The sequence below is a fragment of the Lygodium microphyllum genome, chromosome 11 (assembly GCF_053477565.2).
Source record: "Lygodium microphyllum isolate KBCC chromosome 11, Lygodium_microphyllum_v1.1.10, whole genome shotgun sequence".
NCBI lineage: Eukaryota > Viridiplantae > Streptophyta > Polypodiopsida > Schizaeales > Lygodiaceae > Lygodium > Lygodium microphyllum.
In genome coordinates this window covers 28,619,522-28,763,700 of record NC_141145.1, presented here as the reverse complement: position 1 = coordinate 28,763,700, position 144,179 = coordinate 28,619,522, and the positions used below count along the sequence as shown (strand labels likewise).

Below are 144,179 nucleotides of genomic sequence, written 5' to 3'. Positions count from 1 at the left end.
GCGGATGCCCGCTTAACCTCAAAGGTTTGATCTGTGATTTCTGCACCAACACCTGCCAAATCTGGCTCTTCCAATAAGAGTAATTCGTACCATCAAGCTTAGTGATGCTGAAAATAGCATGATCAGTGGACGAACTCGCCATAATGCAAGCTGGAAGACTGTAGACTGTTCAAAACTACTTGCTATTTACTGCAAAAAATGATTTAAAAATCACCAAAATCGAGGAAAAATGACGAAGAAAGTGGAACCAAAGCTCCTGCCCACCAAGCACTAGTGAAAGTATATCATTTCAGAGTGTTTTAGCATGAAAAATTCATGTCAGTCCATACATATATGCTTGGTGTAATAAATTTTAGATTTCAGTAAAAGAGAGCTAACAGTGCCAAAATCGGATCCCAAGGCAATCAGATATTGCCAAGACCGAATCCGGTATCATGCGGGCATAGCATAAGCATATGACAGTCTCGATAAGCATGAATCCAACACCCAAGTATGTCATACAAACATCTGCCAGTGAGTAGGCACACCCCCATGTCAATGGGGCAAAGTGTCCCTACCACTACCAAAACTTGACACAAGTAGGTGTCAGTTCACAAAGATATGGATCCAAAACTGAGACTTAGCTCATAAGCATGTAGTAAACCAAGACATATGATGTATCATCCCAAAAGGTAAGAAGTCCCAAAGTCTCAAGTGTCTGTAAATAACTGCTCAATGGCATGTAACGGCTCAATGCATAAAAGTACCGCCTACTTGATGTCTGATAAGCATTCAAGAATGCTCCCATTGGCACAAAAGTCATATGTACAAGCTCAAGTGCTCAAGCCAAGGCAAGACACAGTGCCAATGACATAAGTCCAAGACAAAACATCAATAGTACATCCCAAACATGTAGGCAGTAGAGCATCCGTATGTAGCATCTGTAAGCATGTAAGACATCAAATACATTCCAATCCAAACTCTGACAAGCCAAGTAACATCCAAGACTACTCCAGATAATCCAAAATGCATCCAAGGTGGAGCTTCAATGAGTAATCAAGTTCAACGTATGCATAGGGTAATCAACCGTGACATGAGCATCAAGCCATAGGCAACGGGTATGCATAAACCCAAAAAGCATAACTATCAAAGCATATACCAATGTCAATAAGTGCGGGCTGAAATAATCTCAAGCTTCCAAAAGTATTCGGATTCAATGACAAGCTCAAAGTCGTCCCTCGATGATCAATACACCATAGCATAACCCAAGACATACATCCGGAACCAATAGGCATATGTCAAAGCATGAAAGATAGCTTCAGCCCAAGAGTCCAAAGGCTGGAATCGAGAGCTATGGCGGGAGAGCAAGAGCAAGAAAGGGAGAGACTAGAAATGGGAACTCCAATAGTCACAATGTGTGACCAGGCCTTCCTTTATTCAAACTGTCACTAAAAGAATAAAGAATAAAGTGACAATGACGGGCGCCCGCCACCTACAGTGTGCAGTGGCGAAGCTCTTCTCGAACCTACAAACAATCTCTTGTACCCACCTATCTCATCTCGCTAAGTGTGTAGAGGTTGTAGTGCACATGTTACATGATAGTTACAAAGCTTATGATTGGAGCATTAATGCAAGTACATACAAAGGCTTTAAAAAGTCGGAGTCTGAATAATGAGAATAGAAGGACTGATGAGGCTTGTCCTTCTACTCTTGAGTGTCTTCTTCTTCATGGTCTTCTTCTTCTTTGGTAGTTGCTAGGTAGGCTTTGTATGATCTTTTCCTAGCATAACAAAATTTTTCAATGTGTCCTATTCTTTTGCAAAAGTCACAGACAATGTCTTTCTTCCCTTTGTAATTGTTATTGACATAGAGAACATGTTCTTCCTTTGAAGTGCTTGCTTCTTCTTCTCCTTTGAGCTTTTTCTCTTCTTCAAGGAGCGATGCTTTTATGTCTACCAACTTTGGATTTGGCATATTAATTAGTGTGGTGGAGACATTACCAAATTCTAGAGAAAGACTCTTGAGCAAGACTCTAATGCATGTCTTTGCCCATTTTTAAGTTAATCCCTACAAATTGAGTTAGAAAACTTTTCATATAATAAAGGTGAGTAGCAAGGGATGTATTAGCCTTCATATCTAGCTTCAAAAACTCAATCAATCCATATTTTGAAGATTTAGATTGGGCACCAAATAGTGTGTCCAATTGTTCCCCCAAGTAGCATGAGATGTATCACATGTGTCTACATGGTGGATATAATTGTCATCAATCTCAAGCTTGATGATTGCTTGGGCTTTGTCATCACTCTTAAATTGCGATACTGCTGCAAGACCAGCATCTCTAGGTCTCTCCTCCTATCCACTAGTTATTGACCACAAACCTTTCTTCATTAGTATTAGCTTTATCCTTGTTTTCCATGTGTGGAAGCATGTTCCTTTGAAGTGGCATGATGGTAAATATTTGCCCATAATAGATGTTTTAGTAGCAACAAATAACTAGCAAGTGAGTTGAGCTTGGATGTATCAAGAGACACAAGAAGTATTAGTACCAAAAAGCACTAAATGAGAGTATCAAAAGATACTATACTTGTTGAGCATGATGTTGAACTTTGATGCTTGATGTTGAATCTTCCTTAACCTTCTTTTTGTTGAGTTTGAGGGTTGAACTTTCTAGAAACTGAGAAAATCTGAGTAGTCGAGACTTCAATGCACCAAGTAGATGAGAGAATTGAAGAGTTTTAAGAGTTTGAAGTTCAAAAGAGCTATGGTGGAACTAGGGTTAGCAGGCAACGAGCAATTGATCTTCTTATTATAGTAGGAGCTGTAGCGCATCATTTGAAGAATGCTCTTGTGAGAAGTTAGCCCATAAGCCGAGCTTCAAAAACCCTATACTCGCAGGACCAATGGCTAGTCGTATTATCCACACAGAATGCATGATCAAGGGTTGCACCTTGAGTCACAGAGGATATCCCTAGAAGAGAGCTGGTCAAGATATGGCTCAAACAGAGAGATCCAAGAGCTCCAAGCGAGGCAGGTGCTAACTAGTTATGGCCGCCAAGAAGGGTAGAGTGAAAATTGAGTGAGAGATGAAGTCATTTACTGAACCCTCAGATTGAGAAAGGTTGGAAGAGCACGGAACTAAGCTAAATTGAGCTTGACGTGGCTATAATACCATGTTGTGAAACATGAATCTTGAGCAAGGTTTGCTATGGAGGTTAAAAGTTAGTGAGACAAAAAACATGATGACTAATGACTAGATAAAACTCTTACTCATGTGAATTAGGTTCCAAGATAGATTAGCTTTGCCTCATAAACACATTCTTGAGTAGACATGGACAAGACTAAAAGTACAAAGTACAATAGCATTGCATTCAAATGATTGTCAAGTACACTCTTTTATAGTTACACGATGGTACCACTTTCCTCATTGTACCTATGGGTAAAGGCAACTTTGCCTAAGTTGTTGCATGTCCCTTTCCCTAATACTCCATACAAAGAGGCTATCTTAGTAGTTGAGAAGGAATGCTCAAAGAAGGCGAAACTAGAGCCATCTATAGAAGACAAACAACCACCAAAGGCCGTGACTAGCTTGCTCAGGAGTCCAAAATCTCCTAGATCATTTTCAACCAAGCAAAAATAGGCAGCCCAATGACAACAATCCCCTTGGATTGGACTCCTCTTCTTCTCAAAGCAAGAATAAGTGTGAACAAGTAGAAAAAAAGCAACAAGGCAATCATGTATCCAGTAGTAAAAACAATGATGACAGAACTAAACAATTGTTTATTATGCATCACTTTATGAATACTATGATTGCTAATGGTTCATCAAAGAATGATATATGGTATATAGACTCAAGTGTCTCTAACCGCATGACTTCACATTGACAGTCGTCTAGAGAGATGTGTAATCTAGAGAGTCTCCGAGCTATGTGGAGATAGGGAATGATATAGCTCACCCCATTACTCGTATTGAAAATATTTCTTTGAGTATGTAGGATGGTAAAACTAAGTATTGGGGCTAGTTATGCTATAATAAGAGGCTCATCTTAGAAGATCACCTTACATGCCTCAATCACCTTGCATATCCCAATCACATGCTCTAGTCTCATATACATCTTTTTCTCATTGAGTATAGCATCATGGTTGTGGATAACCTTATGAGCTTGTGGATCTTAAAGGTGATAGCCCATCACACCTATATCACAATATCCAACAAAAATGCATTTGACCGACTTTGGATCTAACTTATTATGCTTGTCTTTGGGAATATGGCAGAAAGCCTCACATTTAAAGACTTGCAACTATACATATAAGGGAGGTTTACCATTCCATACCTTCTCTGCAACTTTGAAACGGAAAGCTTGCCTATCCTATTTCATGTTCCTCCAAAAAGTGCTAGCTGGAGGAAAGAAACCCTCCTAGGAAGACCCTTCAAAAGGGCGACCAAATGTGAGACTGACTATGTAGCACAGAGGATACACCTAACACTACTGGGTGTGAGGATAGTCACCACCTTTAGCAAGGGTGACCTCATCGAACCTCAAGGGAAAGGCAAGGAAGGTGATGACATAACAGTCAAGCCTAAAACGAGGGCAAGGACTTGTTGGAAGAGTTGATGCAAGCACAGGTCAAGCAATGAGAACCAGTGAGTGAGGCCATGCCGGAAACAAGAAGGTCAAGAGAGACAAGGCCAAGGGCAGGGTTTGGACCCACAAAAATCGTAGAAGACCACGAAAGAAGCCCAAGCCTTATAGGCGAAGGCATCGATGGAGAGCTAGCACAACGCCGCGATGGATATCCAAAGCGTTGCTTCGTACTCAAGGGTATTATGCAGGCAACCAATGGATTTGGGTACCAAAACCCCCTGCTAAACTGCCTCTATCAGCTGAAGGCCAGAGTGCATCAAAAGCATGGCACAGGAGGAAATCTAAGAGAAACTCTAGGTCTCAAGGCAAGGAACCAGACATGATTATTTGAAGGAAAGAGCCCCAGCATAGCATGCTAAATAGGCAGATGTCATACGTAGCCATTGAGCAGGCACAAAAATTGTTTGTGCCCAAGGAGCCTTTGATTTTCCAAGGGGAGAACGAGCATCATAGGCACAACATTGCTCAAAGCAAGGCTGATCGCTCAACAAAGCAAATGGCACAATCGAATAATAGCCTCGAGCAAGTCATTCAGCGAGTGCCAAGTCCACCTAAGAGTCCTAGATCTCCTACATCCTCTTTTTCCAAACGGACACAAGAAGCACAACAGCGGTTGTCAAGGGAAACTGCTCAATTCCAATCTCTATCTCCATCTAAGCTTCTAAATGCCCAAGAGGTGGGACATGACTCCATCTGTAGCTCTCGACCCAAGGATATGCATGAGCAACCTAATGTGACCAAATCAACTCATGCTCGATCTACACAGATGAGTGCTCAAAGGCCAACGAAAGACACAACCACTTCTGATCGCCCTAGGGACTTGACACCACAATCCACCAAGGGTAGCCAGCCCACTAAACTAGCTGCTACTACTTCCAACCAGGGATCACAGCAGTCACAGCCCTCGGCCGTGACAATGCCCCTTGTGGAACGTGTCCTTAGTAGTCTACCTGTGGAGGAGGTGTCGCAACCAAATCCCTCGACAACTCCAGCACTTTCAAAGTGCCTTAAGCCTAGGACGGAGGAGTTAAATGCAAGGGAGTTGGTTGAAAAGCTAGACTCTCCGAAAAGAGCGGCAGTTGTGCCCTCACAACCGGGCAAGGCTATTCAGCAAACCACGGCTATGTCCCATAAGGACACACTAGAGAAGGGAAATGTTGAGGCCCGACCAAGCACATCAACGGTCGATATAGCCCAGGGTCCTGAGTCATTGAGAGAGGCACCTTCATTGACCAAGAAAAAGAGGAGAAAGCAGAGAAAATAGCAACAGATGCAGGTGGTTGTGGACCCAAAGAACATTGAGACGAAGGGCGCTGGAGAGCTGATGAATAAAGCATCGAGTCCATCCACCAATGAACCCACTGATGCCTCTCCTAATAGCGGTGAAACCTCAGACACATCTGTGTGCTCTGACGAACCAAAGCAACAGTTGCCATCAACAGTTGCTTGCAACACTCTATCCACTGACAATAGAACTCACATTGATCAATCAAGAGTGGATACAACGTTGTCACAACAGGGTGACAAATCTATACCAGTCACATCCAAGAAGAACCATGACAAAATAGCAACAGAACCTCAGGAGAAATGTGAGAACCCCAAGAGCATAAGAAATCCTAGCATTGACCAATCTTGCTCATCTAGGCCTGAGCCCCCAGCCATGCTAAAGCCTAAGGAAACTCTTAGAACTTTGCATGAGATAGCAACCGAACAAGCCCTCGTTGAACATAGAAGTGTCGCAGAATGCTTAACTGAGTTGGAGGCTAAGCTCAAAGTGGTCGCGCGTGTCTACGTCCTTGCGGACGTGGGCACGATCCCCAAGGAGCAGCTTGGAGATTACTTGACCTTTCCTCTATCATGGGAAGAACAAGAACATCTTAACGGGCACTACGATAGGCTCCTGCATGAATAGATGCGACTCATCCCTGACGAGGAGGCTGACAAACTACGCTTAACCATCACGTTCAATGAAGTGCTCTGCCGACCGAATCTCGTAGACATAGAGCTACTAAAACGACTGTCAGCATGCCAGAGTCAATTTGAGCAGCGTTGGTGCGAAAGCCGCGTTGTAATGGCCGAACTAGGGGCTCAGATCATGACAGTCTCTGAGGAGCGATTGGCCAAATGGCGATCCCAAAGGGACCCAACCTATGTGGCACCAACTTCCCTTCGAGTACTCACTGACATTCGGGGTACGGACTTAGCTGGGACTAGGCTTCAAGGCCCTTTGATTGATAAGGTTCTCACTGAGGAGGAGCTACATATTGCCAGTAGACTCGGTCAAGGTTCCATGCTACTCGACGTGGCAAAATATCTATCAGTATTAAGTCAGCTGCCATGAATACTAGATGCGTGTGCCACGCTCCGGTACAACCCCGAGTTCTACACTTGGTTCTTATCCTCGTGATGTGACATGGATTCATAGATATGTATATAAATAAACATTGATTTTTGTGTCTGTGAACTTGTTAAAGAAAAAAGAGGTGGCATAATGAATGTGCCATAACCAAGGGTGGACTATGTGGGTGTAGTCCAATTGTAGAATCACTGGTGTATCCTTATGTTGGTCACCTAACATGTTAGTGACTACTATCTTACCACATCACTAGGGTGCAAAGTGGATGCTAGCTCATATAGAGTTCGACATCTCAACAAAGGGGGTACAACCAACTGACCTGGGGCAACTTTGCCCACTTCAGATGATTGAGAGCTCATATAGGGAGCCTATCATATTGCTTTATCCTTCACATAAGTACCATGAGATAAGTTTTAAAGACTTAAGCTAAAAACCAACAAAATAAGGTGTTTACTTATCAACCTACATGATTTGTATGTTATTTTGATCTTTAAGAATAGGTTGCAAGAGTTCATATATAAGACAAGGCACTTTAAGCTATTTTGGGGATGATTCCCATCCATTTATATATGTTGCAAGGTATTATAAGGTATATGCAAGTTTATTATATGACATTGTAGATTACTCTCAATCCTCTTAGGTCAAAGAGATATTATTACATAGTCTGGACATCTTACTTTGGACCTACGGGTGGTTAGAACACTAAAACAAGGCATTTACAAGTTGCTAGGTGGATAGTTCTATGTAGCCACAAAAGAATATTTTTAGAATATTCTGTCTTAATTCAAACAGAGTTTTTGATATCTCATCTCAAAGAGCTCATCCTTGGAGACTAGTCATTCAATTAGGTATCTTGAGCTTGTTTTAAAATTGGATCAGATGGTATGCCCAAACCAAAGAAGAAATTTAGTAAATGGCTCATTCTATCAAAGACTTTGCATAAGTTCATTGCTTCTACAAAGGATTTATTGGACAAGCTCACAGCCCAAATCTCACGGCTTGTGGCAACATAGATGGCTAAAGAAAGTAAGGACAATATTAATTTGAAATAGTCATTTCAGCCCCCTAATCTTAACTCATGGCTTGGAATTATTAGAAGGAAAGGGATATCCCATACCACTTATGAGACATGGGAACCATCTTATAGAAATGAAGAGTCGATCTTGAGTATTCATGCATCCAATCCTCAAGGGGTAAGGATTCAATCACCTCTAGCTCTAGGTAGATTACTTCAAACATCTTATCAAAGGAGTGTTTGAAATAATTTAGTCCCCATTGAAAGTCACATGGACATATATCCCCAAACTTCTAATGTGCAACAAGTATTTGTTAAAAGAGAACTTTGTGATTGCTTGGTCCCATAGGAAGTTCAAAATATTTAGAGTTGTACTATATCAAGAGGGCAGCATCCCTTTAGGTACTTTTTCTTCCTTTTCCTTTCCTATACTCATTGCCACTTGCTCCTAGGCTCATTGTAGTATCTTCCCAAGATCTTCTAGGCTCTTTCTTGTCTCATTTCTTACTCTCACGGTATTCTAATGGTGTGCTTAGAGGCCTCTTGCTCTTTTTGTTTGGTTTTAAGTTATTCTCTCCTTAATTGCTCCAATGTATCCTTAATTCCTCTTTTTCTTTTTGAAATTATCCTATCTTATTGTTTCTTTGTTGTCTTTGCTTTTTCCTATCCTTTCTTCTTAAGTTCTTCTTTCTTTTTGGTCTCCATGGGCTCCTTTTGGCCTCTCCATTTCTTTCCTTAATAACTCATTTATTCTCTCTAGTCCTAAGATCCTTAATGAGGTAGTTCTTTGATCATTTGCTAGGTTAGGACTTTGATGAAGTGGAAATGGGGTGTGAGGATCATTAAGAGCCTATTCGATGATTTGTGTCAATATGCTTCTAAAGCTAATTATGACGACTCTAGCCTTCAGTTGTCTCCTTCTTTGTGAAGTGTTATGTGCCTCATTAGGTACTCTTGTGGTCTCATGGTTCCTTTGTGGACTACTTCTACTTGATAACTATATATTCAAATTCTATTTGATGATTCTTCCTATTAAGACGTCCTTCGTGGGGCTTCTTGTGGAATCCTCATCATGCAATTATTCTAATGTATGTCAAGGAATATTATATAGAGCAATTAGGCTTTAAGATTTAGCTTTTTTTCTTTATGATGGCAATCAATTGCAAACCGTCTTGATTTAGCACGGGAGGATGTCCCACCTCAAGGAGGATTCTATCACCTCGTGGTTTTGGTTGTAAGATTTTATTTTTTGCATGATACCCAATGCCTCCTTAGTATATGACCTTCTAATATGATAGAATATACATATATATAAAAGAAATAAGATATTCATGGAGGTTCTAAACAAAGTAGGCCATAAGTTTGAGAAAAGAAAACCATATATCCATTGCATAGAGCTTGCCTCTTTAAATAGGCACATGAGTACATTGGGTACATTGTATTGAGTTCAAATTGACTTGTCACCTTAAATCCTTATCCTTCCAACTCATCATACTCATCTCCTCACTCTAAATCCTAGTTTGTATTACATGCATACATTGGGGACATTGTATTGAGTTCAGTTTGACTTGCCCCACCTCAGATCCTTATCCTTCCAACCCATCATACTCATCTCTTCACACTCTAAAGCCTAGTTCATTACATTTGCATACAAAGAAGCCACCATCCTTACATACATACAAATAAATGTTTCAACAAGAGAGAGAGAGAGAGAGAGAGAGAGAGAGAGAGAGAGAGAGAGGTGTGGTGGTAATGGAGATGACAATAAAACTAATGATCAGAGTGGTGGTTGTAGTCATGTCAGAAATCGTGGTGGTGGTGGCTACCACTTTAAAAACCATGTTGGTGGCGGGAGCACTGGTAGTAAAGAGTGGAACAAGTGGACTACATGGAATAAATGTAGAGGGTTACAAAAAATAATTCTCCAAAATGTCTCTTTTTTCCTATCCTCTAGCTTATCTTTGTTGCCACCTGCCTGATTAATGCAAACGTGTCGAGTTGTAATGTGATGTACCTAGGGTGGAGTTTGAATCTATTGTATGATGTGATTGCAAAAAGTTTGGACACACCAAGAAAGAATGTTGGAGCCAAAATGTAAAATCTATAAAAGAGACAAATTCTAAAAAATGCCTCGAAACTCTTTTCTAAGTTGTAATTTGCTTGCACTTTATTTGACATTACATAGGCTAGAGGCCTTGCAAGCATTCAAGGGGGACCTACACTCTTAGGTGCAATTGTTTGTATGGTGAGCTAGCACCAAAGGGGGGTGTTGGAATGTATGGTGCTATGGGCATAGGAGCTACAAGCATGTGTAACCAAATCCCAAAAGCAAAGAGAGTGGTGTGCATCCAAGCTATAAACTTATAAAAAGATGTACTTGCTCAACCATGAATCAATCAAGTTCTTCTCCATTTCATTATGATCTCATTTCCATTCTTCTTCTTCCCTCCTTGATCTCATGTCTTCTTGTGCTCTACCATGTTTCACAATAGTAATGTGATGTACCTAGGGTGGAGTTTAAATCTATTGTATGATGTGGTTCTAGTCTTGGTGCTATTTTGCATCTAATCACCCTATGACATTAGGGTTGAAGTAGAGAGCATATTTTGCCACTCTTAAGCTCTTAAATTATGACAATATTTTGCTACAATTAATATGATAAGGTTCCTTAAAAGTGCATTGGTACTTCAAGAAGGAAAGATGAAGAACCATATCTTACAATGGCTTTAAGATTTTCGCATTCATAGCTTCACCATGAGCACAACTAATACTCACTTGATACACTCACCACCATCATCAAGGATACTTAGGTCACACTATTTCCACAATATCCTTATAAAAGCAAGGGAGCTAGATGGAGGAGGTGAGCCAAGGCTCTCACACTCTCTTTGTTGTTTGAAGATACCATGGCTCTAGTCTAAGGAATCACTCAATGAGAGAGATGAGCCTATGCTTTGTAAAGAAAGCCTATTCTACCATGGAAATCAACAAGAAAACTAATTAAATAAATAAAGAAAATAATAGGAAATAACATGAAATGCTTCAATCATGGCCATGCTACAGACATCTTCCATTATACCATAGCACAATGTAGCCATAAAAGCTAAAATCAAGGTACAAGAAATAAACCTTGTTGGTACTCACCCTAAGATGGTGATGGACAAGAGATCTCCAAAAATTAGTGTAAGTGTCAAAAATATGCCTACATTAGCACTTCTTGCCTTTTTATAGTAAACCCTAGTACCATCTTGGCTAAGGTATTTACATCGTTTATTTTGGTAAAGGTAAGTGAAGTAATGTGGCTAATTTGCTTCATTACAAACCATCCCTTCCCAAAGATGATTTGGTCCTCAAAATTGAAGATACTGGGGTGATAGACAAATCATTAATGAAGCAAATCATGTTGACGAATATCCAAAAGCATGTGGAAGCACTTTCCATGAAGAAATCTCATAATTAACCTGAAACAGTGAAATAACTACTTGTTGTCCCCAAACAGGATTGAATTTGTAAAGTTTCCATAACTTTTGACTGAAGTGTCCACATTGAGTGTTTATGGTATAAAAATGAAGTACACAACCCAAGGCATCAGCCCACAAACATAAAAACCACTTCTTGATGCCTTTAAGGCAATTTAATTCATGACAATATTTTTATACAACAAGTTGTTCTTGCACAAACTATCATAATTCTTCCTGCAAGAGATATGGGAAAGCATCCAAATATGAAGACAATTGCCAAGTGGACTCTTCCATAGGTAGCCCCTTCCATTTAATCAAAAATTCAATAAGTGTTCAATTCCTAAGAACCTTCTCACGCTTTCCAATGATTTTCCCACGTTCATAAGCAATAAGTCCTTCTTCATCAAGTGGTGTAAGCTCTTCAATAACCTATATATCTGGCCCAACATATTTCTCCAATTGTGATACATGAAATACATTATTTATGTAGGTAGTAGAAGGTAATTGGAGCTTATATGCAAGTTCTCCAATCCTTTCCAACACCAAGTATGGGCCATAAAATTTGTGAGCCAACTTGTTGTGCCCTCCTTTGGGGAAGCATAATGATGCTTGGAAACTTTCAAAAAGACCCAATCTCTAACATCAAGTTACATGTGCCTCCTCCTATCATTAGCATAGGATTTCATGACATCTTGTGCCTTCCTTATATTCTCTTTACAATGCTTCATAAGCATTTCCATTATCTCTAGATTCTTTTCTTGTGGATTTACCTCGTCATGAAACATGGTTGAAGGAATTTGAACCTTGTATCCATAGAGTGCCTTAAATGGAGCCATCCCAATACTCATATGATATGTATTGTTGTAACAAAATTCAGCAAGATGCAACCAATTATTCCAAGAGGATTGAGTGTCATGACAAAAGTGTCTCAAGTAGACTTCCACCCAACAGTGAACCCTCTCAGTTTGGCCATTAGTTTGAGGGTGGTAAGTGGTACTTGGAGTGAGAGTAGTGTCCATGGAATCTTCCAAAAATTTCCCATGAATCTAGTATCTCTATCCGACACAATACTCAAAAGCATCCCATGTAGCTTGAATACGCCTTTCACGAATTGATCAACTACTTGCTTGGTTGAAAATTGTGCCTTTGTTGGAATAAAATGGGCTAATTTGGTATGTCTGACCACAACAACAAGGATACTATTCCAACCATGCCTTGTGGTAGAGAAGCCCATAATGAAATCCATAGAGATATCGGTCCACTTTCCTTGTGGAATTGGCAAGGGATGAAGGAGGCCAGCTAGTAATAAAAAAGAAGAATCTTTATTTTGTTTGCATTCCAAACAATGAGAGACATACTCCTTCACATCCTGCCATAATCTCTTCCAATAAAAACTCTTATGTACTTTGTCAAAGGTCTTAAAATAGAGATCAATATGATCAACCAAGGGTGAAGAATGCATTTCTTGAAGGACTTTCAACCTATGAAATTACTTTGAGGGATCAAGTAGACCTTCCCTTTATACCATAAAAGTCCATTATCCCATTTGAAGTTTGGGTATTCTTTATTTTTCCCTTGCTTTTGCATTATTGTGGCGGCAGCATGCTCCTCCATTAAATATTATTCTTGTATGTCATTTATCCAATCGTTGTATATAGTAGAGACGATAGATACATTGCAATCCCACATCCTAGAGAGTGCATTTGCCACTATATTATCCTTTCCAACCATATATGCAATCTCAAAATCATAATATTGAAGGGTTGCCAACCATCTTCTTTGTTTAGGAGACAGATTGGGCTGAGAAAGAAAGTATTTCAACACCCTATGATCACTTTTCACCTTAAAGTGACTCCCATGAAGATAATGATGCCACTTTTTCACTACGTGTAATATAGCCAACATCTCTTGCTCATATACATGAATTTGCCTTTCTTTTCATCAAATTTTCTACTTTCATAGGCTATGTCACCATGTTTTTGGGCTAAAACAACCCCCAATCCTCTTCCACTAGCATTCGCATAAATAGTAAAGACCTTAGAGAAGTCAAGGCAGCAAATCAATATAGGTGCTAAAATGAGGAGTTTCTTTAGCTCATTGAACATTTCCTTCAACATTTGAATCTTCCTCACAAATCATACTTACCTTAATATTCTTGGCTTTGCATTTTGCCTTATGATAGGGAGACCATTTCTCTCCACATTTGAAGCATAGTCCCTTTGCATACATGCCCTTTAGCTTGTCATTGGAAACATGTTTGCCTTATATCAAAAGGGTTGAAGTTTTCCACTATATTCAGTCCTTTTTTCATCTAATCTATTTTCATCATTAAGCATGAAATTAGTGCCTTGTTTTGAACCATAAACTATAGGAAATGAAGGGATCTTAATGTAGGTATTTGAATGCTTTCCTCCTTGCTAAAAATTAGTCTTTGTCTATCCAAAATTAGCATCTATCCTAGTGGTCTGGTTTGGTTGAAAATGGTGCCCTGTTCTTGGTATAAAATTCTTGTACTTTTGACCATACCTTTTAGCCAATTGTATGGCTGCTTGTAAGGAGGAAGATTTTATGGCCCCCACTTCCAAAGATAGAGAATATTCAAGCCCAAATATGTATTTATTCAACTTGGCATTGCCGAATACCCCATCAACATACATAGAGAGGTTAAGGAATTGGTCAGAATAGTCTCTAACCAATAATCCCCTTTGTTCAAGAGCATACCACTTATTTTCCAGTCTCTCTTTTTTCGATAGGAGATACAAATACTTCGATCATTGCTCTCTTTAATGCTTCCCATGTTAAGAACTCATGATCGATCCTTGATATATAGTGCTACCAAGTGTGTGTATATCCCTCCAAGTGTAGGGCTGCAAACTTGATCCTAGCATTTTCCGGTCTAGGATACAAAGAGAAATACATATCAAGTTTGTCAAACCATTATTTTAATTCGGTTGGGGATGGATTATCACCCTGATATTAGAAATGGTAATCTTCTCCTTGTATTTCCTGTCAAATTGATAAGGTTGACCATTATAGTGTTGCTACCCATAAGTATTTGCACCAAATGAATTTTGCCTTTGAGTATCATTGCTCCATGTTCCATGAGCATATGGTTGTTGCTATCCATGAGGGTTTCTGAATCCATGTGGCTGATTATATTGTCCTTGTGGCTAAGAGAAAGAATTATCCATAACATGTGGTTGTCCATATACTCCTTGATGTTGTCCATACATAGGAGATTGAATATTCATGGTGGCATTTAGTTGTGGTTGTTGCCCACTAATTTGATGAGGCCAAAACTGATTAGAATGAGGACTTTGCTTAGAAGGCTAATTATAAGCATGATTATTTTTGACATGTTGTTGCTGCCCATGAGAATTTGGGGCTGAATTGACATGACCATGTCCATTATAATGGTGATGCCCATGAGAAGCATGTGGCTTGACCATGATATGATCTCTGTTCTTCAAACTTCTCTTCATGAATAGGTTTAGGAATAGTAGATGGCTGAACATAAAAAGACTTGTAGAAAGGATCACACCCATGTGTGTCTTCATCATGCTTAGAGTTAGCATGGATCCTCTCTTGTGGGTCTTGACCATGAGAGCTTGTGTAAGCCTTTTGCTGATAAGGAGGCTAAATTTGAGAGGGTTGAGCTCTAGATGGCTCTCCAACCTCATAATGCCCCACAACCTTGGGTGTTGTGATCTTTGGCTACTCCTCAACAATGGGAGGGCTTGGAATGCTTGGGAATACTGTAGATAATATTCTCTCACTTAAGAGAACCACAAATTTGTTAATGCTCGACTTAATATCCCTTATATCATTGAATAGTTGTTGAAAGCTATTAGAATCCATAGATACGTGAGTTGTGCTAGCCCCATTCACTTGATTGTTGATTGCAACATGAATTGAACTCATTTCCACCTCCTCATTATCATGGTTCACATTGTAAATAGTTTCTTGGGAAGCTTCATGCTCTCTTTCTTGCTGGTAATCCCCTAAACCTTCATTGATAGTATCCATAATGGGATCCTTCTTCTTGTTTTTGGCCATAGGTGATGATCTGTCCTCAGTATACAACACTAGTAAAACTCAAATATCTTGAGCTTCGATGATCTAAACGATGAAATTTTTGGCCTTATTCAAAGCTAAGGATGCCTCCTTTCCAATGAGCTATCAAACGTTGAAAATGGTTCAATATAGAAATTTCTGTAAGCAAATTTGAGTGGCTATCTGCAATTCCTTGCACCCTGCAAGTACTGAGAATAATCTCTGCAATGACCAAAACAAGTTGAGCAATCCAACTGTAATTGTAGGAAATTGATCCAACAATGAATCTCTATTTGCATTCACTGCCAAAGTCTTCAATGCTGAACCGAAGTGCTTCAATGCATCAATAAGCATACATGTTGCCATGCATATCTCTACCCATATTTGCCAAGTGTTTCATGTTGTCATGCATTTACCCACATATCATGCTACCCATACATTTGTCAATACATCATGGAGTCATTTGCCAAGTACATCATGCTATAGGCCAAAGTACATCACTCTTTATGTTAGTACCTGCACCTAAATTGAAAAATGTGTGGGATCTGTGACTTGAGGGGTTTGCAAATTTCTCTCTCAAGCCGGTTTGTGCTCCCCCTCAAGGTCCTTGTTAGTAGGGGAGGGCCACCTCACTATTGTCCTACCAACTTGCATGGCATCCACTTTTTCTCATGAGGAAATGACACGGCAGATCAATACTAGGCTAATAAAACAACTTGAAATGCATGGATTGAAAGAAATTTGGTGTCTATTTCATGATATTCAAGATTTGAGTGAAATGGGCTGAAAATTAAAATGGAAGTAGGTAGGAAATACCTTCAGCAATGACTCACTCCATTACAAATTTTTCCACTTACCATTGGGTACAAATTTTCTCATGACATTTCAGACAACAATCAAACAAGGCAATGTCAAGGTTAGGGAAAAATGGATGAGAAATTGGAGGCTTAGAGCATGATTATGACAATGAAATCAAAGTGGTTTGGTAATCATTACCATCTATGAAAGCTCTATGGAATGATCATGTAATGCATTTAGGAATATGGATAAATTTCTTATCAATTTAACCTCTCTTTCCATCAATTGGATAAGCTCAGCAATAGGATATTCAAGAGAGATTAAAAGATGATCGAGAATACCTCTTGTACTTAGAGTTGAAGTATTTTGTTGATGAACCCCTTTAACAAGAATGGCTTCAATTCAGCCTCAATAGACCAAGATTAAGGCCTATGCTATTCAACAAGCTTTAGCTCATTATCAAGCCGCTTCTTCTCATAAGGCCTTCAAGGCTTTTGAAGGCCTTCCATAGTTGCATTGTGGAAGGTTATGGAAAATCAAGAAACCATCAATTTAATCCAATAGGTAAAGGATCCTAACGCAGCAACTTTGTGCTAATGGTATTTTGGACTTGAGTAGCACGTCTCAAACCTGGAGCTCTTTCTTGTCTCCTTACTTAAACCTTTCAGTCCTTGCCTCAAACCTTTCATCCATGTTATTCCTTGCATCACTCTGTCTCTTTGATTACCTCTGTTTTTCTAGCCTCAAATTTTCTCTAGTTTTTTGGCATTAGTTATTATCTCCAGTTTCTTTCCTACGCCCCCATTTTATCTCTACATCTATTCTTTGTCCCTGCTAAATATCAACCATGGCTAATCAAAGCCAATGTAAAGGAGGCCTATTGAGGAGGACTAGCTGCTGTGTCTAATATAGATACAAGAAAAACCAGACTCCCAAAATTCTGCTTAACATAAGCAGAGAGAAAGGATGCGTGACCAGGCTGAATCCAACTCCAGCTATCAGAAAAAGCAAATAGTTCATGCAAAAATAATTCATGTTCTTGCAAAGTTAGGTTGTTACATCTGAAAGGGAAAGAAGGCCTAATTAGAGCGAGTTAAACTACTCTTCATCTCGTCCATATATTCCTTTTATTGCTACATCCATAGTTGCCACTTCAATGGGATCATGTGAGCTGTCTATCAAGAATATGGCTACTATCGCAGTACAAGAAGCTTGTGAAATCATCTCAAATTATCTACCTGGAAGAGAAATATGCAGCTACTCCATATCACCATGATAGTGTCTGTATGGGTTTTGTAGGAGTCGGTTACGAAGAGAAACCAAGATTCCGAGGATGAAGCGTTTAAAGAGCTGGAGAAAATCGCAAAAAGCTTTGGCGATTCCATGGGATTCAACCATGATGAAGTACAACAGGCAAGACACACACAATATAAAAAGAAAATATATGTAGTAGGTAGATAAAAATCAACCAGGGGGGCTTACATGTGGTACTACAGCGCTAGGGCTGGGAGGAGGAGAAGAAGGAAGTGAGATGAAGCTTGGTCTACCGCTGCAAGGAGGAGGAGGATGATTGGGATGATCGAGCTTGAGGTTGGCGTAGGAGTGGTGCCTCTAGCCGTGTCGGCCTTAGGTATCCATAGCCAAGCATTGCCCTCATATTAGCCTTGCGTGCGCAAGAGAGCCTTGGGGACCCATCTTTGACTGAGTACACGTCTATTCTTGTGACTGCGTTTTGGCCTCCTAGGTTTAGAGTTTCTGGCCTTATGAGGGTAGGAGCGTCGACTCCTAGGCGGCTGTTACGGTTGTTTAGGCATCCATTAGACGCGAGGTTGTGGGGCCTTAGCTTTAGCTGGTATGGGTTGTGGGCGATGAGACTCGAGGAGTGGCGGCCGCAGACTATCCCCTCCTTAGAATTGCCTATAGGTGCTTCTATCGGTGGGGCTGGGTGGCCCATGATGAGTTTGCGCAGCCCTTGCTAAAAGCTGTAACAATGCGAACGTTGCCTATTGCTAGGTGGATGCGCTGCGATGCATAGTCGACGTTGCAGTGGGTCTGCTTTTTGAAGGTGCACCCCAACAATGACTCTGTGCCTACATTTTTAGCATTTGGCAGCACGTAAAAAATCATTGGAACAGTCTCAGACTCGATAGAAATGGCTGCCTTGCACTTGCCGAGTAGTACATAGGAATGAGATCTATATGGGATTAATTTTGCAATGGTGGGTTAAAGTTGTGGCTGGCCAAGTTGAGCCCAATGCTCGTAGGTCAGGACGTTGAAGTCTACTTCCTCGTCGATCAAGGTGGTGAAAGCACATGTTTCTTTAGCCGTGACCATGATATGAAGGTACACGGGTTCCACGGCTTCCTCGTCCTCGTCATCGATTTTGGTGATTATGGCTACTCATACCTTGACAAGCAGTTCTAACATTAGTGGTTCGTGCAAAGGATGCGTAGGAGGGTAGTACTTCTTGACACGACTGCCATTGAAGAAGCCTATTCCTTCACCATTTAGGGTCTCGAGTTCAACGTTGCCTGTTTGGCTGATTGCAATCCAGGATCTCCAAATTTCATCTTTTGCTTATACCCTTTAACTGAGTAGAGGAGCACTAAGTCACCCTGTTCGAAATCGCGCTGCTTGACGTGCTTGTCAAACCAGCTCTTGCGTCAAGCTTTCTCATAGATCAATGCATGGGTGGCCAGAAGACGAGTCTCCAAGAGGCGTTCGAGCTCATTGCGTCCATGCCTCCTTCCCTTTCCATCGCTCTTGAAGCGCGATTCTCAGGCTAGGAACGAAGAACTCTAACGGTAGAATCGATTATGTTCCATACGTCAGCCTAAAGGGGGTTTGACCGACAGCCGTTTTATAAGCGGTTCGATAAGCCCACAGAGCTGCCATCAACTTGTTGTCCCAGTCGCTGCGTGAAGCAAAGACGACCTTGGGTTAGGACATTGACAAGAATCTTATTTGTTGATTCGGCCTGGCCGTTTGCCTGAGGGTAGTATGGTGAGGATTTGCGATGGATGATGAGGAAGGTGGACAGGAGATGCGTGATCACTTCATTGATGAAGTGTGTGCCTTGGTCACTGACCAATTCGATGGGGCAACCGAATTGTGAGATTACTTGCTCCCATAAGAACTTAGCCATCGTTCTAGCGTCGTTTTTTCGTGTGGCTCGCGCTTCCGTCCACTTGGTGAGGTAATCCATGGCCACAATGATGTACTTAGCCTGCGAATACTGTGCCGCAGGACTGATGGACCCAATGAAATCAATTCTCCATTTTTCGAAGGGTTGTCGAGCAATAACCGGGGTTAATTCCATTCAATTGTTGCGAATTGGGACCTTCATATGCTGACACTCGTCACAGTGCTTAACGAATCGTGCTGCGTCACGGAAAAGCGTGGGCCACCACAGATGAGACTGCAACACTTTTCTTGCTGTCGTGTCTCGGTAAAGTGCCCTCTGACAATTCCGCCATGCGCTTCTGAGAGCACATCATGTAACCTCTGATTTAGAGTCGAATCCCCCTTTTCGCTAGAAGAGGTGGTCTCTCCTAGTGGGCGCAGTTCAGATGGTGATTCAATTCTAAACACCGATGTCATTCCTGGCTGAGCTAGTCCCGCTTGCTCGAGGTCTATGGCTCCTACATGTTCCAACTAGATGCGGTCACATTCCACGCTCATGACTCCTCGCTCCCTCCGGAAGATACTCTTTCTCTGCGGCTTGGAGTCTGCTCGTATTTGCTCTATTTCTTGTCCTTTAGTGTCGTATTCCACGGTATCCACCTCACCCTCACTTCCATCATTGAAGGACTGGCAGTCTTCGTATTCGTCATTCGAATTTTCTTCATCAGACTGCTCGTGACCTCTTAGGACTCGGTCTATCCCTGGTTGTTGGTCGGGCACCAGGGCCCAGTTATACATGAGGTTTAAGTCATGCACTCTGGTCCATTGCCACTTAGATTCATCTAAGAGATCCTGGAGTGGTTTGAGATTTGCAACAACTGGATTGCCAGCTAGCTTGTCCGATAGATATTCCAGTATCTCCTAGAGTTCCCTTTTGCTAGTTGGGACGTGGGAGTTGATGGGCTTCAGCTTCCTTTGAAGACTTCCTGCCATCATGCAGACTGGCACGGAGGGTGTGTCGTCAGCCTTGCCGATTGTTTTGATGGCTTGCTCATATGCTTCATGATCAGAGAATGGCAGGTCGATTGTAGCAAGGACATGCATCCAATCCCGCTCGTCCTCTGGGCATGGGATATACCTGGTCAAGGGCCCGTAGGACTTCTTGGCCTGAGCATTACCTTTGAGCATAGCAGAGATGGCATCTAAGTCGGCGGATGAGGTCTTCCAGGTGTCCATCTCTACTCTCACGACGTCCGTCCTATTGCCAAGAAAGATTAAGCCGTTACCCCAATCTTCGATGACCCTAGCGTTGCGCATCCAGGGGCGGCCTAATAGGATGTCATAGTCCACTCCCTTCATGACTATAAAGTCAACGGAGAACTCGACACCTGCGATCTTCACTGGCCAATTCTTAAGCACCTCGAATGACTTAACTCTCATACTGTTCGCTAGTGTGACATTAAACCTAGCAGTCTTAACAGGTGGGTTTCCCCAAGTCTGAAGCATTGTGTGGCTAAGCACACTAACCTCGGCCCCCATGTCTACGATTCCCTTCCTCGTTGTATCACCTAGGGCTAAGACCGGTAAGACTGCATGCATCTCGGAGCCTTCCCAAAAGGCATTGACGTGCAAGGACTTAGGCGTAGAGTGCAGCATCAAACTCAGTATTTGCATTTCTGCCTCATGGTCATGAGGGTCTATCGTGACCTACTCTTGTGACCCTTCAACCCACTGCTTAAGATCCTGCCATAGGGTGGGGTGCTGCCTAAGCAGATCTCCCAGACTGAGTGTTACAGGGGTAATCACTAGTGTGGTTAGGAGATCATCGGGTGTTCGTCTCTCTCCTAACCTGGATTGTCCTGGCTAGTGGCCGTGACTGAACCGTGGCCCTGTAGTAGCGCCGAGGCTTGGCCTTAGCGGTACCGCTTGTGGTGCAGTTGCTTCTCTTGACTTTGGTTGTGGGAGTGAGGTCGGCATACTTATGCTGGAGAAGTCATCGATCCCATCCTCTATGATGGGCTCAGTGTCCTTTAGGTGTTCTTGGGCTTCCTTCACCCATTCTCTCACCTTCTCTATGGCCTCTAATTGTCACTTCAGTTGCGGGTATTCCCCTACCTTAGCGCTTCCCTTTTTGGTCGTCTTAGGGGATGACGTCTCTGCTTCCACATCGGAGACCTTCTTTCCAGCGGCCAGAGTTGTAACACTCCGTCTTTAGTGTGATTTTAGCTTCCGACTTCCTCTTTCGCTGTCTACGGCTCTTCTTCCCTATCGAGGCTGCATCCAGATTGCTAGGTCCTGACATAGAGATGCCAGCCTGCTTCGTTTGGGCATGGGTCATGACCCGCAAGGGGATAGGCGTGGCCTCCCCATCGTGGTTCTCGACACCGAACAGCCCCAATGGGACTGATGGTTCGTTGGTTGAGCTAGATGACGGTTTTCGCCTTGGGCAGTCAACGAAAAGATGAGTAATTCCGCACTCGACACACCTTTGATCAGCCTTATCTCTGTTTTGCTGCTCCCTCTCAGGGTAGCGCGATGAAACATGACCTGGGTGGCCACAGGTCCAACAGATGATTGGGTCTTGTGCCTGCCCTCCTAGGCCCTTACCTCATCCTCTTCCTAACGCCATCACCGGGACTCGGCGATAGTCCATGAGGACAGCGTTGTCCTCGTCGTCATGCGAAACGTAAGGACATATGTAAGCTTCCTCCTCGTTTGGTTCTTTCACATAGTGGATAGGGGCGTCACTCGGTGGGTGGATTACATAAGGACCAGGCGGCCTAGGAATGCCTGTAGGATTTATTTCCATCCTAGGAACAGCCGGCTTAATGTCGTTGGGCGCGGGGAGGGCCAATGGGGCTCCCCTTCCAAAAAATGGTTGCAGCTTGTTCACTAGGTAAGACTAGCCGTATGGTTGTGAGTATGGAAGTCTCCTTGGCAGTCTACAATGCACGACGTCATGACCGAACCTACCGCAGTTAGCGCAAGGTCGTGACCTAGGGTCTTGACACTCGGCTGGCAAGTGGTTTCCACCACAGTACACACATTGGATGTGTGGGTGCGTTGGTCACCTCAACATATCTTGCAACTTGGCTAGTTCCATTCTAATGTCAGCCAAGTCTTGATTCGTTTCGGTGGTTTTCCCCTTATCCTGGGCTGATGGTGCTGATTGCTCACTCGAGGCTGACGCTCTTTCTAAGCTTCGCGAATTAATCTCCTCTAGGTTTGCGCTTCTGGAGCTTCGCTCCTTCAGCTGATCGTCAACTCGGATGGCCTCCTCAAAGACCCTGGCTAGCGCATCCCGCTGAAAGCTCGAGTTGCCTGCCAAAGCCTTGTATAGTTCCTCGTTTTGAATTCCACTGATGAATACAGTTGACATTGCTCTTTCAGTCGGTCGCTCTCCAGTAGGGATTCTCTTGAAGAGACTCCACACATGGTTCACGTAATCGCGAATGTCCTCCTTCTCTTTCTACTTAACGTTCATCAAGCATACTAGTAGGTTATCGGAGTATCCGGGCTCGGCAACTCTCTTAATGAAGAGATCCTTGAGGCCATCGAAGTTGGCTCTCTCTGCGTTATCTAAGCTCCTATACCACATCCTACCTTTGTCGCCCAAGCAAAGCCCGAACGCTTGAGAGCGTTGAGTTAGGTCATTGAGGCCATTGGCTTCGCAGACCTGTTCAAACTGCTCGATAATGCTGTAGGGGTCATCACGGGGCTAGTACTTATCGAGTTGCTTGGCAACAATAGGGATTGTAGCCTGGCTCTTTGAACCCTGGTTTGCTCCTAATCCTGCGATGAGCAGCGATGTCCCTAGAGCCGTGGCACTTTACTCTGCAGCCGTGTTATCGAGCAGTCGCTTCATAAGAAGCTCATTTGGCGTTAAGTCTCCTTCTAGTGCCCTCTCATGGTCCGTTAGATTCCTGCCAGCCAAGTTCAGTACCCGCTGCACCTCTCGCAACTCCATGCCTTGCCTTTGGTTCCTAGCCTGCTGATCCCTATTGTACTCAGCCATGCTTTGCAATGCCTTGTGGGCCAGCTTTCTCTCCTCTTCTAGATCTGCAATGATAGCGTCCGCCGTCCTACCGCGGTGCATGCTCGTACCGAGCATGAGCATCATAACTATTGACTAGCTACTCTGCTGAACTGAATCTGGAAAGGCTCCTAAGTCGAATTCCTCGTTATATCTGCGGTCTGGACTTTCTTCTGCCATTGTCCAGTTGTCGTGCTCCACCAAGCTATCGATTAGGTTCAATAGGCTTGTCAAATCCACTTCGTCGGCATCCCTTGCTTGGTCCTACCTCTGAGCGTTGATGGGTTGTCTATGTATTGGGTTCTCTCCTATTGGTGGGTTCCTTGAGTGGTTTATCTAGGTGAGTTCCTTCAGTTATTTTAATACAATCCTTAATTTATGGCCACTCAATGTGTCCTTCCTCGTGCACTTGTGCTTAATCAGGCTTTCAGTTTCCTTATGTGTACTTCAAGTGCGAAAATTCAGGGTGAGTGCAACAACCACTTCCTAGTTGTCTTACACACTCTCGCGTTGTTTTGGGCCGAATAGGCTTGTTGGTCAACTTCCTGGCCATCTTGTCAGGTTCTAGGGTTTCCCTAAGATATTTCCTCGTTCGTTTTTGTTCTGATCAGGCCTTACAGCTCAGCGGGCCGCGTCTAAGCCTCTAGGTCTTGCAACTGCCCACTTCTAGCTACTAAGCAACGGTGCCCTACGATTTTGCATATTCCGCGTGCCAGAATCAAGTTCTGAGCACCCTACGAGCTTTCGACAGTTTGAGTTGCTGAGTCCTAGCCAGGTCAGGTCAATTTTCTGAAAATCGGGTAAAAATCTACACTCAGCCCAACTGGTCCAAATTGCAGGGTTCGAGTGGGTTACTCGGACGGGCCGAGACGCATGGGCCGAGGGCCGAATCCGGGATTTGGACAGGGTGGACTCGGACGGGGTCACTCGGATGGGCCGAGTGGTTGACTCAGACAAGGTTGTTCGGACGGACCAAGGCAAGTGGGATGAGGGCCGAATTTGATATGTGGCCGAGGGTCGAATTTGATACTGGCCGAGGGCCGAGTTTGTCCACGATCTGAATTATAGACTCAGACGAGGCTGATTAGGGTTTTGGTCGGATGGGCCGAATTTGATACGTGGCCGAGGGCCGAGTTTGTCCATGGTCCGAATTATAGACTCAGACGGGCCGATTAGGGTTTTGGTCAAATGGGCCGAATTTGATACATGGCCGAGGGCCGATTCTGGGACTCGACCCAAGAGTGGCCACTCGGACGGGCCGAGCGCGGCGCACGTAAACAGCGCAAACTCGATTTCGATCGTTTCTCGTGCTTCACTCAATCATACCAGGCATAACCTTCTAGATCCTACCTAAGGGAGTAAGAGAAGGGATTCATATACCTGGATGGAGTGACGGGCTCGTCGTTGGTGCGATCAGATCGAATCGACTGGTAGCTCTATATATATATATCTCTCTCTCTTTCTCTCTCTCTCTCTCTCTCTCTCTCTCTCTCTCTCTCTCTCTCTCTCTCTCTCTCTCTCTCTCTCTCTCTCTCTCTCTCTCTCTCTCTCTCTCTCTCTCTCTCTCTCTCTCTTTCACACTGAACTGTTGCAAATGAGTGTTTCCTTGGCCTTTTGGCTCTTATACCCCTTCCCGGGTATGGTGTTGACGCCCACAATTACTCACTTACCACTCTTACGTATCGCAAGCGAGTTTTTTGCCATTTTTGCATGATTTTTTGCCCTGTTTGCCTTGTTTTGCAACAGTAAACCCTACCCTTCTCCAGTGCGATTTCCTAATCCTATCCTACTCTAAATGCAACACGAATCGAAAGCAAAATACTAAACTGATTTCTCCATGTTTCCTAACTATTAAAAAAACAAAATAACCCAAAATACTTACTTGTTTTGAAGATCAAAAAACACCCAACTTCCTACCTATCTCAAGCTTCGGTTCGGGGATGAATCCCTTACTTCGATGCTCAATATGAGGCACGCAAGTGCTCAAGATTGAATCCATTGGTCCCGGCAACAGAACCAAAATGTGGGAGCTTTCGCTCAACTGCCAAGACCCACGGACCGCTTATTGTTTCAAGCATTCCAAGCGAGCTCTAATGGCTATCTCTCACCTAGCCGACGCGTCGTCGATCCTACGGGCGTAGTGAGCTTACCTTAGTGCCGATATGAGTTGCCTCCTCTCTTCCACACACCGGTAGCTCCATGATCCTAGATGCTAGCTCAAGCATCCTCAAGCCTCCTCCACCTCGAAGCTCCATCCTCCATGGCCACGCGCGGAAGAAGAGAGAAGGAAAGAGAAGAAGAAGAAGAGGAGATGGTGAAGAGCTTCACCCTCTTGATCCCTCACTCTCACACACACTCACTCTCTTACACTCTCACACTCCCTCTCTCAAGAGCACACACAAGCAAGTGCCACTCACTCTCACACTCTTGATCCCTCACTCTCACACACACTCACTCTCTCACACTCTCACACACTCCCTCACTCTCATACACACTCACTCTCTCACACTCTCACACTCCCTCTCTCAAGAGCACACACAAGCAAGAAGGTGAGAAGGAGAGTGCCACTCACTCTCACCCTCTTGATCCCTCACTCTCACACACACTCACACTCTCACACACTCCCTCTCTCAAGAGCACACACAAGCAAGAAGGTGAGAAGGAGAGAAGAAGAAGAAGAAGACTCCTTTTGCTACACACCAAAGAATGATCTCTTATTCACTTTTTGAACTTTATATATACAAACCCTAAAATCCCATGGGCACCCATCCCTTTTTTACATGACCGGCCATTGTGGCAAGGTTCTTTTTTCCTTCTCCTCTTTTAGCCCCGTGCCTCTAGCCTATACCCGTCTAATATTTTACAATGGGCACAGAAGGGAGCCTGGCGCTCTTTTACAAGGATTTTTCGAGTTTTTTGAGACGCCTTTTCTTTTAAGGTTGCGCTTTTTGCCCCGGTCCATCTTTAGGGGTCGCTTGCATATCTTCGCTCTTTTTTCATCTTCCTTTGCTTTTTCTCCATCTTTCGCCATCTTGACTTGGGGTTAACAGTAGCGGCCGGGGACAATTAAGCTAAGGATGAGATGTCATTTTTTCATAGAGAGCCATGGAGGGATATTGTAGTTGATAAGGACTATAGGCCACACACTGTAAGAAGTTGAGCGTAGACCGAATGGGTTCACGCCATCCATCCATTGCAAGACCGAGCTGAAGATTCCTTGGCTCTCGAGCAAAGCCTGGGAAGGTAGAGTCAATGTGGCTCCATGCGCGTGGATTCGCAGATATTCGTTGAACTCCATATGTGGACCTATTCTGTGTATTCCACGTTGTCAAGCTCGCCATGCCGGACGTACGAAACATGTGGTTTATGCGGGGGATAAGCGGAAAGTGTCTGAGAACTTTTTGAGGGATGGTTTGCCCTTGCAAGTCCTATCGATACCTGTAAGCACCACACTTTGGACATGTCTCCATAGTCTCGTATTCTCCTCGAAACAATATGCAATCGTTGATACATGCATGGATGCTGTTGTAGTCCATGCCTAGCTTTCGTAAAACATGTCATGCATCATCACGAGACTCGGGCATGGTATTTGCATGTGGTAATATATGATATTTCAATAACATGAAAAAAATCATAAAACATCTTGAAAAAACACAAATGTTTTTAATAATAGTACCGAAAAGAAATCAACAAAGTGTACGTACAAGGTACCTGAACAACTCGGTCACACTCGCATCGCTCCACCCGTATTTTGCTTGCACACTTAGGAGTGCAAGCAGTGTCTTCAAGTGAGATACTCGGCACCCATCATATAATGGTATGGATGCTTTCTCTTTAAGCGGATCAGAAGTCTCAACATCCATGGGAATCAATGCATCAATCATTGCCTCCATCTCAGGCTCCAAGATTTTAGGTAGGTCTGGAAGGCTACCTATCTCCTCTGGTATTGACGATATAAATTGGGTAGTGCCTTCCAAGTGGTGGATTGGCTCATGCACTCCATCCATCGCACGCCCATTAACTCTTCTAATTGGCTGCAAAGGGTGCACTCCTCCCTGGGACGAGACGTCACCTCCTTGGATAGAAAATTTGCCAGCCACACCCAATCTTCTTGTATATGGTATTCAATTAACTTGCGAGTACAATGCATGATTGATATTAACTTTTCTTACCATTTGCTGAAAATCCCCAATCGCCTGATCTATGATCTCAAATTGAAACTCACCGAAGTATCGTACGTGTTCTATACACAATCAACGTTTTCGTCTAATTGCCAGCTTGCATTGAGAGCAAGGACATGGGACACGCTGATTAAGATACGCCTCGCGATCTTGAACAACAAGGCCTTCATCGTTTTCCATTTTGTCTACGTTACGACAAACAATTTGTTTTTGTTATCGTTCTTTTTTTCTTTTTTAAATTATTCTCCTCTCCTTCCATCTCTCTCTCTTTTTCTCTTTCTTTATTATGATGTATGTATTTCCTCTCCCTCTCTCTCATTCCTTCTTCTTTTTTCTCCTCCTCCCCCTCTCTCATTTTCTTTAGCGATCATGGCTACGACTACGATGAAGACCATGACCACGACCATGACTATGACTACGACGACGACGACGACCACCACGATTACGACTACGACCACAACCACGACAACGACCATGACTATGACTACTTATATAGAGATGAAGAGAGAGACAAGAGTTAGGGAGAGAGTAAAGTTAGAAGAAGAGGAGAGAAGTGAGAGAGGTAGAAATAGAAAGAGAGATAGATAGAGAAAAGAGATAGGGGGAGAGAGAGGGATTTAGGGAGAGTATAGGAAGAGAGAAAGAGGAAAGATTGAGGGAGAGAGAATGGTTGAGAGAAGAGAGAGGAGAAAGAGAGAGAGATCCGACTAGAGCATTTGACACCCATAGCCAACACACCGTGGAGAACACAAGTACAAATTGACTACGACTACAACTACGACCACGACTACGACTACGACGACCACGACCACAACTACAACGACCACGACCACGACCACAACCATGACTATGACCACGACCACGACCACAACCACGACCACGACCACTACCACGACTACGACTACGACTACGACTACGACTACGACTACGACTACGACTACGACTACGACTACGACTACGACTACGACTACGACTATTTATATAGAGATGAAAAGAGAGACAAGAGTTAGGGAGAGAGTAAAGTTAGAGAAGAAGAGGAGAGAAGTGAAAGAGGTAGAAATAGAGAGAGAGAGAGAGAGAGAGAGAGAGAGAGAGAGAGAGAGAGAGAGAGAGAGAGAGAGAGAGAGAGAGAGAGAGAGAAGAGATAGGGGGAGAGCGAAGGATTTAGGGAGAGTATAGGAAGAGAGAAAGAGGGAAGATTGAGGGAGAGAGAATGGTTGAGAGAAGAGAGAGGAGAAAAAGAGAGATTCGACTAGAGCATTTGACACCCATAGCCAACACATCGTAGAGAACACAAGCACAAATTGACTATGACTAAGACTACGACCACGACTATAAATTCCCCTTTACCATTTACAACTCACCAATCTTTTCTCAACACTATTGCACACTACAATCTCTACGAGGGCATGAGATTGGGATCTCCACAGTTACCAAAGCACGATCTGTAGCTTAATGGTTGCATATCTACTAATACTACTTATGGAAGAAACCTTAAAATAGTTATTATGCTCAAATATATGCTTGTTAGAGCAGAAATTTGTTCCTAAGACTATTCTAAGGATGAAAGAGGGTTAATGATAAAAGAGTATCCTTCCTTGAAAGTGATTTTATATTATATTTTTAAATTAAAATTGATAGTTGAAGATGAGTTTCCTAAGAGATCTTGTGGTGATGTTGTTTTAGTTTTTGCGAAGCATTAGAATGATGCTGTTTTAGTTTTTTGTATTTGTAAGAGATTGATTTTTATGGAATATCCAAAGTTATTTTTGGATTTATGTTATGAAAAATGAATGTTTTTCTAACTGATAGATTGATTGCCTTCGTTGTATACTTCTACAAAAGTTCTTGCACCCTCATAGATGGATATTTGATTATACACTAAACCTCCCGTGGCTAGATCCCTTCATCAAGATTCAATCATGGCCATGCCATAGACATCTTCCATTATACCATAGCACAACTTAGCCATGGAAGTTGAAATCAAGATACAAGAAATAAACCTTGGTACTCACCCCAAGATGGTGATGTACAAGAGATCTCCAAAAATTAATGTAAGTGTCAAAAATATGCCTTCACTAGCACTTCTTGCCTTTTTATAGTAAACCCTAGTACCATCTTGGCTAAGGTATTTACATCGTTTATTTTGGTAAGGGTAAGTGAACTAATGTGGCTAATTTGCTTCATTACATGCTTGCCCTCTCACAAAGAGCACACCTTGATATTGTCTAGGAACCACACGAAGTCTCCCTTAAATCCCCATACACCAAGCTCCACACTCATGTTGTAGTACTCAATGTGCTGGAGAAGAATAGGGGAAGAGAAGAGACTAAGGAGACAAAGAAGAAGCTCTTAGACTCACATTCACTACCTTGCTCTCTCATACTCTCTGCACCACACACAAATGCAAACTCCCCCCCACGCACACACCTGAGATGGAAAACACAAGCTCATTTCATACCTTTGTCTACCTCAAGTTACCTTCTTGTACCCACTCCATCTTTTCTCTACCCTCACTTACCTCTCTCTACCCCAACCTATGTTCAAACCACCCTCTACCCCCTTCATCTTCATGTATCCCTACCTCATTATATCCCCTCTATTCCCACCTACCCCCCACTCAAACCGTCGAGCTCGCCACCTCCTTGTACGCATGTCTACCTCCTTCCATTGTTGCCTACTTGAATGTTTCTTTTTTATTTTTTCCCAGTACCTCCCTTCAAAAATTCATCACTAACTGGCTATAAGGTTCTCAACTTTAGAGGTAATCTATCTAATACTTGAACATACTTCCAACTTTGTCAAAACGTAAAAATATTTTTTAGTCAAATGGGTGTTGATCCATTTGAATTTGAATTCATATCTTTGTCAAGAAGTGAGCTCACCATAAAATTAGCCACTTTATCCCACATCCTTTGAGCTATCATGCTAATTGTAAGGAGGTGAGGGACTCTTTCAGCTATATACATTAAGTAAAAAATAGTTAAGTAAGACTAGTTACATAGTCATGGAAGCCCAAATGGGTGCATTTTTTTTTTAAATGCATGTACTTGGGTGGTGAGTGACCAAATTTATCCATTGCTCTCTATACACAAGATAGTGAAGAATGTTTCCATGTTGAAATGGGGGTAGGTTTGTGTCCATTGATCATTATGTGTTGGCCACCCCTCAAGACATGTTGGAGTGAGGGCATGTGCCCACTGGCCTTTACGCACTAGCTACCTCTCAAAACATGTTGAAATGGGGGTTAGGTATATGTCCACTAGTCTTTACATTTACGAGGAGATGCACCTATGACATAGAGAAAAGTCTTCATTAGCCCTTTAAGATATGGACGAGTAGCCCCCTTGTAACCACCATAAGACCATCTATAAGGTTGGTTATAGATTGGGTGATATGGACAACTTTGTGGAACAATAGTTTTGCAATCCTTTCCACATAGCTTGTGTTGGTCTACAATATCAAAAGGCATGTGATCCACTCGTTGATTATAAGACACCTCTCAATGGTGATTGGCAAGAGTGCAAACCCTACAGGCACATAAATAAACCTTTTAATAAATGAGGATTGTCTCTTGCAACTTGGGCGTGGATAGAAGTGTTGAGGAGGGGAGATCCCCTAAATGTGTTCATCGTCCTTAAAAGCCTATTGCTAAGGGTGGTTACACACCTAAGTGCGGCCGCCCAAGCATACAAGATCCGGCCAATAAGAAGGCCGGATCTTCAAAAGTGGGCGCCCCCCTCTTACACACTGGGGATGCCCGGCATCTCGCCCTTTCGGGGGTCTTCAATGCTCCCCCCGCCCCCTTTTTGCGTTCCGCAGGGCGGGGGAGCTCCCCCGTCCTGTTCCGTCCTGCGACCGAAGTGCTCCCTCTGATTGGCTCCTCCTCTGTTGGCCTGTGGGCTCCAGGACAGAGGGCTTCCCATTGCCCGTTCCCATTGCCCAAGCATACAAGATCTCGTTCCCGTTGCTGCAGCCCTTTTCCGTTGCTGTAGCCCGTTTCCCGTTGCTCCACCTCCTGTGATGAAGTATCTCTCTATTTTCTGCCCATTTCTCATTGCTGCATACAAGATTTATGCATGTGATGGAGCCCGTTTTCTACCCACATGAGTGGGCTCCAGGTAGGTGCACCCTGTGGTCGTTGACACAAGGGAGCCGTTGATACACAGGATGCTTCCTTGTGTTGCCCATTTCTCCACATGCATAAATGTACACATCGTGAAGGTTCATTTCTCTGTGTTTTTCTGGATTCATCATCCCTCTCTTCGCATGAAAATGTACACATCGTGAAGGTGGGAAGGCATCTTTGATGATCATGCATCCAGCCAGGTCTCTCTCTGTTGCAGAAACTAGTTCAGGGTTTAATCATGGCCAATTGCTTGCATGTAATTTGTAGGCTTCACAGGTGATTCGCAAGCTTCAACGGAGGGTTTTATCAAAGCTCTGGCTCGGAGGCAGATGTCTTTATCAGAGCAAAACTTTGCAGCCTTCACAGGTATGCTCTCTCTCTCTCTCTCTCTCTCTCTCTCTCTCTCTCTTTTTGATTGACCTGGTAATGTTTTCACAGGTGATTCTATTGACCTTGACTGACCAGTTTGCAGCAACTGTTAATCAGTCAGAAACATTAATTGGGCTGCGTTTTCATATCGTGTCTTGCCTGTTGTGCATGCAACATTTCAAGCCTGTGTTTCAAGCCTGCAACATTTCAGCATGCCTGTGTTTCTACCTCCATGTGCTGTTGCCCCACTGTCTTTGGCTTCTCCCAATTTCTAATACATATGAGTGAGCTATTCATCTCTGATAGCAATTTCTGATAGCTATTCATCTCTGATAGCAATCATTGCAGGAATCATCAATCAAGCTTCAATTGAAAATAATGTTATGGAGAATTGTATGAACATAAATGAATATCATTTATGTACTTTCTGAAGTAGCACACCTATTGACTGCCTGTTTTATTATTAGTTGAAATTTAGAATTCCTTGCTGACTGCCTGTTTTATTTATGTTCATACTTTCTGCACCAACACCTTTGGAACGCCACAATATCTTGAAACTTTTTGAGTGGACCCTCATTACAACTGTTGTTCTACCAATTAATTTATTTAATTGTATTTGTAGGAATGTATTATTGTAAAAATTGAGTATCCTAAACTCTTGCTAGGTGGTCTAGTTTCAATTTGACTTAGGTTTTATTGGAGGGTTTTTGTTTGCTTAGCAGTATTTCATCGTTGCAATGAATCCTTTCTTAGTTCCGCTATATATGTTTGGCATCTATTACAGGTTGACAATGGCTAAAACTTCTTGTCTATACATACATCCCATCATTTTGTTTGAATCAATGTATCTGTATAACATTTCCTTTTCTTTATTGTTCTTTAACCATATTGTTTTCTAATTGTTCATCGTTGCAATGAATCCTTTCTTAGTTCCGCTATATATGTTTGGCATCTATTACAGGTTGACAATGGCTAAAACTTCTTGTCTATACATACATCCCATCATTTTGTTTGAATCAATGTATCTATATAACATTTCCTTTTCTTTATTGTTCTTTAACCATATTGTTTCCTAATTGTTCATCGTTGCAATAAATCCTTTCTTAGTTCCGCTATATATGTTTGGCATCTATTACAGGTTGACAATGGCTAAAACTTCTTGTCTATACATACATCCCATCATTTTTTTGAATCAATGTATATGTATAACATTTTCTTTTCTTTATTGTTCTTTAACCATATTGTTTTCTAATTGTTCATCGTTGCAATAAATCCTTTCTTAGTTCTGCTATATATGTTTGGCATCTATTACAGGTTGACAATGGCTAAAACTTCTTGTCTATACATACATCCCATCATTTTGTTTGAATTAATGTATCTGTATAACATTTCCTTTTCTTTATTGTTCTTTAACCATATTGTTTTCTAATTGTAAGATAAATTGCAATGTAATTGGAGTTATCCTACAGTTGTCACCTTACAATCAATTATTGATATGTAAATAATAAAAATGGAGTGCATTATGTAAAGAACAATAAACCTGTTTGTCCATTCACATATTGTAAATGATGGATCAATTTTCATGCATAAGGTGGAGCTCGATGGATTCTCAAGAGAGCACTCCCATGGAGGAGTTTCACCAGTTCGTGTCTCAAATGAGCCAAGATGCAATATGCAATAATGACTTCATGTAGTTTTCGAGCCAAAGTGTGGGTGTTCCAAACTGCATGCCAAGCCACACTGCCATTGGCAATATCCCTGTAAATGTGTTTCCAAACCGCCCTCCTTCGATCAATCCCCGTCCTCCTCAATTCGTACCGTTCCAACGACCAAGACAATTAGGTATAGAGAGACCCACAACAGTACACAATAATGTAATTCTTCGTCCAGTTGCACATAGTCCTCAACATGGTCCCTCGGCACCACGACAACAAGAACCACAAGCAATAAGTTCTTATGATGCCAACCAGGACATATGTGAAGAGGTTGACTTGGTTCAGGCTCAAGAACCAATGGTGCCATCTTTCGAGAATGCCACCAAACAACGTCCACAACAAACATCATCGGAGTCTGATGCTCCTAAACCTCCTAAACCAAAGAGGGCACGGAAAGGAAAGAATCAGAATGACGGTCCTGAGACATAAGATCATACAATAGCCACAAAAAAACCGTTTGCACAATGGAAGGATGCATAGACAGTACAACTGATTCACATCCGAGGATCCATGAGTGTGGAGTTCTCAAAACCACCGAAGCAAGGAGTGGATATATGGTCCAAGGTTGCCACCCAGCTAGCATCACTATTTCCAGAGTTTGACAAAGATGGTGAGGCATGTAGAAAACGTTGGGAACGCGTTTATGAGTCATATAGAAAGGATAAGGCCCACAATGCCATATCAGGCAATGATCGCAGAATCATTTGTCAGTGGTATGATATTGTGGATGAATATATGTGGAATCGTGACAATGTTGTTAGCGATGCACGTGCCTCGTTTGTTGGTGGGTTGTCTTCGTCAGAAGACAACAATACATCAGTCTCCAATGATCAGGGTGACCACACCCAAGAAGACATTGGCTCCAATGAGCCTTCGAAGATCGTGCATGATCAAACAACTAACTAAGGAAGGGTAGAAAGATAGAGGAGTCTCTCAGTGACATGGCTAGCACCGCTCGATCAATGTTAGCCAACCAAAAAACAAACCTAGAGGAAAAAAAAACATTTGAAGAGCACAAGCTCGTTATCATGGATACACTTGCCTCCTCGGTATCTGGTCTATTAGATGTAATCAAAAGTCTTAAAAAGGAATGATGAATTCAACTGTAGATGAATTTGGAACTTAAAAAAAAAACAAGTTTTTTATTCTACCTTTACATCTCCCTTCAAGTGTCTCATAAAGTTTCGTCAAATCTTTTGATAGGTGAATGGACGATGAAAGTCTTTTGATAATGTGTGTCATCGGTGTTGTAGTCGCTGTCATAGCAATGTTTCAACTATTGTTGTGTGATTTGGATGACGGGGACGATTATAGCATGCTATTGCATACTTTGATGGAGTACATGGCTCGAGGTTACGTTGCACGTCGAGCCAAGATAGGTCAGCGAAGGCACGATCGACGGTTATGTTGGGCCTATCCAAGACCACAAACTTTTATGGAGCAGGGGCTTCTGGGGAGTTATACAAACCGAATGTTTAAAAGCAGGTTACGAGTTAGTAGGAGTATATTTGAATATCTCGTCGCGAAATTAGCACCACAAATGCGACGCAAGAATACGAACTATAGAAGGGCAGTACCTGTGGAGAAGCGGATCTATGTGGCTCTGCATCACTTGGCGAGTGGCTCAAGTTTGGGACTAATAGCCGATTTGTACGGAGTCTCAACTTCGTTTACACAGCTGGCTGTTTTGGACTTTTGTGATGCACTGGGTGCTTCTAGATTGCATGGTATGTATGTAAAGTGGCCTTCCCCACAACAAATGCAAAAATATGCTGGTGCATTTCAAGCCCTTCGAGGCATACCGTATGTTATTGGTGCAGTAGATGGTAGTCATATACCCATCATTGCCCCAAGGGAGAACCATGAAGATTATTTTAATAGGAAGGGCTTCCACTCTATTATTCTATAGATAAGCGTAGCAGCCAATTGTGTTGTTTGGGACTCTGACGTTGGCTAGGCAGGTTCTATGCACGATTGGAATGTTTTTCAATGTTCAGACCTAGGAAAACGATGCACAAACAAAGCTCTGGGACAATATTGTCTACTAGGCGATTGTGCTTATCCTGCACGCTTTTGGATGCTTCCTCCTTTCAAGGGTAGTAAGGATGGGCTATCTCCGGAACGTTATTATTGGAATTACATACAATCAAGTACTCGTATGCCAGTTGAAAGGGCATTTGGCATCCTTAAAGTGCGATTTCGTATATTGTTAAAGAGATGTGACATGCTTTTACAAAATGTCCCGAAGATGGTGGCAACATGCATTGTTCTACATAATATGTGCATTGTGCATGGAGATGGTTTTGATGATGCGACAACAGAACTTGATAGAGAAAGTAATGTGGCTCATCAAGACATGGACCAGCAAAATAGTTTCAGGAATGGATTAGTAGAGGTTGCTATGCTAACTAACACAGGTACCACACAAGCAATATAAAGAGCTCAAGCAGCAGAGCCAACACAAGAGGCAATCCATCTTGGGGGGGCATCTCGAAGAGACAACATTGCTCGAGCCATGTATCGAGAGAGGGAGAGTGCAAATGTGAGAACAATATTTGGTGATTCTAACTCTGCGGAGGAGATGGACGACGAAGACAATGGTGAGTAAACACATTCCGACTCTGCCTATTGTTCAGCCCATACTGTTAAGCACAATCACATCCAAGTAAGTAATTTTCAGCCATCCTTGCATGATTTTTTAAAGTTTTTAGTCATCCTTGCATCTGTAGCGCAGGTGGAAAGGTAGAAAGAGGGGTGGTGTGCTAAAAAAATTTCCCTCTTTCCACCTTTCCGCAGAGAGCTCGGTAGAGCCATGCCTCAAAAACATGGTGAAGGGGTTCAAATCCCGTGCTCTCTTGGAAGTGAATGAGCTTCCAAAAGCATGAATAGTAGTCACCATAGAAACAAATATATTGTCGCAGAAAGCAACGACTCAATAAGGTCATAATCTTGGAGTTCTTTGGTAGGAAAAACTTTAGATTCATGCTTTTAGTTTAATTGGTGACTTTTTTAAAAGGTTTATTAGTCGGTTTAAAGTATTTAATCAAGTATTTTAAAAATAATTATTATGAGAATGATGATCAACATCCGTAGCGTCCTTTTCATTCGCATGTGATTCAGGAAGTGTTCGGTGGTAGGTGGTGGCCGTTGTGTAAACGATTGTGGACGGACACTTATTGATAACGAAAAGTGTCCACTGCCCAGTGTATAAACAGGTGGCGGACAAGTAACCGCCCAAGTCAACTTTTCCTGTGCCCACAAACTGGGCACAGATTAGGCGGGCAATGGCGGTGTGTAACCACCCTAATAACATGTCGCTACATGACCCAAGGGTCTGTTTTTCCACAAAGGTGGCCGTCCGACCAAGTGTGAGGAACTTGGGTCAAAAAGCTTCGTGCCTAGGCCAAGAGGTATCTATTAAGATCTCGCGGTCCCTTTATAACACCCCCCCCTTTCACCGCACAAAAGCAATTTCGTCATCCGCGTCTTCCTGAGCTCTTGTCGTACCGTATTGCGTTTCCTGCGCCCCCACGCCATACCGCAGTATCAGCGCCAGCGTCTCTGCGTCCCATTTCGCTCCTTCCAAGGCAGACACAGGCCGCGGATATGGCATCCTTGGCCAAATCCAAACATGCCTCGCCTTCGCCCGGCCGCCTCTCTTGTTCCATCTGCCTGGAGGTCGTGGAAAGCCATGGCGAAGACAGATCGGTCGCCAAGCTCAAATGTGGCCATCAGTTCCATCTCGGTAGGTGCTCGAAGACCTTCTTTGTGCTTTTTCCATCTAGCACCATACCGACGACAATTTCATTGTTTCATGACGAAATAGAAAAAGTCTGAACGTTCTTCTTGGGGGAAATAAAAGGGTCTGAATATACTGGTTCGCAAGACTAGGCTTTGGCATCACAAGTTGGTTAGTTTCCGGATGTCCGATCTTATAATATCTGAAACAATCAGATATAACTAGATTAGTGATGGTGTAATCTAAATGTGAGGGCGTGTTCTTATTGCAGTCCTGTTGCAAGTAGATATTGACCTTCAATATATGGCCTGCAAGGTGCCTCAGCCGGTAGCTTGGTACAAAAGTAGCCCTACAGTCGATAGAAAAAGTCAACATTAGTTTCACAACAATTAGATTATTACCGAGGGCATTTTTTCAGATACCAAGGACATGACTCAGAGGCTGAAGCTTCACTTGCTGATAAAACACTTCCCATGCTGAATACAGGGGACATGACACTGAAGAGGCTGAAGCCACACTTGCTGAGAAAACATTTTTCATACCTTCTTATGATAAGGAATGCATTATGTTGCTTCTTTTTCTTTGTTCATGTTTTGAATCAGAAATCACCCTACTAACAAGTTGCCTAGCTATTATTGCTCAGTTCAAATGCAGACAGATAGCATCTGATGTAGTGGCTAGGCATCTTTAATTAGGAGAGCTTGGTGTATACATGTAGACAAGCATCACTGTCTTTTGCTCTATTGCTTTAAGATAAGGATTCCCATAATCATGGGCTGTGCATATTGAGGTTGTAAAGGTGTGAAAATCTAGTGGTTTTTTTGTTTGTAGTTTGTACTGCATTGAAGGCCAGACCTTTATTTAAAGGCTGTTAAGGTCATGTTTTCATGGCCCTTGTTATGCTACTCTGTAAGGCATAAATCTTGGAACAATGGTTTTCAACTCGGGTATATTATTGAGTATTTATCAGATGTTAAGAGTTTGTGTTAAAATGGATACATCTGTGGGTGAAAAATTGGAGTTTCCAATGTTTTGAGCATCACAGCAATGCAGATCTTTGTCAGCATGCTTAACCTGTACCAGGAAAAGCTTATCTGGTTTACTGAAGTTTTGGACTTTCAGAAGTTCTATGTTGCACTGTATCAATTACTGATATATGGCAGGGTAAAACATTGGAATACATGGGCTGTAAGGATCATGCAAAGGAGAAGTGTTTGTCCTGAAAGGAGTTTGGAAGCATGCCAATGGAGGTTGAAAGCATGCTGACATGTGCAACGAGGTTTTAATCATACATGAATCAAACATGTATGTGGCTTGAGCTGAAACATACGTGGCCCTAAATAAATTAGGCACTATTCAGTAGTTTTAGCAATAAGTATCAGCTTCACTAACAACCCTTGTTTTATTCATCAATATGTGCAGAGCCTAGGCAGGGACTGAAGGTTAGATAAATCTCTCTTTTTAGTGAGGAATGGCAATTTTTAAGGCCCTGAAAATTCTAAGCATGTTTGGATCACACATTCTTTAGTTTTAAAAAATGTTTGCATGGCCAAGCATACACGTATGATAGAAAATATGGTGTGTAGTGATAGTTGGATTTGTGTATACTTAGAATGTTGCATGTGGGTATCTTGAGGGCTTATGGCCTTGTGAGGTCTTACGGGTCTCGTGTTGCTTGAAAGGGCTTGGTGTGCATCATGGGTGTCTTATTGTATTGGCTCGAGCATAGAACTTTGACAATCGATGGAGAATGGTCTTTGTTTCCTAGAATGGTGAGGTGGAAAAAGAGTGCTAGCAAGTAGGTGCTTATACTTGGGTTTGATAGGGAGCCAATTTTGATGGAGACAAGCTTTAGGGGAGCGTCCTAACTTGCCCTGTATAGGTGCACCTAGAGGTCTGTGCGCCATCTTGTGGGGAAGAAGCCATATAGCACTAGTGTGCCAAACATATAATGGGAGGGTGGTAGGGAACAAAAGTCGATCTTCCTTAATGCTATAGTGGAATAGGGTGAAGGAATTTGAGTTGACAATGGTCTTATCACTTGTCACAACCTATATTCTTCAAGGATATTGAGGATCCTTTGCTCTTGGGGCACCTCTACGTTGGTACCATGTAAATGAACAATAGAGTCTGCAATGGAGACAATAAATTGGGTGGCAAGCTCAGTGATAGTCTACCATTGAACTACGTAAGGGAGACTGGTTGAAATGGAAAAGTGAGTATGGGATGCCCACAACATGCCCTTTCATAGGGATTTTTTGGTATTTGTCCTAGTATGCTAATAAAAATGTTTTTGGTCAGAGATTAAGCATCAATGCATGGCAACTAATTAATAATGCTAGCCTTGGTTTTGGGCTCAATAGAGCCAACATCACCATAATCAATCACCTAAGGGAATGTGAGGGTGAACAAAAAGATTTCATTAAAGCCCTATATATTCCAAGGTTGAATGTGTGAAAAGCTTATTGATCGAGTAGAATGTAGACAACTCTTGCTTATTAGATAAAGTTTTGTTATAAGTTGCTAAGTATGTACAATGGACAATGCAACAAAATGATTATTGTAATTTGCACTTGGGTCAATGACCACCATTGTAGCCTATTAACATGGATGATGAAGCGACCATTTGGAAAGTTGTGTTGAATTTCCTATCCTCAAATTAGGTTTGTGGACTAGACTTTAGAGGAGATTATTCGATGCTTTGTAAAGTTATACTAATCATCATCTATTGATCACTACTTGGTACAAAGTGGAGAAGAAAACAAATGGAGATTCCAAGTTTATAGTGTTTTCGAACATCGAGCCAACTTGTTGATGTCTCTTGGTGCAAGAATACGAAACATCCGAGTTTGTTAACTACACATTGTTAGGGCCTTTGACAAATTCTCTCTTATTACAAGAGACATTGAACCCTTAAGAGGTAAATCTTCTTGCAATATATTATGCACTTGTTTTTGACTTATTTTGGAAATGTATAGTTGTTTCCTTCAACCTTTGATTCATTCTAAGTCGACTTCACTTGCATTGAATGTCTTATTTGCAGGTTATCAAGGGCCACCTTTTGTTTGCAATGTGGCAATGGATTTTGGACCATATGATGCTATGAAGAACATCTCACTTGGGAACTTTGGATCATAAAACTTTGTTAGGAGGAGCTCCAGAAAAATCCAAGCACCATACTTGTGTCTCTATAATAGGATGTTTGTTTGTGAGATTGATTTCGGTCTTGGAGACAAGAGTTTAGGTCTTTAAAAATATTCATGGGGAATTGGATTTTTCACAATGAGGAATTGCATGGTCTTGAAGCATGATACTGAGGGGCTCGTAGTAGGCAATATATACATATAGGTGATTAAAGAAAGGAAGCCAAATAATCCAATGGGGGAGGCATTTAATATGCTCTCAAAAGGTCTATGTATCCAATGAGGGTGTGCAATAAGGGACTCAATTGTCATGGGAGAAAGCATGTTACATGCTTTTGAAATGCCCAATAAGTGCTAGTCTTTTACATCTTAAGAGGTTTGTGTATGTTCATAAGATTGCTTGGAAGGAAGAAGTATTTTATAGGTGAGCTTATATTTTTTACTTCTAGCTTAATGCTAATGGAAACATATGAATGGCCATGAAACCATCTCAACTACTATGCTTAGGATGTGTATTGCATCTACCGGTAGGACTAAGGCTAATGCCTTTGAAGTTTTCCATGCAGCATCCCTTTGCCCATTTTGTTTGGCAAGTAGTTCAATTATCATATTGACAAAAATGTCTTTTGTAAATTGTGACTTTCAAAAATAACTAATAATTTTAACCTTGAGCTGAATAATAATGGAAGCATGTGAATGACCATTTAAACAATTTTTGTCAATACATTGACATATGTGATACATTGCATCCATTGATGGGCCTAAGGATATGCATGACTATAGTGCCTTTGGCACATGGTGCCCTATGGCCATTTTGTTTGGCAAAGTAGCTCAATTGTCATATTGACAAAAGTTCTTTTTCATTGTTAGTTATTGTGATATGATCATAGAAACTCCAAATATGTTTATGAGAGTTTCTTTACATGATTTGCTGGTATATTTCTTTCCCACCATTGTGAGGGATTGAATAATGCATGAAGTAGGGCTAAAAGCTACTTCAGCTATATCCATATAATTGTGCTTGTATGGATTATTTAGACATGATGCGTGTCTTTCATCTAGTTACGTACATGCACATGAGTGCACGTATTCATATCTCTGTACATGCATGCTTTTATGTGCATCCATGTGTTTGGAGTGGGTATTGTGCGCGCTTTTGTAGGAAACATGAAATCAAAGTTGGCCATAGTAAGGACATTTTGATGGTGACACATTGAGTCTTTAGTCTGAGACGGATTCACCTTGGCGGAGGAAAGTGCTGCATTTTCCTTTTAGGGAATGTTCACTTGCCTATGCCAAAATAGAGTAGTACATTTTCACATCTCTTGATTTGTTACACCTTATTTAACCAGAGGACATGGTATGTGAAGAAATGCTAGGGTTTGTAGATAAAATAGTGGGAGTGTATTAACACGACTAACACATAGAAAACTCAAATAAGATTGCAAAAGAAGATGAGAAGACTCAAGAATGAAGTATATTTTGAGCCACCAAAGTCAAGGCTTGATTAACAATAAATCATTACGCATTAATGCCTAATTTTGCTTCTTAAAAACAGCCTCAAAAAGTTTATGTATACAAATGGTTTTGTTTGTGCACAAAAAGACAAATGGCCAAAAATTTGCTATTAAATGGCATGTTGTGGGTATCCCAATGCAAGATTCTCTTTTGGGTCTCTCTCTTAGTCACTCTTCCTCTTCTTTGAGTGCTTTTCCTCTCATTCCCTTCGGTGCTTGGTGGATGCTGTCCTATTGGAGCTGTTTCTACCTACCTTGTAGCTGCTTGGAGCTGCTGCCCAGTTAGAGATCCATTGCCCAATTGTATTTTGTAGATTTCACCATTTGCAGGCTGTTGGACAGCTAGCCCATTCTCTGTTGCCTACCTATTGCAGCATCCCCCCTTAATTTGGTGCAGTTGCTCACCTTCTTGGAGGTCTTTCCCTGTTTTCTTGCTTCTTCCCCTAGAGATCACTTGTTCATCACTGTTAGCTACTGAGGGTTGTGTTTCGCTCCCTTCATTGCTATCCCCATTCATTTGATGGCTTCTTTGACATCCTTCTGCCCAAAGCATCGAGTTTCACTCCATTGATGAAGCATATTCCTTCTATAGATGTTACTACCTTGATTAGTTGGGACTATTGAGCCACTCTCTCATCATTAACTCCTTGGTTCTCATCGGCCTTGTTCTTGGAGACACAGAGGCATGAGACCATTGTATCATCATTTTATTTGATTCATCATACTTCCATTCTTTGTGTTTCTAAGTTCATCCATTGCTAGTATTTGTTGTACGTTGTTGTCTCCATTGCAAACTCTTATAATTTCTTTACATGATGAAGGGAGGAGATACAATTGAAGGAGCTTAAGAAGCGGAGGCTCTTGTGAGGGTGGGTTGAGGGAGAATGTTGTTCTCCGGTAATGGATTTTGAGTGTAGCAAATCAATGTTAGAATAGAAAACTAATGCAAAGGTATATGGATAGCAACGTAGCAGGCCAGATGTTGAAACACAATAGTGTTGGAGGTCCGAACAATGAAAATCTAGCAATGTCTTTTTTAGCGACAATCTCTAGTGAAAAAGGTCTCAGTTGGTTTGTAAACAACAACCTAGAGATGTATGACAATCAACAATTGCACCAAATACCCTCCCAAATTTGCGGCTAGAAGTAGCCAAATGGTAGCACATGGTGGGCGGCAGCCTTTGGCATGTGGGTGGTAGCTCTTGTAGATGGGCTGTAGCAATAGCTAGTGAAGCAACAACAGTAGGGGTTGATGATGCAGTTGATGATGATGAAGGTGATGGAAAGCTAGCACAAGATGTGGGGATGAGGGATGATAGTGGGAACACCCACAATATATCCTTTGATAGGAGGTTTTTGCCATTGTTCTACCACCAAAATAAAATATATTATCCTTTAAGTACTCAACTTCCACACCTCGCAACTTGATGCATTGTGCTTTGAGCTACTACCAACATAACTACTCTATCTAACCCAAAGGCTAGATCCTCAAAGGTCACCCTTTTGCTATCCCGTCACATAGACCTCATTTGATATATAAGTTAGGACCCAAACAATGTTTGGGCTGAGATATAGCTTCTCCTCATAATGGGGGCCTTACAAGTGGTCAAATGTTCTAGTATTCATTGGTGCTTTTCAAAGAAGGTGTTGGATTGCTCCAATCTTAGGAGAAATCTCTACTTCCATTGCGATGTGGCACAACATTGGTCATGCACATGAAGGTGAATAGAAAGAATAGTGTGTGGAAGAGAAGGAAGATACAAAAGACATATTGTTGCTTCGTGCGGTGGATATCACGATTGTGCTTAGCGGAGCACAAAGCCATGTACATATCTACATCAACGTTTTTGTGGAGTGAAATTAGGTCAAAATGCATGATAACTTTGATGTAGTTAAGACATTCAACTTTACTTGCTCAACACCCCCTCTCAAGTTGAAAAAGGTGCCCAAGGGTTGAGAGAGAATATAAGTTTGCTCTCATGTATCCAAAATGGTATGTTGTATTGCCCAAGGGTCTACTAGGATCGAAAAAGGTGATTGATATCTTCTTTTGTGTAGCCGAAGTGAATGGGTCTTAGGATAGGTTAGAAAAAAGGAATATTACTAGTGGTAGGTTCCCCCACAAAGGAAAGTCATGTGGCAAGTGTGGATGTCAATGTGGAAGTAGATGAGGGAACTGCTTAAGGTAGTTTGGTTGTCGCTCAACATCTTGGGTGAGCAACAGGTGCTTAATGTTAGCAGAGTATGTCAGCTCATGTGTGAGTCTGAGTGTGTATTGTGGGCTGGGCACATTATGTATATATTTTAGGCATTTTTATTGTGTAGCATTTTATGTTTTATAGCATTTATTGTTGCCAGTTGGCTGGCCAACTTGACATATTTTATGGCATTATACATGCCTATATATTCTAGGCTCCTTAGTCAGTCAGTTCACCACTTGGAGGTCCCATGGAGAGAGGAGCTGGTGCCAGTGCCCACACAGCCAGTGACTCATTGTTGTATGTGACAGTCTCGTGTTTGATATATGGATTCCATTTCCCGAGCATACATCTGAGTCCTCATCTGTATTGTGTTATTTCTTTCCCTTTCTCTTTTGTCTTGTATTTCAGCATTTTATTACAGCATATGTTTAGGCTTCATTGCCGCTCCACTTTTGACATGGTATTAGAGCAGGTCCTATGCTCCTGTTGTATTTTCTTTGTTGATTTCGGGACTGTTTTGACCATTGCTGATGAGGCGACTGCTGCTCTAACCAAGCGACTTGTTTTTCTTGGGTTTTTTGCTGATGTCAACATCTGAACAGCTTGCATCAGCCCCTCGACTGCTTGGGTGTCAGTTCTAGGTTGCGTTTTGGTATCTCTGTATCTCCTCCTAGCTGGGCAATTGCATTCTCAGGCCGTTTTTGCTGTTTCAGGCAGTTTTTGGCTGATCTTTTGTCTTTTCACAGCAGATTTCTTCTTGTTTAGGTTAGATTTTGGTGAATACTGCATGTTACCTTTCATTTTTTGCAGTCTGTGCTTGTGGTTTGGTTGTGTTCCCTCTCCAAATACCTTCTTTTCTCTACTCTTCTAAATCCTCTACAGATGGCACATCCACTGATGACAAGCTCCATGGACCTGATTATCACACGTGGAGTGTGGTGATGAAGGCATGGTTCATCTAGAAGTGGTTATGGTACGTGGTTTGCGGAGCTATTGCATGTCCTCAACGGCCTTCTCTTGTTCTAGTTGGCTTTTGATGAAGATAACCGTTAGGAAGCAATGCTTACATAGGATTCAGACGATGCTGGTGCTTACTCAGCCTTGTTCGATGTATTTCTAAAGAGGTCCTACTGACGGTCACATCTTGTAGGACAACTTTAGATGTATGATCGAAGTTGCAGTTGATGGACGAGGCTCCTTCCACCATGAGGGCCGTTACTCTCTATGGCTAACTCCAACAATTGAAGTTTGAAACCAAAGATACGCTCCAATCATTCCTACTTCGAGTTACCTTGATCCAGGACCAGCTTCAGATAGTGCAGTCTGCCATATTAGAGGCACATCTTGTTGGTTTGGTCCTCTACAAGCTTCCTCTGAAGTTTGATGGAGTGGCGAATGCTTTGAGGGCGCAGACATCTACAACTCCTGTCATTTTTTTTTCATATTTCCTTGATGTTGCTTGAGCACCAGACAACTTTGTGACTACAGGGATGGCTTCCGTCACATTATGGAGGTTCAAGTGAGGCTCTTGCAGCTTCAGAGAGGGGTTCGAAGACGAAGAAGTTGAAGGCCCAGTGTTACCACTGTGGCAAGAAGGGCCATTTGTGGAAGGATTGTAAAGAGTTAGCGGCTTCCAAGAAGAAAAAGGAGTAGAAGATGAAGCAGGATGTAGACTCCTCCGACGAGTTATCATCTGCCTTAGATTCCGGCTCAGAACGGGCAACTGCGCCTCATCTATATTTCTATATAGATGCACCGGATTCAGAGAGGGACGTCCCTGATGCATCACCCAAAGTCTGACAGGTTCAAATTTTGGAGCTAGGATTGACATCTAGGTTCATGATGGGCTAGTTACTTGACAGAGAGCAGGTGAAGTCTGGAGCTCACATGAGGGGATACTTTGGCAGTCTGGCCAAAGGAGGGGGATCCATGGTTATTTATGCGCTGCGGTATTGGTGACAGGATGGTCACGTGTGCTACATCAGAGGCATTGTTGAGAAACATTGAGAGTTGGCACGATCAACATTGACATTAGGTTCTCTCCGAGGCACCTTGGTGGTGGCTTGATCACCTAGTGCCTGGGTATCCATGGTTCTACTTGGTGGTTCTTTGTTGTATGGACCATGATGAGTCATTTATCATTGTATTGTATCAGGTCACCCATGATTTGAGAGAGGGTATTAGCAGAGTATGTCAGCTCATGTGTGAGTTTGAGCATGTATTGTGGGTTGGGCGCATTATGTAGATATTGTAGGCATTTTTATTGTGTAGCATTTTATGCTTTATAGCATTTATTGCTGCCAGTTGGCCAGCATTAAATGGTGGCTGACCTGGCATATTTTATGGCATTATGCTCTTCAGTCAGTTAGTTCACCACTTGGAGGTCCCGTGGAGAGAGGAGCTGGTGCCAATGCCCACGCAGCGAGTGACTCACTGTCGTATGCGACAATCTCGTGTTTGATATATGGATTCCATTTCTCGAGCATACATGTGAGTTTTCATACGTATTGTGTTATTTCTTTCCCTTTTTCTTTTGTCTTGTATTTCAGCAGTTTATTATAGCATATGTTTACGCTTCCATTGCTGCTCCAGTTCTGACACTTAAGATGCTTCACTTAATGAGGTCTTCATCTATTCCAAGTGCCTCACGTATAAATGCAATGCAAATGCAAAGGGTAATGTTGCATAAAGGACATTATGCATGTGTGAGTGCAGAGTGTGGAAGTGATGAAAGGAAAATAAAGAAAAGAAAAACAAAAGATGATGAAGGAAACAAAACTCAAATTCGGTTGGAATGAATAGGAAAGGAATGTTAATACAATTTCCCTTACATGTGTGCATTGGTAGATCGATGAGGGTGCCAAACTTGAAAGGCAACATATGGAGTAATGTAAGGAGAGAAGAGAGAAAAGATGAATGATAATTAGAATGTGGTTGCGATAGTAGAAAAGGAGGGCAAAATTGGTTACTTGTTAAGTTAGTGTTAGATTGAGGCAATAAATAGCCTCAAGATGCAACAATTGGCCTACTTGATCTTGGAGAGTCAACCGATTGCAATAAGGTATAAAAAATTTGCTGATTGAATCAATGTATCATGCCTAGTGTGCATGTGCTTTTGGTACGTCATTGCCAAAGGAAATAGTGATGAGGTGGAGAAAACAGTAAGGCCAATGCAAGTGGTACATGAGACGAGTCAACCAAGCTTTCAACTGTTGTGAGGCATGGACCGAAGGGCTGTCCATAAGCCACATCAATTGTAGGTTGCAGTTGGGTTTTTTGGGCACAATGAGGAATGGAAGTGAAGTGCTTGAGCAAGATGTCCTCTTGGCTGCCAAGAGGAGTCTTGCTTGTAGGTGTGATTGAGGTTTGATGGGCATTGGAGAAGGTTTAGGGGAGGATTACCTTGGATCTTGGAACAACACTCCTCGTCCACATGACTTCAGCGATAGTAGTGAGTATAATATCTATTCTTTTTAGGCATATTCTACCAAATTGTCCTAATGATTTTGTTCCGTTCTAAGAAAGGGAGGCACCCATTTAGGAGTTGCCTTTTGTTCTCGAAAGTTTTTGCTGGCATTGGATTTCCCTTTTCTATAGGTGGAAAGTGGAGCCCTCTTTGGGGATAGCAACAAGGAAGAGGGGATCTTCTTGTGGACTTAATCATATAGCCGAGTGGAACAAAGTAGATGACATTGAAGCTATCTCCACATTCATGTGTCAAAGTAGACTTGAGTGAAATTCAAGTAATAACCTTTGTATTAAATCATCATTCACTATGGGGATTACAAGCCTTTCATTGATAAACAAAATCAAGGTGAGCAAGTTGAGGATTAGACACAGCCTCTAGACCTATGATTTGGTACCAAAGACCTTGGGACTTAAGCACTTGTTGTATAATGTTCAACCAAGTTGTGAAGTTTGACCTCTCATTAAAAACTTGCATTCTTGGTTGTAGAAATGTAGTGTGAGTGTTGAGTGAAGGATAGGGAGGGGGAAATGGAGTACACTCCGGGATTTGGCCTTAAGTGTCTGCCATGCTTTGGTGAAATATGGATAGGGGATCCGACTTTGGTAATGGGTTGACTAGGCATATGGTTGTCATATATGAGTAGCTCAAGGAGGGGGATGGGCACATTGCAAGTAGGAATGGATATCTTGATGTGTAAGTGGCCCAAGTATTGTGGATAGGTGCACTATAAGCAGGGGAGGGTATCCTTGTGTTTGAGTGGCTGAGGATAGATGTTGAAGGGGCTCAAGGGGATATGCAACATAGTCACATTAGAATAGATAGGCATGGCTAGATTGGAGGTACAACGTGCATAGGTGGCATTCTCAACAACGGAGCACTAGAGTTTAGAGTGGCTTTCATGTGACGGGAAAGCCTAAAACCTAAGGAGGTTCTAACACTGTGAGAGGAGTTAACTAAGCTAGCCCGAGGAAAGGAAAAGGAACCTAGACTTGAGATTGCAGATCTTAAACCTAACATGTTGGAGAGAGAGGGCATAGGACCTAATGTTGAAGATGCTAAAGGTGTGCTCATTTTCGCAGATATGTTGAAGACACAACGCGCATGGATGGTGTTGCCATCACCAAGGTGTAGAGTGTCATTCGTTTGAGGGGAAATTGTAAAACCTAAGGAGGTTCTGACACCTATGATAAGGAACCTAGACTTGAGATTGTGGATCCTAAACCTAATATGTTGGAGAGAGAAGGGGGTAGGACCTAAAGTTGAAGATGCTAAAGCAAAATCTCACCTGGTGCAGCTAAAGGGCAGGAGAAAGAGAACCTAAATGCAAATGTGGAGGGGGGATAAGGGATTTGTGAATGGATAGCACCAAGAATATAATCAAATGAAGGCATAGCAACATGGAATGGGGATGGGGATGGGAACATGGGACGGCTAAAAGGAGGGAACGGGGACAGGGGGTGGGACGGCATACGTAAATAGCATTTGAAAATGTATGCATATGATGTGGTGGGTGGATGTGTGGGCATAGAAATAGGGGGTGGCTATTTTGTAGCTTCCCATCCCAGTCCCATCTCATCCCCATACCGTCCTAGTCCCATACCCATTCTAGAGCCCCCTCATGGTAATAGGGGATGGCAATTCATTATTCCTGTCCCTGTCCCCATTCCCATCCTTGTCCCCAAAACCTGTCCCATGATACTCTGTGTGTGTGTGTGTGTGTGTGTGTGTGTGTGTGTGTGTGTGTGTGTGAATGTATACTACCAAAGAACCTATGCATGTGCATGCATGCATAGATGTATTTTCCAGTGTAGAAAAATTGCATGTGTAATGTGGGCGACTTCGTACAAAATATGCTAATTTTATGTGTATGTGTTACAAAAGGGGAAGTCCTTGGAAGAAGTCCCACAAAAAAACCCACCAAAAAACCACACCCCAAAAGACACCTACTCAAAAAAAGAAAACGATGTTCCCTGATAGGGGATGTGATAAGGGGATGGGGTAGGGGATGGCTGGGACAGGGGGATGGCTGTTGGGAACATGACAGGGGACATCCCTCATCCCATTTCGGCACATCCGTTCGGGACAGCATTCCCACATTCCGGGGCCTCGAGACGAGCAATAGAGAGGGTTTTGACTCTTACGAATCAAATGTATTATACAACTTACTACCAAGTTTGGTTGTGATGAAGACAATGGATTGCTAGTCTTCTCGAAAGTTGTTTGTCCTCCTCCAATTAAGAGGTGGCCATCCTTATGAGTAACCAGTTGCATGCCAACTAATGCACATCTCTTGACAATGTGCCTTCATGAAAGTAAAGGGAAGGTGGAGGATAGAACTCTATATACCTTTTTTGCATGAATTCAATATACCTCTCATTTGTCTTGCACCCAAAATCTTGTCCACCTGGAGGAGGAGGAGATAGTGTTCTCCTCCACATTGAGATAATAATGATACCTCAAGGCCTCCAAACCAGAAGCACCATGGTCTCCCAAGATGAAGTTGTTTGAGACATGAGTTAGTTGCATGTTGGTGTCATGCAAACCAAGCTTTTCATGATAGCCTTGTAGGATACTTGATAGTAGAGCACTGGCTTTTGATACCATGTAAAGATACGCCTGGGAGTGCAGAGAAAACTCTGAGTAAAGGAACATGACAAGCACACAATGTGATTGATTAGAGATTTGTTCTCAAGTTGCAATGGGGTTTGCCAGTGTAGACATAGAAACTATTGCCGTTTCAACTGAGCCTTGCCATAGTTGGTTTGATTTATGTCCATGTGAATCAATTTGTTGGGACCTCTTTTTGGGTGGGGTGGGCAATAAAATTAGTTCATATGCTTTATTCACTTGACTAATCATATGAAACACTAACACATGTTATAGTGAGATGATCTCACTCACTCTATTCTTCTTGGCCTTTATATTTGCATCTTCTAATATCCCAAAGTTCAGAACATACTCACACTTCACCAAAATGTGAAAATGCTGAGTCAACAAAAGAATTCGTCTATAAAGTCTCTCTTAGTACTGATCCAAAAATAATCTGCGTTACGACTTTCTACCCAAACCCCTTTTCAGAATAGCTTTTCCTTTTGTATGAACAAATATTTGTACTCTGAGCTGAATTCAATTGCATGGCCCAGATAAGTCCAGCTACACATTGTCTTGTAAAGCAAATAGAGTTGCATTATACCTTGACAATCAGAATCAAAGTAGATAATTGAATCTTTGAGTTGGTATCAAACAATTATCACTATCGCCTCTGTTTCTACAAAGCAATGCTTAACAACATGCTCTGGTTACTGCAAAGACATCATTGCTAGGAAAATGGAGTTATTCTTAAAGTGTTGATTGTAGTATATGATTTTCAATGCATCCAAATATGATAATTGTATTTACTTCTTGTGGTTGGTCAACTTTAATAAGTGAGCCCAAAATGTGCACGACAGCTTAAAGAGAAGACAACTAGTTGAGTATGGCCCCAGTTTTGCTTAGCGATCAATGAAGTGGATTAATGTGAGAAGCTTAGACTAACGCATATCTGAAGCTAATGATGTTAGCCTGCTCTATTTTCATTCTCAGTCTGTCATCTCCTGGTTGTGAGCTCCTGTCAGAGTCTGGCAGGAGACAGAGGAGCTCTGTCAGTTTTGTGTTTGCTGATTTTGTCTGCATTCCCTTCTCGGGTGTCACTCAGCCCAAAATGGGCCTTTTTGTGTGCAGTTGGCCCATATTTGGGCAGGTCGGCCAGTTTTTCTGGCTTGGGGCTATTTATAGCAGCCCCCCCAATCATTCTCTCACATTCTTCTGCAGATTCAGCACACTCTCCCTCCTCTCCCACTCCGGCATTGGTGTTGCCATTGCTTCCAGTCTGTTTTGGTGCCCTCACTGACGCTCCGGGCTGTGTGCAGGGACTGATCAGTCCACTTTGGTGTATTCAGCATTTCATTTCAGTCAGTGCAGATTTTCTTCCTTCATTTCCTGCTTTCTCTCTCTCCTCCTGTGTTCATGTTCTTCTTCCGTTGCACACTCTCACATGGTATCATTGCCTGACTGAGAGCACGGAGGACCTAACCTTGTGGAGAGATACCTCACCCCTCTTCTGCTGCTGTCGCCTCATCTCCAACAGCCCAGGCGGCCCCTCCAGGTGGCCATTCTTTTTGCGTTTGCTGCAGATGACTCCTCCAAGAGGTTGCCACATCATCAACCGACCCCTCCTGCTTGCGTTTACCATCAGGCGGCCTCTCCTTCAGCTGGACGACACATCATCAGGCTGCGTTTTCCTGATCTGGTGGTCGTTTCCACTCCTGGCGGCTCATCTCCTGCTGGCAACCCACTCCCAGGCTGCGTTTTGGTGCTGGCGGTTTCTGTTCTAGTGATCTTCATTAGCTACCTTTGCGTTTTGCAGATCCAGGTGTTTGTAGGCTATCACAGTCTGCGTTTTGGTGGTTGGTGACCATATTGCTGGTCATACTTCGGCTTCGGCACAGTTTTCTTTGGTGTTTGGTATTTTGCAGATTGGAAGATGTCTTACCAGTTTTCAAGCTTTGACGACTCAGAGGATGAGCTCCTTTCTCATCATTCCTGTGAGCGGAGGCGGGATTATTAGGAGTTTCGACGTCGGGAGGAGACTCCTCGCACTCGTCCCTCTTCGGTCCATGCATCTCAGAGGGTTCCATCTATTGTGAAGGTGCCTTCCGTGAAGACTGCTTCAGATGTGCGGATGCCTTCCTTGATTCCCTCTATTCAGGTGTCGATTCTCCCTTCCTTTCCGAAGGAAGATAAGTTGGATGGTTCCAACTACTCCCTTTGGTCGTGCAAGGTGGAGTGCATCCTCGATACATTTGACCTATGGGAGCTTGTTTCTTCGCCCATCGACCGTCCCCCCGTGGATTCGTCAGATGGAGCCTCTATGGACCGTGTAGCCTTGTGGGATAGGCTCAACTCTTGGGCCCGTTCCTTTCTTTTTATGAGTTTACATGATTCCGTTCTTGTACATGTTCACAGGTTACAGACCGCGGCACAAGTGTGGAAGAAGCTTGCGTCTTTGTATCAGCACAAGAAGTTTGCCCACAAGATTTCCTTGGAGAAGAAGTTGCGGATGCTCAGTCTTGATGATTCTTCTTCCATGAAGGAGCACATCATGAAGATGGAGGACATGCGAGGTGAGCTAGCCTCTCTTGGTCGTGTGATATCGTCCGAGGATATGGCGATGATTCTGTTGACTCAGCTGCCATCACCCCGCTATGATGTCTTCGACACCAGCCTCATCACCTCGAGGATCCGTGAGAAACTCCTATGGGAGGAACTTTCCCCGCTTGTCTTGGGAGCATGACGAGTGACTCAAAGAGGTGGGTGCCAGTGGCTCCACCAAGGCTTTTACTGCAAGTACAGGTGGCGGCAAGAAGAAGAAGCAACACAAGGAGAAGGCCAAGGACAAGAAGGAGGAGGACAAGAAGGATGCGAAGGAGAAGAAGCCCAAATGTCCCCACTGTGGGAAGGGTACTCATCCCGAGGAGAAGTGTTGGCAGAAGTACCCCCATTTGAAGCCCAAGGAGAAGGACTTGAAGGCGGCCCCAGCCACGATAGAGTCTGCGTTTGTGCATGTCTTTGTTGAGGAGGATACAGCCCTAGGTTCTACCACTCAGGAGAAGCTTTGGCTCGTGGACAGTGGAGCATCTTCACATATGACCTTCCGACAGGATTGGCTTCAGGATCTTCGTTCTCGAGGGGGCACTGTCACCATTGGTGACAATTCTACAGTTCCTGTTCGAGGTGTGGGGACTCTACCTATGTTTTCTGACAGGCGGTCTTTTTCCGCCAAAGTTCTCTATGTACCTGATTTGGGCTTTAACCTATTGTTTGTGCATGGCCTTACTCAGCTAGGTACCTGAGTCATTTTTACACAGGATGTAGTCACAGTGGAGGATGCTTCTACAGGTGATGCTCTTTGGACGGGTACGCAGGAGGGTGGGCTTTATAAGCTCACAGCCTTGGGTGCGAGGACTTCCCATGAGCTTGGGCTGCTTTGGCATGCTCGGTATGGTCATTTGAACCTCGATTCTATTCGGCGGGCTTCTCAGAGGAAGATGGTGGAGGGACTTCCAGATTTCCCTTCTCTTCACACTTTGTGCCCTAGCTACTTGAGGGGCAAGCAGCATAGGCAGCCTCACCCTCAGGTTGCCTCTAGGAGGGCTACTTCTGCGCTTGAGTTGGTTCACACCGACCTTTGCGGACCTATGGGCACGGCCTCCCTTGGGAAGCCCAAGTATTTGATGCTGATTGTGGACGACTTCAGTCGTTATGTGTGGCCTTATTTCTTGGAGTACAAGAGCGAGGCGTACTCCCGTTTCTGCGAGTGGCAGGTGTTTGTGGAGACACAAACAACTTCCAAAGTTCGTGGCGTTCGAGCTGATCACGGTGGCGAGTTCACTTCTCACCTTTTCTCTCAGTTTTGCAGGGATCATGGCATTCGGGTAGAGTATTCCCATCCGAACACACCATCCGAGAATGGTATGGTGGAGCTGCGAATCGGACCATGGTGGAGATGGCCCGATCTATGCTGGAGCATAGGAGTCTTCCTCATTTTCTTTGGGGTGAGGCGGTGGCTACAACGGTGCATATTCGCAACCGCTCTCCGACTTTGGCTTTACAGGACATGACTCCTTATGAGGCTTTCTTTGGGAAGAAGCCTTCCGTGTCCCACTTTCGCATCTTTGGGTGCGATGCTTTTGTCCATGTGGACAAGAAGAAGAGGAAGACGAAGCTCGACTCTAAGTCGAGAAAGCTTATCTTCGTGGGCTATAGCACGACCACGAAGGGATATCGGCTCTACGACCCGACGACACGGAAGATTGAGGTGAGCAGGGATGTGATCTTTGATGAGGCTTCGGCCTCCGAGGATCCGATTGATGGTTCTATTATAGGTGCTTCTTCGACATTGCCGGACACACTCCCCCCCACCCCTTTCCCTACCTTCTCTTCCTTCCAGGATACCCCTTAGCACCCCTCCTTCGTCATCGCCTCCTCCCCCTCCCATTCCTCCTCCTACTACGGCTTCCCCTCCCTCTTTGGCGGATGTGACTCCTTCTTCTACGAGTTCTTCCACCCCTTCAGACTCCCCTCAAGAGTCTTCTCGGGATACACAGCCTTCTTCAGGTGAGGAGGATCTACCTTCACTTGGTGAGGGGGAGTCCCTCTCCGACACGGGTGCTTTGCAGGTTCCGGAGACTACTCGGTCTCCCTTGCAGCAGGAGGAGTCTCTTAGGATTCCCTTATGGTATCGCCGGCTCATGCAGGATTCAGGTGTTACTCACTTTCTTGCCTCTTCTATAGGTCCACGCAGATCAGCCCGCTTATAGGTCTAGCGGGATAGTTCACTATGTGTGAACTATGCTCTCATGTCTCAGATTCTTCAGGATTCCGAGTCTTCCACTGTGGAGGAGGCTCTTGCACAGGATATTTGGAGATAGGCTATGCAGGCTGAGCTCGATTCCATCGAGCGAAACCATACTTGGGAGCTTGTATCGCGTCCCAAGAGACTAAAGGTGATAGGTGTGAAATGGGTCTTTAAGACCGTCTTGCAGATGGCTCCTTGGACAAGCATAAGGCTAGGCTTGTTGCCAAGGGTTTTGCACAGCGAGTAGGATTGGACTACTTCGAGACTTTTGCTCCTACAGCTCGGATGTCTACCATTCGAGTTATTTTGGCTCTTGCAGCTCACCACCGTTGGCCTGTTTATCAGATGGACGTCAAGTCAGCCTTTCTGAATGGCGTCCTTGAGGAGGAGATCTATGTTTCATAGCCTCCTGGTTTTCTTGTGCAGGGGAAGGAGGATCATGTCTATAGGCTGCGGAAGGCCCTTTATGGCCTGAAGCAGCTCCTCGTGCTTGGTACCAGAGGATTGACCGCTTCTTTCTACAGAGTGGCTTTCAGCGCTCCGATCATGATCCCAACCTCTACTTATGGGTTATGGGTTCTCTTTGTGTTTTCCTTATTTTATATGTCGATGATCTTATCATTACAGGGAGCGACACTCAGCAGGTGGAGCATACTCGGTCCATTCTTCAGCAGGAGTTTGACATGACGGATCTAGGGATCCTTCACTTCTTTCTAGGACTGGAGATCTATCAGATGGCACAGGGCATCTTTATCTCGCAGCACAGGTACATCTCCGAGCTTCTTTCGGAGTTTGGTATGGTCGCGTGTCGGCCTATTTCTTGCCCCATGGACCCTGAGTCCAAGCTTTTGGCAGATGGAGCCCCCCTTATAGATGCCACTCGTTACAGGTGTCTTGTAGGCTCTCTCATCTGGCTGATTCACACTCGGCCGGATATCTCTTTTGTGGTGGCTTTGTTGTCTTCTTTTATGAAGATTCCTACACAGGATCACTGGAAGGCAGCTTTGCGTGTTCTTCGGTATTTACAGGGGGACTCGATCCTACGGGATCATGTATGGAGATGGGATCACCCTTTCTGGATGGAGTGATTCTGATTGGGCAGGTGATGTGGATTCGAGACGATCCACTACAGGTTATGCTTTCACCCTTGGATCCGGTTCTCTTGGAGCAGCAAGAAGCAGCCTACTGTGGCACTTTCTTCTACAGAGGCTGAGTATCGGGCCCTATGTTCGACCGCTATGGAGGCAGTTTGGCTCCGTCGCTTGCTGGCGGAGATTGGCTTTTCCCAGACAGAACCTACGGAGCTGCGCGTGGACAACCAGAGTGCCCTTGCTCTGGCGAAGAACTCGGTGTTTCATGCTCGCACGAAGCACATTGAGGTTTAGTATCACTATGTTCGAGAGCGGATCGTGGATTCGGAGCTGGTGGTGGCCTATTGTCCCACGGCGGCCAATGCGGCTGATCTCTTCACGAAGCCTTTGCCTCAGGCTTCTTTGCTTCATCACATGCGGTTATTAGGTCTTCAGACCCTCCCAGGATCTGAGAGGGGGTGTTAGCCTGCTCCATTTTCATTCTCAGTCTGTCATCTCCTGGTTGTGAGCTCCTGTCAGAGTTTGGCAGGAGACAGAGGAGCTCTGTCAGTTTTGTGTTTGCTGATTTTGTCTGCATTCCCTTCTTGGGTGTCACTCAGGCCAAAATGGGCCTTTTTGTGTGCAGTCGGCCCATATTTGGGCAGGTCGGCCAGTTTGGGCAGGTCGGCTAGTTTTTCTGGCTTGGGGCTACGAAGTCATTCTCTCACATTCTTCTGCAGATTCAGCACACTCTCCCTCCTCTCCCACTCCGGCATTGGTGCTGCCATTGCTTCCAGTCTTAGATCGAAATTCGAATAGACTAGTCAGCAGGAGTTATTGAAATAACACCCTTTTTTTTTTTTTGAAATAATACTATAAGCATATGCAAATTAGCTCACAACTCCTTGCTGACATTGGAAACACCTGAGGTGGAAAGTAATCCCTCACACTAGGACTGACTGCAGGGCCACATTAGAAGCTTTGCTGGAATCCCATCAACCATGCTGCAGCGCACAATTGAAATGTTATCTCCTTGATACAACAGGATGATCATTAAAGTTCAAGATGCTTCAGAAGATCCCAGGAGAAAATAGAACACTGCTTGCAAATACCCATTTGAGACAACAACGCCCTGTGGAGCCTCTTTCCCTGCTGAAAATAGAAAAAAAGCAAAAACTATTCTGTTTTCTCTGCTTGCAAATACCCATTTTTCTACTGTGGTGGGAGTGTTCAGGCACAAAACTCATGGACAAATGCAGCGTGGATTAGCTTAAGCTGAATTCGAGTAACACTGCAATTCAAAACATGCTGCTTGAACTTTGGGCTTATGACAACACAGAGACCATGACCGGGGAGGGAGGGGGGTGGGGGGATAACTCTTTACTTACACAGTTTGACTGAGCATAAGTGCAGCGAATTACAGCCAGAGTAAGGCAACTGATGAATAATTGTTTACTGGCACTATGAGTATTGAGTGTTGATGGCAAGGAAGTCAGCAAAACACAAGTTAGACCCAGCTGTGTAAGTCAGAACATATCTGCAAAAGGACTCAGTTGGGGCTGAGTAATTTGTTGTGCAGAATACTTTTTCCACCAAATTCTACACTAACTTTTGTGGATTGCTGAGGCATTTGTGTGATGTATAATTTTCATCTGTTGTTTTGAGCACATGAGACAAAATAACAGTAAAACCCCTGGACTCCTCTTAATATGAGCACTTTATGAGTGTGCAGCACACTAAAACTGGCTTTTTGATTGTTTTACTTTTTTTATTGGGCTTGGGTTGAGAAGAAGTATTCAAAGCTTCTTCCTTTCATAGCCAGGGCAGTCTGTCACAAAATGGCCATTTTTCTTACAAGGGCAATGGTCAGAACCTAACGTCGTGAATAATCTGGGGACACTTGCTGATGCAACTGCAGATCGTGGAGGCCCTTGCCCATGATTCATACAACTACAGAACCTCAGAAGGTTCAATCCTTTTGTTATTTGGAATGCATGCTCTCCTTTCACATTTGGCATTTGGGTACGGGTGAGAGGAGGGACATACATCTTATCAAAAGAGCCAATGGTCCTAACCTCAGCTTCAAAAGGAGTATAGAGGGCCAAGGCTAGAAGATGAAATGCACACAACACGTCAATGATGAGAATTGGAATAGCTGGATACTTCTTTCGGCCCATCTTACGGATGTCATTTTGAAACATAACAAACTCTGAAATCCCAGGTTGTACCTTCCTGTGATTCACATTTCCAGGTGGGTTGCAAGCAGATCCTGCTTGACAGGGGCTCATTACCACATGTTTATACTTGCTATGCACAACAAAATATTGTGACTGGGCATTGTAGTGTAGTTGGTCAAATGTTTCCTAGTGTTGCAGGTCTAAAAAGTCCCCAACACTTTATGATGGTCAGATGACACCAGGACTGTATGCATTGAGGTTGAGGAGGCAAGAACATTCTAAAAGCATCACTTTAAAAATCATGTTCAAGTAAAAACAAAAATGAAAAGTACACCATATATTAGACCACTGGATGGTGGCAAAATTAGTACATACTGCCAAAAAAAGATTGAAGAAATTAAGGCTTGAGTGATACATGTGGGCACAACTTAAAGTATACGTAAAAAAAGGTGCCAAGGCCAACACAAATGTCAATGTTGAGACTCAAAAAAAAACCCGGGGGGGCCGGGGGGGGGGGGGTGGTGGCTTGGGGAAAGGGGAGAAAGAAATAAAGAAATTTATATTAATGTCTTGTGGAGACTATAACTGACCTAAAAGATAGGATTAGATACATCATTCACACCATCGACCTTATCCCATCCCTCATGAAAGCACCATACTGGGATTTCTTTGGGAACCTATTCTTACTATTGTTTTGTTTCAATTTGTGTAATGACTTCCTTTACTAGAAACTTTGTGTGGTTCAAATTGCTGTACCTAATGGATGCTCCCGTCTTTGGCTATCTTTTGCTGGCTGATTTGTTCTTCTAGGTTTTGGACCTCCTCCATTTTTATGAGCTTTTTCAACAATTGTTTCTTGTTGTATATGTTGGACCATATCAAGCAAGTAGCATTCCGAAGGAGAGGGCTTGGTGGCAGGTTTTGACAGGGGAGATGCCAATATGTTAGAGAAGCTCGGTCTTGCTCCATCTTCACATGTAGGTGGGAATAGGAATAAGTTGAGGGGCTGTTATTGCTACTGTGTTGTCTTGGCAATCTGAGGGATGACCCCTTGTCACAGATGGCAGGGACTACCTCAGCTTAAGGCAGGGCTGGTTATGAAGACGGCGGATAGAACTAGATGGCGGGTGGAAGAAAGTGACGGCAGGTGAGGTAATGGGCAGACTAGGGCAAACAAGAGCAGACTTGGGGCCGAGATGGGGCAGGGCAGGGGCAAGGGTAAGGGCAGACCTGTGGCAGGGGACGTGCGAGAGAGAGAGAGAGAGAGAGAGAGAGAGAGAGAGAGAGAGAGAGAGAGCAAACAGTTGTAGCTCAGTTGGTCAACTTGAGTGCCTGGTGACCAGCATGTCATGGGTTCAACTCCAAATTCCACATGGTCATTTAGTATAGGTATAGGAAAAGGGAGATCAGAACCTGAGTTAGTGGGTTAATAAAATAAGTGACTCACCACTAGGGTAGTCACGAGAGAGAGAGAGAGAGAGAGAGAGAGAGAGAGAGAGAGAGAGAGTGTGTGTGTAACGCTGTTGAGGCCAAAAGTGGCCTATGAGATGTAACCATGTATAATGATGATCCTCACTAGACATCAAAGTGTGATGCACAAAATAATGATCAGTGATATACACTATAGAGTCAAGTTGTGTGGGGAGCATTTGGATTTATCCCTTAGCTCTGTTTGGTAGTGCTTGTGTTGCCAATGTATCTCCCTATTCTCTCTCTAGTTTAGCCTCTATGTGTGTCACCCCTACACTCTTGGTTGGTTTGTTGCTCTGATATTCTTAGCTCTTTGGATTGTCACCCCTCTCCGTGAGGTGGTGTGGATGTGGTCATTGTTTGGCAAAAATCAGCGGAGCTGTGATTGTGTGTCCCCTCGTGATAGATCTCCCCCTTGAAATCCTTGTAGTCGTCTCCAATTTGCATTGCATTTTGACAAAAACAAAAGTACTTAACTGGAAAAAGCATAAGGTACCATATTCAAACAAGATTGGCCACTATTGTGTTAATCATACTATTGACAAACGCATGCTGAAACTTCCAACTAGCAAAACTAAGTCATAACTCATAAGCATGAATTGTAACTATTGGCAGGAGCTCATGGGATGCATCCATAAACTATGCATGAAAGTTTTTTTGATCAACAAATCATATTAGAGCATAATGTATATTTGTAATTTCAATAGCATCACATAACATTATCGTTCCACAAATCTCAGCTGTAAATCATTGATATGCAATGCGAGCAAGGCGTTAGAATAACCGATTTGAAGCTTGCAATGTGAATAAGGTTGTAAAAGAGAATTATTTGAATCTTATATCAAAGGTTAGTAGGATCTTTAGGATAATAGAAAAAGAAGACCTATCATTTATGGTGGCATTTTATTTCAGCCCATGAGGAATCACATTGGGACGATGACATGTCATCATTGTAGTTGTTTAGTTCCAAGATGGCCTCAATCAACGAATGTGATTAAATTTGTGTCCCTAATTTTTCTAAACAAGCACTCAAAAACACTCTTCTCTTTTCTTGTTTGTAGTTCGAACAAGCAAGCCCTTATGTTAGGTCGACACACAATGGGGACATTGGATGGGCTTTTATTCTTTTAAAACTTACAACTCACTTTGTGGACAATCTCTCATCTTGTCTTCTCAACACTCTCTAACTAACCATGCATTGTTCTCTCCAATCCAAGAAAGCAAGAACACAAGACTAGATTTGAGGTATAGTCAACTCACCAAACTACCTTCTCGGGTGTAGTCCAAAAGCTTGAAGGCTAAAAGATGATTCCGTGATCTAAACAACACAATCCTTTGTTGTTGCTCTTTCACATCCACTACCAAGTACGCCAACAATGAAAGAAGAAGAAAGAGAGAGAATTTTACATCCATAAGTAAATAATTTTGAAACTTCACTTGATGGCATTTGGAAACTTTACTAAATAAGTTTGAAACTTCACTAGATGGCACTTGGAAACTTTACTTCTTATATTTCTTTCTTTACGTGTCAACATTTGCTTAGGTATCGGAATCTCATCAAACTTCTCAACCTGTAGCATCTAGCCTATATGCAACAACATCACTTAACTTTTCCAACACTTGGAAGGGACCATTGTAATGCACATATAGCTTATGATACAAATTCTCTTTGCCTTCCATCTTTTTAGCCTTGCCTTTTCAAAATGTACCAATACCTAATCTCCTTTTTGCAAACTCTAATGCACATCTATGGCAATCGGCTACCCTCTTTTGCTTCTCTTTAGACCTTTGAAGTGTTTCTTTGACCTTTGAAGTTCTTCTTTGACCTTTTAATAGGTTGCATCCATGTTCTCAACATATCTATCAGTAGCATTTGAGGTCTCGATCACTAATGATCGACTTTGGCATGCCATACTACTTAAAGATGTGTTGCATAAAAATGCATGCTGTATGATCGGCCTTGATCTTTTTTCATAAAGGAATAAATTGGACTTGCTTATTGAATTTACATATGATAGTCCATATTCGTCATTTTCTATAGGTGTTCTTGGAAGATCAAAGATAAAATCTATAGTAATGCTTTGCTAAGGCCTATGGGGAATAGGCAAAAGGTGCAACAACCTTGAAATCTTTTGCCTATCATACTTGACCTTCTGACATACAATGCATGTGTACACAAATTGCTTAACATCGTGTCTTAAAGCTGGCCAAAGAAAGAAATTCTCCATTGCTTTGATTGTAGAATCAATGCTTCTATGTCCTGTATATAGAGGGACATGGCTTTCAATCATTACTTTAGCCTCAATCGCTTTGTGACACATAGTCATCCATGCATCATAAGAAGGCCATCTCTAAGCATATAGTGCTTGTGCCTTCAGCCATTGTAAAGCTAATCATATGGATTCCCAAAATCTACATCAATAGCATATTGCTCCTTCATGTCTTCCAACCTAGTGTAATATACCACCATAGTAATTGCTAAAATCTGAGGATTACTAGACAATGCATTAGCCCACCACATTTTTCTTACTATGGATGTGCACAATCTAGAAGTGAGACATAGAGAGGAAGTTCGCTGATCTTGTATACTTCTCAGATAACTTTGTTTGGGTAAGATAAAAACACAATGTTTGGTGATTGGTCTGAATTGTAAATTTGTTCCAAGGATGGTGTTTCCATGTATATAATGCGTGAATTATAACAAGCAAATTTTTCTCTCATAAACTGCAAATTCTTCTTTGGATCATTGAGAATATAACCCTCATAGGCCTCATGTCCATCTTGCATAAAAAAGGCTCGAATGCTGTTACCATATGCATCATGCTAAACTACAAATGCCTTCTTGAGATTTGGCAATATAAGTACCAGCTCTAAAGTCATCTTTTTCTTCGATTGCTCAAATGCTGAAATTTCCATTGTTGCCCATCTAAAAAGAATACCCTTCTTTTGAATAGTATGCAATGGTGAAGTAATTTCAACAAAGTGTCAAATATACCATCTCTAATAAGAGCATTGTTCCAAGAAATTGTGGATCTCGTGTACATTTTGCAAGTATGGTTGTGAACATATAGCTTCAATTTTTTTAGGGTCCATACACACACCATTAGCTGATATAGTGTACCTCAAAAAGTGAATCTCATGCAAAAAGAATTCACTTTCCTTATCATTAATGACTAATGATGCTTTCTTAACTCATTAAATTCTATTGCCAAGTGCTTCTTGTGCTCCTCTTCATTCTTTGAAGCACTATCTTGTATCATGTCATCAAAGAATGTACCCATAAAAGCTAAATGTCCTATTCATCATGTGGTTGAAGGTAGTGAGAGCATTAGTGAGTCCAAAAGGCATACCAAAATTCATACAAAATAAAGGAAATGTGAAAGGTGTTGTCTTAGACCCATCCTCAAGTTGAATACGAATTTGATCGTACCCACTTCAAAAATCTACATGGCTGAAAATGATTGAAATTGATTCTTAATCGTGATCTTTTTCAATGTGCGATAGTCAATGCATATATGTTCATAATATCCTCTTGTTGGTCTGCACTCACTTCATAAGGTGGCTTATTAGGAGGGCTACTGTCGAGGAGCATTTCTATGGCATGAACCTTTTTAGGTGGAAACTTTTGGGGTAGTGACAATGAAAAGTAATCAATATGCTCTTTCAAAAATGCCATGCAATCTTTATCCAACCTAGATGTGTCATAACTTCATCATCATTTTTATCTTTAGCAAATACCAAGTACATTGAATGATGATTTTTCATTATTTTGAAAATGATTGAAGCTGATACAATGGGAACAGATTCCCCTTTGATCTTTACATCCAAAGTGTGACTTTTGCCCTTATGCGGTAGAGTAATAGATTTGTCATCATATGGCACCAAGGCATTCCAAGCAATACATCACAACTCTCTAATGGAACAATAGAGAACTCCACTGCCCACACTTTTGAATGTGCAAATAAAGCTTTCTAATGAGGTGTGATGGGCTCTACATGGCCCTTGCATGCCATACCAATCTCTCCCACAAGACCCATTTTATCCAGTCTGATGCCTAGACAGGCAACCATCTCTATAGAGAAAAAATTTGCTCGTGCTCCTAGGTCAAAGAAGATCAAAGCAATTGATCTCTTATTTTATCCCATGCACAACAAAGCTCTGTAGCATCATCATTGGGCTGATCACTAAGCACATCAAGGACTAAACTAGCAGAGGTTTTAGGCTTCTTCCCCTCTAGGTCATACTTATTTTTCAGCATTTACAGCTTTCTACCTTTTGGGATAGTCCTTTGCCATGTGCCCCTCCTCTTCATAAACAAAGCATTTATTAGAAACCAATAATTCCCTCCATTGGGTAGCATTTTTCCAAGTCCCTCTTTACTGTTTTTGTCTCTTTGTCGTCCTGTTTTCAGAGTTATTCCTCTTTTCAGCCTTAGAAGTCTTCTTTTTGGCGATGGAGTTGAAGCCTGTAGACTTTTGTACAACAAAGCATCTGTTGTACACATGGTCTCAATCAATTGTGACATGCTGGTCACTGTGGTCTTGATGCAAAAGTCATGGATTTCCTTGGGCAGCCCACAATAATACTTTTCTATCTGCTTCAAAAGGGGGATAGTATGATAAGAAGTGATGAGCAACAATGCCTCCCAAAACTTCTTCTTGTATTACTTAATATTCTTGCTTTGGGAATTATCCAACTTATAGCAAGCAGTCATGACATCCACCTCAAAGGTACCTGCCAACCGGCCTTTCATTTGCTGTGCTTGCCCCATTGGCATCATTTGCTTCTGTGCATTTTCAGGATTGTGTGCATGTTGAAGCTGAATTACCTCCCCTTTTGGAAGCTGATACTGTCCCGAAGCTTTAGATGATGAGCTCGTCTTCTTGCCTTTGCTGTCTTTTGGAGTATTCAAGAATTGTACAAACCAAGGATCCTTTGCTAATTATGCAAAGATATCAGCTATTGTCCTCAAACTGTGCCTGAAGTTGATCATCATCCTTTCCTTCTTCTTGCTGGTCATCAGCATTCGGAGGCCTTAAAGGACCCACCTCTTGTCCAATTCCCACATTCTCAGCATGCTGCCTGTGTTGCGTGCCCATACCAAGATTGGACATCGCATTTCTAGCAATGCTCTGTGACCCTTCATCTTGTGATGCATCATCATTGTTAGAACCCATTTCACTATATTATGATGATGACATGCTTGCTGTTTTGGACTCGGCTGATCACCAATTCAGCAAAATGCAACCACAGTGGCTTGCACACAAGTGCCTAGGGCCCACCTACTCAAAGGAGTTGATGTATCCAAGCAATGGAGCCATGAAACTAGCCTTTCTTTCTTGGTTAGGGTGGTGATTGGCTTGATTTTACTGAATTTACAGCAAGCAATAAATTCACAAAACTGAAACGAACACTTAACCACTCAAATCTTGGATAGTTGACAGTCGATTGGCTCCAACAACTGGTGCCCCATGCGGTATTTCTTTAGATTGTATTGTTACAAATTGGAGTGCATGTCTCCCTTCAAATCAAATACAATGAGCTGTCACAAATGACTTGCAACATCAAGGATCAATTTGACCCTTGCTTTGGTTACAATTTGGTCACAAGTTGACTATGAACACTTGCATGTAGGCTAAATCAAGTGTAGATGAGGTCTCCCCTTCGGATCAATTGCAAATTCTTCAATTGCAATTGTGGCCTGTGGAATACCCTCTTCTAAACCTAGCTTGTCCACATGTCCAAGGTTGGTGCATCTTTGCCTATATGTTCAGCTTTTGCTAAGTAGGGATCCATAAAGCTTGGCTAGCATGTGGCCAACCATGATGGTTCTATAGTTAGTGGGGACCATAAGATCACCACCTTTCAGGATTGGTACTAGGGTGGATGTGGGGGCTATGGGATCTCGGGTGAGGTTGCCTGTGGCGCCTCCATGGGTGGTGGATGTGGAGGCATGTGGTCTTGCCGGGTGGGATGGGGGGATTGCAGGGTGCTCTGCCATTCGCAGTTTCACAGTACAAGAGAGTTTATACTTACACATGCATGGCTTAATCTTTGAGACAAGCATATGACTACTGGCAGGATAAACCAGGTAGCTATCTTTCATCACACGAGCAGCACCGCTGCTGCGCGTTCCGACTCCACATCAAGTGTGGCTGCGGGGCAAAAAGGCACGACCTCATTACCAATGTGTTGTTCTTGATGTAAAGAGAAAGAGGGGAGGAGCACGAAGGCTCGAGAGTTTACGGGGAGAAAAAGAAAACGACAAATGGGGATGGGACGAGGACATGCTTTCGTTTCCCACCGTGGACAAAGCCGCACACGTGCACGTGCATCGGCCATCGCCACCACCACGCACGAGGCGTGCTCCGCGTTGTCTTGTTTGCCACATTCCGAGCTCGTGTCGAGTCGAAAGACGATGGAGACGCTCATGCATTCCACCGTTTCGCGTCAACAAGAGTCCATCATGAGGTGCACTCAATCCCACCGGGAACAAGCCCCGCCGACAAAGAAGCACCTCGATCACATCGTTCCATCGGTTTCGGTCCATCCGTATCGATACAAGCCGCACAATATTCACGACGAGATTCGCCGTTAGCATTGAGAACCATGGAGCTCGAACACGATCTCGCCACCAACGAGACACGTGTTCAAGGCACCGCACTTCGTTCCTCACCGCCTAGTGGGCACATGTTGACCGCCACGACGCGATGTCCTCGCAAGGATCACCACAAGTCGCTTGGGCCTAACCGTTCGGCGGGGGGTACATGGCATTTGCTTACGAGACACTCCTCGCGGACAAGACGGATGCGGGGACCATACGCCTCACCTCACCCTCCCTTGGATCTCCAAGGAGTGTTTCGATGGAGCAAGCACCACTACCCTCATAGGTGCAATCGGCTCCAACGGCAAGGCATACCTACAAAGCCCGAAATTTCTTGGGGGGGGGAGGGTGCGTCGCGACATGGCGTGTTGAGGGGGGAAGGGGGGGGCGAATTTTGGAGGGGGAGGGTGCGTTGCGACATGGCGTGGTGCGTGTTGAGGGGGGGGGGGGCGTGGTGTGTGTTGAGGGGGGAAGGGGGGGGGGGCAGGGGGGGAGGCCGCATCGCGACATGGCCTGGTGTGTGTTGAAAGGGGGGGGGGGGGGGGCTATGGGATCTCGGGTGAGGTTGCCTGTGGTGCCTCCATGGGCGTTGGATTTGGAGGCGTGTGGTCCTGCCGGGTGGGACGGAGGGATTGCAGGGTGCTCTGTCGGGGGGCCGACCCTCGCTCTCCTACTACCTGTTGCCGTGGCTGTCTGTGGGGCTGATTGCGGCCCCCCTTGCTGTCTCCCTCTCTGTCGTCTCTGGACCCGTGTAAACACCTGCGGGCTTGTTAGTGGAGCCACCTTGGCTCCGAAGTGTGTGCAGTCTACTGCTTGATGCCTAAAGTCATGGCAACGCAGACACTGCCCTGGTTGTTCAATCACAATAACCTGCTACTTGAAGGAGTGTCCACATGCCTCAATTGCCAGAAACTTTGGTATATTCTTTGTAACTTTCATTGCCACCCGTACCTTTAGAACTCCTGTGGCTGTCACTGCATCTGCGAAGGAGGCAGGAAGAACTGTGTTGAAGAGCCGTCCAAAGTCCTCCACTAACCGGCGATACTCTACCGCTAGTTCGGGGAAGAGTAAGGTGACCAGATGTCTAAGAAACCTGTTGTGGAGTGCAAATGCCTCCATTGTGAAGCCACTATACCAGGGAACCATGTAGATGACCCCCTTCGTGGAAGTATAGGGTGAGCAATCCACTAGCTCACAGGTTGCATTTGCAGAGGTGAGTCAAACCATGAAGATCCCTTGCCCCTTGAGAACTGCCTCCGCAATCTGTGCTGTGCGATTGCGCAGTGTAGAGTGAGGCCAATCCCGCAGCTCGACCCTAGATGGGGAGTGTCCTACGACCTGACCAAAGATTGCTGTTTCTCTGCTCCAATTCTATGGCACAGACGGCTAATAGCTGTTCCTTAGAGAGAACGACACGCAAGGTGTTTGATTGGGGGGCCCTCGCAGAATGCACCGGTGTTTGACTAGAGGTTTTCCATTGCGCATTCCTGTTGAGAACCTACCAATCTCGCTGCTGTGCTATCGGGGGGGGGGGGGGATTCTTTTTTCTCCCGGTGGGGGAGGTGCTGGACACCACTGAAGGCCGGCTCTCAACGGGCACAATGCGGGTGTTGGGCTTGACGGATGGGGCGGGGGCCGCAGGGCGGAGGAGGCGGGGGATCAGGGCAGGGGGAAGGCTGGTGCAGGACAGCAGGCAGACGAACAGGGCGGGGGATCAGGCCGGGGGGACAGCAGGCGGGGGAGAGCTGGGGGGGGGATCAGGCCGGGGGGACAGCAGGCAGGGGAGAGCTGGGGGGGGACAGTAGGCGGGGGTGGGTGAGGTGGAGGCAGCGCTGGGGGGAGGGCAGCACTAGGGAGTAGCACTCTCCAGGCAGAGCAGAAGGCGAGGGGGTGGGTGGGGGGGGAGTAGGTGGGGCAGGGGCGGAGCAGAAGGCGGGGGGGAAAGGTGGAGAACATAGTGCCCCGGGAGGAGAGAGCTGGGGGCCAGGCCATGGGGCAGTAGGCAGGGGGGGCGGGGGGGAGAGCAAGTATGATGGCGGGGGCGGAGTGCAGTGCACGCGACGACAAGAGCTTTTTTTTTGGCTTTCACTAACCTTAGATGGAGTTTGTCGAGATTATGCTAAATGCGTGCACAGATCAAGTCACCTGGTACTGATTGACCTTCAGCTGCTGTCTCTGCCCTAGTAGCTACCCTCTCCAACCTTGCATGGCTCTGTTCATGGTTGAATGCCAAGTGGCAAACTTGCGCATGCAAACTCAGCCTCTAAAACTGAATTTCCAGCTATTTTTATTTGAATAAATCAAAGAGTACTTGGAATACTTGGCCCTGCCCAAGTTTCAACACTTTTGGGTTCAAAGAGGTTAGGAACTTAAAATTGAGGCTGAGCAGTGGCCAAAACTGTGTGTGTTTGTTTGTTTGTATTTTTTTTTTTTTTTTTGGGGGGGGGGGGGGCGGTTTGTGTTGCTATGTATGGATATTTGGCACTCAGAGAACCAATGAAGCTGGAGAGTACCTGCACCTTGAGCGTTCTGTATTAATAAATTGGTCTCAACTATTGAAACATTTCACAATGAAGAAGGGGAGGGCTACTTCTGCACTTTTGCTCTCAGAGAGAGAATCAATGAAGCTGAGGAGTTACTATTTTATCTCAACTATAGAGTGATTAATTCTAGGAGCTGCCTGCTTGTTACACTCCTCTATCAATGCAAAGAATGGTCGGACTTGTTATTCTTAATGATTGGCTGGATGACACATAAGACCTGCTAATGAGAAGGACCAAGGTGGAGGTTAGCATATGGAAGTCTAGATGGAGGTTCTTGGTGCTTCTTGTGACTCAGATATCTGACTTTGAGCTTCAGTCCTGAGTGTGCATCACATCATAAATCTGTGATGGGAACTGGATGTTTGGCTTCACCTGTTGCAGAGGTCCCACTTGCTCTTTGCAAGAGGTTCTCCACTGATTCCTGGGCAGCCTGCTAGCAGTGGGAGAGGTAGGGATGGTTAGGCTGGATACGCTACAAAAATTAAGAATTTGAGAACTACTGCATCTGATATTGAATGTATGGTATTGTTGATTTCATGTCATTCATAGACAGCAGGCAGAATGCAGAAACGTGCTAGAAAATGTCATACCTGCAACTGACTGTAAACCATCAAGGCATATTCCTATAATGATAACAAGGGTACAATGGGAGGAAATGCGATTTCAGGTAGTACTTATGCAAATAATAGAGGCATGATTGTGGTGCAGCTGGCTCAATGCTAGCTCAGGCACACTGCAGAAAAGCATTAGCACAATGAAACTTGCACCAAGGGGCAGGAGAGCGCCTTTGCTTTCTATATTTATGAATGAGAAATATCAAAATAAAGTAAAGTTTTTTGAGCCAGTCCAGAAACAGATGTGCAGATGAGGAAGGGTGGGGTTGGTTACATGCAAAAAGGCACTCGTAGCAATGCCAAAGGTAGATGATTCTTCTGTCCTTATTGTATTGGTGTAACAGTTACAGCTTGGGGCTGGTTCTGGTGGTGCAGGTGATGCCACCAATGAGGTTCTGTGGTGTTGCCCATCATGACCTTGTGGGACATTCTTGTCAATGGCACGAGGTCATCTGTGCTGTGTCTAGCATCTTACATGTGTGTGGGTTCACATGACTCTTGCAAGATCCTATCATGATTATTTAGAAGGGGATATTGTTGTGAGTTCTGCAGCTTTTGTGCAGTATTTCTAAACTGCATGATGATTCTAAGTCGATCACAACTCTTTTGTGTGTACTAGGTTGGTCGGGCTTGAGCTATTTTGCCTAGACCTTTGTAAAAGAAATTTGGGCCAAGTTAACTAGGTGATTATGTCTGTAGTTAAATCCCAAATTTATAGCATGTCTTTCATAAACTACAAAGAAATGCAAGATTCTGCCAATTAACTTATGTTATCCTGTTCTCATTGCATACATCTATACCATTCCTTGAAGATCAAGCTTATAGATACTAATATGTACACTTAAGCATTGTGACTATCTTGAAAATTGAAGAAAGGAAGTTGTACATAGAAGGTTTGCCAAAGCCTTGCATGAGAATCAAAAATTATTTTTTCTCAAATCAGAAGTGATTATTGGATTTGGGTCTCTGATACTGGGTTCTTAAGAAAATTAAAGTGTGATAGGGTGTTCTAGAGTTATGCCTAGATGGTTGTGAAAATCTAGACACGTATAGTTGTGCATGATGTCTGTTAAATACCACATCACTTAATGTGGAAAGATTGCTATTGCCTTCCACCTTGTTAGATTACTGCATACTTCCATTGCACAAACTCGTGAAATTTGCCTATGGCTGAGAGATGATATTCAAATTGGATTTATAAATTGTTTGTATCTATGGTGACATATAAATTTGTACTTTTAATAGTTTAGGCTCTCAACACAAACAACACAAATGATAAGAAATGGGGAATGTTCAATGTCCACCACCTCTCTTTTGACTTGCAAATCAAGTAATTCATGCAAGCTTTAAATTATATGTAGGTGCATAACATGGGCACTAGCACTCTTAGATTATGTACGTATGTTAGGAATATGTGAAGCTATAATGGAGGAATTATACAACATAGAAAGGTTTTGAGAGAGTATCCTAGGAACTTGTCCTAGTTTGTCCACGATAAGTAAAATTAGGATTAAATTCCTGGAAGAAAATGGAATCTTCCTAAAATTTATGGTTCAATGATGAGTATTGTTGGGTGAAACTCAAAGAAGACAAAGAAATATTCGTAATATTTATGATTCAATGTTTAAATAGTTGAAGTAAGTTGTTGCTTTTGGATTAACCAAGGATAGAGGTTGAATATAGTTATACTCAATGTCCCACCCTCATAAGGTGTCACCAATGATCCATGGTGCATGAGACTATTAGGTTGATGAGGAGAAGCCATGTGTGAGTTTAGATATTGGTTGGATCTTGACTTGTATGTTAGATGAGGTCTATGTTGAGGCACACTATATTGAGTTATGGGATGTGGGAGTTATTAGGGATCCCTATTTTGGGGTCAAGGAGCCACAGAAGCGGTGCATGGCTAGGGGTTCTTGGAGGGGACACAACCCCCCTAATGGGAGTGTGGGAGTAGCGCTCCCAACTTGGTAGTAAAGGGAATATTCCTTGGTTGAGTAGGGAAGACTCATAATATGGTTTATCCTTCGTTTGAAATTTGCGAGCCTTCACATGCGCATAAGCACAGTTCAACGATACTAAGAGATCAGGCATGCTTTCAACCCCAGAACTTGGGGATTTTGGCATACGCAGAGTAAAACTTGTGCATCTTGGGTCTCAAAAATTGGGGCTTTCATGCATGTGCAGAAATTGTAGCAGGACGGGTGCAATTCTTGGAATCTTGACACATTGGATGCCCTACAATTTGGGGCTTTTGCAAAATTTGCAAAATTTGGGTTATAAATCTGGTCTTGATATGTACTTGCAATGCAGTTTCGTTGTAAATTGAGCACATAGGACCTCGGACAAATTTGGGGCTTTTGCAAAATTTGTGAAATTTTGGTAAAATTGGCTTGTGCAATCCATTCGGGAGTTGTGTTTGATGTCATTTGAGCATTTTGAGGAGAGAAATTTTGGGGCTTTTGACTGTGAGAGTCAAATTGATGCTCGTGGATGCATTTGGAGTAGAAATTGCAGCTTTTAGTATTAGGCACTTTGCTTTTCAACATCGAGAAACTGAAATCTGCCTATGATATGTGGCAAAGACTTGAGGAGTTATATGCTTAGAAAAGTGCAGCCAACAAGTTTTATTTGTTGAAAACATTGATGGACCTTCATATGAAGGAAGGTACAACCATGTTTGTGCATTTGAATGAGTTTAACTCTATTTTCAGCCAGCTGATCCCTTGGAATTTCACGTTGATGAGGAGTTCAAGGCAACTTTTTTGCTATGCACCTTGCTTGAAAGTTGGAACACTTTTAGGACAACAATGAGTAACTCGAATGCTATGCTGTCATGTTTAGATATGGAGAGTTTTTTACTCATGGAGGAGCTTAATAGGTAAAATATTTTAGCAAACAAGTCTTCCAATGCATTGCATACTAGAGACAGATCCTAGCAAGAGGGCAATTTTGACAACAAAGCACGCATAAAGTCTCATGGGAAAAATGTGGAGCACCATCATTGTGGCAAGAAAGGGTACTTCAAGCGGGATTGCTTTAAGTGGAAGAAAAAAAAATGGCAAAGGTAAAAATAGTGATGATAACCAAGATGAGAAAAAGAACAGCCAACATGCAAAGAAGAGCAATGTGAAGATAGAGGAGGTCAATGTAGTCAATCACGAGAGTGATAGTAGCAATGATGTACTCTTTGCTTCTTCTTTTAGTACTAGTCATTGATTGCAGATTCTAATGATGACATGCACATGTGGATTCTTGATTTAGGTGTCTCATTCCATATAACACCACACCGTGAGTGGCTTTCTGACTATAGTGGTGGTAGACATGGTGTTGTCCACTTGAGGGACAATTATACATGTGACATTGTAGGGATTGGTAGTGTGCAGTTGGCATTTCAGCATGATTTAGTGTTCACTTTGCATAATGTGAGGCACATACCCTAGTTCAAGAAGAGTTTGATAAGCACAAGGCAACTAGATGATGAAGGCTATCATACCACGTTTGGGGATAGCAAATGGAAAATATGTAAGGGCTCTAGAACTGTTGCCAAAGGCTCTAAAAGTGATACTTTATATCCATTACATGTATCTAGTGTGCGTGATTTTGTTGTTGCCATATTCAAGTAGCTAAGTGTGTCTTTGTGGCATAGCCGGTTGGGGCACATGAGTCAAACTAGAATGAAAGCACTTTCTCATTTGGGTTATTTGTCGTGTTTGAGGTGCTGATTTTGATCATTGTGATCATTGTATTTATGGCAAGCAGGCCCAAACATTACATAAAAAGTCTATTTCACTTAAATCTTCACCCTTAGAGTTGGTACATTCAGATATATGTGAGATGCTAGGGTTGTCTCTAGGGGAAAAGAATAGGGGAAAAGAAATATTTTATCACTTTTGTTGATGATGCCACACGCAAAGTATGGGTTTATCCAATTTGTCGTAAAGATGGGGCTTTGGATAAGTTTAAAAAATTACTAGTACTTGCTAAAAATATAGATGGTAAGACATTAAAGCGACTTTGCTCTGACAATGATGGGAAATACGTGTCTATAAAAAGGGTGCTCATTGCCCCTTATAATTTGCCCCAAAATGGTGTCGCATGGCATATGAATAGGACTATTGAGGAGAAGGTCCATACCATGTTGCATTACCTCATGATTTTTGGGTAGAGGGTGTTATGACAACCATACACTTGTTAAATCAGTCTTTAAGAAGGAGAGTTCCTCAAGAAGTGTGGCCGGGCAAGCCACCTTCGTATATGTACTTGAGAGTGTTTGGTTGCGAGGCATTTGTGCACATACGCAAGGAACAACATAGCAAATTGGAGGGAAAGTCCTGTAAATGCATTTTCCTAGGATACGGTGACGAGGGGAAAATGGGATATAAGTTATGGGATCTTGAAAAAAGGAAAATTGTGCGTAGCAAATGATGGAATCTTCCGAGAAGATTGCATTCATAAAAAGCTTGAAAAGATAGAAGAAGTGAAAAGGGTTATGTTTCGAGAAGAAATACTTGTAGGATAGCAAAGAGTGCCCGCTGCACAACAACAAATATGTGCTGTAAATGACCCTCTAAATGCAGGGAATGATATTGAAATAGATCAGCAAGAAGTTGCCCATGATGTACCACAGTTTCAGTAAGAGAATGTGCCTTTGAAACAGTTGGAATAGGCAGTACAACATGCTGAATCTTTGGAATATCAAGCTGTTCATGCAGATTTGTAGGTTGAATAACCAGCAAACATTGATCATTGGGTTTGTAGTTGACTAGAAATACCAAACAGCCAGATAGGTTTGTTCCTGGTGCTATTTATGTTGTTGATTATGTCATGTCGATAGATTGTGGTGAACCATCATGCTTCAAGGAAGCAATGGACATAACAGATAGCAAGAAATGGCATAAAGCTATTCTGTCAGAGATGGAATCTCTAAAGAAAAATGACACTTGGAATTTGGTGTATTTGCCTAATGGGCAAAAAATCCTACTATGCAAATGGGTTTACAAAATGAAGGTCACCTCTGGTTCCTTGCCAAAGTACAAAGCATGGTTGGTTGCCAAAGGGTACAAGTAGGAACATGGGATTGACTTTGATGAGTTCTTTTCTCTTGTAGTCAAAATGACTACTTTATGAACCATATTGGGCTTGGTTGCATGTGAGGATATGGAACTCATACAGATGGATGTAAAGACTGCTTTGTTACATGGTGATCTGCATGAGGACATGTATATGCAACAGCTAGAGGGTTGTGGCTAAGGGGCAAGAAAAGATGGTATGTAAACTCAACAAAAGCTTGTTTGGGCTGAAATAGGCACTGCATGAATGGTATCATAAAATTGATACATTCATGCAATCTTAAGGTTTTCAAAGAAGTCAAGTGGATCACTACTTGTACACCAAGCAGGCGGCAGATGGCAATCTTATTATATAGATTTTACACGTGGATGACATACTGATTGGTGGTAGGAATGTTCATGCGTTAGACACATTGAAGAAGAACCTACATAGCAGCTTTAATATGAAGGATCTTGGTGAGACCAATTGTTGAGAATTTAGGCAATCATACCCAGTGTAGCCTCTTTGTATGACGCAGCTGGGCTAAGGATATGCAGGTTTATTGAATCCCATAGGTACGGTGGTGGAAAGTGCTACCTATCCAAAAGACTATAAAGCATTGTACTTGCCTATCATTTAAATGCAATGTCATTGTACTTTTGTTCTTTCAGTCAATGTTATTCTATACACACAAGATTCTGTTTACGAGTCCAAGCTTCCATCTTGGAATCTAATTCACTTGTGTGATAGTCATTGTCTCTAAGTCAATGTTATCATGATTCTTGTATCTCTTTCATCCTCCATATCCATGCTCAAAGTCCATGCGTTTTAACATGGTATTAGAGCCATGGTGAGCATGGCTAAGTTTATTAAAATCCTCTCTTAGCTCCTCTTCACCTTTGGTCAGCTCATGAGTTTATTCCTCACTCCTACTCTACTCTTCCCTTCATGATAGTCATAGCCTACTTTGAGCTCTTGGATCTCTCAAATGAGGGCATATCTCATAGAGCTTTCTTTTGTGCACCTCTTCTCCACTTCAGGGCGCTCCTCTATGTCATATCACAGTTTGACATTGGTGGTCTATAGCTTTAGTATTTCGAAAATTCGTCATTGCTGCCATATTTGCGCTTGTGTGTGGTTGTACTGCTGTCGTGTTACATGTAGGGTGCAATGTCGACGATTGACGTACGGCAATTGAAGATTGGTCTATGAGCTCTCTCCCCATCAAAGGATTCATAAAATAATTCATTCTACGCACCACAATCAACAAAAAATTAGTCACCCGTCTTGCAAATCCTAATCCACCATAGCTTCTTTATCTTGAAGCTAAAAAATTTCATCATTTTCTCACTTTTCCAAACCTATCAGAGTTTCTGTTACTCTGATCTGAGTCCCTACTTAGTTCCCAGCACACATTTGGGCATCAAACTAGCAAGGAGGGAAAGATTTGAAGGAATCAAGCAACAACAATTAAGTTCAACTAGTATCTCTTGATACTATCTACCACTCCCATTGCTTGTGTCTCTTGACACATCCAAAGTCAGCTCATGTTTGAGAAATTTGGTACTGATTTACTGCTATTCCAGTCACTCTAGCATGAGCAAAGACTCTCTGATATGTCGCTTCAAAGGAGTCGGGTTTCATACTTGGCAATCCATATAAAGCTTATCCTGATGAAGAAGGGCCTATGGGCAATCACTAATGGACAAGAGAGAAGCCCCGGGATGCAACTCTTGAAGTTGCCTAGCAGAAAATGATGACAAGGCTCAAGCCATTATAAAGCTTGAGCTGGATAACAGCTATATCCACTATGTGGATACCTGTGATATGTCCCATGACACTTGTAAAAGATTGGATACTTTGTTTGGTGCACAATCAAAGTCTTCTAGGTATGGTTTATTAATTGAATTTTCCAAACCAGACATGAAACCTAACACATCTCTTGCAACACATTTGAATTACAAGGAAAGTCCCTTAACCCAACTTGCAAGGATGAACATTAAAATGGATGAAGATGTATGCATTGGTGTTTTGTTAAAAAGTTTGTCTCCAGATTATGATAATGTCTCCATTATAATCAACATGCTAAATATTAAACTTGTTGACATTTAGGCCTCTTTGTTAGAAAAAGAAAAGAAGATAAAAAAATAAAGAAGTGTCAAGTACGTCTAAGGATAAACAAATGTTGTATGCCAATAACAAGTATAAAGGAAAAAAGGATCAGCTAATTTATGACTTTTGCAAAAAGACCGGACATACTGAAAAGCTGTGCCATGCCAGAAAGAGGCATCAAAAGACCTATCTTGCAGCTGTGAAGGAAGAAGAAGACCATGGACATGAAGAAGTAGAAGAAGAAGAGACCATTAGGAGCAAAAGGACAAGCCTCACCAGTCCTTCTATTCACACTACTCTGATAGAATTTTTTGAAGCATTGTATAACCTTGCCCTAATGTTTCTTTCATAAGCTTGTAAACTCCTCATGTAATCTAGCACTACAACCTCTGTCCACTCTGTGAAGTCCCTGTTACAGCCTCTGGATGATTGCAGGTGGCTGTTCACTAAATCCTCTATACACTTTGTGACTCTTTATTTGTGATTGAGGAGGGGTGTTGAGAATTTAGGCAATCACACCCAGTGTAGCCTCTTTGTATTGAGCAGTTGGGCTAAGGATATGTAGGATTATTGAATCCCATAAGCACGGTGGTGGAAAGTGCTACCTACCCAAAAGACTATAAAGCATTGTACTTGACTATCATTTGAATGTAGTGTCATTGTACTTTTGTTCTTTCAGTTAGTGCCATTGTCTATACACATAAGATTGTGTTTATGAGTCCAAGCTTCCATCTTGGAACCTAATTCACTTACGTGATAATCATTGTCTCTAAGTCAATGTTATCATGAGTCTTGTATTTCTCTTTCATCCTCCATAGCCATGCTCAACATCCATGTATTTTAACACCAATCATATTTTTGGGATGTGTATACTCAAACACAGATCGAAAGGTCTTCTTTATTTGTCACAATAGGAGTATGTATATAAGATTTTGTAGTGTTTCAATATGGAGGGGGAGAAAGCAATTGGTGTACCATTACCTCCATATGTGAAACTCAATGCAGAGGACATCCCTATATCTGATGATAAAAAAGCTAGAATGGCTAAGATCCCATATGCTTCAATTGTAGGTAGCTTGATGTAGTTGTGGGTAGCTTGATGTATGCTATAGTTGCTACACGATCTGACATGGCATTTGGGGTGGGAGTGGTTAGGAGATAAATGACACATCCTGGTAGAAGGCATTGGGAAGTAGTGAAAGGTATCATGAGATATCTTAAGGGTACAAAGGATGTGTGCATTTGCTTTGGAAAGCAAAAAGTATTTGTCGTTGGCTTTGCAGATGCAGACTATGCGAGTCATGCTGACTGCAAGAAGTCTACTTCAAGGTATGTATTCACCTTCATAGGGGAAGCAATTTCTTGGATCTCCAAGCTACAAAAATGTGTTGCATTGTCTACTAGAGAGGCAGAGTATGTAGCTGCCATTGAGGTATACAAGGAGGCTTTATGGCTTTTACGTTTGATGGGAGAGCTTGGCATTATTGAGACTCCTATCCTCCATTGTGATAGTCAAAGTGCTATCATGCTGGCACGGAATCCCGTCTTTCATGCAAAGACGAAGCACATACAAGTGAAGTATCACTTTATCATGGATGAACTCGATAGCAAAAGCATTGAGTTTGTCAAGGTACATACAAGTGATAATTCTACAGACCTCACGAAGGAACTTCCAGTAGAGCGGTTTTCTCATTGTCGACAGATTATGGGAGTTGGATAGTATATGCATTTCTGCTTTGCACATACTTAAGACTTAGCTGATTCTTTTCTCGACTTTCAAGGACGCTGCCTCTAGGTGGGAGGTTGTTGGGAATAAAGGGCCACCGTGCCTTTTATATGTGCTAAGGTGTGAATACACCCTTGCACATGTACTTTAGTCCTTTACATATAACTATCAAAAACCTATAGAGTGGTACATCTTTTTGTACCCACACATCGTGCATCACACTCTACTACTGCTGCTCACTCTCACACACACACTCTCTCTCTGCCATCGCCATTGCCTAACATTGAATCTCCATTGCGTATCAACCACCACCACATGTAGGTGGTCTAGTAGATTAGGAGAGGTATGCAAATACCTCTTCCCAATTCGCAATGAACCTAGAAGTGTAAGCCAACTAGCAAGTTTGCCTTCCTCATTCCCAAAGAATACTTTCCATGAGTTGGCATTTTTCATGAGCATTTGATGACATAATGTGCAATCCCATCAACCCAATGCTGCTGGTGTGCGAAAACATACCCAATGTTTTGAAGACATAGGATTGCATATTGATGACACGCCATTTGCATTACACATTTGTCTCTCATTATAGGAGTGCTTGTTCCTTTTTTTTTGGGGGGTCAGGGGAGGGATGGCGAGTTGTCTTCCAAAGTCTTTGCCACCAATACATTATACTGCACAATATATCATTACAAGTAGTGGCAAGAAGAATGGAACAAATGCCATCAAGATCTAATATACTATTTTATGCCCTCAAGAAAGGCTAGGTCGACAGTTCCCAATGCTCTAGTTTATTTAGCTCCATCTTTTATATCGTTACCCCAATTAGGAACGTATGATCCTTGTAGGGGATATACCAAGGATCATTCAATGTTAGTTGGTGGGGACATACTTCAAATCCATGTAAGACTTGTACAAGTGGCATTTAAATGAATTGCATGAAATTAATGTAGTGTTGCAAACGAATAATATATTTTCTAAATTGATGCGAGTCATTCTCTGTATTTGTAGCAAAGAAAAAGAGGTTTTGAAGAAGATATGGAACAATTATGTTTCCACTTGGCATTTGTAATCCATGCAATTGTCCTTGTACAGTCAAGTTGCTCAGATGTACCAAGGAGCAGAAAGCAATGAGATAGCATCCCTTTAACATTCACTATCCTAGCAACCATTTAATTCCTTCCATAATATACCCCTAGTTAAACTATCCCGAAAGAGTGAGAATACAATGTTTTACACCCACTATTAAAGCCAAGCCTGGCCATTGCAAGAATCTCACCGATAGATTTTGCCATATCTATTGAATACCTTGAATGATCCAAGCCCAAGTACAAAGTTAACCAAAAAGAAAATCAATTATAAGGCGCGAATGAATAATCAATCCGGAGCTCTATAATGCTAGACTGTGTGCCACTGAAAATGAACGAAAGTGGAATCCTAGATTGTGAGAAAAGCATCTCTCCTCATAAGTTATCTTGTAGCCTCTCACCTCTTGCAGAGAGTGTGGACAATCTTTCTCCAAATACTGGAGAGTCTCTATAGTGGATATATCCAACAATTGATACATCTAGTAAACCTCTAGCAGGCCTACATTTAGCAGCTCAAATAAACCAAGCAATGATACTGACTATCAACTCCATCTGTGATTGCTTCTCAATCCAATTTTGAGTGTGAAAAATCTGGTGTGGCTATCCTGCTCGAGAGCTGGACCAAAGATGAGAGTAGAGTGATTCCCTTGAACATGCTTATAGCTGCAAGCTAGGTCTCTATCTGTGACCCAAGAAATAGCCCCCCATGTCACATCATACTCTCTATTGTGCCATTAAACACCATCCCCAGGGCTCTCTTGCAAACCTTGTAAGCCTAGGGGCAATAAACAATATCTCTGTTTCTCCTCTGGCTCTCTGCATCTAGTACAGGTGATCAGGTCCTTGGCATGACTCAGCCAATTGCTGGCTGCTAAGCTCTTTTGTGCTAATAGCTGCAGAAAGAGCGAGATATTCTTGGGTCTAGAGCTAGCATTCAATCTCCTCCAGAAGTCGGCCATGACAAAAGGTGAGATTGATTGTCCAATCCAATGCAAGTAGAGTGAAAGACTGCCCTCCATAGTACTCCCCATAATGGTTCTGGCCACCCTAGCCTGAAGAGAGAAAAACTTGCCAAATCCAAATGATGGAAAACCGATTTTGAGAGTAGAAATAACCCACTAAGCAAGCTCTTGCAAACATGGATGCCAAAAAATGTGTGGAGAAGTCTCATGCAAAACACCATGGTCCCCACCTGTGCAAATAGCATGAGCATACCTCCTGCTGTCAAGCTTGGCATCTGAAGGAACAACACTCAGAATACATCTCTATAGGAGACGTCTCTCTTTGGAAATTAGGTGGTAGCTTAGAAAGTCTTTAAGGCCATATAACAAGAAAATTGATATGGAGCCAAAGGGAATCGGCATGTTCAGGTATCAAGGCTTAGGCTGCATAATCATATACATTCTTTTGGCTGTCATATCATAAAGAGAATAGTCTGTTCCTTTGTATGTAATGCTCCAGTCATGCAATCTATCTTCACATTTAAAAGGACAAGCCAGCTAAAAAGGCTTGAGCATTTTCTGTATCAAGTTCTAAAGAGGCCTACAGGACCCAAAGCATACATTCTTCGGGCTTGGAGAAATGTAATCTCAGTTTGGGTCCACAAAAGATTGGATAATCTTGGATAAATTCTTTCAGAAAAATGTGTAATAACGGACTCATCATCACTGTATTTCTGATGTATGATGTTTGTGCAACCATTTGTGACACAAGAGGGAGATCATGTTGCTTCACATGACCAGACAAACAAAATTCCTGCCTGCCCCCCATCCTGCTCTCCCTCTTCTTCTTCCCTGGGCCTTTCCTTTTCTGCTTTCCTTTCCCCCAAAACAACTCCCCCACCCCCCCAGCAACAACAACTCACACACATTCAAACTGACTTTTACAAGCTTCAAGTCTCAACTGTAACTGCTGGATGATACATTCTCACTTTTGATCGAATTCAGTTTCATGCATAGTGATTCAGTTTTCATTGCTTTATGGTTTCTTGTTCAAGCTTTCATATTGAGTTTTATTTGTGAGTGGTGCCAACATCTATCCATGGCTGTACAAACACTTGAAATATGTCCTTTAAAGCTGGTGTATGTGTTGTAAATCTTCTTCAATTCATAAAAGTTTGGCCAGTTTCCTGAACTAGTTGTTTTTTCCCTTTCAGACTGTATCGGTTCTGCTTTTAATGCAAAAGGAGCAATGCAATGTCCAAACTGCCGCCAAATAGAGCAGGGACAATGGTTGTATGCCAGTGGTTGCTTTCCGCAACATAGCTTGCCAGGAAACACTGGCTCAGAAGACGATTCAGATAATCACGTCGGAATACATTTGAATTTGTTTTATCTACACGACGAAAGGGTAGGTGTATTTTACTCCCTGCTTATATAAAGCCATTGAATCTTGCATGTACGTTAAACTTCTGACTTTGAGCCTTGTATAAAAGGATAAGAAAGTCTTTTTGTTTTTCTATTTGTGAATAAATTATATGACAATGGATGCGGATTTCCTTGTAAAAGCCTGGTTGTATGCAAGCTGAAAGGGTAGTTAGAGTCCGCTTCATAATTTAATCTCTCCATTAGTGAAACAGCATGTTTGTAATACAGGCCTTGCTCAGAGTCTTCATAGGAGGAAACAAGTATCTTCAGCTTTTTAGCTTTAAGCACCCTGTTTGTTTGCAGATCTGCATTAAATGGTTGACATTTGAGCTCTGCTCCATTTGGAAAGCCTGTAATCATGTGCTGATCCATGGACATGCTTACAATTTAGAGCTTTGTTGTGGCAATCAGGTTTCATATTCCCACTGCTTGTAGTTGTGGACAAGCATTGAAATGTTTCTCCCTGTAAGAATATAAATTATCTAGAAGTTTGCAGCAGCTGCTGGATGTGCAAAAGTCGTTCATTAAGGCACAGGAATGCACATGCCTGCAGTTTGTAGGAGTTAACAAGCATTCACAAGAGAACCTAGGAGGGCAAGAGACTAAGTACAGATTGGAAACACCCAAAGCCAGAGCAAGAGTCGTTCATGAAGGCACAGGAATGCACATGCCTGCAGCTTGTAGGAGTTAACAAGCATTCACAAGAGAACCTAGGAGGGCAAGAGACTAAGTACAGATTGGAAGCACCCAAAGCCAGATATAGTAACCAAGGGTAAAGATAGAACCAATATCAAGAGGTAGAGGAATTATGCCAATTCAAAAAACCAATATTTCAAAACTACAGACTGATTGTATGAAGATTTATACCATGTTTGCATTAGAAAAGTTGCACAATAGTAACATGAGACACGGGATGGAGATGGTTTGGGATGGGGGATGGCCAAAATCAGGGGACAGGGACAAGTTGGACAGCAGACATAAATCACAATTCAAATTTCAGAGTCACCAAATGTATTATGTGATGCAGTGGCTGGACGTGTGGGTGCTCTGTCACAGTACATGTGTGTGCATGCACATGTGTGCTTTCCATTTTAGAAAACTGTGTGATGTGGGCTTTTTTGGTATGACTCAATGAGAGTATACTGATTTTATGTGTGTGTATGCGTGACAAACAGGGAACAAACAAAGACAATTAACATATGAAATTGCCTGGAAGAAGAAGTCTGAAAACTCAAAAAAATAAAAGAAAAACATTGGCTATCAGCCATTCCTGACAAGGGGAGAGGTAGGGGCTGGGGCAACTGCTGTCGGGGAGAATAGGGGATGTCCCCTGTCCCATTTTGGTGTCCCCTTTGGCAGAACTATCTGGGACTGCATTCCTGCATCCCAAGGGCTGGTATGGACATCCCCTGGGCCCTGTTGCAATGGTTGCAGTTGAACCTTTTTCAAGAAAAGGAGTGGCTGATTTGGACTGAAAGAAAATCATGATAATGCATGGATCAAAATCATAGATGGAGCAATAAGGGGAATGCCCTTATGGTTCTCTTACATTGTTTAAATACCCTGTCTAGATTTTGGAATATATGATTCTCTACGGTTCTCTTACATTCTTCAGATTTTGGGGAGGAGAGGTATTCTTTCTCCCTCTTGTGATATCTTCATTGCCATGTTAGGTATCCTTGTTTCGTTTCCCCATGCCACTATAGCTTGAACCTCTCTTCACATGGAGGAAAAAAGCTCTACTACTGCCTTATAGATACATTCACCTCCATATTAAATTTTGGATGGCATGCCATTTGCTACCTTTAGTAACATGTCGGAGCTTGAACCATTTGTATGTACAATGTTATTGTTTCCCCATGCCATTATTAGCTTGAAACTTCTCTTCACGTGGAGGGAAAAAGGTCTCTTACTGTGTTATGTATACATCATTACCATGTTAAACTTTGATGACATGCATTTGCAACCAGACCAATCTCCCCAACCCCCACCCCACTCCCAAAGTGGTAGGCTCCTGATCCTCAATAATTTTGGTCATAATGGCATAGTTCGCACAAAATGGATGCCCTTGCTGTTGCATTGCTATAAGTGGGATGATTTTCGAGGTCTGGTTGGGGGGTCTCTAGAAAGTAAGTAACTCTGGAATCTTGCACGAGATGTTGGAACACCAAGGAATAACATAGGGCTGATCCTATGGAGGTGGTGGTGAAGCCTTGATAACTTGTGGGATTCTTGTATTGAAGGGGGCTCCTCTCCCTCACCATGATGTACAGTAGTATAGTATCGAAACCCCCTTTGGAACAAGAGGAGAAGGAGAAGTGGGTGCCATGGGCGAAGAATAATGGGGAGGCAAACGAGGGAAAAGAGAAGGTAACTTTGAAGGGACAAGAGGTGTAGGAGGCAGTGGGGGATAGCCATCTAATGAAGAGGTAGAATGAAAATTACTAGTCAATGCATTATTTGGGGGAGAATCTAAAGAAGAGGATGCATCCTCATGGAAGATCACATCTTGGCTCACCACCACATTGTATGAATTAGGGTCATATAGATGGTAACTCTGCATAAGCTAACTAAAGCCAATGAAGATATGCCACTTGGACTTGGCATCCAATTTCCCCCACTCCATGCGGAAGTATCACGCTGCCTACAAAATGTGTCAAAGTAAGAGGAGGCCAATTTGCCACTCACTAGTTCTAATGCTACAAACCCTAAAGGAGGATTGGTTCTCTACCAATGCCTTCCACTCAGAAAGAAAAGGCCTTTGATTTGAGCTTAAGGAAGTAAGGCCAAACATACCATGAGAAATTATTTACTAAGAGCATAAATACTTGGCCTAACCCAAGGAAGGAGTGTGCACGTGGGCCGAATCCATGTGGACAAGCTCTAAAAGTGTAGTAGCTTGAAGAAAAGTGTGCTTGGGAAATGGCTCCCAATATTGTGTGCCCCTAAGACAAGTAGGACAATTGGTGCAAAGAGAAGTTTGGCAGCACTACACCAAAATCCAGTGGCTAGTCAATAAAAGAGAATCAAAGTTGAGGTGCCCACAATAGGCATGCCGAAACAGCTCCACCTCTGTTGAAGAATGAGTTGCTAAGGTTGTAGTTGGTAGAGCCACCACTCTTGATAATCGGGTCCATAAAGTGCCACTTGGAGATGCATCTTTTAGCCCAACCTTGTTCTCGGTGAAGATAACTTGGGTGCCAAATCGAGTGAGATAGAAGATTGAAGCCCAAATCTAGTGTGCATAGGACTGTGGTTGATGATTGGCATCCTTGATGATTTGAGAGGAGAAAAGGATGCCCACACCTTTGACAAACATTGATGAATTGTCACTTATGGTGGCTCAGCCCCCTCTACCATGGAGATCTTGCATCCAATTGTGTCGATATGTCATGTGAGCATCACTATCCACAAGCGAAGGCTTCTTGGAGGAAGAAGCTACAGTGGTGTCATCCACCTCATAGAGATGAATAAATAGTGATATTCTCTCTCCATCGAAGGTTATGGTACTTCTTCCAGCAATTCCCTTTAGGGTGAGTGGCCTTCCCATAGTGGGCATTTGGGACGACCTTGGGATTCTCATCCTTGTCTATATTAGTTTCTATCTTCTTTGACTTGTGGCCATTCCTTAATGTGGTAGCTCGAAAAGTTTGACTAGCTGTTTTTGCTGCAGCTGATCTTGTCTCCTTATGGTGTGCATCTTGCTTAAGAACCATGGTGAGAAACTCCTCCCGTGTGATAGTATGTTGAACACAAGAGGCAAGGAGGTGGTGTAGAAGACATGATATTTTGGGGATAGTAGATGTGACAACGGGGTCACAACCATGTCATCCAAGGCCACCTTCTAGTTGAGGGATGCAAGCTCATCTTGGATCTCCTCTATCTTGGTGATGTGGTATTTCATGGTTGGGGAGTTTGCGATAGAAAATTGTCGCAGCTTCATCTTGAGGGTCATCCTATGGGCAAAGGCCTTGACATAATAGAGAGAGGATAATCGAATCAAGAACTCCAAGGAATTAACAGATGCATAGAGCATGCATGAGCACTAAATTATGGCAACTCATGGAGAGGAAGGAATGGGCTTGAGAGTTGAGCCGGTTCGACAAGGTTGTTGAATCTTCTATGGAACCAACATGTGGGTCCAAAATGGGACGAGGAGTAGGGATGGTGACAGTCTCAAAGATCAAATGTGTTGAGGATGCACTTGATCTTACAAAACTAGATGGCCAAATTAGAGCCATCTAGTTTGTCTTTATCCAAGAGGTTAGGGAGAACAACCACTTGTATAGGGGGTGCCACGATGGCCATCCATGGAATGGAGGTCTTGGAAGTAGAAGGAGAAAAGGAAAGATGAAGGGATGGAGGATGAGAACTAGGTAGATAACAACATGATTGGTGTCACAATCTGTTCGGTCTCCGCAACGATCCTTGCAATTCTCACAATCACGATGGTCTTCATGACAATCTCGCTGAACTTGGCTGTCTTTGTGAGGACCCTCGTGGTCATGATGGTCAATTGCTGGTCCTCATGGTCTCACTTATTACTTTGGCGGTCTCATGGTCTTTGGAGTATCTCACGTTCATGCAATCTTGCCAACCATAGTGGTCTACCATGTGTATCCTTCAAGAAAGCTTGCAGAAAAGAAAAGGCTGTGTTTTGATGTTGAGAGGCATTGGTTGATATTGATAGGTATTGGAGAAGGTGAGCAGTTGTAACCACGTCAATGACACCTTTGACGAGCATGTTTCTTTAATCATTGGAGGAAGGGCAATACTGTGTCAATTGAAATGTAATGAAGACATTGTATCAAGCCTTTTCCACTCAGCACAAAGGAAAAGGAAAATCTCAATGCAAACCAAAGAATGCTGGTCAAAAACCAGATGCTACACATGCTGGTCATAATGCTTGATCCTCCCAGTCCCCGCATGCAGCCCAAGTCATCAGTGAGGGCACCAGATCAGACTGAAAATGATGATGGCAGCAGTGGCACTGGAGATGTAGGAGTATGCCGAAAATGGAGTGTGCAAGTCAGCAACCTGTAGAAGAATATCTGCCAAGTGTGGGGGCAGCTATAAATAGCCAAAGTCCCCAAAAATTGGCCAACCTGAAGTCTGGGCCAAAAATTATGGCTGATCTGCTGATGAAAACTGCCGATTGCAGTAAATGCAGTCCAACTGCACAGGCTGCTTGCAAAAATGATGGTGGTATTACATATGCTGATGTGGCAGTCATAGTGTGACTAAGGGCAGCAGAGTGACAAAAAACTGGAACACACACAGCAAAAGCACACTAACTTGTGAGAGCTCCCATGTCTCTGTCAGACTCTAATAGGAGCTCACAACCTGGAGATGACAGACAGACAACCCTAAAATAGGCAGACTAACACACTCTCTCAAGCCTTGGGAATGTTTGAAGACCCAACAATCTCATATCATGAAGCATGGAAGCCTTGGGTAAAGGCTTTGTGAAGAGATCTGCTGCAGTGGTCTCTGTGGGACAGTAAACCACTGATGATTTGGAATCTATGATGTGCTCTCGAACATAATGGTATTGAACCTCGATTGTCTCATGTGGGCATGAAACATGGGGTTCTTAACCAGAGCTAAGGCACTCTAGTTGTCCACATGTAGTTGAGTGAGAAAGCTAATCTCTGCCAACATACAAAGGAACCATATTGACTCCATAGCAGTCAAACAAAGGGCCTTTGTAGAAGAAAGCACCACAATAGGCTGCTTCTTACTGCTCCACGAGATAGCTCCTGTAGTGAACCATCTCGAATCCACATTATCTGCCTAACGAGAGTCACTCCATCTAGAAAGAGTGCCCCCCTCTCCATACATGGTTCTGTAGGATTGAATCCCTTGTAGATAGTGCAAAACACACAAAGTGGCTCTCCAGTGAGCTTGAGTAGGAGCCTTCATGAAAGAAGACAGCAAAGCCACCACAAAAGATATGTTTGACAGAGTATAAATCATCTAGATCAAAGAGCCAACATGACACATGTAACGGGTAGCCAAACACACAAAGTGGCTCTCTAGTGAGCTGAGTAGGAGTCTTCATAAAAGAAGACAGCAAAGCCACCACAAAAGATATGTTTGAGTCCCTTGTAGATAGCGCAAAACACACAAAGTGGCTCTCCAATGAGCTTGAAGAGTCCTATGCTCCAAGATCAATTGGTCCATTTCAAGCATGGTCTGATTGGCATGCTCCATCACATCATTCTCTGAGAATTCTGTCGAATAGCATCAAGGTTTAAATGCCCATAATGAGCATGCCAAAGCAGTCCAAGCTCATGTGAAGATTGCGAAACAAGGGCTATGAGTAGTGTAAAGTCTACCCTCTTGTGTACTTGTCCAAAGAGTAGCGGTTGTAGATGCATCTTTCACTATGGTTGCATCTTGGGTGAAGATTCGGGTACGTAGTTGTGTAAGATCATAAATAGACACAAGAGGTTAAAAGCCCGAATTTGGTACATATAGGACTTTGGTCGAAGAAGTATGCGGATTAAGTAAAAGGGGGATGGTCCCCACTCCTCATACATGGATGGAAGAGTTGTCACCAATGGTGATGGATCCCCCCCTTGATCTCATGTCATGAAGCCAATCTTGGTGGCAAGTCATGTGGAAACAGGTCCCACTATCCATGAGCCAAGGCTTCTCCTTAGAAGAAGAAACAAGCGCTAAATCCTCCACTTCGAACAAGTGTATGAAGATAGACTTAGTGGTAGCTTTGAGTTGCTCGTCATGCTCCAAGGCTAGTGTGGCAAGGTCCTCGTTGAGCATTTGAAGCTTCTTCTCAAGGGATTTACAGCGGGCAAGCATCTTCTGATGATAGAGAGATGCTAGCTTCTTCCATACCTCTGTGGTAGTCTTCAATTTGCGAACATGCACCAGGACAGAATCTGCCAAGCTCATAAAAAGAGAAGATCTAGCTCAAGAGTTGAGACGATCCCATAAGATAGCATGATCCATTGTTGATCCCATTGTGGGACCCTCCATGGGACGGGTTTTGAGATGGGAAACAAATTCCTAAAGGTTGAAGGTGATACTCCACCTCACATGGCCATAGTGAATAGTTGGAACCATCCAAGCGGTCCTTCTTGGGCAAAGAAGGAAGTATGGGCACTTGCATGGAGGGTGCCATAGGAGGCATCTTAAGGCTAGGGTGTTGGCTCTTTTGAGAAACATGGAGGGAGGGGGAGGAGAAGGCAACTGGGGGATGATAGACTAACAACCCTAAAATGGGTAGGCTAACAAGTTCATCTTCGGCTAATTCCTAGAAAGGTATTGCCTTGAAGTCAAAGAGATATAACTATTGTAGAAAGCTAGGCCGCAACATCTTTAAAGGTGCATTGCTTTAAAGGAGTAGTCCAGTCTTGCTGTCACTAATGAGACTGTTAACTTCACCCAACGTACTAGGTGGTGAGGGTTGATGATACTTTAATGTTGTTTCTACTTGGTACTTTCAGAGTGGTGCTAAGATATCATATTGTGTAGAAAGTTATTTCTTTCTATCTCTTACGCACCTAATAGGGGCATTATTATGTAAGCCAACAATTCCTTGTATGGCATCAAAGTCACTAGCCATGTGCAAGTCATTGCAATTACTGACACTGTTGGGAATAAAGGCTTACTGTGCCTTTCTTCTGTGTTTGGGTGTGAACGCACCCTTACACTCTTGTACTTTATGTACTATCTAAACCTTAAAAGCGGTACATTCATTATTGTACCATATACCCATTGTGTCATGCTCTCTGCCCAATATGTGACACTCTCACCCTCAGCTCACTTAGTCTCGATCCGACTGGCTCTAACAAACTGATATCAGAGCAAGGTTACAGGTGTGAGGTAATTGGCGTGAGGTGACACACCTGAGGTGACGAGTGATAGTCAGGGCATGTGACAGACAGGTTGTAGGCCAGTCAGGCGTGCGACAGACAGGTTGTAGGCGGGCACGATAGGCAGGTTGTAGGTGGGCACGATAGCTAGGCATGACAGATAGGTTGCAGGTGGGCATGAAAGGTAGGTGCGACACAACAGGTTGCAGGCAGCAGGTCGCAAGCGTCGCAGGGTTAGACTCGATGATCAGCAGGCAGCGAGCATATTGCGTGTCACCAGGCATCAGAAATGATGGGCCTTAATCAGCGCCAAGACAGGCTCGTCCTTTTTTTTTTCTGTTCAAAAATTTTCCTTAATTTTTGCCATTCCTTTCGCGGGCATTTACATGCACAGGCACAACGTGAAATTTCGGCCAAGAAAATTGGGGCTTTTCTTTGATTTAGGGACTTCAATGTAGGACAAGACAATTCGACTCAGAAATTGCACATTTGGTACACATCTGTATGAAAAATGTTGGGGATTTTCACTTTTTAGTGGAATTTCTTCAATTTCACTAAAATTTGTGCACTCTAAACCGAAGAAATTTGGGGCTTTTGCAAAATCCCTTCACTTTGTGCAACAGATGCTTGGTACATGCACTTGGGTACATGTATTGATGCAATTTGGATGGATTACCCTCTAAAAATTTGGGGCTTTTGATAAAAATTGTCAAATTTGTGCCTGTAAATGCCTTTGGAGCAAAAATTGTAGTGAAATTTTGGGGATTTCACATATGTAATTGGTGCTTTGGTAGCTAAATGTGTCAGTAATTGCATGAGGAGTGCAGTAATAGACATTTCTTTTCTAAAAATCTACTTGCAGATCTGAAATCTTTGCCATCTTGGGATTTTCACTTCTGGTTGGTACTTTAGTGTACCGTGGTTACTTTTGTCACATTTGGGCTTGCCTTTGGTGACTGGTTAGTTAATTTGGTACTGCAAATATGGCTGGAAAGAGTGACATCAGCAATCTTTTGCACATCAAGAAGCTTGAGGGTGCACATATTCTTGCAATTTGACAAAAACAATGCTACAAAGTCTTGGTGCAGAAGAAACCTGTAAAGCCCATCAAAACAAATGGAATAAAACTAGCAGACATGGAACAAGACGAGTGGGATGACTTGGATGAGCTTGCGCGCTCTACCATTGAGCTCTTAGTGTCAGATAACTTGCTCTTTAACATTGAGAAGTTGAATTCAACATATGCAATGTGGCAGCGGCTCGAAGAATTGTATGCTCAGAAAAGTGCAGCTAGCAAGGTTAATTGGCTGAAAAAATTAATGGACTTTTGCATGAAAGAAGGTACAACCATGTTTGTACATTTGAATGAGTTTAACTCAATTTTCAGTCAACTGATTGCTTTGGCTTTCCATATTGATGATGAGTTCAAGGCTACTTTCGTGCTATGCACTTTGCTTGAAAGTTGGGATACCTTCAGGACAGCTTTGAGTAACTCGAATGCTCAGTTGTTATACTCTGATGTGGAGAGTTCTTTGCTGATGGAAGAACTCAACAGGCAAACTAACTCAGCAAACAAGTCTTCTAATGCATTGCACACTAGAGGCAGATTTCAGCAAAAGGGCAGTTCTGAAAATAGAGCACGCAACAAGTCTCGTGGCAAAAATGTGAAGTGCCATCATTGTGGCAAAAAAGGGCACTACAAATGGGATTGTTTTCAATTGAAGAAAGAGAAAGGCAAAAACAAAAACATCGAAGACAACAAGGTTGAATAAAAGGACAGCCAGCCTGCAAAGAAGAGCAATGTGAAAATAGAAGAGGTTAATGTAGTCACTCAGTCACTCATGATAATGACAGTGATGGTGATGTACTTCTTGCTTTTTCTTTGAGTGCATAGGTGGAGCAGTCTCTTGGATATCCATGCTACAAAAGTGTGTCGCATTGTCTACTACAGAGGCACAGTATGTGGCTGCCACTGAGGCATGCAAAGGGGCTTTATGGCTCTCATGTCTTGTGAGGGAGCTTGGTATTACAGAGGCTCCTATCCTCCACTGTGACAGTTAGAGTGCTTCATGCTAGCACGGAATCCTATCTTTCACACAAAGACAAAGCATATACAGGTGAAGTATCACTTTATCAGGGATGTACTTGACAGCAAGAGCATTGAGCTTGTCAAGGTACATACAGATGATAACCCTGTAGACCTTTTCACGAAGGGTCTTCTAGCAGCTAATTGCCACTAGATGATGGGGGTTGGATAGTATATGTGTATATCAACTTTGTACATACTTAGACTTAGCTGATTCTTTTCTCTTCCTTCAAGCAACGCTGCCTTTAGGTGGGAGGTTGTTGGAAATAAAGGCTTACTGTACTTTCTTCTCTGTTCGGGTGTGAACACACCCTTACACTCTTGTACTTTATATACTATCTAAACCTAAAAAGTGGTACATTTGTTATTGTACCATATACCCATTGTGTCGTGCTTACACTTCTTCTCTCTACTGCTCTCTGCTCTTTGCCCAATATTTGACACTCACCCTCAGCTCACTCAGACTCGATCTGACAGGCTCTAACAGACACTTCTATGCTCTTGTAGAATTCTACATGTGCCAAGAATAAGAACTTGGTATCTATTTTAGCCATTGCTAGTTTAGGATTTTGCGATGTCTTTGATAGCCCTTAGTGTGCATTTTATGATAACAATAATTCTTCTATTGTAGTGATTGGTACATTGGATAGATTCTTATAACTAGGAAATTGCTAGAAATTATGTTGGTTATGCTTTTTTAGCGAATGATTCTATGGCAGCTAGTTATTATGGCATCAAAGGCTTGAACACATCAAGGCCCAAGGGCAATGCATTGGTGAAGCTACACTCTGAAGATATGTTTTGTGGTCTTCCAAAAATTCACATCCTAAGTAATCTTTTTTGTGTACATTGTCACTTCCGTGTCCCTAAAGATGCAGGAGTTTGTGCCTTGTCAAAATTGCATCTTATTCATAGTGATGTTCGGGGTCCGATGTGAGCAAAATCTATTGGAGGCTTACATTATTTTGTCACATTCATGGATAAATACTTTTGATACATTGGGTTTTTGGTCTCAAATCCAAGTCAAAAGGTTTTTCATGCTTCAATATTTTACTAGTATGGTGGAGATGTTAGCAATCGTGTTTGTCATGCACTATCATCTCCTACTTGTGAGCCTTAGTTTGACTTAGACGGGGACATTGGGAGCTTTGACATTCAATTTGTCATGTGTTTTGATGGAGGAGGAAGCTCTTTCTACAGCATGCATTTCTTTTTCAGTCGGTTTAGGTGTTTAGTATTGGCTGGTTATTTTCCAGCACAGTGCATTTCTTTTCTAGTGGTTTTGATAGCATTCCCACCATACAAGATGAGGCAAGCAACATTTTCTTTTGGTGACTGCATTTCCTGCATTATTTAATGCAGGTCAGCCAGCATATTTGGCCCCAGTTTTATGCAGTCGGCCAGTTGTGGGCATTTCTTGCTATTTATAGCTGCCTCACCTAGTTGGCTGGTCATTCTTGTTTTCAAGCTCCAGCACACTCCAACATTCAGGCACTTCATCTTCTTTCAGTGCTGCCATCCATTATTAGCCTGATCCGGTGCCCTCACTTGCGCCTTGGGCTGCATGCAGGTATTAATCACTCCTTCATGTATTCAACATTCCTTTAGAATTCAGTGCATATTTTCTTCTTCCATTCTCTTCTTTCATTTCAATCTTTCTCTTCTCTTCTCTTCTCTCTCCATGTTTGTGTTTCCTCTTTCATTGCACACTCTCACATGGTATCAAAGCTAAAGTGAGAACCTGGAGGTTCTATGAAGGGAAGACCATACTCAAGTTGTTGTTTGGAGCGAATTTATTTCGAAAAATGCAGCTTTTCTTCATTTTTCAGGCCCTACTCTGAGGTGTGTAGGACATCTACAACTCCATCTTAAAGGGTATAGCCGATTTTCCCTTCGTTTGAGCTCCCTGACACCAAATTGCAAATTTTCCTAGTGTGTTTGCAGGTTTTTAGAGATGGATTACTACCAGTTCAATGCTTTTGATGATTTTGAAGGGGAGTCTCTTCTTTCTTCTCTTGATCGGAAGTAATACCATTTAATTTGTCATGTGAAGATTAGTGCGAAGATCAACCTTTAGGGCCTTGTTCTCCCTCTGTTAGGTTGAGAAGATCAGACCCCTCTTTTCCCCCTCTTGCCTCTCTCCATATGTCTAGCAGGGCTTGTATGACTGGCCCTCATATCACCATGATGGCCCCCCTTGTTCTAGTGCCTATGCTTCCTTTGTTAAGAAGACCAGGAACAAGAAATAGAAGCAGGTTGATCGTTTAGAGTCTTCCTTTGGCTCTAACACAGATTTAGAGAAGTCTAAATGTCCCTACTGCGGGAAGGATACTCATCCCAAGGAGAAGTGTTGGAAGAAGTGCCCTCACCTTCGTCTGGGAGTGGAGCGTGGAGCTAACTCATTTAAGTCTTCCTCTATCGCTACACCAGTTGTTACCCATGAGTCTGTGTTCCTTCATATCCATATGTTGGAGTCTTTTTCTTTAGTGGATGCTTCATCTTTTGACAAGCCTTGGCTTATTGATAATAGTGCTTGGAGTCATATGACTCCATGAGAAGATTTGCTCTAGTATCTTGGTCCATTCTAGGATCTTGTCATTGTTGGTGGCATTTGTTCGGTGCCTATTAGTGGTGTTGGCACTTTGTTGTTATTGCAAGCCTGTTCATCGAGCTTCATTTCAAAAGTCCTACATGTTTAGGACTTGAGCTTTCCACTCCTCTATGTTCATGGCCTTATTTGACTTGGTATCTAGTTTCTCTTCATTGAGTAGGTTGTCTTTATTGAGGATTTTTCTTTAGTAGTTGTGTTAGTGATAGGTTGGCAGGAGAGCAGGCTTTTACAGGCTCCATTTCCCTTCTCTTATGTGGGGTCCTCTATGGCCATTGTCTCTTGCTGCCTGTTCCCACTTGTGCACCATCTATTCCACAGGTTCCATCCCATCCCCCACCTCCTCCTCCAGTGGTTTCCTCATACATCCCTCTCCTTTTAGAGGGGGATGATATTGGTGATGCGGCTGTGGACTTCCTAGCCCCTGGTGTTTAAGAGGGGGATTTCCAAGATTGTGAGGAGCTTTTTCATTAGTGGTCTTCATCGACAGACTTTGTTGGCATTGATACTCTTCCTGTCATCCTTGGATCTGCATCTTCTTTGGTCTTTAGCCACATCGAGGATTTGAGAGTGGGTGTTAGTAGTCATGTTTGTCATGCACTGTCATCTCTTGCTTGTGAGTCTTAGTCTGAGTCAGACGAGAACATTAGGAGCTTGGACATTCAGTTTGACTGGTTATTTTCCAACAGGGTGTATTTCTTTTCTAGTAGTTTTTGATTGTGTCCACACCACACAAGATGAGGCAATCAGTATTTTCTTTTGGCGATTGTGTTTCTTGCATTATTTAATGCATGTCAGATAGCATTTTTTTATCCCAATTTTATGCAGTTGCGTCCAGTTTTAGGCATGTCTTGCTGTTTATAGGTGCTCCACCTAGTTGTCTGGTCTTTCTTATTTTTAAATTCCATCACACTCTGACATTCAAGTACTCCTCAATCTTCCGGTGCTGCCATTCTTCATTAGCTTGATCCGGTGCCCTCATTGATGCCTTGGGCTATGTGCAGGGATTGATCAAGCCTCCTTGTATTTAGCATTCCTTTAGAGTTAGTGTAGATTTTCTTCTTTTGTTCTCTTCTTTCATTGTACTCTTTCTCTTTCCTTCTCTCTTCGGGTTTGTGCGTCCTCTTCTGTTGTGCACTCTCACATGGTATCAGAACTAAAGTGGCTCTATGTTTGGACTCCATCCACACTAATGGATGGATATCTTTCAAATCAGTTTTTTGAATATCTTGCAATCTATAACATCAATCACGAGTGTATGGTTCCTTGCTTCCTGCAAAAAATTGGAGTAACAGAATGTAAAAATTGGTCTCTTATGGAGATGCGTAGTTGCATGCTCAAAAGTAAGAACTTGCCCAATACTTTTTGCTTGGATGTAGTTAGATGTGCCACTTATGTTTTGAATAGATGCCTACAAGAGCCTTGAAGACCATTTCCCCTCATGAGGCTTGGACAAACTCTACCTTGTCTCTCATTTTGGGTACTTCTCTTGTTTCTTGGTTTTGCAAGAGATAGACCATGTTGCTACTTCTAGTTTTGAAGTTGAGCACAGAGCATCATTCACAACTATTAGGGAGTATGTTTGGCTCCAAGCTACTTGCAGATAGTTTGTGTTCATTGGAAAGTCCTGGCACTCCTTTATACTGACAGGTAGAGTGCTTTGGCCATTGCACAAAATCCAAATTTCCATGCTTGCACAAAACATATTGAGGTGCATTCACTATGTTTGTGAGCACATGGTAGCACAAGGGTTTTTATGTACCCATTGAAGAGAAGAACTTGGTAGACATTTTCACGAAGGCTCTTCCTTGATCAAAGTTCCAAGCCTTGTGGCAAGCCTTGAACTTGCTACCCTTTGTCACATGATTTGTCACTATCTATACAATCATAGGTTGATATAGCACTTTGATGAACTTTTGCAATTGTGACCATAGATATATTGTAGTCTTTGATTTATTTTCCTACATTTTTGAGTCCTTACCATGGGGGGAGGGCGGGGATTTGGGATTGTTAGCCATATCATGGGCTAGCCATTGATTCATGTTGTTTCCTGGTTTGGGTTTCGTAGCTAGTCAAATTGTAACTTAGGATAGTTAGGACAGCTAGTACACCAAGGACAATTAAGACGAAGGCTTGATAGGTCACTTAGGACAATTCATCCCAGGGGTTTTTAATATAAAGCCATTTTGTGCATTTTTAGTATTTGATTTGTTAAGTGCATTCTTTCGTCATTGTGATTAAGTGTCATTATGATTCATTTTGTATTTTCATGATGGGCAATTATATTAACTGCATGAGAAGTACAAGAGTCACGGTAGAATAGCTGAAAAAACTGTTGCTTGCCTAGAAACTAAATCTTTGCAAGGGAGAAGGTCAACATGCTAAACTTTTGGAGGTTCTTTTCTCTTTTTTGGTTTTGATCATTGACTTAAACTTTTGGAGGTTCTTTTCTCTTTTTTGGTTTTGGTCAGGCCAGCCTGTGTGCAGCACATTGCATGTCAAGATTGGTGGAAACAGAGACACAAAGGAGTGGATATCAGAGAAGAGAAGAATGAACATGATGATTGCAGATGGTCCCAAGCTGAAGATTGCAGGCTGCAGATATCAAATAGATAACTTGAGAACTGTCCGTATATGTGCACTGCCTAATATAGGTGGTGGGTAGAAAGAGGTTCAGCCAGCATACAGGCCATCTGGCTGGTCAAACCAGCGTGGACCCAAATGATAGGATAGGACCAAAAACCCTTAATGCTCCTTAATATGGAGCTGGACGATTCAAAACTCAACCATCCCTCTTAATGATATATCAGGGAACAAGACCCAAATGAGCTGAGGCTGTAAGACATATGTATTGGGGTAAAATGATAGACCTCTTGCAAAGAAAGAAGAAAATCATGGTGGTCCAAGTCCAAATTTGTACATGAGACCTCCAAGGCTGCCAAGAGGCGATATTAGTGTCACTAGCTTGCCTTGCTCTTTTACATCGTGTTTGTTCTTTGTTAGCAAATGCGTCTATGTGACTGTTTGTGAGCCTGATTCTTTTGTTGGGTATGGAGCTCGTATGTGTGACCAAGAGGCTATGGTGGATGGAACTCAAAGAGAGAGAGAGAGAGAGAGAGAGAGAGAGAGAGAGAGAGAGAGAGATTTACGAAAAGGGGAGAGAGAGAGAGAGAGAGAGAGAGAGAGAGAGAGTTTTGCAAGTACATGCAAACCGAAACAAATAGATTGATAATAGCTAACCCTTTGACCCTTATTTGATGATAAGTGGTATAAAGGTGTTCGCACCTAAACGTGCACTTTTACACACAATAATGTGTGTTTACATACAGGGATAAACGAATATAACAAACCCCCCTTCAAGTCATGGGTGATTGACACAAAACATATGAGAAGGAAAAGGGAAGGTCTTACCTCAAAGAGGCAATGCCTAATCGCGTACAAGGATTTTAGAAAAGGAAATACATAAGTGTGAGAGGTGCAACGTGAGGATGGTCATGACATGGTCTACCGAGAAGCTTAGGGACCCAAGGTAAAACATGGTTAAGAGATGCGTGTGCATGGCTCAGAGGTTGATCAAAAGCAAACATGACTTAGAGACATTAGGCATATGACTAGAGGCCAAATACATGGGTATAGCTTTTGGGATAAACTCAAAGATCATGCACAAAGGGGTTAGAATCCCCCCCTGAAATATCTTTCCTTTGGAAGGAAAGAAACTAGAAAGAAATACAGCTTTTTTTGGATTAGATTTCCAACCACATTTTTACACTTTAAAGCCTTTTATGGTTCTCTTTAAAAATCTAATGCTCAAATAATTTATTGGGATAAAAATCCTTCCCTTGATGTTGATCAATGATGCCAAAGACATTGTGATTAGTGTTGATCGCTTGTGATGGTGTCGCCAAGCACTAGACGCCTAGCGTGCCATTTTTTTGCACATGACGTCAAAGATGAGGGTTTGGACGGTCTTCAATGTGTCATCAGAGGCCCCAATTTGATGTAGATAGGCGCCAATGTGAAAAGCCCCAAAGTTTGGAGAAGAAATTTTGAGAAATTTCAATAGAACTGAAATCCCCAAATTGCGCATGAAGTGTGCCTTGATAAAAAAAGTTTAACACTTTAATCAATTAAGGTTTAAACTCAAAGTGATATTCATTTAAACCTTATATTAGTTCGCTAGGTTGTCATGAAAGATTTCTGATGTGCAGCAGATTTGATGGTCAGATGGTGTGACACCGTACATGTAAGATCAGCGGGCAGGCAACAGACGAGAACCTGTGGACCAGAGATTTGGCGATGGGCAGTTGGCAGGGGTGGCGCTCAGCAGATTGTGATGAGAGGCTGCGATGACAGGACGCACAAGCTGATGATGTGTTGGGGCTGCTGTCGGGGCAGACAAGACTGTGGAGGTAGCAGAAATCAATGTTTTATAGTAGTGTTCAGAACATACTGATGGGCATTACTTCTCCCCCTCTTCTTCTTCTTCTTCTTGTACTTCTGCGTGTTGCTGCTGTATCATGGACAGCAGTTCATGAAATGTGTTTGTAGTCTGCTTTGTCACTGCACATGGACAAATCAGTTCCACAGCTATGGTATTACTGTTGGGTATGGAGCTCACATATGTGTGACCAGCAGGCTATGGCAGATGGAAATCCATGGAGAGAGAGAGAGAGAGAGAGAGAGAGAGAGAGAGAGAGAAAGAGAGAGCTTTTGCAAGTACACACAACTTGAAAGAAATAGATTGATAATGATAGTTGAGATGTAAGTACAAGTGATAGGGCTTGAATATATAGGCAAAGCTATGTAGCTATCCCTTTGATCCTTATTTAATGATAAGTGGTGTAAAAGGTGTTCACACCTAAAGACACCCCTTTACACACAATAATGTGTGTTCACATACGAGGATAAATAAATCTAACACCCTTGTAGTGGACACGCTTTTAATTAGTTAGGTGCCTTTGAAGTATACTTTGATTAGTTGTTTTTGGTGACAATCGATGTTTGATATTTTATATTTTTATTATTGTGAAAAACAATTTATTTATAATGATTGACACACCGACTTTATCGAATGAATCCCATTGCCCTTTCTCGTTGTAATGGAAGGGTGGGTTGCAAGCTACAACAATGACGCTTTGACGAAATAGATGATGCAGGCTACAACAATGACGCTTTGACGAAATAGATGACAATGGGCTGCTCTTATGCATGCTCTAACTCTTGAAGAAGATGGTGAAGGTACAACAACTTGAAGATTCCATCATCACAAGATCAATAATTTGCCTCAACCTAAGATCCTATCATTGTTAGTTGCTTTTGGATGGACCAATTTACAAGCCAAGAACCAAGGGGGAAGCAGTATTCTCCATGTGTTGATGTCATATGCCTATTCTAAATGTGAGTAGCCTTGTGGGGTAGTGTTGCTATTGTATGAATATCAACTTTTGTGGTATGTTGGAAGCACTACAACACTCACATTGTGACCTTCCAATGATTCACATGAGGAGAGGTTTAGAATTGACTCAGAATGCTAGTTGAAAAAAAAAAGAGCTTGGTTTGGTGTTTGCTAGGTAGATAATGGATCTAATAAATTGATAGTATTGGGTGACATTAGTCAAATTTAAACTATCATCCAGTGTAAGCTTGTTGTTCGGATCTATGGGAGTTGAAACATGGATGTATGCTAAGTAAATAGTAAAGGCAATCTAAGTTAGCATTAGGGGATGGTACCCCTAGAGTGGAGGATTGATATAGCTGCCTCTCAAACATGGATTAGACTCTTTACGAGAGGAGACATTCATCTTGTAGTGATGGCTATCCATGGAGAGTAGCAGAGGATTAGGGTTGTGGCTCATTGTGAGAGGACTTTGTTTCTTGAGCAAAACCTTAAGATATGCATGATGGATGGTTGGAGATATTGGGTATATAGGAAGAGGCCTCTTTAGAGACTATAGTGGGAGCCTAGGAAGTGGGTTTGGAGAAATCCCTTTGTATAAACACAAAGGTGACACTAGTGGATTGGGAAGAAGGATCTAGATGAGCAGGATAGGAGTGATGCCAAAGACTCTGCTTTGGATCGTGCAAGGTATCTCACCACTTTCCTTGTTGACTTTTGGAGGAGATTGAAGGATAGCTTTAGACACAAGAATTTCACACTTTTGTGGTTAGTAGTGCACATGAGCTTAGTAGCTTGGCTATGTAGAGATCCAATTTCTTGTGTTTGATGCGGGGACTTTGGAGCTAGAGGAGACATAGAGACATTGTACATGGGATTGCCCCAGGGCTGAGGAAGTATAGAGGAGAGCAGGATATATGCAAACTAAAGAGAGGATTGCTCATTAGACCTTGATATGGATTGGACACCTAAAACTGAACTAAAATGTTGTATGCAAATTGATGCATTTTGGTTCGATAATAACACCTCCATTGGAAAGTTAGAGGAGATGGTCTTGGAGAATGCGACATTTTCTCCAAGTGGTGCATTTGGTGAAATCATGTCCTCTCATTTATATTGGTCATGTTGCTTTTGATGACTTGGTTTAACTCAGGATGACTCATAGCCGCTAATAAATGCATTTTCTACATGTAGGAAACGTGAGAAATATCCAGGCATTTCTAAAACATAGGAAACATGAAAATTTGATCCTTGAAGATTATAGTTAGCGTGGTTTTGATGTTGGATCAAATCATCATTTTTGCCTATAAAAAGTTGTTCTATAGTATTGTCCCGAATCATTTTGTGGTCTATTTAGAGAGTTTCCTTTCCTTTTCCTCATCTCGTTTTGCTTCTCACGGACTGTCTTGTGCTTGTCTCATCTTGTCAAACTATCTGTTTTGACTATAGTCCTTGACCTGGCCAGCTTGTTTTGGCTATTGCTATCTCCTCCGCCATTGCTTTCTCCTTTTCCTACTTCATTGCTTCTACTCCTATCTCCTTTTCTACTCCTCTTTCTATTATTTTTCCGTCTCCTTCTACCACTACATCTCTTTCTCCTCTTCTATCTCTTTCTCTTCCAAGTCCAATTTCATGTTTGATCTTTTCGTGATTTTCATAATTTTTCACACTCTTCTTGCAGCGTGTGTTTCTTCATCTCATTCTCCTCCATCTTAAGGCTTGGATTTGGAGCTTTAAGTTTAAACTCTCGAGCCTTTGACTCTTTTATTACATTTTCTATATTATCTTCTATTGTCTATCATCTATGCAAATATGTGATTATGTATGCTGTTGCTATTATGAGTCTTTAACATGAGTTTGATCTTTTCAATTTTGCTTTCAAGTTACATTATGCTAAATGTATTATACATGTGCTATTGTATATAATGATTTGCGAATCATGAATGCTAATTTCTAAATGGGTAGAATCTAGAATCTAGAAAAAATGAGTATTTATGTTCTAGGCTTTGAACTTTTAAATCTAGAATCTAGGATCTAGGACAAATGTAATAATTATTTTTATATATTATTGATAATAATTTTGATTATAATGATTAATATTTTTCAAAACCTTGAAACCTTGAGGTGGCCAATAAAACAAAACTTCAAAACCTTGAAACACGAAAAAGGATGATGTGGGAGCTTTCGCTTGATTGCCAAGACCCACGGACTGCTTATTGCTCAAGTGTTTCAAGCCGAATGCTAATGGTTACTTCTCACATAGCCGTACGTGCTCTCAAGCCTACAAGTGTAGTAAGCTTACCTCAATGTTCGATTGAGCACCCTCCTCTCTCAAGCACACCGGTAGCTCTACGATCCAAGATGCAAGCTCAAGCAAGCTCAATCCTTTGCCTTTAAGCTCCATGCTCCATAGCCGTGCATGTGAGATGAGAAGAGAAGAAGAGAGGAGAAGATGGAGAGCTTCTCCACCGCGGTCCCTCACCCTCACACACTCACTTCCTTACACTCTCACACTCCCTTTCTCAAGCATAAGTACAAGCAAGCAAGCAAGCAAGCAAGAAGAAGAAGAAGAAGAAGAAGAAGAAGAAGAAGAAGAGCCACTTTTGCTACACACCAAGAATGAGCTTCTCTATTCACTTTTTGGCCTTTATACATGCCCTCATCCCTTTGGGCACCCGTCCCCTTTTTTATGTGACCGTCGGCCATCTTGCAAAGGTTCTATTTTCCTATTTTCTTCTATTTACATTTTGCCTTTACCTATGCCCGTCTACTCTTGACAACTTGCATAGGAGGGAGCCTGGCGCTCTTTTATAAAAAATTGGGGGCGTTTTTACATTTAAAATGTGCCTTCAGCTTTGCTTCGACTTTTAAGGTTGCCCTTGTGCTTTTGGCCTTTTCTTCTCTTATTCTTTAGTAGGGCTGCCTTTTTCCGCCTTGCTCTGCATTTTTGAGGTTTCTTGAATTTTCTTTTGCTTCATTTTTCTCTATCTTGCACCGGGTTTAATGGATGAAATGTTTTTGGTGGCTATGGTCTATAGAGACATGAATTTGAATTATGGTTCTTTTATATGCATGAAGTATGGATAATGAGTTGTGGAATACGGTGAATATGCATGTAAATTGTTGGTCTATTGATTGCTTACTTAGATTTTGTATACAATACTAAATCATGTGCAATATGTGTTTTGTTGTGGCCAATGGGCCTTTTAAGTATATATTATGTAAACAAAATTTCCATAAAATTCATCTCAAATGAAACCCATTTTTTACTTCTTTGGAAACTTGTATCAAACCTTAGAAACCTGCTTCATACCTCCTGTTTCTGAAACCCTTAGCAACTGTGGTATATCTGAGCCACAATGTAAGGCGACCATGGTTGCTGAGCCATGCAGATGTGCAATCCAACATGATTTGTCTCCTCCTCTTGTTGTGAGCTGCTGTGAAGAGCGTCGTACAAAACATGGGTCCTCTTTGGAAGAAGCTTTTGGCCTTTTGTGCTGTTTGTGATGCTGGTGCTGCCTATCTTTGGATCAGGCTATAAGACCCCTTCACCTTCCATCACAAACTTTAAAAACTTTTCAATCATTTAAATGAATACTACAGTATGCTGGGGTCTGCTGGAAGAATGTGCTATGTGCAACATTAAAGTGATGTTTACAAATCTTGATGTCACACAGGAAAGAGTAAAGCTATGGGTGTAGGGAGGGAAGAGAAGCTGGTGGAGTTCTCAGGTTGTACAATCTTAATTACTTGTGAGAGAGTTGATAGGTTAGACTCATCTTGGGAAGCAAAATTTATCATCTTGTAGTTGCAGAGGTGGTTGATTTCCCATTGAAGTTGATGTACTGACAATCAAAAGAACTGAAAAGCACAGCAGTGACACCCTATGTAAACTTGTATAAATCACCAAAAACTACAAAATTCAATGATCTGCCTTACTTGAGCCTTCAATCTACCAATTCTATTGGCAATGGGTAGTGTGTTGTTCACTCATTTGAAGCAGAATAAAAAGCTGTGAAGGTGGACTCCTTAGTTAAGTAACCAACTTTTTGTATAGTGGAGTGATACCTACCTCATGGAAACTTGAAATGGTCTTGGGAGTTTCGTCTGCATTTCTGTATGGTTGCTGTGAAGTGAAGCCGTGTTTATTTGAGTTCCAATGATTAAATAATAATCATCATGTCCAGTGAAAGGAGCTGGAGGAGACAGTAGAAGCAGAGGCTTCTTTCCTCGATTTGCATGGCTCATGCATTGACTTCCTGGCTCAAAGTCCACCTCAAAAGTCTGAATTTCCACTAGCAGCTAGCATGTCATTATTTATCTATTAGACATCATTTATGATAATTATGCTGTCAGCTTTTCCATACTTCACTCACTTGGGCACATGTTGCGGAGCAACACTTTGCAACGAGCATACTAAACTGAAATTGGCATGTTGGTTTTGATGGTGGGCTTGATATAATTTCAGGGCATAGAGTTTGATTCAGTCTAACTATCACTTCATCTCGAGCTTTTATATTCTAGTCATAAGTATTCTTCATGATTATGAAGTTGCTGTTACGATTGTTGTGGCCTTAAGTTTTTTAGACATTCAGTTGGTAATCAAGGTTTGTGTTACACACAGGTTTTTGATTTGTTTCTTATTATTTGAAAACATGGTGTGAGTTGTAGAGAACCTCATTCTAATCTAATGATTAAGTAATGATGTAGATGGCTTCTGTTTTGTTACTGTTGTAAGGGGTTCCTAATGAAGGATGACCTGGTGCTGGTCTCAAGTGACAAAAGATGGACGAACGTAGAGATTCTTTCTCATCTTACCCCTTGAGAATTGAAGATTCTCTCTCTTCTTACTCTTGAAGAAGCTGCAATGGGCTAAGTTTCTCTCAAGGGCAGCAAAGGTTGGAGGCCAACCTATTCATGGACATGTATTAGATGCACTAGTGGCAATTTCATGTTTAAGAAGGAAAACAAAGGACTTGCCCAAAGACTATCAATTTGAAATGCCACTCTGCAAACTCTAAACCATCTCTTGGGATAATATTGCAATAGTGCTGGAACTGCTCTCCCCAGTGAACTAAGGTTCTTTATTTTTCTCAAGGGAAGCCCTGGTGGTGGGGTCGCAGGGTCAAAAATTTCATGAATGAGTATCCAAAATGCGATATCCTTCAAAGCCTGTAGACTCTTTGGTCCAGAAAATGGTCTTTTTTTGTCCTGCCAACGCCTAAAGTCTTTGCTAGGCAAGCTTAATGAGAGCATTTCAGATATAGCTGGCATAAGTACTGAGGAAACAAGGCATTTACCTCAAAACTGTTAAACTTTGTTTTTCTCAAGGGAAGCCCTGGTGGTGGGGCTGGAGGGTCAAAAATTTCATAAACAATGATCCAAAATGCGAATTAAATGCTAAGGAAACAAGGGACTTAGCTCTAAACTAAGGGATGAAGAAAAGCATTCTTAAGCTGCTTGTTTTTCCTTGACAAGGGCAGCGCTGGCAATGGCAAGATCAGAGCTTGGAGGTTTGACACATCTGAGGTTAGGATTTCAAGTCTCCACACACCTGTGAATTACTCAATGTTAGCAAGCGCTAAGAAATTAAAAATGTTAAAATGTATTCAGCCCAAGACTGATATACGAATGCCATCCCTTGACATCCCTCATCAAGGCATCCTGTTAGACACTGGTGCCCAGGCTTACTTTATTCTCAACCTGTCATCCCTTTCATCCCTTGTCAAAGCATCCTGGTAGATGACTGGTGCTTAGTTTTACTTGATTTTCAAATGAGAGATACAAAAACAGGAACTTTAAGCCATATTACATAAGTGGAGACATTATATTAAAGCACCTAAAGCAACAGCTATCTTGTAACATCTCTCTCTTCTTCCAATTGACTGGGTTACAGTAAAAATTTCACATGTTACAAGATGTAGTAAAGGTACCTTGGGTGCAGCTCACTGTGTAGAAGATGCTTGCAGCAGAGGCTTATATCAGTCCATGCTATCCCTTGATCATCATACGTTTGACATGTGAGAAAGGCTTCAACATAACACACATGAAAAATGTAAAGTAGAGGGTATACCATTTTTGGATTTGTGGAAATATCATACGCTATTCCAGAATTGAATCAAGGAAACTGCTCGACAGGCTTTTTGCCTTGTCAAAGTGGATTTGCGCTTCAAACCTGCATCACATATTTGACAAGTGATTTCAAATTGAATCTCCTCATCAAATTGCAACACACTGAGGGTGACACTGAAATGCCCGGCTATTTTAAGTGAGCTATGCTGCATGCCATCAAGAAATAGCACTACTGTTGTATGGCTGTCATTATAAATCTGAGACCTGATCAGGATGGTTCAGCAGTTTTGTCTCAGCTCAGTCTCTCTCATCTATGCATTCTGGGCTGTGTGGTGACAGCACGAGTCCATATTAGCTCAGCATTAGGATGACAGTCGAGATCTTGATGTGCAGCCCAGTTTGTGCTTGTATGTTGGGTTCAACATAGGCATCTTGGCAGTATCAGGCTGTTGATTGCTGGGTGTTCTGAGTGGTCATCTTGCTTTCTATCAGTCAGTTGCCGGAACAAGCCAGAGCTAAACATTCAGCATGAGGGTTATCCGGTATTGAAGCATTTACATTTTGATGGATGTCCTTGTGGATTGTGGGTAAGAACAGGGTACTTTGAAGTTAAAGAACGAACCGAGATGTCAAAAAAAGTATTCTTGATAGTAGATGGCCATCTTGCGTAAGAAACAACTGCACAAGCCGCCAATGGATTTGAGAAAATACTCATTCAAGAATACATTGCTTTAAGAATGTAGCAACTCCAAAAGGAATGGAATAAAACCATAATAAAGGAGTTTCCAGGACTTGTTAGCAGAAAAGAAGCAAGTTGCATGCCTTGCCTTTGAATGCCTCAGTGTTGATTGACATGGGGTGATTATGTTAAGGTTTGCAGCACAGGATGAGCATGAGTGCAGTTGCCAAAATCCAAAATGTCAAGAGTTGATTGCAACACCTGGTCCCTGATTTGGGGTGGCAAAGAACGGTACATCAACAACAACTATGCAAGCAAAGGTGAACTTAAGTTTAATCAACTCTTTCTTTAAGTGTGATGAACAATGCTTTTCATATTCGAGAATGCCTTATTCATCGGGTTTGCACATTTACCGAGCTAAAACTCCCAAGCGAAAATCCTGAAGTTACATTTTGTCTCCTTTCACTTCACATATTTCTTCAAGAAATATGAACCTAAATGTAAAAATGGTGTTTTAGGACATACTTTTGATTGCCTTATATTTGCTTTAGGCTTATAAGTTATAATTTACTTACGAAGGTATCTTCTAAATGAGTCATAAAAATGGATATTAGTACATAACCTTATAGCCTCCCTACTTTTCTATATGGTGATTTTTTGAGGAAGTGTCTCCAATATGGATAGAATGTGCATGATTTGGTATAGTGAGATGCATATTAGTGCATGCTTTTGTTGGCGAAAATTCTTGGGGCATCATTTCAAAAGTGTTCCATAACTTTCACATTCAAGGTTGCAACCTTGCAAATTAAAGGGAAAATGCCATTTGAGCATGTTTCTTTGGGTAATTCTACGTATATCAAAAATCAAAAGAGATCTATTTTGGTATTGTATGAGGTGACTTGCACTCATACATTTTGTTGGTAGAATTATTGGGCCCAGTTTTTAAAGTATTTCAAGACTATGGCATGTGTTTCTTTCAACTTGATTCATCTGAGGAGATTCCCATAAGTCCCATAAGAACTCCCTTATATAAATATGGCTTCCTCTAAATGTACCCAAATCTCTATGATGTCGTTCTTGTTTATATATCATTCAATAATGCTTATATAAAATCGACAACAGAGTTTTTCCAAAGAGCTTTCTTTGATAAATATGTTGGAAAGAGGTATTAATATTTGCAAAATTGAACTACATAGCAATCCCCTCATTCAACTACGAAGAGATTTTGTATACAATGTGATTGTAGCTTCACCTAGGATGCATTATTAAGTTTAAGAGTAGAACTATAGAAGCCACATATTTATAGGGTTTGTAATATATGGCACTACCCAAAGGAGGCACTTGCTTAGACTTTCTTTTGCAAGAGTTATTTGATATGTGTGAGAGAGAAAGAAAGTTATATTAACATCTACAAAAGGCCATATCAACCTATGAGGCCAAAATGCTACATTTGAAAGTCAAGGAATTTGAAAGTTCCAAAATAGCTGCCATCTAATGCTATAACTAACTAAATGGAGAATAAACAATATATAGCTGATGAATGCAAAATAATGTTAAACCCAGATACAATGTGAAATTGCTCTGGGGTTACTCTAATCCCAAGATAGATCTCATGGGTTTTTGAGAGAGAGAGAAAGAGCTGCTTTAGTGTAGCTAAGTGGTGTGATTGCTTGCTTCACTTGTGGAAGTCAAAGCTTCCCTATCAAGAAAAAGTTTTTCTTTGTTGGCTTCTCATTGGGGGTTTTTCCATTGGCAATGTGTTGCGGGCCCGAAAGATATCCAGAGGCAAATGTATATTTTGTACTACTTGTGATGAGACCCCTGAACACCTGTATATTTCTTGCCCGGTTGCTAGACAGGTTTGGGACTTCATCTCTAGAATGTGGACCTCATTGATGGGTTAGAGAATGCCTATTCGTTTTTGGATTAGGCAAAACCCCTTCCATGGCCACATTATAGTCTCATCATCCTTGCCTCTTTCAATTTATGCGATGGACTAGTCTTTGGCACATTTGGTAGACTCGCAATGCTTTTATCTTTGGTTTGGCCTGGAGTATGCACAGCCATGTGGGACGAGTGCAAGGCTTGCATGGCCTCATAATTGGAGAGGTGGCTGCTCCTTGCATGGACATTGTTTGCTCAACCCTAGTTGTGTCTTCTTGATGATGCCCTTCATTGGTTCCTATGGAATGATGTTGATAGCCTTTTAGAGACTTTTTGTTCCCATAGACTGTTCTTTTGATAGCCTTTGGGCTTCGTGTGTATTGTTGCTTGGTTGGCTTGAAGGCTTGATGTAAATATTTCCATACATTAATTTAAATTCGTCACGAAAAGAAAAAGAGATGAGATGCTTTATTGACGTCTACAAGAGGCCAAAATGGCCTTTGAGACCAACATTTATAACCAAAAAACCTTGGTGATACAATTGTCTAGATAAGTAATAAATGTACATGGACAATAAAAGAAGAAAGAGAGAGAGTTGTATTAATTTCTACAAAAGACCAAATTGGCATATGAGACAGAAATAGATACATTTGAAGTTCAAGGAATTATCATGTTTACCAAGTAGAATAAAGAAATGATAATCTAAAAGGAGACATTTAGCTAGGAAATAGCAAATAACATATGAAAGAGATATGGATATTGGTATCATCCACACACAGAGAGAGAGAGAGAGAGAGAGAGAGAGAGAGAGAGAGAGAGAGAGAGAGAGAGAGAGAGAGAGAGAGAGAGAGAGAGAGAGAGAGAGAGTGTGTGTGTGTGTGTGTGTGTGTGTGTTATATTAACGTCTACGAAAGGCCAAGTTGGCCTATGAGACCAAAACGTTACATACAAAATGTTCGGGAAACTTTTTGAGTCCCAGTAAAGCTACCATCTAATGCTATGATAAACTAATTGAGTAGGTACAAAATGGTATATAGACTGGGTACAATTCATATGTGTTCCAAGTATAGTGTGGAACTGCTCATGGAGCTTGGTCATCCTAAAATGTCCCGCATGGGTCTATCTAACATTGAGAGGTTGAATTAGCGGGGTAGGGTCCTTCGGTGGCGGTGTAGTATGCCTTGTATCCTCGACATGTGCCTCCTGCGGGGGCAAGGGCTGGTTGGGAGTGGACATTAGGCTTTGCTTCTTGCCGTGGCTATGGCTAGGGTGGTCCCCCGCGGCCGGGAGGTCAGTGGGGCTGGTGGGGGCTCAAGGGTGGGGATGGTAGTTGGCTCTCAGTAGAATTCTGTGAGCAAGCGTTGGGAAGCTCCTCGTCTTTGCTCTGAGGTTCGGAGGAGGTGGTCTCTGTGGCGCTGTATTTCCAGCAGGAAGGGCCCAAGGCATCTCTGGTCCTTGAAATCCATCACTCTAGAGAGTGGCTCGAATCCTTCTCTGAACAGGCAGTGGAAGCATCCCCGGATCTCGTAGTACGCTAGGCATCTGCATATGTAGTGTTCTTCTGTCTCCGGCTCGAGCTGGCGGATTTGGCAGATCCGATCTTCTAAGGGGAGGGGGTGGGCCCCATATCTACCTGTCTCGACCCGTAGCTGGTGTGAAGATGTACGGATCTGTCGAATGGTGCTTTTGACTCCATGGGACAAGTGTGTGTCCATGTAGCTTGAGCGGGTAATGAAGCCGTCCGGAGATATTTGCAAGAAGTGCTTCCGATAGAAAGCCTTCTTTGTCTCTAGGTCTTTTGTAGGAGTCACCCATGTCTTGGCCGTGTGTAGCTGAATGATGTCCATTCTAATGATACGGTTCACCTCCTCCCACAGCTGAACTCCAGGTGGGGGCAATGTAGGCTGTATTGTAGTGGGGGGAGGTGGTCCATGTGTAGGCCATGTGGCTGTAGCTAGGTCTCTGTTCGGGCATATCAGCATTCAGTGTCCCCTTGCAGTGCTAGATGTTTGGACGACTCTAGCGCGAGTTCGGGGTACAGATGCTGGGGCAAGTCCCATAGTCGGTGCAAGAAGGTCACTATTTGGAAGAGGGCCTCAGCTACAATAGGTGGTGCCCCCATCTTTGCTCTAATGATCTCGTGTGGCACAGAGGGCTTGCTCCGGATCATCTGTGATATCATAAGTACTAGGGGTCTCTCCATCTGCTCCCATCCCTCATAGGTGACATCCTCTTGAGGCAGTGGCTGGTCCGGTGTGGCCCTCCTCGTGTGGTAGAGACTGGATCCCCATATGGGAGCCCCGTACAAGAGTGCTGGTGTGACTAGAGTGTCAAATAGCGAGAGCTTTGTACGGGGCTCTTGGAATTGTATGTGGGCGCATTGGTTCTCCATGGATCTGAGGGCTGCATAGCCTTGCACCAATCTATCTTTTGTTGCGTTTTTTTCAAAGTGAATCTCGGTCTTGAAAATGTAATCCCCATATAGACGTATCTTTGGACCACTTCCATGGTTTCCCCACCGTATGTGATGGGGGGTACTGACCATCGAATCCATTGGGTTGAAGTGTTGACCCCGTTAACTTGGTCCTTCCAAGGTTCATGGTGAGGTCTTTATCCTGGTAGAAGGCTCGTAGTGCCTCCAATTGGCACTGTAGCCCTTCGGGCGTGGTGGAGATGAGAACTATGTCATCTGCATATAGTAAGTTGGGTATCAGTATCCCTCCTAGGCTAGATCCCTCCCCGCCCAATCTATCCATGTACTCTGATATCTCATCAATGTAGAGACCAAATAAAGTAGGTGAGAGTGGGCATCCCAGTTTAAATCCAATGGTGTTGGTTATCTCCTTTGACAGCCCCCCTGGTGTTCGGGGACTCAGCCCATGACCGATTCGTATAGTGCCAGTATCCCCCAACGCATTTGAGGCGGGACCTCTAGTTCTTGTAGTCTCTGCATGAGCCTTGCTCGTGGTATCGTGTCGAAGGCCTTGTGAAAGTCCACGAAGCAAGAACGTACCCGCCTCCCGTGTGCCCTGCCCTCCTCTATAATGGCTCTAAGTGTGAGGATATGGTCAAGAGTGGAGTACCCCCTCGTGAACCCTGCTTGTCTAGTTGCCCGATGCTAGTGTTGCTCTGCCCACTTGCTCAGCTCATGGTCCAGGATGGATCCATAGAGCTTGGCTAGTACATGGCAAGCTATGATTGTTCGGTAGTTCGTGGGGGCCATGGGATCTCCAGCATTCAGGATAGGTATTATGGTGTTGACCGACCAGCTGGCAAGGAAGCCCTCACATAAGGCTCTGTTGAACATGTGGGCTAGAAGGGGTGCAAGTACACCCTGGGCATGGGTTAGGTGCTTTGCTACTAAGCCTTCATGGTCTTGGGCTCGGCCATTCTGTAGTTTGTCAATGGCGTCCTGAACCCACGTGGTAAAGAATGTAGATGACTCGGGTCTGCTCCGTGGTGGTTGGGGGCAGCGGGGGCTGCTCGGGTATTTGGTACAGTGAGATCGCATATGCATGCCATGTGTTCGGGGAGGTAATGGGTGTCTGAGCATGGGGCTCCTAGAATGCCTTCCACGCCTCCTTGCTGTCCTATCCCAAGAATAGCTGGTAGAATTCGTGTTTCACTTTGGATAGGTAGGCCCGTTCTTCCTTCGTATGAGGGGACGGAAGATCAGGCGTGCCTGTTTGTGCGTATGTACTCCTCGTGCTTCGTCCCGTTGAAGATGGAGCCGGGTTTCCTTGCACTTTGCGTTGTACTAGCGATTTTGTGGGATATTCTTGTCCAGAGGGGAGGGACGGGGGGATTTGTGGGGGAAGTACTTGGCCGCCGAGGTGTGGAGTGTTCCCGCTAGTTGTGCTGTGATTCATAGCAACCAGAAACATCTGAAACATTTAGAAACGAAACGTTCGAAACGTGTTTCGTAAGTTTCTTTCGAGAGGGGGTAAAATAAGAAACACGAGATTTTTTTATTAAGGGTTCTTTAATAGTTTTAAACTAGGGAAATATGTTTTAAACCTCCATGGAACTTTCTCTTAAACAAAAACCAGTGAATTGAGCAAAAGTGATAAAACATGAAACAATATAGTCAATTTAGAATAACACGTTACACATCCATGATCCATAATCCATTGTTGACTATTGTCAAAGATTAATGTTTGAATAAGCTATACTATAATCAAACTTGATGTACGGTTGAGCCCTATCTCCTCCGGTGCTATCTCTTTGTATATGTGGTCTTTGCTCTCGAAGAAGGGAGTCTGTCTATGTGCTGTGTGGGCATTGAAGCCTCCGGCCAACATGACATCCCCCAAGTTGGAGTAGTGCATGATGCCCTCGTACAGTGGTAGGTATGGTGACTCCCCCTTCTGTGGCGCGTATGGGGAGTGTGTTGGGGGGAAGTAGTACACCGCCATGTAGATGTCTCGAGGGTGATATGTGTGTATTCGGATCCACATGAACTGGGCCTCCTCATCTTTCCGCATGGCTTGCACCATAGGCTGTAACTCCTCCCTGTACAACACTGTGACTCCTCTGGGCCCTCGGGTCCCTCCTTTTGTTTGGGCTCTAGGGCGGCATGCCGTCTCCCATGTGTATCCCCTCACTTCAAGTAGGTGTGTGCCTAGGCTCTGGTGGGTTTCTGTGTATAGGATGATATCCTTGTTGGTGAAGTTCTCTTGGAATAGTCCTACGTCTGTCTTCATAGCTCTGTTGCAGTTCCATACTGCAAACCTCAGGCGGGTCTCATAGGCCGTGACCCATCATTGGCGTTTTATCTGTGATGATGACACCGCCGTCTCGTGATACTGCTCATTTTTTCGCTTTGCATGCTTCCAAGATTTGTGGCATGCATTCCTTACGGTGTGCCACCTATGTGGGTGTGAGGTCATCCTCCAGATATACCTTTTCCCTTTTTAGCGCTGTCCTTTTAGAGAGGAAGACTCGACGGGATTTTAGGCTGGTGAATTTGAGGATGAGAGGTCAGCTTTTGGTGAGGTCTTTCCCTACGCGCTATGCGTTCTCCACTATTGTGGGGTCCTCAACTCCTAGGTTTTCACAGAGACACACACAGAGAGAGAGAGAGAGAGAGAGAGAGAGAGAGAGAGAGAGAGAGAGAGAGAGAGAGAGAGAGAGAGAGCCCCATACGCCACACATTACCTATGCGCCTGCAATCCTCTCGCCTCGCTTTTGTAGAGTAGGGGACAGCTTTAGTTTACTATTTGCCTATTCTGCATCCCTTTGTGGTGCCCTGTGACAGTGTCCCTTGCCTCATCAGTCGCCAGCACCGGCTTGTGTGCCCTACCCTAATTGTTGTCTGCCCCTTCTGCATATCTGTGTAGCCACGAAGAGAGAGAGAGTTAGTTATATTAATGTCTACAAAAGGCCAAGTTGGCCTATGAGACCAAAAGTCTACATACAAAATGTCTGGGAAGTTTTCCAACTCCTAGTAAAGCTACTATCTAGTGTTATGGTGGACTAGGTGAGTAGGTACAAAATGGTATACAGACTCGATACAATCTAGATGCACTTCAAGTGCAGTCTGGAACTGCTCATGGAGCGTGGTCATCTTAAGATGTCCCACATGGGCTTGTCTAGCTATGGATTTTAGGCTGATAAAGCTATGGATGTTAAAGGGAAAGTGGTGATTCAGTAGTTCTCCCTCTTTTTGTTTATCATGAGACTTGCTTTATGGAATGTTAAAGGCATTTCTTCTAGCAGTAAGCAGTATCGGCTGTGGAGAATTGTTTTTGCTGGTAATTGGGATGTTTTTTGGATAGTGGAGCACAATTGATCAATTATCTTTGATGATCACTGAAAAATAACATCTTCAAAGCACACTGGCTAGCAGGCTGACAGAACTACATAAACTGTTGTAAAACAACTTTTTTTGCCCTTGTTCCTTCTCATAAAAGTCCACCCACCCATCTACTCTTGCCTGGTTGATTGCAAATTCCAATTTCCTTCTCCCATTTCCCTATAGCAGCCTTGCCCTATCCCTACCATTTGATGATGATGACTCTTAGGCACGGGCATGTAGTCATTGCCTTGGCATTATTAGCAAATATACTATTCTGTCTTCTTCCATGAGCTTCTCCTACTTATGAGCCTCAGTTTGAGTCAAACAAGAACTTTGGGATTAAAGTTAGTTCTGCATTCCTCCCACCACCAGTGAGCCTGTTTGCACTATGCACTATTGATTACTGGGTGCCCCTACTGCCTTGTAGTAGAGGCACCTTGTTTTCAGCCTCTAGCATGCCAGATCTGCTGGTGACCTGGTTCGACATCATGATGAGGTCGGCCTGTTGGCTGGTCATTCTCTCTTTATGGATGCACCAGTTCATGTGCCTCATCATCATTCTCACTCATCTTCCTCCATCAAATCTTCTATGATTAGGCCAGTGCCCTCACTGACACACCTCGACAATGTGCAGGGGTTGATTGTGTGCAGCCTTATATTAGTGTTTTAAGATGGTGAGCCCTATGCTCCTATAGAAGTAAGATGTGGATTTGACTTGCAAGGGTTGGCTGCAATTCTTTGCTTGACATCCATATGGATGGTAGTAGCATTGGTCATAATGGTCATGAAGAGACTTGGGGTGAATGTGCTAAGGGCACTTTGGGATAAATGTGCTAAGTCCATTTATAGGACTCAAGGTTCTATTGTGCACATGATTGTGCAATTATTGCTCTTGATTCATAGGCCAACGAGTCTATACATCGAGATGGTGTGAGCTGGTGGTATGGGACACCATCTCTTGAGATGTGGTTGTGACCGAGAGTGGTGCTAGCTCCCACACTCGGGGGTGGGCCTGTTTGGCTTTGTGACTGGGAGGTGAGTCTAATGTCTAGTCCCTAAATGTTCATGGATGTAGCTTTGTGGTGTCTTGTGTGCAGGTTGAGTCCAAGTTGGACGTTTCATTGTGCATGTTGGGGGAAAGTGTAGCATGTTGTTGGGGCTGGGAGACGCTAGAGGCAGTGTGGAAGGGGCCACTCGACTATTGGGGGGGTAAGATACTGGTGTGTGAGGCTTGTCACTCCTTCTGGATTGGTATTTTCTTGGTGTCTTCAATTGCCACCAGTACTTGTAGGATCCATGTGCACATCATTGCATTAGCAAATGGTGGGGGGGCGGGGGGGGGACTACCAAAAAGGTGCCCAAAAACCAACTGGTGGTACTTGACTGCCAGTCCGGGGAAAAGAAGGGTGACTGGGTATGGAGGGAATTTGTTATGAAGTGTGAAGCTCTTGATTGTGAAGCCACTTTACCATGGGGCTAGGTAGATGATGCCCTTCATGGAAATGATTGGGAGCTGTTAAGTAGCTCCTGTGCCAGATACGTGGAGGTGAGTTGCACCATGAAGATGCTTTGCCCCATCAGGATTGTCTCTGGTATCCTCGAGGTGCCAAGAAGCAAGGTGGAATGAAGCCTATCACAAAGCTGTGCCCTGGATGGAGAGTGTCCTACGACTTGTCTGAAGATCGCAGTCTCCTCCAATTCCTTCTTTGGGGGTAGATGGATTGAAGCTGTTCGTTGGTGAGGACTACATGCAAGGGGTGTGATTAAGGAGCACCCATGGAGTGCTCTGGCATCGGATCATGGGTTTCCATTGTGTGAGTTTGAATGAAGACCTTCCGGGTTGGCTGCTGTTGACCAAGGGAATGCAGAATGCTGCTACAAAGAAGGGAGCAGCTGTTTATATGCCTGAAAGTCAGGGAGAGGTGGGTGGCAGGGTGGAGAGGCTATAGTCCAGTACGGGGGGGGGGGAATGGTTCAGACAAGTTGGTTGTGAGAGGGGGAAAAGAAGGGGGGGGGACAGCAGGATGCTGGGGAGCTAGGGGTGGCATGCAAGGTGAGACAGCAGGAGCACAGGGTGCAGGGTGTGGGCACAGGGTGCAGCATACAGAGATGCGTGCAGAGGGACAGGCAGAACTAAGGGATGGCACAAGATGGCAGGCAGAAGGGTGGTTAGGGTGTAGTGTCCAGAGCAAGGTTGCGTGCAGGTGTGGCAGGATGAGCAGGAACAGGAGGGGGGTAGTCTGGGTGGTGGAGGGGGTGGTTGGCAAGCAGAAATTGGGGGGGGGGGGGGGGTGTGTCAGGCAGCTAGCACGGAAGGGCTGGACCACTCCCTCTTAAATCTTGGGTGTGTGTGAATGCCCAAGGAGCCCAATTTTTCCAAATGCCCCCTCTAGCTCTCATCTATCAAGGTGGCCAGATTGGAAGAGCTACAGATTCTCAACTCATACAAGTAACAATTCTTCAACCTATCCCAATAAGATTTTGATTTAGGTATGACCCAATGGCAGAAGCTCTCAGCATGGTCCATGACTTTTGTCACTGGATCCATATATCATATCATCAAAATGCTTTCCTTTTGGAAAGAATCTATGCTATGTTTATTTGAAACTCTAACCTCTTAAGCTTACCATCGTAGGGACTTTGCTCACAGCTGTTGGGGTAAAGGCGCCTTCGCCGTGCCGCCCCGTGTATTACTACACTGACAGTACCCGCCACTGCACACTGTAGGTGGTGGGCGCCCGTCACGTCACTTTATTCTTTACATTCATTTTTTAGTGACTAGTAAATAAAGGAAGGCCCGGTCACACATTGTGACTGTTGGAGTTCCCATTTCTTGTCTCTCTCTTTCTTGCTCTTGCTCTCCCGCCATAGCTCGTGTGCAAGCTTCGATCCTTCTCACCTTTCAACTGGTATCAGAGCTTGGCTTCCTCTTGCTCGAGCTCGACTCGGTGCTTCTCTACCTTCGCATCAACTCCCTTCACGCATTGGATCTCCATCCCGGCAGCCATATCCGATCTCCCCAAGCTCCCGTCACTCCCCGGCTTCCCGAGCACCTTCCCGGCCTATTGAGGCACCTTCAAGGCATTGATACTGAGCCCATGTGGAGCAGCAGCAAGTTCAGCACCAACAGGGCAGATTGTACCATTTTTTTCCAAGCTGTTAGCACTCGTCTACTTCAGCTCCACACTTGGCCATTACTTCTTGCTCTCTACCTTGATCAAGAGGGCTATAGACTTCATGTTCGATGTCATTCAAGCTTTGGGCATTGATCTTGATCATTCGGGGCTGATTTCTTCAGATTTGGGACTGTTATAAACTGTCATAACAGGCTGAAAACAGGGCAGCACCATTGGCATTAGCATTTGTTGCTTATACTCCATTCCGGTTGTGCTATTTGATGCACGTATGCGGTCTACATGATGCCTAGTGCCTTGGGAATGTATGCACATGATTATGCCATGATTTTGGCCTGAAATATTGGCTGATTTGGGACTGTTATTTACTATTATACAGTGCTGGAAACAGGGCAGCTACACTTGGCATTGGCATTTGATGCTTATACTCTACTCCGGTTACCTTGTTTGATGCCCGTATGCGGTCTACATGATGCCTAATGTCTTGGGAATGTATGCATTCGATTTGCCCATGATTTGGCATTGTTTTTGGGTTGGAAATTGACAGTTTTGGACTGTTTAGAGCTGCTGTATATGAGCGGGCTGAAGCTCATTTGTCACATGTATTGCTTCTCTATCGATACCGGATTTATGCTATGGGTTATGTCATGATGTATTACACTTTGGGGATCGACTTCGAACTCATGATCGTGATTCCGGAATGCTTTTGAGCATCGCATTTGCTCCGTTGTTATTGGTTTGTCATTGGCAGTTTGGTCGATTTGACTGGCATTTGGGCCGCTTATGCCTATTGTCTGTACTTGACGGATAAGCTCTATGCATTACATGCTTTGGTCCGTGGTTGATGCCTCTTAGTTCGTCCATGCTTGACAGATATTTTGGAGCTCCGATTTGGATGTTTTGAGCACTTCCGACTCACAGGGATATTGACTTTGGCTTGCTACTGGATGTATTGACTTGACAGAGATCTTGCCATTGGGACTATGTCTTGCTTAGTGGTTGCTACATCAGTTGCTTCATGTATGTCATGCTCTTGGGAAGCGTATGATGCATTGACTTGGTCACAGGATGCTTATGAGCTGAGTCTCAATTTTGGATCCGCTTTCTTTTGAGCAAACACCTATTTGTGTCAGGTTTTGGCAGTTGGTTCTATATTTTGCCTAGATTGTCTGGGGTGTGCCTCTTACTGGTAGATGCTATTTGACATCTCTCGGTGTTATGCTCATGTATTTTCAGTGTCATTTGGCTTTGCTTTGTCCTCTTTATGCCGGCTTTGGACCTAGCATTGTTTAGTTGACATTAGATCCAGTTTTGGGACAGTTTGCTCTCATTATTGCAATTCTGAAATTTATTACAGCAAGCATTTATTGGTGGACTGAGCAGTATTTTTTATGCTGAAATATCCTGATTTGGTGTACCGCACCTAGTCTTAAGTGGGCAGCATCTTTTGGCACACTTTTCTCGCCATTTGGAGCTCATTTCAGTGGATTTTGGGCATTTTCTGCAGTAAAACAGCCAGCAGTTTTACATTGTCTGTGCATTTCCAGCCTGCATTATGGCGTCCTCTTCGACTGATAATGCCATATTTAACATCACAAAGTTGGATGGTACCAACTACTCTTATTGGAAGAGTCAAATTTGGCAGGTCTTGGTGCAGAAATCTCAGATTAAGCCTTTTCGGTTGAGTGGGGAGCAGCCTGAAACTATGGACAATGACGACTGGCTTGAACTTGATGAGCTATGCAAGTCCACGATTGTATTGTCTCTCACTGAACAGGTACATTATAATGTATTTGAGGAAGCACAGAGTGCATGGGATCTATTTATAAGATTAAGAATCTTTATGATAAGAAAAGTCCGGCGAGTCAGATGTACTGGTTGAAGCAGCTTATGGATCTGCGCATGAAGGATAATGCGACTATGTCTGCTCACTTGAGCCAGTTCCATGCTATACTGAAGAACCTGACTTCGCAGGATATCACCTTTGGAGAGGAAGTAACTCCTCTTTTCTTGCTTGGGACTCTGAATGAGTCATGGGATGTATTCCGCACTGCCCTATGTGCCTCTAGTGCTACTCTGAAACTGAATGATGTTGAGAGTGCTCTTCTGCAGGAAGAGGTTAATCGCAAAAACTTGGATGCCTCTCGTGTTTCATATGCTTTGACAGTTAGAGGCAGGAATGATAGGAATGATCGTGGTAATAACCGTGGCCGTGACTCGCAGAAGGGTCGGTTTAAATCTCGTGGAAAGTCGCGTAGTAAGTTGCGTGGGCGCAACGCTAATGTCACTTGTCATCATTGTGGGAAAAAGGGCCATATCAGACCACAGTGTCATGAGTTGCGCAATGAGAAGCGCAAGGATAAGGGCAAAGAGAAAGTGCAGGAGAAGTCCTCTGATCGCAGCATAGTACCTGCGAAGTCCAGCGTCAAGATTGAAGAAATTAATGTCATGCAGACCGAGGATTCCGATGGTAGTGATGAGTTCATACTTGCAGCTAGTTCGTCTGATGCTTCACACTTGACTGAGACACCTAGTATGTATGCACAGTGCTGGTTATTGGATTCAGGTGCGTCCTTCCATGTGACGCCTTACCGTGAGTGGTTTCACTCTTACCGTACTGTATTTGGATCAGTCAGACTTGGAGATGACAGGTCTCTTGATATTGTGGGCTGTGGAGATATTCAGTTGCAGTTTTCCACTGGCAGTTCCTTTTTGCTCAGGGATGTACATCATGTACCTGCGCTTACGCACAGTCTTATGTCTGCAGGACAGTTGGATGATGCAAGGTTTCATGTCTGTTTTGGGGATTCTGCCTGGAAGATTACCAAAGGCAGACTTGTGCTTGCTAGAGGCGCCAAGGTTGGCAGTCTCTATCCTCTTGTTGTATCTGGGTCTTCTGTAGACCATGTTTTGACAGTGGGCTCTATCCCACATGTATCACTTTGGCATGCCCGTTTGGGGCATATGTCTTTGAAGGGAATGAAAATGTTATCTGGTTTGCAGTATCTTCCGCCTTTGGACTATGCACGTTTTGACTCGTGTGATCATTGTCTTTATGGTAAGCAGAATAGGTCTACGCATAAGAAATCGGGTAGGCCATGCATGAGTGAGCCCTTGGCTTTGGTGCAATAGATGTTTGTGGGCCCATGCCGTGTATGTCTATGGGTGGTGCGAAGTACTTTGTTACCTTCATTGATGATTTTTCTAGGAAAGTGTGGGCTTATCCCATAAAGCAAAAGTCCAATGTCTTGGCAGTCTTTCAGCGTTGGCTTGCTCTTGTTGAGAACCAGACTGGGTATAGGCTGAAATGCCTTAGGACTGACAATGGGGGAGAATATGTCTCATGTGCTTTTAAGCAGTTTTGTGATGACAGGGGTATTAAGCGTCAGTTGACCGCCCCTTACACCCCCGCCCAGAATGGTTTGGCTGAGCGCATGAACAGGACTATTCAGGAGCGTGTCCGCTCTATGCTTAGCCATGCAGGCCTACCACAGAGCTTTTGGGCTAAGGCAGTTAGTACGGCAGTGCATGTCATAAACCGATCGCCTTCTAGTGGATTGGATTTCCAGGTTGTAGAGGAAGTTTGGGCTGGTAAGCCACCCTCTTATGCGCATCTCCGTGTCTTTGGATGTGAGGCATTCTGCCATGTGCCCAAGAACAAGAGGAGTAAGTTGGATCCAAAGAGCATTAAATGCATCTTTCTTGGTTATGGTGATTCAGGAGAGATGGGCTATCGCCTATGGGATCCGCAGGCGCGGAAAATAGTACGCAGCCATGATGTAGTCTTCCATGAAGACAAGATGCATAGGCAGCTTGAGAAAGTGGTTGAGATCCGTAGAGTGATCTTTCAGGAGGAGCCTAGAGCTCCTGCACAGCCAGTTGGACAGCCTACAGCTGCAGCAGATGCTCATGGTCAGGGTGTTGGACAGGCAGCTGGGCAGGCAGCAGAGCCTGCAGTGAGACGGTCTGCTAGAGACAGACGTCCACCTGATAGATTTCAGCCCTCTATGCATTATATTTTGGTTACAGATGCAGGAGAGCCTTTCACTTATGATGAGGCTATGCGCAGGGGTGACAGTCACTCCTGGGAGAGGGCTATGCAGTCTGAGATCGACTCCTTGCATAAGAATGAGACTTGGGATTTGGTTGCCTTGCCTAAGGGCAAGAAGGCTTTGCCATGCAAGTGGGTGTACAAGCTGAAAAGTACCCCTGGACACCCCAAGCCGACATACAAGGCTAGATTGGTAGCAAAGGGATTTAAGCAGGAGCATGGTGTAGACTTTGATAAGGTCTTTTCTCCTGTGGTTAAGATGACCACCCTGCGCTTGGTCTTGGCTTTGGTTGCTCAGCTTGACTTAGATCTATATCAGATGGATGTCAAGACGGCTTTCTTACATGGAGACTTGTATGATGAGATCTATATGGAGCAGCCTAAGGGCTTTGCAGAACCTGGCAGGGAGCACCTAGTGTGCAAGTTGAAGAAAAGTCTTTATGGCTTGAAGCAGGCACCTAGGGAATGGTATCATAAGTTTGATGCCTTTATGCAGTCACAGGGCTACAACAGGAGTGCTATGGATCCGTGTCTTTAGACGAAGAAAGCCCGTGATGGTTCATTGCTTATTTTGGTACTCTATGTGGATGATATGCTGATAGCAGGGAAAGCTCATGATGAGCTAGATGCTCTTAAATCTTAGGTGAAGAAGAGCTTTGAGATGAAGGATTTGGGACAGGCCTCTCACATACTTGGTATGCGCATTAGACGCGACAGGCATTAGGGACTCCTCTACTTGTCACAGAGGGAGTATATTCATAAAGTCCTTGAGCACTTCCGCATGCAGGACGTAAAGCCTATTGGCTGTCCATTGCCTTCTTATGTGAAGGTATCACAGGCCGATTGTCCGCAGACAGATGAGCAGAGGGCCGAGATGGCCCAGATCCCTTATGCTTCAGCCGTGGGCAGTTTGATGTATGCCATGATAGCCACTCGAGGTTGTTGGGGTAAAGGGGCCTCCACCGTGCCGCCCCCTGTATTACTACACTGACAGTACCCGCCACTGCACACTGCAGGTGGCGGGTGCCCGTCACGTCACTTTATTCTTTACATTCATTTTTTAGTGACTAGTAAATAAAGGAAGGCCCGGTCACACATTGTGACTGTTGGAGTTCCCATTTCTTGTCTCTCTCTTTCTTGCTCTTGCTCTCCCGCCATAGCTCGTGTGCAAGCTTCGATTCTTCTCACCTTTCAACAGTATTAATTTTGAATCACTCCTAGCTCCTTTATGCCTCCCACTAAATTTTTTCCATCTCTAACCAATTTTATGTACACTTTCGCACTTCTCGCATCACTAGAGGTTTGATACAGAATTATCGCAAAACCTGAAGAAGAAATGCAAATGTTTGTTTGTTTGTTTGTCTTTTTTTGGCTTGTCTGGAGCTTTTCCATTCATATCAAAATCAGACATGAGATCTGAAATTTCAGTTCTGTACATTGCCTAAATGGTGTGTTAGCTCCCCTAGTAACGTCTTCAGCAGTTATTCAAGTGGAGAATCTGGAAGTTGGCTAAGATAGAAACTTAAAATCTTTTTCTTCCAATCTAAATCTTCTTTCCGTGAGATGATATCTATTCAAGTATTTCCTTACATGAAAGGTTATCCATCAGTTGTGCAGTCAGAATTTTGGCCCTTCCATCATGTGTCATATACGAGTTCTTTTAGCAGTTAGTGTACCCTTAATTTTTCTTGAACTTCCAGTAGCTGCATTACAGTGAGTGACATTCAGAGATAGGTACTTGCTTGGTGGCTTTTGGATAATCCTGCAATTTAAGACACCTTCAAAGAGATAAAATGTGTGTTGATTTAGTCATTAGAAGTATTTCCTTGAATCCTAAGGAAGCCTTTCTTGTGAATGTCCAACAGGTTGATCCAACATCAGCAAGGCCTGACCTTACATATCATCGCCTCCCCGTCTCACATGGGTAAGTTGTCAGCATAGTTCCCTGTTGATCATTCAATCAGGATTTTCTTTTGGTTTATAATGTGGAAGTTAATAACCACCCATGTCATTTTCCTTTATTACAGGGAGACTGAGTACCAGCCAAATGGATGTACGTACTATTTAGTAAATTTTTGTGTTCATAGATGTGTTTCACAGTTTCAGAAGTTAAAGCAATTGAAGGAATTTTATGTTTCATTCTTGTTTCCAAACCGCAGATGCAAGGATTCACCAGAGAGCGTTAGTGCTCTTGCCCAGTGAAAGAATCAGGTGGGAGAGATCACTTCCTACTCCAGCTGCTGTTGATCCAGCATGGGTGCCACATGAAGTGGGACCATGGAATGCACAGCCCTTGCTTTCCAGGTAGATTCCTCAGTGACTCTTTGCCAAGGTTCAGATAACTGGCATATGTTTTTTATGAACTTACCTTGGTAGCAATGGTACAGGACTCACAATGGGACCCGTTATGGTGGAAGCATGTTGCCGGTGTCTAACAGTAGCGATGGACTAGTTCAAAGACAGTGGATGGACACAGATGTTTCCGCTAATGCTTCAAATGCTTCTAGTTGGGCCGATTTTCACAGAAGATTGTCAAATAGGGGAACCAGAGATCGCACATTTCCCTGGCTCAGCTCCACATCGGAGGCTTCTCGGCCAATCTATCTCATGACAGAAAGGAGTGAAGGAGCTATAGGCAGTTTTGAGGATGCTCCAAATAGGCGGTTTCAAGAGCTCGGAAGGGAGCTTAATGATCACCCTGGACTTCGAAGCAGCAGGGCTCATCCTTCTGGTAACTTCGCTGAAGCTCCCAGCCATCAGTGGGGCATACCTCCCAGAGTGAGTTACAGTCAAAATGGGATGATGCATATGACAATGCCTGGACATGTTTCCCGCTTTGGAGGTGCAGATTCACAGAGCCGTGCTGAGGGAGGGTTGAGAAATCCATGGCATTAGGAACTAATTGCGATCCTTAACATAGATTGTTGTCATTAGGATAGCTATGGTCTTGCCTTGTATATTGCAAAATGCACATCATCTTCCGACAATCGATTTTTACTTTCTAGAAATGCTCCTGTAATTGATGTAAATAAAAACTGTGCTCTTTGTCTTGTTAGCCACTTTGCAGATACACTGGCAGCACGACCTCCAAACTGTAACGTTTGGGAAACTCATCACACACGTTTTGAGCAAATGGGTGGAACACGTGAACGTCTGTGGAGTCTCTTTTGCTTCGCGAAGAAGTTTGAAAATTAATGGAAGTTAGCTATTTTCAACGGGCCTTCTGTCCAATCAAGGACAATCATACACAGGCAGCAAATTTTAATGCAGTCAAAAGGCGATGAGCTACAATGCTACAAGAACAATAGAAGGGTATCGTGAAGTGGGCAGGACAGGGGTTGTGCGAACGATATCCAGCCATGGAACAGCCACCTCTCCGATCACCAAACCAGTCGAAAGCATGTAAGTAACCTGCCATAATAGCAATCCTGGCACACAACCTATATGACCATGGATGCTTGAGGCCGAGTCAAAAATGAAAGCATTGTCAGTTTACTAGATGTGTGAAAGACCAGTTCGGTGTATAAAATGAAAAAGACAAGGATGAAGGGGTTATAATGTGGCCATGGATGGCCGTTGCCCAAAACCCAAGAATGGATGGTTGTTCGTTGTTGTGTCATAGAGGTCTATACTCTGGAAATGAAGTCCCAAAGGCTTGCAACCATGCAATAGATAAAAAGATGAGTAGGGGCTTCATCACATGTATAAAAGATACATCTACCATGGCACATCTTGTGACCATGCAACGCGTCCCCTATGGAAAGACTTGCAATTAGAAGCCTCCGTATTAAAACTCCCCTCCAATAATAAAGCTTGAACTTTTATAGTTGAAGCAACCAATCATGCCACTTAGCTCTACTCTCACAAATAGATCAAAATTTTGTTTGCTTTTTGAGAGTGACCCATCTCTTGTCCTTAATCATTTTATGGTAAATATGATTGGTTGTTGGTTTCAAAATATCCTCCAATTTTACAAAAGCCCAATCAAACCATAGGGATGAAAGTTGAAAAGCAGGCAAAGGGGAATGGTGCTAGAACTGGTCCTCCAAGACCAAATCACCTTGTAACCTTGAGGCACTCAAAGAGTACCAATGAATATAGTAGAAAGCATAAGCTTGAGATTGATCTCGAATGACATCTTTAACAATCTTTAAGCCCAATCTTGCCATTTGATTGAACTCATCCCCCCCCATGTGCTTATAAGCCAATCAAACAACTTGGATATGGCCAAAACCTCACCTTGTAGGGATTTAGATTCCTTTTTGAAATCAGAGGGATGCCAAGCAATGAAGCTAAGAGTCTCTTGCCATGAGGCAATCAAGAGGGAAAGAAGAAAAGATTGTGGAGTTTTGAGTGTCTATGTCAAAGTTAAATATTCCACCATGAGGCTTAGATAGTACTGTAGCCATGCGAGATGTGAATCTCGTCAACAAAATATCTAGCAATGTTTGTCCAAGGATGGTGTTGATGCATAAAGATTGCAAGAGGACCAATCACTAGGTTATATGAATCTTGACATCCAACAAGGTAGCACTACCCAAATGTTTTGGCATAGTAATATGTTGCTAGGATACCCACACTCCAATCGGACAATTTCCTTGCTTTTTTCGTAGTATAAAGCGAGTGGGTTGCACCAATTATTGCGATGACTTCTATGTCCAGGGAAGAAACGGCAAGAAATAAGAGATTGTACTTAATATGATCGATTGTGCAACTTTTAATCGCACATACAAAGGCTAACCTTGGGATTTCCAATTCATAAACTTATCATTAATACTTGAAGACATCCAATGTAGCAAAGTACAAGGAGCCACATCCACCTTGTGGGATAACCAGGTATCTAGTTTTCTCTCCTTGAGAAACAACCCCTTCTTGCCAACCCAAAGCATGTAGATAAGTCTTTATACAATTGATCAAAATGGATTTTTTTGCATCAATCTACAAACCTGAAGCCAAATTGAGCATCCTCCAATAGGGGGATTGATATTAGACCTCTCTCTCTCTCTCTCTCTCTCTCTCTCTCTCTCTCTCTCTCTCTTTGTCTCTATTTGTGTATATATGCATATGTATATGTATGTGTGTGTGAAATCCATGTGATTTATGTAGTTCATTTTTCTCTCTTTATAGCTCTTGAAGCATGTTGCCATATCCATGCATCCATCTCTTGATGAATGTTGTAATGATACATAGTGCACCTCTATTGAAGAGTCATTTTTCCTATATTGATTTATTTCTCATAAAGGTAAGCTATGAGCTTAATTTTTTCTTCATACACGAAAATTCTATTCATGGCACCTTGGAAAAATTCCATGTAAGGTAAAAACCACCTAGAACAAAATCCCTTTATAAGATGTCAGGTAAGGGCTTAATGATAGAAGTCTAGTGAATCCAATTCTTTTGAGCTTCGTGTGTCAAAGATAACACTAGTAATGCATGCACGTGCACACTAAAACTCTCTTTATTTTGTGGCTCCCTTGTGAAGAGGAAAGTTATAGTCTAGTTGATTTGTTGTTGGGCTCACAAAACATAGCAACACCCCTTTTGTGGCACACTATTATATAATGTGGATTTGCTTAAACAAAGCTTATCTATTGGACAACGTGCCCCTTTGCTAGTATCTATGCATAATGGTGTTCTCTTTAGTGTAGATATTTGCCAAAACATGTTTTTTTTGTAAGTGCTAAAATCAAAGTTGTTCATGTTTGGCAATATATGCATTTCCCATTATTTGCTCAATTTAGAGTTGCCCATGTTGAGGTTATTGTAGGGATCTTGCATTATTTATTATACAATGTATATGTGTATTAATATGAGTGTTTCAAAAGATGGTATATTGGTTTATTTGATCTTTCCTTAAGCATATGCAATCTATGCTTTGGTATTTTTGATATGCTACATTATACAATAATTGGAATATTTGAGATAATTGAAGATGAAAACTCTATTTTATACTTTTAAAGTGCAAGATAGAGTTTATAGGAATTCATCAAAGCATTCCAAGGCTTATAACTTTGAAGAGGAAAGTGTCTATCCAGCTCATTCATTGTTATGAACTTTAATAATGAAATGCAATGCTCACATGTAGTTGTGCACCCTTAGTTATTCATTTGAACATTTTTAGGAATATTGTTTTTGTTTTTTTGTTTTTTTTGGGTTTCTAATGACTTTCTTTCAATCAAATGTTATAATCTCAACAAACTATAATTGCCCCAAAGTTAAAAGTTTTTGTTATGGTAATTTTATGGATGAGTCATATTGAAAGTGATTGCAATATTCTAGAATTTTATAGTGACTTATATCGGGTCATGGAAAAGAGAGAGAAGCTCTGTGTATGTGCAAAGAAAAAAATATACCAAGAAATTGTGATTCCATGGCCTTGGTCTTTTTTCAGAGTTATTTTTGACAAAAAGAAGTTTATTTAATTTTCACTTAACATGTAACGTGCCCACCTAAATGAACATTAATAACATATAGTCTAGTAGTCCATTAAGAAGTAATCAAGTTTATTGTGGTTTGAAACTCATTAGAGATAACTGAACATTTGGTAACCTTGAAGTAATTAGTCTACATCGTAGTAGGGGAAGCTTTGCCTTTTTCCTTAATCCTGGAAGGATTGACTTGAAGATGGGGAAGCTAATATAAAATACTATAGTCTCTTATCATCCTTCTAATATTAGCTTTTGAGACAATTGCATTACTACTATCCCTCAAGCCAAAGCAAACCATTGCCACTCTTGATTCAAAAAGAGAGAAATGAGAGGGAGCAATGTGCATCAACCCCTCTATCCATGAGGTAGAGTCTCAATTCCGACCCCCTCAAACGAGACTGTATGGCTTCTAACGATGACACACTAGGACAGCCATTGTTTGGCTTTTCCTAGCTTTGCCTAATCTAATGTCTGAGTTATGATGGAAGCCTCTCACCTCACCGACACTACCTTGCCATTGAAAAGATCCCTCACAGATCTAACCACATCTACTTCTCTTTGCTAGTTATGATGGAAGCCTCTCAGCCAACCAACACCACCTTGCCATTGAAAAGATCCCGCACAGATCTAACCACACTCGCTTCCCTCAATGATTTCTTTTAGTTTTTTAATTAATCTATCATAGTTTAGTTAGACATTAGAAATCGGCTTCATTACTTAATCCCTTTAAACAATTGCAACAAGCAGGATACACAGAAACTAGGGGTTAGATACCCAGTCACACTGATTGGGGTATATAAGGTGTAAGAGACCCGTTTAGGGCATCCAAATATTATCAAGAACATACTCTTCACCTTCATCTCGAGCTTCCATGGCTTCCTCCTTTCTTTCCTCTTTCCTTTTTTCTCTCTCCTTTTTTAGTATTTCTTCTTCTTCTTCTTCTTCCTTCTCTCTCTCTCTCTCTCTCTCTCTCTCTCCTAAGCTCATTCTTCTCTCTTCTCTCAGCTTCAGTCATTACAAGTGCTATAAGAGCATCATGCTTTAGTTCTTTTCTCCTTTCCTCTTTCTCCATCTAGTTTCCTTTTTAAATCTGAAGCCCTATTTACTCAAGTCACATGCATATGTACATGTACAATAGGAAGGACCACAATTAGTTACAACTTTTTGGAGCAATCAAGACCTATGGATGGGGACTCAAACATATTTGGAGGTAAAATGGTTAACTTATCAAGTTGTCACTCCTTTTCATGCAACTTTTAGGGATTCTAGGACCAAAGTTGGAGACTAAGAAATTAGAAGAGGGTAAAAATCTTAGTTACTTTTTGTCCCAGTCCCCTTCTCTCTCTTCTCTTGTAAGATGCCATGGCTGCCAGCCACCACAAGAAGCTCCAAGATCTTGCCTTAGTCCCCTTTAGGACATCAGCAACACCACCACTTCCTCTTAATCCCTAGCACTCCCAGCAACGACTGGCAAAGTAGCCCATAGGCTAGATGAGACTAGCATAAGTTATTAGAGAGCAGCTCATAATTTGATATGTAAATTTGCGATGTGAATTGCCTTCGTGGTGCTTCTCCATGGCTTTGGCAGTCCCCCCTTTTATCTCCTTGATCAAGTCTTGGCCCTCATTCCTCAAATTTGAGCCCCCATTTCTTGCAAGCCTCAACTCACTATTTTACCCTGCCTTGAACAACCATTAAAGCTCAGCCCAAGCTATCAAAGTAGCCCACAATCCTTGAAAGTGAAGTGCTTGAGAGATCCTTCAGCCCCTTTTGACCCATCTTTCTAGGATTGAAGACATGAAGCTCAACATGTAAAGGAATCTTGTGGCCAGCCATGAAAGCTTCATTTGAAGCTTTCCACTATTGAAGATTAAGCTCGTCACAAGCATGGGAGCCGCTACCATCAGTGGAAGCATAAAATCCTTGAAGGCTTTATCCATTGGAGTGCTCTAATCAATCGGGCTTGGTTGATGGAGAACTTGGCATCATGGTGGATCATGCTTCATCTATCTCCCCCAAACATTGAAGAGGTTTGTGAATCCAATCTTAATCTCTCATTTTAAATGCTTTTGTTGGAGAGATTACAGTTGCATATGCTCTCTTAATTGAGTCTTTTATTGTATGCATGTTACCCACCTAAAATCAGCTACCCATTTGCCTTCCAATGCATCATGATTAACTCTCAATGATTTGCTCTTGCTAACATTAACTCTTACTTGTTCATGTATGCCTTGGATTAATCCCACGTGGATAGCAAGCCATTGTAAAAAGGGTAAGTAGCAAACGGTGAGTCACTGGACTACCAATATAAGCCCTACCCAACCTCTTGTTTAATCCCTGCATCTCATGAAAAGACACAATGCTTACTTTCTAATGCACCTCATGCTAGTTACTTACTTAAAAATATCTACCATGTATACTCCGGTTGAGGAAAAATGCCAATGCCAGGTAAGGTGACCCTCCCTTATCACTTGAGACCTTGAAGGGGTGCACAACTTGGCCTAGGGGAAACTTTGCCCACCTCTCAGTGATCCAAATCCCAATACTTGTATGCAAGTGCATGTACACTCCATGGCCACCCCATTCCCAATGAAATACCCCAATTTGGACACACTTTCAGTGATCATGGTACCCATGTATGACACTTGACATGTATGTAGTCAAAGGATATGTATGGCACTAAGATCCACTTACGCAGTGATGACAAAGAAAATGGATAGGTCAATGTACTTTTATGATGATGCTCAAGCCCCTCAGCCCATGAGCCATTCATACAATGCAATTTGAAAATGGGACATACAATGTTTTAGTCACAATCACTCAGGGATAGTCACACAGATCCAAGTACAAAATTTTTTAAATTACACCTAGGAGTGAACCTTATATCTCCTCTCAAAGAGGGCTTTATCCCCTCCAATTTGAATTAAAAATCTCCCAAATTGAAGCTATGTTCTAAAAGTTATGGCCATTTTTGTGCATTGAGGTCACTGTGGACAAGCACAGAAATCCAATTGTAGAATTATTTGATATTTTTTTGTTACAAAGCTTAATAGCTCAACTCAAAGAGGGATTCCTCTTGTTTTATTTGAATCCAAGATCTCACCAATTGGAGTTTCTTATAAGAAGTTATGTCCTATCGGTAATGGGTCTTGTGGACTGCATCTAAATGGCTAGTCAAAAAGGTGAAAGTAAGGCCTCTGAAGATGTCCAGATGGAGATTAGGGACTCCATGATCTCAATGAATGATGAACCTAGATCAGCACAAGAATATCATGGTGATATGCATGAGGAAGTGCTCGATATGGATCCCTATAGTCTACTTAACCACACTCTATGTCGGCGCGAGCTTCGTCACATGGAGAGGCATAATGACATGGTTGCCAACCATCACCAGATGCTATCTAAAGTTGATGTAGCAACTGAGCAAGGGATCTCTTGAAATTTAGGACTCAACAAACCCTAGAGCAACTCACCACTCTTGTAGCTCAGTTAGCTACCACTCCAGCTCAAGAAAAGGCGAATGAGTCAAAGCGTGAGTCTCGACGACCTCCACCATAGGAGCCACTACATAGACCTTATGGCGTTCTGGGATCCAAGGATATTCTCATTTCCATCTTTGAAGTTGGTGAATCCTCTCATGCTAATGAGGAGCCTCTTTTGAGCTCCCCCATCATCCATCCAGCCAACCCCTCAGTGAGACCCTCAGACCCACCATTGGCAGGAGCTCCCCCACTCTTCCTAGGAGCCCCCATGGAAATTATATGGCTCAGCCCCATCATGGAAAATATGGTATTGATGGGTAGCATGGTAATAATGGGCAGCATGGCTATAATGGGTAGCATGGGATAAATGGACAACATGGTAAGTCCGATCATCACAGTATGTATGGACAACAAGGTTTCCATGGGCAACAAGGCCCTAATGATCTTCATGACAAGATCGTTCTCACTAAATGCAATGGAAAGTCCCCACCATCACCATCAGAATTGGAAGAATGGACCTCCAAATTAGAGTCCTACTTCAATATTTACCTTCGTATGGATGATTAGAAAATTATCTTTGCATCTCTCCACTTGGAAGGATTCGCCCACATGGTGGCATTATATCAATCGAGAGAATCATCAGGGAAGACTTTAAAATGCATATGATTCAAGTATTTGTATCCCTCTTGGAAAAAGAGCGGTTGGCAAGATGAAGGTACACTCTTGATCAATGTAATCTCACTGTATGAGAGTACATAAATCGGTTTCTAAACTTGACCATGCATGCAGAAAGAATTAGTGATGATGACAAATTACATAAGTAAATCTTTGGCAGATATCATGACTCAAAAGCCTACTACACTATTTGATGCATTTGAATGGGCTAAAAGATATGCAAGAAAGTATCATAAAAATGAGAGTTTTCAGCAAGGTTATGGATATCCATGCACCCCATTGAGATCAAGTCCATATGGGGGTGGTTGTATGAAATATCCCATGCCTAATGGCAGCCCCATACCCACTTACTCCCCCTTCCATGCTGAAACAAAACATGGCACTTTTGGGACTTGGTTCTAATGGCAAGAGCAAATATACTAAAAATAGGCCCCACACTACACCCCCCTTGAATGGTTTAAGTGGTCAAAGGTTCGTTCCCCCAAATGTTGTGAAGGAATAGAAAGAAAAGGCCTATGCTTTAAATGTGGAGACAACTACATAGCTGACCATGCCTCAAAATGCCCTTACAAGAAAGCCAAGGTCAAAGTCCATAGCATATATGTAATGGAAGATTGAAAAAATGATGAGGAAGAATTACCTATTGAAAATAAAGAGTGTTCTATGACCTAGAGGATGGGTTTTTCTTCGACCCAGGCAGTTGCCCATCCCATACTCTTGATTTGACACCCCCGAATACCACCTCCCTTTGCTCCATCCCCTTGGATGCTTGTACTAGTTCTAGGAGCCCCAATACCCTATGCATTTAATGCATTACTAATGGGAAGCATGTGTTTATCCTTGTGGATAGTGGTAGTACTCATAATATTGTTAATAAATTAGCCATTGACCAGTTGAAATGCACTCCTATGGAATTACAGCCTCCCTAAAAGTTCAAGCAGCAAATGGCAAGGAAGAAATTAGCACACATGTATGTTTTAAAGTTTCCCTATGCTTGGCTGAGAATTATGTGGCATTGGTTAATCCAATCGCATTAGACATGTATCCCATTGATATTGTCTTGGGTTGTCGTGATTGGCTGAAACAATTGGAAAAAATTGCTATTGACTTATCTTAGCTCTACATGGAGTTTATGATGTATGGACAACTCATTCGTTAGAGAGAGTTCATGATAATGCTGATTTTCAGCTAATTATAGCAAACCAACTCAAATGGGAGTTTAAGAAATGCTCATAAAACTTTGTCTTACTCTTGAATAAGGAAAATCAGATCATCCCTCCAACGTATCTAAGGATTCAACCTTACAAGCTTTACTTGAGGAATATAGTGATTTATTTTAGATACCTTCTATCCTTTTCCCTAAGAGGCAAGTGGACCACCCACTTGTTTTAGAGTCCCAATCCAAGCCAGTAAACAAGCCACCTTATAAACTCTCTAAGTGTGAACGTGAAGAAGTTGCAAAGCAAGTCAAGGAGTTACTTGAAATTGGTTTTATTGAACTGAGTTCTTTCTCTTATGCATCTCCCGTCCTATTAGTCAAGAAGAAAGATGGCTCTTTCTCCATGTGCATTGAATACAGGCACTTGGACAAAGCCGATACCCCATTCCACAAATTCATGACTTGTTGGATGAGTTGAAAGGGACTTGCTTCTTCACTAAGATTGGATCTATGCTCTGGCTACCATCAAATTTGTATGAGAGAGGATGATGAGATCAAAACAACTTTCAGGACTAACCATGGAATTTATCATTTTTTTGGTGATGCTTTTTGGGTTGACTAATGCCCCTATCACATTTTAGAGCCTCATGAATAAAATCCTCCACCCCTTCTTGTTTAAGTTTGTGCTTGTTTTCTTTGATGACATTTGCATTTATAGCAAGTCACAAGAGGAGTACTTGGTACATGTTAGAAGGGTGTTTGATATCTTGCAAGAGCATCGACTCTTTGCTATGAAAATCAAGTGTGTCTTTATGTAGACATCAGTGGAGTACTTGGGACACATTGTTAGCAAAATTGGCAAACAAGCTGATCCCAAGAAGGTGTAAAGTGTAAAGGGTTGATCCACACCATCCACCACTACTTCATTAGGGGGTTTCCTTGGTGTCTCTTCATTTTATAGACGCTTTATTAAGCATTATGCCACCATTGCAGCACCTTTGATGACTGATTAGTTAAAGAAAGAATCATTCTTTTGGGATGCTACTATTGATCAAAGCTTTACATGGTTGAAGGAAATGCTAACTTCAGCCCGCATCCTCGTAATATGCTCTAATTTCTCCAAGGAGTTTACCATTTAGTGTGATACGTGTGGCAGAGGTGTTGGTGCTATATCGCTACAAGAGCACGGTGTGATTGATTTTGAGAGTTGTAAGCTTGATGACAACGAGATACAAATGAATGTTTATGAGACTAGGAGATGTTGGCTATCCTCCATGCTATTAAGAAATGGCACCACTCTATATGGCAGCCGTTTTAGAGTGAAAAGAGACCATAGAGTCCTCCAGTACTTCTTGACTCAATTTACTTTGATCTTAAGCAAAGGAGATGGGTGGAAATTGTACAAAACTATGATTTTGACATCTCTCACACTCAAGGCAAAGATAATATTATGGTTGATTCACTCTCACGGATGTGGACATGCAGAGTATCCTCCATTTCATAGTTGTGTAGTGATTGGATTGAGGAACTTTAGGAAGCTTATTTGTTGGATGTCGACTTTAGCCACATATTTTAGAAATTACAGCATGGGGTAGTGGTTGAAAACTCCCAATATTAGCTCAAACATGGTCTTATTTGGTCCCATGCCAAGATGTTATCCCCCACACTTCTTCATTCACATAGAAGATGATGGAAGAGATGCATTCTTGCCCTGCTGGTCACTTGGGTGTTTTCAAAACATACAATATAATTGCCAAGATTTTTCACTAGAAAGGTTTATGGAGGGATGTCAAGGATTTTGCAATCAAATGTATCACATGCCAGTAGAATAAGGATAGCATGCTTAGACCTGCTGGCCTCTTATAGCCCTTGCCTATTCTTGAAGGGAAATGGACACATATCATCATGGACTTCATCACTGGCCTTCCCCTTACTAAGAAAGGATGAAACAATATCTATGTGTGGTAGTTGATCGCCTCCCCAAGGGTGTCCACTTTATCCCTACACTAAGACCCAATACATTGCCTCTCAGGTAGCCACTCAGTTTAATATGGAGTATATATTCAATCTGCATGGATTACTACAATTCATAGTGCATGATTGGGATGCCAAGCTTATGAGAAACTGTGGGAGCTCTCGCTCAACCTCCAAGACCCACGGATCGCTTATTGTTTCAAGCATTCCAAGCCGAGCACTAATGGCTACCTCTCACATAGCCGACACGCCATCCATATCTACGGGTGTAGTGAGCTTACCTCCATGCGGATTGAGTTACCTCCTCTTTGGCGCACTTTGGTAACTCCACGATCTAAGTGCAAGCTTCAAGCAAGTCCCATCCTCAAGCTTCACGCTCCAAGCTCCATTGCCGTAAGCAAGAGAAGAGAAGAGAAGAGAAGAGAAGAGAAGAGAAGATAAGAAAAGAGAAAAGAAGAGAGGAGGAGATGGAGAGCTTCTCCTCCCCGGTCCCTCACCTTCACACACTCACTCCCTTACACTCTCACACTCCCTCTCTCAAGCACAAGCTCAAGCTAGCAAGAAGAAGAAGAAGAGGAGAGCCATTTTTTTCCATACACAAGAATGAGCTTCTCATTCACTTTTCAACTTTATATACAAAACCCTAAATTCCCTTATCCCCTGTTTTACATGGCCGGTCGTGGCCTAGGCCATTTTTCCCATTGTCCTCCTATCTTCCTAGCTTCCTTTCCACTGCTCGTCTACATTTACAAATTGCACGGGTGAGAGCTCGGGACTCTTAAAATAAATCATGGTGCACCTTGCACTTTTTTACAACAGTATAGACTCGCTTTTTCTCATGCGCCTTTTTCCTTGATTTAGGACTTTTCTGCACTTCTTGTGTTTCCAGATTTTTCTTGGCACACCTTCATATTTTGTTTCACTATTGCATTGGCCTTGTCTTTTGCTTTAGATTTTCCAGCTTTTGCACCTTGTTCGTTTGAGGGTTAACATTACCCCCTCCTAGACGAGTGCCAGCCCCATGGCACTCACAGTCATAGGTAGCAGGCTTTAGCATGCACCGAAGACGTGGGTGGCAAGGACATCTCTAGTTGCCTTGGAGGATTTTTGGTGGTGGGCAGATGAAGGTTGTTGGGGCTACATTGTTGGCATGGGTGGCTAGTGGTAGGGTGGTTGGAGTTAGGGGTAGGGCTGTTCGCTGTTGGGAATTGCGCTGGGCTGGCACATGTATTGGTTTTTGGGGATTCTACACATGACGATTCTTAGCAGGTTTGCAAGATGATAAAGGATAAGAATTCAGAGTTGAGTGTCGATGAAGAGCGAACAACACTTTCGTTGGAGTCTTCAATACCTGCAATTGAAAACCTCTCATATGTGGTTTGGTTGTGTCTTTTGTTGCCCTTTGAGCATCCACTTGTGTAGATCGAGTATCAGTTGATTTAGTCACTTTAGGTTGCATAGGTATATCCTTGGGCTGAGAGCTACGGGTGGTGTCATATCCCACCTCTTGGAAATCTAGAAGCTTAGATGGAGATAGAGGTTGGGATTGAGTAGCTGTACTTGACGGCTGCCATTGTGCTTCCAAAGTTTGTTTGGGGAAAGAGGGTGTAGGAGATTTGGGACTCTTAGGTGGACTTGACACTGGCTGAAAGATTTGCTCACGGCTGTTAGAAGATTGTGCCATTTGCTTTGTTGAGTAATCAGCCTTCTTATGAGCAGCTTTGTGCTTGTGGTGCTCACGATCCTCTTGGGAATTTAAAAGCTCCTTGAGCACTAGTGGTCTTTGTGCACGCTCAATGGTTACATATGACATCTACTTATTAAGCATGCTAGGCTGAGGCTCTTCCTTTTGAATACTTATGTTTGGTTTCTTGCCCTGAGACCTAGAGTTTCTCTTAGATTTCCTTCTGTGCTTCTTTACTTTTGATGCAATCTGGCCTTCAACTGATAGAGGTGGTTTAGCAGGGAGTTTTGGTATCCAAATCCATTGGTTACTTGCAGAATTCCCTTGAGCACATAGCAACGCTTTGGATATCCATCGCTATGTTGTGCTAGCTCTCCATCAGTGTCTTTGTCTATAAGGCTTGGGCTTCTTTCGTGGTCTTTTACGATGTTTGTAAGTCCAAAGCCTACCCTTGGCATTGTCTCCTGACCTTCTTGTTTCAAGCATGGCCTCACTCACTGGTTCTCTCTGTTCAACATGCGCTTGTAGCAACTCTTTCAACAAGTCCTTACTCTCATCACTAGGCTTGCTTGGCATGTCAGAATGTTCCTTGTCTTTTTCTCGAGGTTTGATGAGGTCACCCTTACTAAAGATTGTGATTATCCTCACAATCGGTAGCGTCAAGTGTATCCTCTGTGTGACATAGTCGGCCTCACACTTGGTTGCCATTTTGAAGGGTCATCCAATGAGGGTTTCCTTTCCACAACTAGCACTATTTGGAGGAACATGGAATAGGGCAGACAAGCTTTTTGTTTCAATAGTTACAATGATTTTGCACTTTCCTATGAGTGCTTGTGGGTGTCCCGTGTATGGACTAATAGTTGCATTAGTCGGTGTGAGCTCTGGTTGGCCTAGTAGAGTCCATGCTTCATAGGTCAAGTTATTAAAATGTGCCCCTTTATCGATGAGAGCATCGGTAGTATGCTCTCTTTTTGCGGTGTGTTTGACCCTAAGGTAAGCAGGCGGTTCTATGTCTTCATCTTCCGGATCTTGGCTTATAAATTTAAGCCTTCTAACAAATATCCTTGACTCCCCAACTGCACGACTAGATGTGGATTCTCCACAGCTGTCTTGGATCGTTTGTGCAGTGCTATTCAAGGTGCATCTATCATTAGGACTGTCATATCTAGTCACCCTCGTAGTTGTAGCTTGATATTATTGATTTCCGCTTTGATCAGATGCAGTCTGAATGTAACACGTACTTGTTTTTGCGGTGTGGCATTTTTTCCTTGTTGGCTAGATTGGCCCATTGAGGTTCTAGGGTCTCTATTTGTCTTTGTTCGGGTATGGGCTTTTGGTTGCTCCTTTGCAAGTGAGAATCCATGCTTGTGCAAAGCCATTACTACACTATGATCTAGTTTGGAGGACTTGTCACAACACGCGTTTTCTCTCCCACCTACCTGGGGGAGGTACGGAGGGGGGCAGAGCCCCCTCTGCGGGGGTTTGGGGGGGCAGTCCCCTTGGGCCCACAGGGCCGTTACGGTAAACACCATGCATGATTTGAAGGACCATTCGTAGCCAAGTTTTGAACTACTTGCTTTAGATTTCAGTCTAGTGATAGGTCTATGATGTGCTTTCTGCTCTATATGGTCTCTCGGTCAGTTTCAGGGTTTACAGGTTAAAATTTGAAAAAAATCCAAATTCGGCCCAACAAGTCCGAATTATAGGGGCCGAATGCCTGATTCGGCCTAGGGCCAAGGGCCGAATGAGAAAGGGCCTAATGTAAGTGGTTTGAATGTGAAATTTGGCCAGTTCAAGTGTGGTTGTCCGAGGGATGAGTGGGCTGCAGGCTGAGTCAGGTGGGCCGAGTCAAGTGGGTCGAGGGCCGAATGGTGAATTCGACCGGGCCGAATGTCAACTTGTCCGAGTGGGGTTGGGCCGAGTCGACAGGGCTGAGGGCTCAATTTCAAAGTTGGTCCAAATGCTTCACTCGGACGGGCCGAGTGAAAGATGTTTGAGTGTAGTTGGTTGAGGGCCGAATGGCCGAGTGGTCCAAGGGCTAAGTGGCCAAGTGGGCCGAGGGTCGATTTTGGGACTCGGCCCCAGAATCACTGTCACTCGGACCCTCAGCCTTTCTACTTGTTGAGCACCTCCAGATCCAAGCTACTCATGTAGGGGAAGGTGTGGAATTACCTGTGCTGGGCAAATAACTCCTAGATGATTAGATTGAAGCAGATCCACGCGATGAAGCTCTCTCCCTCTCTCCTGCTCTCCTGAAACCCTGTAATGCAAAATGTGGCCTTTCTTGCCACTCCTAGCCCCTTATCACCCTGCCCAGGCTTGTACTCACCTTAGTCTTGCTTCCCTTACTAACATTTAGCCCAAAATTTCATTTTTTGCCCTTCTTTTTCCTGTTTCAGCTTGATATACAGCAACGGAAAACCCTACTGTGTGCTCCCATGTTTTGCTCATATCCTTCCTAAATGCAATAAAAAATCATAAGGAAAATACCTACACTACTCCATCATGCTTTTCCAAGTCTAAAAACCAAAAAGCTACTTGCTAAGGAGATCGAATACCTCTTCAAACTCCCTCACTTTCTACCTATCTATCTCAAGCACCGGTTTGGGGAAAACCCTACTTCAATGCTCGATTTGAAGCATGCAAACACTCAAGGCTTGAATCTATTGGTCCCAGCAAACCGAACCAAAATGTGGGAGCTCTCTCTCAACCGCCAAGACCCACGGACCGCTTATTGTTTCAAGTGTTCCAAGCCGAGCACTAATGGCTACCTCTCACATAGTCGAGCACCATCCATATCTACGGGTGTAGTGAGCTTACCTCCATGCCGATTGAGTTACCTCCTCTCCCGCGCACTTCGGTAGCTCCACGATCCAAGTGCAAGCTTCAAGCAAGCCCCATCCTCAAGCTTCACGCTCCAAGATCCATTGCCGCGAGCAAGAGAAGAGAAGAGAAGAGAAGAGAAGAGAAGAAGAGAGGAGGAGATGGAGAGCTTCTCCTCCCCAGTCCCTCTGAACCCTCACACACTCACTCCCTCACACTCTCACACTCCCTCTCTCAAGCACAAGCTCAAGTTAGTAAGAAGAAGAAGAAGAAGAAGAAGAAGAGAGCCAATTTTTGCCACACATAAGAATGAGCTTCTCATTCACTTTTCAACTTTATATACAAAACCCTAAATCCCTTTTGGGTGGTCATCCCCTTATCTCCTTTTTTACATAGTCAGCCGTGGCCTAGGCCCTTTTTCCCATTGTCCTCCTATCTTCCTAGCTTCCTTTCCACCGTCTGTCTACATTTACAAATTGCATGGGTGAGAGCCCGGTACTCTTAAAATAAATCATGGTATGCCTTACGCTTTTTTACAACATTATAGACTCGCGCTTTTTCTCATGCACATTTTTTCTTGATTTAGGACTTTTTTGCACTTCTTGTGTTTCTAGATTCTTCTTGGTGCGCCTTCGTCTTTTGTTTCACTTTTGCCTTGGTCTTGTCTTTTGCTTTACATTTTCCAACTTTTCCACCTTGTTCGTTTGAGGGTTAATAGCAACTTTTGGCATGCAGTTTTCATATCTATGGGCACCAAGCTTGCTCTATCCACTGCATACCACCTACACACATGGCCAGACAGAAAGGGTAAATAAATGGCTTGAGACGTACCTATGACACTTTTTCCATGATGTACAATACAGTTGGGGTGTGGCACACCCCATTTGGAGCATCTTATCAAAAGTTATGGTGGTAGACTTACCTCATCAGGTCTATAGTGGATATCATATATTGTCCATAGTACCCATTTTCATTGTAATGTGAATCAAAGTAGGACTCTGCATCCCACTCCTTAGCCCCTCTGTCAAGTCCCTCCAGTTGTCTTTTGTTTTCTGGGGCAAAAAGTTTTAGGCTGGGGATGGCATGTACAAGCGGGATACATAGGAACTAGGGGTTAGACACCCAGTCACACTGACTGGGATATATAAAGTGTAAGAGACCTAGTTTAGGGTATCCAGATACTATCAAGAATATAATTTTCACCTTCATCTCAAGCTTCCATTGCTTCCTCCTTCTTTCTTCCCTCTTTCTTGTCTTTCTCTCTCCTCTTCTAGTCTTTCTTCTTCTTTCTTCTTCTTCTCTCTCTCTCTCTCCTTAGCTCATTCTTCTCTCTCTTCTTAGCTTCATTCATTACTACAACAATGTTCATTCACATAAATTAGGCATAGATACGAATATAATTTTAAATAGTTTTTGAAAACACTTGCAAATAAAGTATTAATCTACAACTTCTCCAAGGTGTAAAGTCACTTTTGCATTCTATCCTTTACATTTGGAATGGCATCCAAAGTACATAGATATGTGTGTTCAACTACCATGGACACAATCTACCAATCTGCCCTTAGCTAGCATTAGGGCCTTTTGAGAGAATCTATCCCAGGATCACAAGGTTTTTACTCTATTCCAATTTGTTACTAAGCACACAATGGGAATTACAACCATAGCTCCATTGGTTCCCATGTGCCTCAAGAGTAGAGTCGACCACTATATGAAAAGACTTGTTATAGCATCCAAGATGGAATTGATTCCCAATGAGAGAATGCCAATGAGAGACTTAGGGTTCCTCAACTCACCGCCTTAGGAGTTTTTCCAATATTCAATAAAAGACAAGGCAATTAGTTTATCTCATCTAAGAAAGCATCTCTTTCCAAATCTAGTAACATAGCCTCTTAATACTTCAAATAAGTCTTTTCATGCATCAACATTCTCTTTTCCATAACAAGTATGAATCCTCTTTAAAACATAATGATAATCAAACAAATCTCTTGTAATATTCCACAAAGGATAAATAATTAATTTATCTATATAAGAGGCATATATATAGTCCCTTCCAAATCAAGATAACATATCTTGATCCATTCCTCTATTATAGCATTTTGATGCAATACTTTATCATGTACAATCACTTCTTTATTGTATTTAAATTGTACTTTCAAGCACAAAGAGGGAACCTAGACTTGAGTAGAGCAATATGGATATTGTTTATGCTCATCAATTCTCATTTAGCTTCAACAATCTTTCACCTAGGGGCCATCCTTCTTGTGCAAATTCTCCTAAGGCGTTCTTTGTTATTCTTTCTTTCTCATGTCCTTGTTGGTCCTCAATTGTTTGTTTGCCCTTGAAACTGTGAATTGGTAAAGTAGAGGAACTAAAGATCTTGAATGGGTGGTTTGTATGTTAGGTTATAGAGAGGATTGATATAATGATAAGTGTAGAGAGTAGGCTAGTGAAAAGTATGGAAAATGGAGTAGTGATGAAGATGGAGAATATGATGTATGGAGAGGGAAATATTGATGCGATTTTGAAATCTTGTCCCTTTCTTTTCACTCTTTCCCTCTCTAGTTCTCACTCTCTCTCCTTTATATTTTTTAATTCTATTTGTCTCACTATATATATATATATAAATCACTATCACTATGTTACCTTTATCTCCCTCTTCACACACACACACACACACACACACACACACACACACACACACTCTCTCTCTCTCTCTCTCTCTCTCTCTCTCTCTCTCTCTCTCTCTCTCTCTCTCTCTAGATCTCTCTCTATTCCTATGTTACCTTTATCTCCCTCTTCATACACACACACACACACACACACACACACACACACACTCTCTCTCTCTCTCTCTCTCTCTAGATCTCTCTCTCTCTCTCTATATATATATATATATATATATATATATATATATATATATATATATATATATATATATAACTATGTTACCTTTATCTCCCTCTTCACACACACACACACACACACACACACACACACACACACACACACACACACACACTCTCTCTCTCTCTCTCTCTCTCTCTCTCTCTCTCTCTCTCTCTCTCTCTCTCTCTCTCTCTCTCTCTCTCTCTCTCTCTCTTTAGATCTCTCTCTATTCCCTTCTGTCTCACTATCTCTCTCTATACTTCCCTCTCTTCCCCTCCAACACAAACACACATCTATCATAGTTATATCCATCCAACAGTGCAATATCAAAGAGAACAAAAAACAATAGTCTTAAGCCTCAATAGTTCAAGGCTTATATAGCTTTTGGATTGCATCCTACGTGGCATGCTTTGCTCTTCCAGGTGCAAGATTTGCTCCATCGAATAAATTTGGGATCGGCTTCTTGCCTTTGTGGAATAATTGACATATCTTTTGAAGTGAGCATGATGATGATGCAACTATCGTGCGCATGATGAGGAGCATGGTGATGACAGAGGGGGGTTCACTTGATTCAATGCCATTTCTTTTTTCTTTCTTTACAAGCTTTTTAACTTTTAAGGTAATTACATGCTCTTCCTCTTAGAGAAATTGAGATGTTATCATCTTGAGGGAAACTGGGATTATCATTTTTCTATGGTAAGTTGTATCGTAGGGCATGTGGGTTAGGACCCACCACACCTCCACTATGCTATTATGATTACACACAAGTAATCAAATCTCAAAGCAGTAATATGAATTCAAAGATGGGTTTATTGCAATATATTGTGGTTGAATTTATTTAAGAGTAGGATTTATTACAAGTATAAGACTTATTGCATCGTTTAGGACTTCTACTCATCATCAAAGGATATAATGGGCTCTAAGACTTCATCATCATTATTTGGTTGCTATAGTATACCGAATGATAAGCTTGTACAACTTTGCTTCTAATCTAGTTTCTCATTTTCTTGAAGTTATTCATGGAAATCATCTTGGATATTCCCTAGCTCATTACAATAGAAACATCGATAAGTGGAGCATCTCCTTAGGATGTGCCCTAACTCTCCACACTTGTGGCACTTTTTTCGATAGTCCTTTGGATCATCAGAGTCTTCCTTGGAGTGTTTTGAGAGGTAATTATTGTTAAGACATTGGAATCTATTTGAACTAATCAAAGATTTGGCTTTGAGGAGAGCATTCTAAAGATCCTTAGGTTTGCATAGCTTCTAATTGGGTGTCCAAGGGAGGATTTAACCCTCACGAAAACTTGGCCACTTGTTGGGCGATATCCATAGCTAGAGCATATATCGAATGAGTTATAGGTCACAAATAATACACTTTCAAGAT

General features: G+C 42.6%; 1 protein-coding gene across 4 annotated transcripts; it reads left to right on the top strand.

Moving 5' to 3' along the window:
• Positions 1–37,316: 37,316 nt before the first annotated feature.
• LOC148028653 (uncharacterized) lies at positions 37,317–124,737 on the top strand. Of its 4 annotated transcripts, XM_087687450.1 has the most exons (7): positions 37,469–37,599; positions 38,757–38,898; positions 81,928–82,121; positions 123,548–123,606; positions 123,710–123,735; positions 123,842–123,986; positions 124,070–124,737. In XM_087687450.1, exons 2-7 carry the CDS (start codon positions 38,886–38,888, stop codon positions 124,575–124,577), a joined length of 945 nt encoding a protein of 314 aa, XP_087543576.1. In that variant the 5' UTR covers positions 37,469–37,599; positions 38,757–38,885; the 3' UTR covers positions 124,578–124,737. The 4 variants fall into 4 exon arrangements, with proteins under 4 accessions (XP_087543575.1, XP_087543576.1, XP_087543577.1 ...); XM_087687449.1 differs by lacking the exon at positions 38,757–38,898 and having other exon boundaries at positions 37,317–37,599; XM_087687451.1 differs by lacking the exons at positions 37,469–37,599; positions 38,757–38,898 and adding an exon at positions 70,456–70,480.
• The last annotated feature ends 19,442 nt before the right edge of the window (positions 124,738–144,179 follow it).

Coding starts and splice junctions, on each gene's coding strand:
- LOC148028653 (XM_087687449.1), top strand. CDS start 37,461: ATGGCATCCTTGGCCAAATCCAAACATGCCTCGCCTTCGCCCGGCCGC. Junction 37,600..81,927: donor TGGCCATCAGTTCCATCTCG/GTAGGTGCTCGA, acceptor TTTCCCTTTCAG/ACTGTATCGGTTCTGCTTTT. Junction 123,607..123,709: donor CGCCTCCCCGTCTCACATGG/GTAAGTTGTCAG, acceptor CCTTTATTACAG/GGAGACTGAGTACCAGCCAA.